The sequence below is a fragment of the Salmo trutta genome, unplaced genomic scaffold (assembly GCF_901001165.1).
Source record: "Salmo trutta unplaced genomic scaffold, fSalTru1.1, whole genome shotgun sequence".
Lineage (NCBI taxonomy): Eukaryota > Metazoa > Chordata > Actinopteri > Salmoniformes > Salmonidae > Salmo > Salmo trutta.
Genome location: NW_021823154.1, coordinates 689,311 through 828,890, shown reverse-complemented (window position 1 = coordinate 828,890; position 139,580 = coordinate 689,311). Strand labels below are relative to the sequence as shown.

Below are 139,580 nucleotides of genomic sequence, written 5' to 3'. Positions count from 1 at the left end.
TTTAGAGTTAAGTTTACAATTAGGGTAAGAGGTTAGGTTTAGAGTTAGGTTTACAATTAGGTTTAGAGTTAGGTTTACAATTAGGGTAAGAGGTTAGGTTTAGAGTTAGGTTTACAATTAGGGTTATGGGTAAAATGTTCAAATCTGTCGTTCTGCCCCAGTGTTCCTAGGCCGTCATTGTAAATAAGAATTTGTTCTTAACTGACTTGCCAAGTTAAATAAAGGTTAATTTAAAAATGTTAATTAAAATGGGTTAAGGTTAGGGTAAGGGTTAGAAAAAATAGGATTTTGAATGGAAATCAATGTTAGATCCCCGCGAAGCTAGAAGAACAAAACAAATGTGTGAGTATGTGTGTGTTAACTGGGTACTACGTCGCAGTCTGATCACTACAGTTCATTTATTTTTATTTGACTATTTAAAATACATCCAACTGTTTCACCAGGCAACAGATATATCCCAAAATGACAGAGGATAAATTGTGAGTCAATGACTTGTTTCCATGGCGGTCCTCTATTGGTTGGCCATGGCGGTCCTCTATTGGTTGGCCATGGCGGTCCTCTATTGGTTGGCCATGGCGGTCCTCTATTGGTTGGCCATGGCGGTCCTCTATTGGTTGGCCATGGTAGTCCTCTATTGCTAATAACCCAACCGCCCAACTATATGTTATGAAGTGAAAACCTGAGGCCCCAACCAGCTAATATAAAACATGAAATGTAGGCAGAGATGGAGGAGCGATTTTTTTGAAAGGTGCAGGTTTGTTTTATTTATTTAACCCCATCTGAACATATATGTTTTTTTTACCATTCCCAAAAGCATTTGGCGCACATACAGTTAGGTACTATAGCTCAGACTTACTTACTAATGCCAGATAGCTTAAAATAATGAAAGAAAAACCTCAATGTAAATTGCACTAGAATGATACATTTATGGGTTTTTTAAGGTATTGTTTTCACTTTATTCAACCCGACTGCCAGACACCCGCCCTTCATTCACACAGTATTTCATGACCCTAAACCCACGGATTTAACCATGGGGACTGCAGATGAGACCCACACATCACTAGTTGGTACCCCAACACTGTTACTATCAATTAGGTTGCTACCCCAACACTGTTACTATCAATTCTACCATTAGCATGGTACCCCAACACTGTTACTATCAATTAGGTTGCTACCCCAACAATGATACTATCCAGTCTACCATTAGGTTGGTACCCCAACACTGTTACTATCCATTCTACCATTAGGTTGGTACCCCAACACTGTTGATCTGAAGCTCTGTGCAAAGACAGGGGTCCAGCTCCCCAAGAAGGTTGATCATCCTGGAACATGACTCATTTCCTTTTCTCAACACCATGTCGATGATGACTCGTGCCTTCTCTGCCCTCTCAGCTATCACCTTCACTGACTCCATTTCCTCCTGGTTGATGACTGTGTGTTGCAGGAGTCCGTCCAGCAGTTCATTCAGGACAGGTCTTGACACTCGTTTCACAAACTCTGTCCGTACAGAACGCAGCTGCAGTTTTGTAGAACCAGTCAGACTGCGCTGAGCCGGACGCCCTGCCCCCAACACAGCACCTGAGAGAGTCAGGTTACAAAATAACTACATTTGTACATTTACATTTCAGTCATTTAGAAGCAGACTCCTAAAATAAAAGTATTGAGAAAACATATCTTACAATAACGACCTGAACATATTACATATTCACATTTAGGGCCGGTTTCACAGACATAGAAAAACAGTCTGGAGCATTCAGAACCAGGCTAATCTACATCAAGTCCTGGAGGAGATGTCATTGGGCCATTCAGAACCAGGCTAATCTACATCAAGTCCCGGAGGAGAAGTCATTGTTCTTGAAGAAAGTATTTTATAATCAGGACTAGTCCAGGTCCTACAGTAAACCATGTTGACTGGCCCTCAAGTCTTTGGTTGTACATTGCATTCGGAAAGTATGACTTTTTCCACATTTTGTTACGTTAGTCTTTTTCTAAAATTCCTCATCAATCTACACACAACATCCCATAATGACAAAGCGAAAACAGGGTTTTGCAATTTTTTACAAATGTATTAAAGATAAAAAACAGAAATACCTTATTTACATAAGTATGCATTGATACTCGAAATCGAGCTCAGGTGCATCCTGTTTCCATTGATCATCCTTGAGATGTTTCTACAACTTAATTGGAGTGAGACTGTGGTAGATTCAATTGATTGGAAGGCACACACCTTTCTATATAAGGTCCCACAGTTGACAGTGCATGTCAGAGTAAAAACCAAGCCATGAGGTCGAAGGAATTAGTCCGTAGAGCTCTGAGAAAGGAAAATCTCGAGGCCCAGATCAGGGGAAGGATACCAAAAATAATCTGCAGCATTGAAGATCCCCAAGAACACAGTTACATCCATCATTCTTATATGGAAGAAGTTTGGAACCACCAAGACTCTTCCTAGAGCTGGCCGCCCGGCCAAACTGACCAATCGGGGGAGAAGGGCCTTGGTCAGGAAGGTGACCAAGAACCCGATGGTCACTCTGACAGAGTTCCAGAGTTCCTCTGTGGAGACGGGAGAACCTTCCAGAAGGACATCCATCTCTGCAGCACTCCACCAATCAGGCCTTTATGGCAGAGTGGCCAGGCAGAAGCCACTCCTCAGTAAAAGGCACATGACAGCCTGCTTGGAGTTTGACAAAAGGCATGTAAAGACTCTCAGACCATGAGAAACAAGATCCTACGGTATGATGAAACCAAGATTGAACTCTTTGGCCTGAATGCCAAGCGTCACGTCTGGAAGAAACCTGTCACCATCCCTACAGTGAAGCATAAGGGTGGCAGCATCATGCTGTTTGGGATGTTTTTCAGCGGCAGGGACTGGGGGACTAGTTAGGATCAAGAGAAAGACAAACGGAGTAAAGTACAGAGAGATCCTTGATGAAAACCTACTCCAGAGCCCTCAGACTGAGGCAAATGTTCACCTTCCAACAGGACAATCACCCTAAGCACACAGTCAAGAAAACACAGGAGTGGCTTCGGGACAAGTCTCTGAATGTCCATGAGAGGCCCAACCAGAGTCCGGACTTGAACCCGATCTAACATCGCTGGAGAGACCTGAAAATAGCTGTGCAGTGACACTCCCCATCCAACCTGACAGAGATTGAAAGGACATGCAGAGAAGAATGGGAGAAACTCCCCAAATACAAGTGTGCCAAGCTTGTAGCTCATTACCCAAGAAGACGAGAGGCTGTAATCACTGCCAAATGTGCTTCAACCAAGTACTGAGTAAAGGGTCTGAATACTTATGTAAATGTATATCAGTTTTTGCTTTGTCATTATGGGGTATTATGTGTAGATTGATGAGGAAAGAAAAAAATTGAATCCATTTTAGAATAAGGCTGTAACGTAACAAAAAAGTGGAAAAAGTCAAGAGGTCTGAATACCTTCTGAATGCACTGTAACTCTCATGTTTACTTACTTGTTGAACGGATGTCAGAGATGTATTCATCTGAAAGAAACAAAATGAGGTTATATCACTCTAAATAGCATCTGTTACAAAAGTACAAAGTTATGATTGACATGTGCTCCTACCTGTTGGAACAATTTCTTTCCACGCTATCCTCTCATCATCACTGAATAACTGCATCTCAATGTCAACCCCTGTCATTTTCACAACTGCCCTGAAAAAGCTTGGTGTGGCGTCTCTATGTATGAGATGAATCCTCTGGAGGGAGATGGAGAGAGAGAGATAGATTAATGCATAGAAATGTGACTTAAATGTCAGATTCATGTTCTTAGTCTACTAAAACTGTACCGGTGGATTGATGGTGGTAGAACAGGGAATGTTCAGTCTGAAGGAACTATTCAGTTTGAAGGACTGCTCTGGTCTGGAGATGAGAATCCTTGAAGACCCTTGAGACTTTTCCTGTTGTTCCACAGCCTGTGAAACGAGGCATGGAATACACAGCCAGTCAATGTACAGTCTAATTCAAACATTATTCAGAAAACTAGCAACACTTATATTCATTTAATGAGTGTCAACATAAACTGCACCACTGGTTAGTTAAGTTCATCTCTATAATAATGATACCTCACCTGTATTTGGCCGGGGTTACTGGGGAACAGGTATAGGCGTGGAATTAATGTTTGCTTTTTCACTGTCAGATAGAGCATCAGCTCACAGTGGACATCTACGTTCCAAGAAAGGATATAGCTCAGTATAACAGAGATAGCTGAGAACTTGGGATGGAGAATCTTAGCATGGAATCTGGTGACCTCCTGCAATTCCTCTAAAGACACTCCATGTTCCTCGACATGAAGAATCTTCATCTCATTCCTCAGGGAAGGGTTGGTCCCTGAACCACACAATAAAAAGGAGACAGAAAGACAAATATTGTATTATTCATCCAACTAAAACACAAAGAATATTCAGTACCAGATCACAGTAAACACAAACTCCCAGAATAGTTCATTCATTAATTCAGGAAGTGACATGGAAATGTCTTTCTGAATACTATTTCTATATGGTTTTACCTAAACAGACAAAGTGTGGCAGATGAACTTCCTCCAGTTCACCTAACTCCATAGTGATGTCCAGCAATGGACCACCTTGTGTGTACTGCATGTCTTTCAGAAGGTGACTGTAGGGTTCCCAGTTCCGGAAGTGATACTTCAGAATGACATCACTCTCACACAGCCAGCGGAGCCCAGACACTGTGCACTCATAACTCCCTTTGGGTGTCATGTGCCTGAGGGCAACAACAAGATATGGTAGAGAGGGTCAATGGTCAAATGGAGAGGTTGGATTAGAAGACTATTCCCAAAGGTAATGGGGAAATACACTAGCAGGTGGAATGAAATGTTAAAACCTGTTGGGGCTAGGGGGCAGTATTTGCACGGCCGGATAAAAAACGTCCCCGATTTAAACTGGTTACTACTCTTGCCCAGAAATGAGAATATGCATATAATTAGTAGATTTGGATTGAAAACACTCTAAAGTTTCTAAAACTGTTTGAATGGTGTCGGTGAGTATAACAGAACTCATATGGCAGGCCAAAACCTGAGAAGATTCCATACAGGAAGTGCCCTGTCTGACAATTTGTTCTCCTTCTGTGGCATCTCTATCGAAAATACAGCATCTGTGCTGAAACTTGACATTTTCTAAAGCTTCCATTGGCTCTCAGAAGGCGCCAGAAAGTGGAATGACGTCTCTCCTGTCTCTTGGCGAAAAACAGCAGGAGATTTTGTGAGTGGTCAGGCTGAGAACAGTGACACTGGAGATGCGCGTTCATGTGAATTCTCCATTTTTTTCTTTCAGCCTTTGAATGAATACAACGTCGCCCGGTTGGAATATTATCGCTATTTTACGAGAAAAATAGCATAAAAATTGATTTTAAACAGCGTTTGACATGCTTCGAAGTACAGTAATGGAATATTTTGAATTTTTTTGTCACGAAATGCGCTCGCACATCACCCTTCGGATACTGACCTGAACGCACGAACAAAACAGAGCTATTTGGATAGAACTATGGATTATTTGGAACCAAAACAACATTTGTTGTTGAAGTAGAAGTCCTGGGACTGCATTCTGACGAAGAACAGCAAAGGTAATCCAATTTTTCTTATAGTAAATCTGAGTTTGGTGAGAGCCAAACTTGGTGGGTGTCAAATTAGCTAGCCGTGATGGCCGGGCTATGTACTCAGAATATTGCAAAATGTGCTTTCGCCGAAAAGCTATTTTAAAATCTGACACCGCAATTGCATAAAGGAGTTCTGTCTCTATAATTCTTAAAATAATTGTTATGTATTTTGTGAACGTTAATTGTGAGTAATTTTGTAAATTCACCGGAGGTTTGCGGTGGGTATGCTAGTTCTGAACATCACATGCTAATGTAAAAAGCTGTTTTTTGATATAAATATGAACTTGATTGAACAAAACATGCATGTATTGTATAACATCATGTCCTAGGAGTGTCATCTGATGAAGATCATCAAAGGTTAGTGCTGCATTTAGCTGTGGTTTTGGTTTTTATGCTTGCTTTGAAAATGGCTGTGTGATTATTTTTGGCAGGGTACTTTCCTGACATAATTGAATGTTTTGCTTTCGCTGTAAAGCCTTTTTGAAATCGGACAATGTGGTTAGATTAACGAGAGTCTTGTCTTTAAAATGTTGTAAAATAGTTATATGTTTGAGAAATTGAAGTTATAGCATTTTTGAGGTGTTTGTATTTCGCGCCACGCGATTCCACTGGCTGTTGACAAACGTCCCACCTTGCCCAGGGAGGTTAAAAGTAGTTATTTTACCTGAACATTGTCACTCCCTGGACAGCAGAAGTCAAGGGTTCAATCTGAAGCCAGTGTGTGGAGTCCTGAACAAGGACAAGCATGTCAGTAATACATATGGGGCCTGTTTCCTGGACACAGATTGAGTCTAGTGCTGGACTAAAAAGCATGCTCAAAGGAAGTTTCAATAGAAAGTTCTTTAAGGTCCAGGACTAGACTTAATCTGTGTCTGGGAAACTGGCCCATTAACCAAAGTAACTAATCTAATGTATTTATTCAATGTTAAATGGAATGCTGGTGATTTATCAATTAAACTGTCTAATGACAAAATATGCTAAACAGCTAAAATCCTGCATGCCTACAAGCAGAACACAGGACTGTCAATATCCCAGTATGAATGGTTGATCAGTACACACCTGGCTTTGAGACTGTGTTTATATTACTAAAGCAGAACACAGGACTGTATATTTCCCAGTATGAATGGTTGGTCAGTACACACCTGGCTTTGAGACTGTGTTTATATTACTAAAGCAGAACACAGGACTGTCTATATCCCAGTATGAATGGTTGGTCAGTACACACCTGGCTTTGAGACTGTGTTTATATTACTAAAGCAGAACACAGGACTGTCTATATCCCAGTATGAATGGTTGGTCAGTACACACCTGGCTTTGAGACTGTGCCTGACTCCTGCAGGTATGTAGAAAAGTAAGAATTGACATTATGACTTACCTCAACATGTTCACAAGTCTTACAGCTCTGAGGAATCCCTGAAGTTAAAAGTAGTTGTTATTTAAAATGGGCAATGTCATGGAATAGTGAATGAATAATTATTAAATAGACTTGTAATAAAAATTAATATAAGTGATCAACAGTCTCAGAATGTACACTCATTAGCATACCATAATCTGACATTAGTGTTATATTAATTAAGGTTTGTGGAAGCATGTTTTGTAGATGTTGGGGGTCTGATTTCTGGTAGATCCTAGGATGAGAGCTTAAAGGTAGAGTCAGCTAATGATGTTGTACGAGCAGCACCACAGATATTGTGATGAGCAAGATGCCTGACTTCTCTCTCACACAGTCACACACAGTATCTGCCTATGTGGAAGGGTTCTCTTCACTCTCTTACAGAGTGTTAGTCACGGAACCAAAACAGCGGAGAAGTTTAGCCTTGTGCTCCAACACTCTTAGTTGTTGTAGAAATTGACCCACTATGCTGTTTACTTTGTGCATCTACGTCATATTGCTGACTCTACCTTTAAGTTTGTTTTGACCAAATAGATCATGATTGTGTTCCTTGCCTGGGACTATAATGAACGCTTTTATCGTATTTTGATTTTAAAACAATTATCAGGTAACACTCACATTTCTCATGTCCAGGCTTGATACAACTCTCTCCACCATGGTCTCTGGTGTTCTCAGGTCCAGGCTTGATCCAACTCTCTCCACCATGGTCTCTGGTGTTCTCAGGTCCAGGGTTGATCCAACACTCTCCACCATGGTCTCTGGTGTTCTCAGGTCCAGGGTTGATCCAACACTCTCCACCATGGTCTCTGGTGTTCTCAGGTCCAGGCTTGATACAACTCTCTCCACCATGGTCTCTGGTGTTGGTAAAGCAGAAGGATAGTTAGTGATTAAACTAAATACAACTTATAAAGGCTTTATATAGCATACATACAGTCTGTCTGTCGGTCCAACAGAACACATTAAAACACACCACCACTACTAATCTAACTGTCTGTAGGTCCAACAGAACACATTAAAACACACCACTACTACTAATCAAACTACTACTAATCTAAGCCCGTAGAAACACATTGAATAACACATAGAAGATAGTCAAAAAATAAATCATAAGAGAAGGTTTTGAAGTGTCTGTCCTACATGTAGGAGATATAAGAAAGCTTTGGAAATATGTTTTACACATAGTGATTAACCCCTTTTTTAGGGTTTGGCACAACACTACCTTCAAATGGAGAACACCATCGTGTTCGTGAGAATCTCCCCTTTCCATTGTGGGGTCAAATTAGTTTGTAGCCAAACCGATTCGGACGCTACAAACAGAAGTTGGCACATCGACGGTTCTGACTTCAGATGAGTCCCCTGACAAAACACCCTACTAATCTAACTACTACTAATCTAAACACCCTAGCTCTGCCACCTTTCACGTGGATGCGGTGGATTGAAACACAGATATATCTATCTTTAACTGACGGATGTGTCACACCCTGATCTGTTTCACCTGTCCTTGTGATTGTCTCCACCCCCCTCCAGGTGTCGCCCATCTTCCCATCATCCCCTGTGTATTTATACCTGTGTTCTCTGTTTGTCCGTTGCCAGTTCGTCTTGTTTGTCAAGTCAACCAGCGTTTTTGTTCTCAGCTCCTGCTTTTCCCAGTCTCTCATTTTCTCGCCCTTCTGGTTTTGACCCTTGCCTGTCCTAACTCTTACCCCGCCTGCCTGACCACTCTGGCTGTCCCTGACCCTGACCCTGCCGACCTGTACCTTTGCCCTACCTCTGGTTTACTGACCCCTGCCTGCCTTGAGCTGTCTATTGCCTGCCCCTGTTGAATATTAAACCATTGTTAATTTGATGTGTCTGCATCTGGTTTTACCTTGATACCTGGTAGGATGATTGATGAGGATTTTGTTATTATGGTACCTAGATTGATTGCTATATGACTCACCTTTGATTGTGTTGATCATCTATTTGACACAGAGTCACTGAAGAGGAGGAAACCTCAAATCCAAACCCAGGATAGAGGGGTTCAGTGAATCTGGTGTGTTCTGTGTAAAGGTGTGTCAGTGTACCAGAGGAGGACACACTATAGAAGGACAAAGTACCAGCTGACCAGTCCAGATACACTCCAACTCTGTTAGGAACAGGATCAGAGATGGATCTTCTGACACTGACTCCAGGATGGTAAAAGTCATAACCACTATCAGAGCAGAATAAACACCAGGACTTCCTATTGAGTCCAATCCAACTGTCATCCTCATCTCCCTTCCTCTTCATTCCTTTGTACACCACACCAATGTAAATCTGGTCACCATCCTTCTCCACCTCCCAGTAATAACGACACCCAGATCCAGATAAGCCTTCTCTGCAGAGAACTTGGAAAAGACAATCAAATCTGTCTGGATGGTCTTCATAATGCTGCTTCTCTGCCACCCATGTCACCTTCCTGTTCCCCTCAGACAGTACCAGGTGTGGGTTTACTGTATTTGGGTCCAGGGTGAGATGACAGGCATCTGTAGACAAAAGGAGAGTTTAATCAAACCACTTCTTCATATAAAATGTTGTTTTGTAGTTACAGTGCAAGTATTGATTAGTTACTATGTTACTATAGTTCTGAATATACAGTCAATTAGGATTAAAGAGACTTACATTTCCTTAGCCCTGATTTCAGCCTGCACTCTCCACCATGATCCACACTGTAGGACAAACAGGTTATTGGCTGTCAAAGACCTAATAAAGCAGTCAACATTTAAACCATATTGTTGTGTTCTGCTGCACTATCCAAGTTCATTACTAGAGACATACAGGTATTCTATCCTACCTACTGCATACAGAACGGAGTACAATTCATTACTAGCGACATACAGGTATTCTATCCTACCTACTGCATACAGGACAGAGTACAATTCATTACTAGAGACATACAGGTATTCTATCCTACCCACTGCATACAGAACGGAGTACAATTCATTACTAGAGACATACAGGTATTCTATCCTACCTACTACATACAGAACGGAGTACAATTCCAACAGGATATCAGAGATGCAGAAGAAGAGTATTCATGTGGTGATGATGTATGCTGTGCTGGAGTGCTCAGCCTGCTGAGTAAACTTCCCCTTAATTCTACCATCATGTCCTCATGTTACTGAACCTTCTCCACTACATACAGTGGCAAGAAAAAGTATGTGAACCCTTTGGAATTACCTGGATTTCTGCATAAATTGGTCATCAAATTTAGACAACAATAGACAAACACAGTCTGCTTAAACTAATAACACACAAACAATTATACGTTTTCATGTATTTATTGAACACACCATTGTCACGATGTGGCCCTTTTGGGGTGTATATCGTGGCTCCCCTCTTAATCTCTCTCCCACATCAGGTTTTACAACGGTCATAAATTCCTGCTAGAAACTCTCTTTCTTCGCTGCCATGGAGTATGGAGTAAGAGAGCCCATGGAGACCAAAGAACTTTAGAAACTCCTAATCCTCAAAATGGGAGAATTAAACAATATTTCCATTTTTGAGAATGTGGGAATGCTCCATGGACACTTAAGGGAAAGTCATGTAACGTGTGTTTCATTTGGTGATCTCATGAAGGACAAGAAACACACATAACTATATCTCTTAATCAAAAAGTGTACAATTCCCAGCTGTCAGGTTTACTTCTGAATGTTGTACAAGATGAATTAATAAGTATAAGAATACTTTGGAAAGATAACAATGTGATTAAATGAGAATTGGTTGTTTTACGGTAATTTATTCAGTCAGTAGCCACGCCCAGGTGGGTACAAACATGATGAGACCCGCTCCTTTTCTACTCAAGTATAAAAGCCCCCCATGACGCAATTCACACCAGACCATGCAAACCACAGTGTAAGCTAAGGTTGCAAATGGTCAAATTTTCTACGACCAAAACATGGCAGGTGATGCTGGTTAAACTACAACTCTACCAGAGGATAGAAAATATGGAGCTGACGCTACATGTTGAAATGATTAAGAACTACAACTCTATAGGCCACGGAGACCATACAGCTGTATGTTTTGGCTGAACAGTTGGAAAATGGTTCAACTCTGAGACTATTGATTTGATTTAACCTGTCTGGGCTAGGGGGCAGTATTGAGAATTTTGGAAAAAATATGTTCCCATTTTTAACTGCCTCCTACACCAACTCAGAAGCTAGAATATGCATATTATTGTTCAGGTTTGGATAGAAAACACTCTGAATTTTCTAAAACTGTTTGAATGGTGTCTGTGAGTATAACAGAACTCCTATGGCAGGCAAAAACCTGACAAGGTTTCAAGCAGGAAGTACCCTGTCTGCCAAGGAGTCGTGCGTCTTGCATCTTTTTATTGAAAAGTAAGGATCTTAGCTGTAACGTGACAATTCCCAGGGCTCCGATAGGCTCTCAGAGCCCGGGAAATAACTGAAGGTTTACGAGGGAGCCTCAGGCTGAAACACATTATCACCTTTTGTAAGTGGCTGCTCCGAGGACCTTTGAATGAGGCGCGTGCATGAGTCGCTTCTGAGGAGAAATTTTATTCGGCTGTTTAGGCTCAATGCATACTCCCGGTCGGAATATTATCACTAATCTACGAGTTGAATGGCATAAAAATTGGTTTTAAACAGCGGTTGACATGCTTCGAAGTACGGTAATGGAATATTTAGACATTTTTGACACGCCAATGCGCCATGCGCGGGACCGTGAAGAAGCATTCTGATAGTGTCTAGAACTCACGAACAAAACGTCGCTGTTTGGATATAACGATGGATTATTTGGGACCAAACCAACATTTGTTATTGAAGTAGAAGTCCTGGCAGTGTATTCTGATGAAGAACAAGCAAGGTAAGAACATTTTTCTTATAGGAAATGTGATTTTGGTGGAGGCTGACCTGGGTGGGTATCTAAATAGCTAGCCCTGTAATGCCGGGCTATGTACTTAGATTATTGCAAAATGTGCTTCATCCAAAAAGCTATTTTAAAATCGGACATATCGAGTGCATAGAGGAGTAATGTATCTATAATTCTTAAAATAATTGTTATGCTTTTTGTGAACGTTTATCGTGAGTAATTTAGCAAACTGTTAGTAAATTCCCCGGAAGTTTGCGGGGGTTATGCTTTTTCTGAACGTCACATGCTAATGCAAAAAGCTGTTTTTTGATATAAATATGAACTTGATTGAACAGACATGCATGTATTGTATAACACAATGTCCTAGGTGTGTCATCTGATGAAGATCATCAAAGGTTAGTGCTGCATTTAGCTGTGGTTTGGGTTTATGTGACATGATATGCTAGCTTGAAAAATGGCTGTCTGATTTTTTCTGGCTGGGCACTCTGCTGACATAATCTAATGTTTTGCTTTCGTTGTAAAGCCTTTTTGAAATCGGACAGTGGGGTTAGATTAACGAGATTCTTGTCTTTAAATAGCTGTAAAATAGTCATATGTTTGAGAAATTGAAGTAATAGTATTTCTAACGATTCAAAAATCGCGCCACTGGAATTTCAGTAGCTGTTACGTAGGTGGGACGAAATCGTCCCACATACCCGAGAGAGGTTAATAACTGGTTGACACTCCTTTGGCAGCAATAACCTCAAACCAAATGTTTTCTGTCATTGCGGATCAGACCTGCACAATGGTCAGCAGGAATTTTGGAGCATTCCTCTTTACAAACTGTCTAAGTTCAACAATATTCTTGGGATGTCTGGTGTGAACCGGACTCTTGAGGTCATGCCACAGCATCTCAATCGGGTTGAGATCAGGACTCTAATTTACTTCTGTGTTTTGGGTCATTGCCCGGTTGCATCACCAAACTTCTGTTGAGCTTAAATTGGCGGACAGATAGCCTTCCTGCAAAATGTCTTGATCAACAGAAAAATGTATTCCCAAGTTTATGATAGCAAGCTGTCCAGGTCATGAGGCAGCAAAGCAGACCCAAACCATGAGGCTCCCTCCACCATACTTTCCAGTTGGGACGAGGTTTTGAAGTTGGTGTCCTGTGCCTTTTTTCTCCACACATAGTGTTGTGTGTTCCTTCCTTCCAAACAACTCAACTTTAGTTTCACCTGTCCACAGAATATTTAGCCAGTAGCGCTGTGGAACATTCAGGTGCTCTTTTGCGAACTTTGGATGTGTAGTAATGTTTTTTTTTGGACAGCAGTGGCTTCTTCCGTGGTGTCCTCCATAGAACACCCTTCTTGTTTAGTGTTTTACATATCGTAGACCCGTCAGCAGAGATGTTAGCATGTTCCAGAGATTTCTATAAGTCTTTAGCTGACACTCTAGGATTCTTCTTAACCTCATTGAGCATTCTGTGCTGTGCTCTTGCAGTCATCTTTGCAGGACAGCCACTCCTAGGGAGAGTGGTAACAGTGCTGAACTTTCTCCATTTATAGACAATTTGTCTTACCGTGGACTGATGAACATCAAGGCTTTCAGAGATACTTTTGTAACCCTTTCCAGCTTTATGCAAGTCAACAATTCTTAATCTTAGGTCTTCTGAGATCTATTTTGTTCGAGGCATGGTTCACATCAGGCAATGCTTCTTGTGAATAGCAAACTCACATTTTGTGAGTTTTTTTTATAGGGCAAGGCAGCTCTAACCAACATCTCCAATCTCGTCTCATTGATTGGAATCCAGGTTAGCCAACTAATGAAAAGTAATTAGCCTAGGGGTTCACATACTTTTTCCAATCTACACTGTGAATGGTGAAATTATGTATTCAATATACACATGAAAAGTACAATAATTTGTGTGTTATTAGTATAAGCACACTATATTTGTCTATTGTTGTGACTTAGATGAAGATCAGACCAATTTGATGACCAATTGATGCAGAAATCCAGGTAATTCCAAAGGGTTCACATCATTGGTATTGTACCTGTATGACACGACTGCTGCTCACACTATTAGGACATCTACTCTGACTTACTTCAGCTTCATCAGTTTATATGTGGGATCCAACAGAGCAGCTGAAAGCAGTACCCCTGCAGAGTCTCCTGGGTGATTGTAGCTCAGGTCCAGCTCTTTCAGGTGGGAGGGGTTTGACCTCAGAGCTGAAGACAGAGCAGCACAGCCCTCCTCTGTGACCAGACAGCCAGACAGCCTACAGAGAGACACACAACAGCTGTCTAGGTTGGTGTACTGGAGTCAATCATCTTGTAGGACACCAATACATTTGTCCATGACACAAACACTGGGATGAAATATTAGATTTTCAGAGTATTTGTTTTACTAAGATCAGTACCGACCTGACTGAAACAGCTGTACTTACCCCAGTGTGTGTAGTTTACAGTCTGGATCCTCCAGTCCAGCAGACAGCAGTGTAACTCAGCTCAGTACCGACCTGACTGAAACAGCTGTACTTACCCCAGTGTGTGTTTACAGTCTGGATCCTCCAGTCCAGCAGACAGCAGTGTAACTCAGCTCAGTACAGACCTGACTGAAACAGCTGTACTTACCCCAGTGTGTGTAGTTTATAGGATCCTCCAGTCCAGCAGACAGCAGTGTAACTCCTGAGTCCTGCAGGTCATTGTCTCTCAGCTCCAGCTGTTTCAGTTGTGAGTTGGGTGAACTCAGGACTGAGGCCAGAACTGAACAGCAACCCTCTGTCAGACCACACTGACCTAGACTAGAGGGCAGAAGAACACATGATTAACACATGTTTAAAACATCCACATAATAACTCATACTGAAGATATTTAACTCACACTAGTGTCTGTATGTTGCAGAGTGGACTGGTTAGTCCAACACAGAGCAGCTCCACTCCTCTGTCTCCCAGGTCATTGTAGCTGAGGTCCAGTTCTCTCACGGGGGAGTTTGGTGTCTGCAGAACTGAGGCCAGAGTCTCACAGGATTCATATGTGAGGTTACAGCCAGACAGTCTGAAGAGTGGAGATATGGTGATACACCGTTGCTAACACAGTCTCGACCTCTGCAGCCAGAATAACAGCAAAGTACACTGAACAAAACAATATAAACTCAGCATGCAACCACTTCAAAGATTGAACTGAGTTACAGTTCATAAGGAAATCAACTAATTGAAATGAATTCATTAGGCCCTAATCTATGGATTTCACATGACTGGGAATACAGATATGCATCTGTTGGTCACAGATACCTTTTTTTTAAGTAGGAGCGTGGATCAGAAAACCAGTCAGTATCTGGTGTGACCACCATTTGCCTCATGCAGCGCGACACATCTCCTTTCATATAGAGTTGATCAGGCTGTTTATTGTGGCCTGTGGAATGTTCTCCCACTCCTCTTCAATGGCTGTGCGAAGTTGCTGGATATCGGCGGGAACTGGAACACGCTGTCGTACACTTTCGATCCAGAGCATCCCAAACATGCTCAATGGGTGACATGTCTGGTGAGTATGCAGGACATGAGAGAACATGAGGTGATGGCGGCAGATGAATGGCACGACAATGGGCCTCAGGATCTCGTCACTGTATCTCTGTGCTTTTCAAATTGCCATTAATAAAATGCAATTGTGTTCATTGTCCGTAGCTTATTCCTGTCCATACCATAACCCTCCCGCCACCATGGGGCACTCGGTTCACAAAGTTGACATCAGCAAACCTAAAACGACGTTGGATGCGGCTTATGGTAGAGAAATAAACATTGAGTTCTCTGGAAACAGCTCTGGTGGACATTCTTGCAGTCACCATGCCAATTGCATGCTCCCTCAAAAGCGTCATATCTGCAACAGTAGTCATCAAATGCTCTGAAAAAAAAATTCTCTGCAAAAAACAAATAAATTGCTAGCTAGCTAGCTACGTCTTTCTTCGCTGGACCTGTGTTTACAATGTATCCAATTTACTTCACTGGATCTGTGTTTACAATGTATCCAATTTGGGTTTTGCTATCTGTAACTTTGTTGCATGATCTCTCTGCATGTATAGGTGCTAATCACATCATCTGTAGCTCAGTTGGTAGAGCATGGTGTTTGCAACGCATGGTGTTTGCAACGCCAGGGTTGTGGGTTCGATTCCCACGGGGGGCCAGTATGAAAAAAAAAATGTATGAAATGTAAGTCGCTCTGGATAAGAGCGTCTCCTAAATGACTAAGATGTAAATCATATCTTTTCCAACTGTCTCGTTATCTGTTTTGATTGTGCATTCTAGAATGCCCTTCTAGCCAATCAGAAATGAGCCTTCAACAATGCTGAGGAATAACTCATGTTAAAAACATACCAACTCACTCAAGATATTTAACCTTTGTGTGGTGCCTCCAGTAATGTGGCCGGGGAAAGCCACTGTTTTGAGCGTCAGCCACACCCCACAACCAGCATTGTAGGCTGCAGCAAGCTAGGCTGCAGGGCTATATCCACACCTGAGACCACTTAGCCTCGTTATGCTGCAACGCACCTGGGGACATTTAAGGTGTTGCTTTAGTTCAGCAAGAGAGAGTTCCTGGCTGGATATTGTGGTCTCCACAGGAAAACAAGCTGGACTGCAAGTGAAACTGGGTAGCAGCCTAGCTAGTTTTCATTAAAGTTAAGTCTAACTCTAATTTCAGATCATTAGAGCCTTTTGTTTTCAGTTACAGCTTGAGAACCTTTGTGATTCTATTATTTTGAATAAATATGCCAGCCTAGCAGGTTTAATCTCCTATGTCTTAGACTGATATTGTTCCATCCTGCTAGCCACACCAAAAGAGTCGTTACATTTGTTTAATACATTTATCACATGTTATGTATACGTTCAAATAATGTTAACATTCATAATAACTATGAATAAATAAACAACAAAGAAACAGTGGATACTGAAGAAAGTTAACTCACACTAGTGTCTGTATGTTGCAGAGTGGACTGGTTAGTCCAACACAGAGCAGCTCCAGTCCTCTGTCTTCCAGGTCATTGTAGCTGAGGTCCAGTTCTCTCAGAGGGCAGTTTGGTGTCTGGTGAATTGAGGCCAGAGTCTCACAGGATTTATATGTCAGTTTACAGCCATCCAGTCTGGAGAGAGGAGATAATCTGTTAGATATACAAATCCTCCAGAATAACGATACTGTAAACATCAACTCAATAACAGAACTTACAGTGCTCTCTTGCAGGTTTTCACTACCGGCATTAACCTCTGATAACCTTTCTCTGATGTGTTGTATCTCTTCAGTTTAAACTTCTCCAACACCTCCTCTGACATCAGTAACAGGTAGGCCAGGGCTGAACATTGGTCAGGTTTTAGTTTTATTTCTGAAAGAGTTCCTGAATGCAGGGAGGTCTGCATGTCTTCAACTAGAGAGTTGGCACCAAGTTCATTCAGACAGTGGAACAAGTTGATGATCCTTTCTGGTGAGGATTCCCTTTCGATGTTGTCTGAAAGGTACCTGACTGTTCTCTCAACTGTTTCGTCATTGGTCTGTGTTGTACTTCCTGTCTGTGTCAGAAGGCCTCGTAACAGATTCTGATTGGACTCCAGTGAGAGACCCAGAAGGAAGCGGAGGAACAAGTCCAGGTGTCCATTCTCACTCTTCAAGGCCTGGTCCACTGCTCTCCTGTGTAAGTCAGACAACTGGATTGACTCCTTCTCTTCATCATCACCAGTAGGGGAGAAAACATTTTCCTTCTTGTCCAGACATGATTCTATAGCATGCACTGCTGCTAGAAACTCCTGAATGCTCAGATGCACAAAGCTGTAGACCTTGTCTTGGTACAGGCCAGATTCTTCTTTAAAGATCTCAGTACATAATGCTGAGTACTCTGATGCCTCTGTGACATCAAGGCCACACTTTCTCAGGTCCTCCTCATAGAAGATCAGGTTGCCCTTCTGCAGCTGTTGGAAAGCCAGCTTTGCCAGTTTCAGGATCATGTCTTTGTCTGACTGAGACAGTTCCTTTGGGTTTGTCTCTGTGGCTATGTTGTACTTCCTGTTCTTCACAATGATTTGGATGAATATGAAGTGTGAGTACATCTGGGTCAGAGTTTTGGGGACTTCATCCTTCTCTGCCTCTTTCAGTATCATCTCAAGCACAGTGGCTGATATCCAACAGAAGACTGGTATGTGGCACATGATATGGAGGCTCCTTGATGTCTTCATGTGTTTGATGATATCATTGGCCAGATTCTGATCTGGGATTTTCTTCCTGAAGTATTCCTCCTTCTGTGGATCATTGAACCCTCGTACCTCTGTCACCTGGTCAATACACTCAGGAGGGATCTGATTGGCTGCTGCAGGCCGTGAGGTTATCCAGAGGAGAGCAGAGGGAAGCAGATTCCCCTTGATAAGATTTGTCAGCAGCACATCCACTGAGGTTGGCTTCGTGACATCACAGCATTTCTCATTGTTTTTGAAGTCTAGAGGAAGTCGACACTCATCCAGACCATCAAAAATGAAAACAATTTTTGTTTCACCATCTTCAATGCTGTCAATCTCTTTCAGCTCTGACAAGTAGTGGGAAATATGTTGCATCAGACTGTATTGGTCCTTTTTCAGGTTCAAATCACGGAAAGGAAGAGGAAACATGAAATTAACATCCTGATTTGCTTTTCCCTCTGCCCAGTCAAGGATGACCTTCTGCACAGAGACTGTTTTTCCAACACCAGCGATTCCTTTTGTCAGCACAGTTCTGATAGGTTTGTCTTGTCCAGGTAAAGGCTTGAAGATGTCGTTGCATTTGATTGGTGTCTCTTGTGTGGTTTGTTTCTTGGATGCCATCTCAATCTGTCTAACCTCATGTTCATTATTGAGCCCTCCACTTCCACCCTCTGTGATGTAGAGCTCTGTGTAGATGTCCTTGAACAGACTTTGGTTTCCATGGTGTCCAATTCCTTCAGATATGTGTTGATACTTGTATTTCAGTTTAGCCTTAATGTCTTGTTGGACAGTCAGAAGAGTTTGACCTGTAGGAAAACAATGAGAGTTGGGACTCATAAGTTTGTGTGTGTGTTTTATAAGGGCCTTTGTACCATTCTTTGTAATATTGTATGAAACACAGTCTTACTTCTTCTGTCCAGAAGGTTGTCTGTGATCTTTAATACATCCTCACTGTCCAAACTCTCCACTTCCTTATTGTCATCTGGTAATGGTTCCTGGCTGAAAGCAGGTGGCTGATCACTCTTCATTGATAGCAGGCTGGTTGTAGGTGACTCTGCTCTGGGCTTCTGAACACTGAACAAAACAGGGAGGCAGATCACCTCATCAATATCACATCAATACCTCATCTACTTCCTTTCAACAACTGTATAATGGAACATCTATAAGTCCTGATGTTTCTTTATAAAGATACAGTTTTAAGTGAATGATGTAGACCAACATTTTATGTCATTTGGGAACACTTTTCTCTGAGTTTTATATCATTAAGAGAACTGTATATTTTACATTGAATCACTTACCTCATAGAACTGGTGTCTTGGGTAATTTTGGAGGCATTGGTCCCCTCCTCTCTCTCCCCAGAGAGACTCATTTTAGAGGCAGTGGTCCCCTCCTCTCTCTCCCCATATAGACTCATTTTAGAGGCAGTGGTCCCCTCCTCTCTTTCCCCAGAGAGACTCATTTTAGAGGCAGTGGTCTCCTCTCTCTCCCCAGAGAGGCTCATTTTAGATGTAAGTCACAGCTCACTCAGCTACAATAAAAGATAACAGAACAGTCAATATTTCTGAACATTGAAGAACCATTAACCTGTTGGGGCTAGGGGGCAGTATTGACACGGCCGGATAAAAAACGTACCCGATTTAATCTGGTTACTACTCCTGCCCAGTAACTAGAATATGCATATAATTATTGGCTTTGGATAGAAAACACCCTAAAGTTTCTAAAACTGTTTGAATGGTGTCTGTGAGTATAACAGAACTCATATGGCAGGCAAAAACCTGAGAAGATTCTGACCAGGAAGTGGCCTGTCTGACAAGTTGTTGTTCATCTTGGCTCTTTTTATTGAAGACTGAGGATCTTTGCTGTAACGTGACACTTCCTACGGCTCCCATAGGCTCTCAGAGCCCGGGAAAAAGCTGAATGATATCGAGGCAGCCCCAGGCTGAAACACATTATCGCCTTTGGCAAGTGGCCGATCAGAGGACAATGGGCTTAGGCCCGTGTACGAGTCGACCCTGTGCTTTATTTTCTTTCGTCTGTTTACCTAAATGCAGATTCCCGGTCGGAATATTATCGCTTTTTTACGAGAAAAATGGCATAAAAATTGATTTTAAACAGTGGTTGAGATGCTTCGAAGTACGGTAATGGAATATTTAGATTTTTTTTGTCACGAAATGCGCCATGCTCGTCACCCGTATTTACTCTTTCGGATAGTGTCTTGAACGCACGAACAAAACGCCGCTATTTGGATATAACAATGGATTATTTGGGACCAAACCAACATTTGTTATTGAAGTAGAAGTCCTGGGAGTGCATTCTGACGAAGAACACCAAAGGTAATCAAACTTTTCTAATAGTAAATCGGAGTTTGGTGAAGGCTAAACTTGCTGGGTGTCTAAATAGCTAGCCCTGTGATGCCGGGCTATCTACTTAGAATATTGCAAAATGTGCTTTCACCAAAAAGCTATTTTAAAATCGGACCTATCGAGTGCATAGAGGAGTTCTGTATCTATAATTCTTAAAATAATTGTTATGCTTTTTGTGAACGTTTATCGTGAGTAATTTAGTACATTTTTAGTAAATTCACCGGAAGTTTGCGGAGGGTATGCTAGTTCTGTACGTCACATGCTAATGTAAAAAGCTGGTTTTTGATATAAATATGAACTTGATTGAACAAAACATGCATGTATTGTATAACATAATGTCCTAGGGTTGTCATCTGATGAAGATCATCAAAGGTTAGTGCTGAATTTAGCTGTCTTCTGGGTTTTTGTGATATATATATATGCTAGCTTGAAAAATGGGTGTCTGATTATTTCTGGCTGGGTACTCTGCTGACATAATCTAATGTTTTGCTTTCGTTGTAAAGCCTTTTTGAAATCGGACAGTGTGGTTAGATTAACGAGAGTCTTGTCTTTAAAATGCTGTAAAATAGTCATATGTTTGAGAAATTGAAGTAATAGCATTTCTAAGGTATTTGAATAACGCGCCACAGGATTTCACTGGCTGTTACGTAGGTGGGATGAAATCGTCCCACTGGCCCTAGAGAAGTTAACAATGACAACACATTTACTGTCTGTGGTCAGAGTTTAAACAGAGACTTCATGTTGCATTTAAACATACACAGTCCAATATGTTATTCATTTGATTTGACGTGGGTTCCCATTAGCTGACTCCATAACAACAGCTAGTCTACCTCGTTGGATCCCCTGACTCCATAACAACAGCTAGTCTACCTGGTTGGATCCCCTGACTCCAGAACAACAGCTAGTCTACCTGGTTGGATCCCCTGACTCCAGAACAACAGCTAGTCTACCTGGTTGGATCCCCTGACTCCAGAACAACAGCTAGTCTACCTGGTTGGATCCACTGACTACATAACAACAGCTAGTCTACCTGGGGTACACACAACTAAAAAGACGTAACAGTTTAGATTGAAAGACGGTAGTAGACATTACGAACATTTACCAAGTAGACATTACAGACAGTTAATGTAGCTGGTAGGTATTTATTCTATACCAAGTGTAAGGTTCTGCTTTTTCTTTGTTCTGGAACGTAACCCTGTTTCTTTGTGTTCTGGAACGTAGCCCTGTTTCTTTGTGTTCTGGAACGTAGCCCTGTTTCTTTGTGTTCTGGAACGTAGCCCTGTTTCTTTGTGTTCTGGAACGTAGCCCTGTTTCTTTGTGTTCTGGAACGTAACCCTGTTTCTTTGTGTTCTGGAACGTAGCCCTGTTTCTTTGTGTTCTGGAACGTAGCACTGTTTCTTTGTGTTCTGGAACGTAGCCCTGGTTCTTTGTGTTCTGGAACGTAGCCCTGTTTCTTTGTGTTCTGGAACGTAGCCCTGTTTCTTTGTGTTCTGGAACGTAGCCCTGTTTCTTTATGTTCTGGAACGTAGCCCTGTTTCTTTGTGTTCTGGAACGTAGCCCTGTTTCTTTGTGTTCTGGAACGTAGCCCTGTTTCTTTGTGTTCTGGAACGTAGCCCTGTCTTTCAATTTTGTTCGTTGATTTCACCTGTGTTCGTTTCTCACCTGATCTCATCAGCTCCCTATTTAGTTCAGAGTTTTCTGTTTGTAAGGTTGTGAGGTATTGTTTGATTTCTTTGACTTTCTACCTGTATTTGACCATTGTCTGCTTGTGACCATGATTCCTGCCTTCTGCGAAGGCTTAATCAACATCTGCTGCGCTCTGCGTGAATCTACACTGTTTTCCCCTGAATATTCATTACAAAATACCTCACCTAAAAACGGAATGGATTCAGCGGTGCTACTGCGGCGCCTAACCCAGCAAGAGGAGTTTATGGGGGAAATTTGCAATCTTCTCCGCCAGCCTATCCCTACTCTTCCGATGCCAGGTATTGTAACCCATAGCCCTCCTTCGTTCATATCCATGCCTGGAAATTATGACGGTTCACCTGGGAAATGTCAGGGATTTCTGATGCAATGCAGCAAATACATTGAGCACAACCCCACTATCTTCTCCACCGACAAGAGCATGGTGGATTTTGTTGTGTCTCTACTCACAGGCAAAGCCCTGGATTGGGCCACCGCCATGTGGACTGCCAACAGCACAGAACTCAGATCCGAGACCCATTTCCACACCCTCTTCAAAGAGGTATTCGATCACTCCCCTCCGGTCGTCCTATAGGAGACATCCTCATAGAACTTCATCAAGGACGCAATTCAGCTGCCGAGTACGCCTTCGAGTTCCACACCATGGCTGCTGGGAGTGAATGGAATGAGGCTGCTTTACTTACCGTCTACCGAAGAGGGCTCAACAGGGAAATTCAGGCAGAGCTGGCCTGTAGAGGTGACCTTCAGGATTTAAATCAATACATTCGTATCGCCATCGACCACCTCATCGCCGACCACCGTAGAACTCTGCCACCCAGGAACCCGAAACCTTCTCTTTCCATGATTCCGTCATCCTGTCAGTCTTCCAGAGCCCATGCAGTTGGGCCATGCTCCTCTCCCGTGTATCGACTGTCAAAAGCGGATCCAAGAAGGGCTCTGCCTATACTGTGGAGGGAAAGATCATCTACTCAGCCATTGCTCTGTTCGCCTCCCATGGAGCGATGAGAAGGGTCCCTCCGCTGCCATGTAGGTAGACGTGTCCTTATTTCTAAATGTCTCCCAGAAGCAATTCTCCGTCCCAATATTGATGACCGTGAAGGGGGATGCCAAGTATATAGAAGGCTTGAGAGATTTGGGAGCAGCAGGTAAGTTTATCGATCACCAGCTAGTACAAGAGCTTGACATTGCTCTAACACCTGTCACCCCTCCCTTAAGGATTAACACACTGGACGGGCAGCCATTGGGCACGGGCTTCATCACGCACCTGACACAGAGCGTCACCCTCCAGATTGGAGTCTTCCACACCAAAACCATTCAACTCATGGACCTCTCATCCCCCAAATAGCCACTCAACCTGGGACACCCCTGGCTTTGTCGTCACGACCCTGCCATCTCGTGGAGACGAGGTGAACTACTGTCCTTAGCTTCTACCTGCTTCTCCAGTTGTCTCAGCCTACCCTGCAGAGACACCATCATTGAGGACTCTGCCTCGGCAGTGCCACCCACCATACCATCTAATACGCCCAGTACAGCAACGTCTTCAGCAAAGTCAAGGCCTCCACTCTGCCACCACATTGCCTAGGAGACTGTGCTATTGACTTACTCCCTGGAGTGTCCCCACCGAATGGCCGTGTTTACCCCCTATCTATCCCGGAAAATGAGGCAATGGAGAACTACATTGATGAATCACTCAAAAGGTTTCATTCGTCCTTCTTCCCCGACTGCGTCCAGTTTCTTCTTTGTTGTTAAAAAGGACGGTGGTCTCCGTCCATGTATTGATTATCGTTCCCTGAATTACGTCACGGTCAAGAACCGTTTCCCTCTTCCTCTGATCCCAGAGACCCTTGAACAACAACATCTATACTAAACTCGACCTGCGAAGTGCATATAACCTTGTCCGTATACGTGAAGGCGACGAATGGAAGACAGCCTTTATCACTGCTCGAGGGCACTATGAATACCTGGTTATGCCCTACGGCCTTACGAATGCCTCTGCCGTCTTCCAATCCTTTATGAACGAGGTTTGCCAGGATATGATCAATCGCTTTCTCATCGTCTACATTGATGACATCCTGATTTACTCCTACTCCCCGAAGGAACACGTAAAGCATGTGAAAAAGGTTCTTCAACGGCTGCTTCACCATAACCTTTATGTGAAGACTGACAAGCTTCCTTGTCCATGTAAGCTTCCTCGGCTTCATGCTGACACAAGGCGGGGTCAGCATGGATGAGAACAAAGTCACCGCCATCAGTAACAGGCCCAAACCCACCACCGTTAAGGAACTCCATTTCATTGGGTTCGCCAACTTCTATCGCCGGTTCATTCAGAACTTCAGTTCTACTGCCACTCCCCTTACCAGCCAAAAGACCCGGACCCTTCAATGGACTGATACCGCCCTGACTGCGTTCAACTTGAAATGCCTGTTTACCTCAGCTCCTGCCCTTCGCCAACCTGATCTGACCCTTCCTTTCACCCTGGAGGTGAATGCCTCTGAAGTAGGAGCCATAATCTCTCAGCGGGTGGGAACACCTTCCAAATCACATCTCTGTGCCTTCTTCTCGAGGAAGTTATCCCCCGCTGAGAGGAATTACGATGTGGGAAACAGAGAACTCCTCTCCATCAAGCTAGCCCTCGAGGAGTGGCGCCACTAGTTGAAGGGTGCAAACATCCCCTAACAGCTCATCGTAATCTGGAATATATCAGAGGGGCCAAGAGAAACTCCAGACAAGCCCGCTGGGCTCTATTCTTCACACGTGTCCATTTTCATGTTACTTACATCCCTGGAAAGAAAAACGTAAAAGCTGATGCTCTCTCTTGCCAGTCTGACCTTCCGACCAGTAACTCAGACCCTACACCCATACTTCCTTCCTCTTGCATTATGGTACCGGTACAGTGGGAGATTCACTCTGCCATACAAGAAGCCCTAACCTCAGACCCGGCTCCTCCTGAGACACCAGCTGGGAATAGTTTCATGCCAGCAGCTGTTAGACCCCCAACTGATGCAATGTTGTCACATGTCCTTGGGGTCAGGACATCTGGACATTACACGAACCCCCGAACTTCTAGCCCGGAAGTTATGGTGGTCCTCACTGGCATCCGACGTAAGGGATTACGTAGTCTCCTGTCCAGTCTGCGCCCGAACCAAAAGCCCTCGTCATCTCCCTTCCTTACATACATCAAGGGAACATTTCGGCACTTGCTGTATGGTTGATGAGAAAGTCCATATTGCAAATGTACGGTCCCTTACTAGACGTCCGCGAACATTTGTAAAATTCGCAGACGGCGCCGGGCCGTGCACCGCGGCCGGATCTTCCGGGAAGTCATCGAACGGAGTCTCTCGGACATTCGGTTACCGTTTTATAAAATGTTCACATTTTGGTCATTTCTCACCTGTCCCGAATTATACCACAGGAGGGCGAATGGAATCATATTGCAAATGTAACAAACATCACCAATCACGACGTGGCCTTTTCTCCTAAACGGAAAAGACTTCGAAGACGAAACTTGGTGAGCATTGGTTTGGCATAATGGGCAGTTGGTCCCGAACAAGATGGAGTCGAGGCCTCAACGCTTTTTGAGTTAAGGCCATTTTTCTGGGAATAAAGGTCAAAAATGAAAATTGAGCGCTAATTTGACCACTTCACGTCAAAGTACATAAGCCTACGATGTCAGGAAAAAAAGAACCAGACATTTATCTATCGTCATTTAAAACTTCTTCAGCCTACCATCCCGTTAGCGGGATCATTTTCCAGCGAAAACTCCTAGCGACATTAGCATAACGAAATTCAATATTTTTTTTTTTTCAAATATAGGGCTGTCTCATATCGTTTTATAGATACACCTCTCTTGAATCGACCCTCGTTGTCCGATTTCAAAAAGGTTTTACAGGAAAAGCACAATATTAGATTATGTTAGAGGAGTACATTGTAAAAGTCGCATCATATGAATTTTCCGAGCAAGCACACCCATCACATATAACCAAAAAACAGCTAAATGCAGCACTAACCTTTTACAAACTTCATCAGATGACACACCTAGGACATCATGTTACACACAGCATGCAATCTTTTGTTCAATAAAGGTCATATTTCTATATAAAAACAGCATTTTACATCGGCACCTGAGGTTGACTAACTATTTTCCCATATAATGCGTCCCGGGAAACAGTGCTACAATTTTATAAATTACTATTCGAAAACGATTTTTTTAATATATATTGTCAATCTAAGATTTATAGATGAATATCTCTTGAAAACACCTGTCAAAACAGATTTTAAATTAACTTTACAGGGTAATCACACTTTGAGATCAAATGGGATGCGATACCCAGAAATTGAGCTCGAAAACCTAGCTCGGCGCCACCTGTGAACAATAGCACGTAACATCTGATATTGTATAATATCGCCAATAATCCCTCACCTTTAGTTGTCTTCATCAGAAATCACTTCCCGATGTCCCAGGTCCATGACAAATGTATTTTCGGTCGAAAAAGTCCATGCTTTATGTTCCATTAGCTTCCTCTTGTTAGCGCGTCCTAAGGCTGTAATCAAATGTTGATCCGTGGGCGGCAGCTGTCTAACGCAAAATGACTGTTTACGGTAAGTTAGGGTCGTTCAAACATGTCAAACGTTGTATCAAGTAATCGTCAGGGCCTGTTTCAACAAGAGAGCCAATCAGATTCGAGTGGGACGATTTCATTGTGTTTCAAAAAACTTCCAAAGGTGGGGGCAGACACGGCCGCCAACGTCACAATGCTCATGGCCCTCCGACTGTGACCAATTGCCACATCGTCTCTTTCACTGAGTTTCCACCGCAGAACCCTCAAAACACTTTGTAAAGACTGGGGACATCTAGTGGAAGCACTGGAAAGTGCTCAATTTTCATTTTTTTACGTTGTGATTTATAGGTAAGGCTGTGAAGTCGAGTCCACAATTCAGATTTCCACTTCCTGGTTCAATCGGTCTCGGGGTTTTGACTGCCATACGAGTTCTGTTATACTCACAGACACCATTCAAACAGTTTTAGAAAATTCAGGGTGTTTTCTATCCATATAAAATAAGTATATGCATGTCTTAGCTTCTGACTTTGATTAGTAGGCCGTTGAAAATGGGAACGATTTTTTTCCAAAATGCGCTGTGGCGCCCCCTATCCTAGGGTAAATCCAACAGGTTAAGAGAAATTGTACAATGTCAAATTGGTGATATTCAAAAAAAGGAGGGTTTTTCAAAAAAGTTACAGATCCAGTTGCAGCGTGTTCAGATGAATCCGTTAAGGTGGGTTTTGGAGCTCTGTGAGATTTCTGTGATTTTCTGAAACAACACAAACTTGTTCAACCCTCTGTAAATAAGTCAGTTCTTAACGTAAAGACTTAAAACTCAAAATTCTATAAGAGCCTAACCCAAGGAGGATATGTGTTCACTTTTAGCTTCCTGTGTCAACCAGAAGTGCCTCAAAATGGTGTCATGGGGGCTGTAGTGAAGGGTAAAAAGGTCAGATATTTCCACAACTTCATATGTGTGATTAGGCAACCCTCATGAACTGTAAATCATGAACTGTAAATCAGTCATTTCTCCAAACAGTCAAAGAAAAGCTCTCTCACACACACACACACACACACACACACACACACACACACACACACACACACACACACACACACACACACACACACACACACACACACACACACACACACACACACACACACACACAGAGCAAGGATGGAGTGACAGAGCACGGTGCTTAAAGACACACAGAGCCTGCAATGTCATTACCATTATCTCTAGGCTGTGCCGAGTTCAACGAGATGCCCCGCTTGACCGCAGCTCGCTCGGTCTAAGCACAGCGATCGTGAGAAAAAGTAGGCCCAAAATGAAGCCTGGCCCAAAATGTCAAGTGCTTTTGGGTGACAGTGGCGGAACCGTTAGGGTTAGAAGCACAATTCGACCTCAGGAATGTTCCCGAGGTCCTCCCGATCTGTGCAAGCCTAACCTTGACCATGTGGCATTAACCCTTAACAGTTAAAAGAAGGTGTATCCATCAAAAAGTTTGCAATGACTTTTCTCCCCATAGGAATACATTGCCTATTGCCCTAAATTCAACCTGAAGCCTATGTGGGTTATGAATGCCTTACGAACCTGTCTTTGTTGACATACCATCAAGCCACTATGAGGTCTACCTGTGTCGATTCTAAGCTTCCTGGATCAACCGGAAGTGGTTAAAAACACCCTAAAGGAAGTTTTTCCATAACCAGCCTGCAGATTGTGAAAATCACTGCATTCAACCCTATGTAGATCAGTCAATTCTAAACATAAAGACTTTAAACTCAGGATTCTGTAAGAGCATACCCTAATCAGGATATGTGTTTATTTATAGCTTCCTGTGCCAACCGGAAGTTCCTTAAATATGGGTCATAGGGGCTGTTTCGAAGGGTTAAAAAAGTCAGATCATTTCAAAACTTCACATGTGTGACTAGGTAACCCTCATGAACTGTAAATCAGTAATTTATCCCATCAGATTTGCAAAAAAACTAACAGACACACACACACACTCAGCTAGGACATAGTGACACAGTGTGGGGCTTAGAGACATACAGTGCCTGCAATAGTTACCTTCGTTCGAACGATAAAAGAACCGTCAGACCTAGAGCTCTGAAACTTTACAAACCTGTTCTAGAGCTCAAGTCGATTTTGCACGGTGAGTTGTGGCTCTAGACGGTTCTTAGACCGAGAAACTGCCTCGTACATTTGCAATATGTTCAATTCATTTTGACATCACGAAAATGGCGACATTTAGAAATGTCCAAGAGTCGCAAGACTAGGTGCATTGAAACCGCCTCGGCCCATAGACACAGACCCCAACATTTCTGTCCGATAGCTCATTCAAGGACCCCATAGCAACGCCCAGAACAATTAAGGTCATTGCTCGGGCACCGAATGACCTATTGAGCCGAAACTTGGGATTCGGGGTTGCCTCACATAGGCCTACACATAATGTCAGAGCTGGACCCGCAGCTAGAACATAACTATGTGTTTTATGTTTTTTTATGGTTTAGACTGAAGGCGCTGTGAATTATGGGCCTGCTCTGAAATATGTGATAGTTGGCTTCTAAACGAGTTGGAAAAAGTGGATTTGGTGTCAGATGGTATCAGTTTGGTGTCAGAATGACATCTAATTGACTGATGGACGCTGACTTGCTGGGTGACGAGTGATGGAGAGGAACCAGAGTCACTGCCCGGCCATCCTGGGTTCATCGGGCCAGTCAATTATGCATTTCTGCAGTATTTTTGAGCATGTCAAATTCGTGATAATGGTCATTTTGGATGTTTTTCAAAAAATCGTTAAAAAACAACAGAGTCCCACTTCTTCCTCATCATACATGACAAATAGACCATCTAGGTTGATTCATGGCTTAACATAGGGCTATATATCATTTGGGCAGTATACAGCTCAAGAATACATATACATGCCCGTCTGAAGTTTGCCAATGAACATCTGAATGACTACTCAGAGGACAAGTGGGGAAAGTGTTGTGGTCAGATGAGACCAAAATGGAGCTCTATGACATCAACTCAACTCGCCGTGTTTGGAGGAGGAGGAATGCTGCCTATGACCCCAAGAACACCATCTCCACCATCAAACATGGAGGTGGAAACATTATGCTTTGGGGGTGTTTTTCTGCTAAGGGGACAGGACAACTTCACCACATCAAAGGGACGATGGACGGGGCCATGTACCGTCAAATATTGGGTGAGAACTTCCTTCCCTCAGCTAGGGCATTGAAAATGGGTCGTGGATGGGTATTCCAGCATGACAATGACTCAAACCACACGGCCAAGGCAACAAAGTAGTGGCTCAAGAAGAAGCACATTAAGGTCCTGGAGTGGCCTAGCCAGTCTCCAGACCTTAATCCCATAGAAAATCTGTGGAGGGAGCTGAAGGTTCGAGTTGCCAAATGTCAGCCTTGAAACCTTAATGACTTGGAGAAAATCTGCAAAGAGGAGTGGGACAAAATCCCTCCTGAGATGTGTGAAAACCTGGTGGCCAACTACAAGAAACGTCTGACCTCTGTGATTGCCAACAAGGGTTTTGCCAGCAAGTACTAAGTCATGTTTTGCAGAGGGGTCAAATACTTATTTCCCTCATTAAAATGCAAATATTTTATAACATTTTTGACATGCGTTTTTCTGGATTTTTTTGTTGTTATTCTGTCTCTCACTGTTCAAATAAACCTACTATTAAAATTATAGACTGATCATTTATTTGTAAGTGGGCAAACGTACAAAATCAGCAGGGGATCAAATACTTTTTTCCCCCACTGTACATGCCATTTGGACATGGTTCACTGACTTTTGGGTTTGGAAACCGACTTCCTATGATCTTACATGGCAAAGGGACAAACATCCTGATTTGGCACATTCAATACTTTCATACATGTGTAACTGACCCACGAAATTATTGGACATTTCATTTGGACATTTCTTATGGCATTTGGCAAAAAAAGAAAAAATTGTCACTTTTGACTTCCTATGAAATCATATTGCAAATGGACAAAACATATGCCTTATGTACAAGCAAAAAAAGTCAATAAAATGTCAAAAGTATGTTCATACAGTTCTTATACATGTGTAATTGACAAAGAAAATCAAAAGAATTTCGAAAAACGGTCCAGAAAGCACTTTTTTAAGGGGGTGATACGTTTTCAAAAAAACGTTCATATTTTCAAAAAGTTTTTCAAAATTTTACTCTTGGGTGTTGACTTGTGTTACATTTGCAATATGAAAATCCACGGTGGAGCGCGTTCGCCATCTATAGGATTTTTGGGGTGTGACACCAGTCTACCCGCAGTACGTCCCCATCGTTGGACATCGGAGGGGAACCTGCCTACGCCATACGAGCCATCCTTGATTCCAAACGCCTGAGAGGTCGCATCCACTACCTAGTGGACTGGGAAGGTTATGGGCCTGAAGACCAGTTCTGGGTCCCCGACCAAGAGGGTGAGGGGGCTAGTTAAAACCTGTTGGCTATAGCTGTTCTGCTGGCGGAACGTCTAGCCAACATCCAATGGAACAGCAGGGCGCGAAATACAAAACATCAAAAATCTAATAATGTCAATTTCTCAAACATACAACTATTTTACACCATTTTAAAGATACACTTCTCCTTAATGTAACCACATTGTCTGATTTCAAAAAGGCTTTACAGCGAAAGCAAAACATTAGATTATGTTAGGAGAGTACATAGACAAAAATAACCACACATACTTGCTTGGAAAATGGCTATGTGTCACAAAAACCCAAAACACAGCTAAATGAAGCACTAACCTTTGACGATCTTCATCAGATGACACTCCTAGGACATCATGTTACACAATACATGTATGTTTTGTTCGATAAAGTTCATATTTATATCCAAAAACAGCATTTTACATTGGCGCGTGATGTTCAGAAAATGTATTCCCACCAAAACGTTTGGTGAATGTGCACATCAATTTACAAAAATACTCATCATAAACGTTGACAAAATATATAACAATTATTTAAAGAATAATAGATAGACTACCCCTGGATGCAACCGCTGTGTCAGATTTTAACCCCTGTGCTACATCCAGCGAAAAATCATATCGCCATTAGCTTAACAAAATTTAATACTTTTTTTTTTCAATTTTTTTTTTCAAATTATATCGTTTTATAGATACACCTCTCCTGAATCGAACCACGTTGTCCGATTTCAAAAAGGCTTTACAGCAAAAGCAAAACATTAGATTATGTTAGAGGAGTATATCGTAAACGTAGCCACAGCCATTTTCCGACCAACCACATGCATCACAAATAACCAAAAAACAGCTAAATGCAGCACTAACCTTTGACAATCTTCATCAGATGACACACCTAGGACATCATGTTACACAATACATGCATTCTTTTGTTCGATAAAGTTCATATTTATATATAAAAACAGCATTTTACATCGGTGCGTAACGTTGACTAACTATTTTCCCTCAAATGCATCCAATGAAACAGCGCTACAATTTACTAAATTACTATTCGAAAACATTTTAAAAATGTAATATTGTCATTCTAAAATTTATAGATGAATATCTCTTGAAAGCACCTGTAATGCCAGATTTAAAAATAACTTTACTGGGTAATCACACTTTGCGATAAAAGGGGATGCGATACTCAGAACAATAGGCTAGCAATAGCAATAGGCTAGCCATCTTGGAACAATCGCTTATCAAATCTAGTCTTGTATACTATTGTCAATAATCCCTTACCTTTGATTATCTTCATCCTTAGGCACTTCCAGGAATCCCAGGTCCACAACAAATGTATTTTCGTTCGAAAAAGTTCATCCTTTATGTTCCATTAGCTTGTTGTTGTTAGCGCGTTCTGAAGGCTCTCTTACCTTTGCTGATCTTCGTCAGAATGCACTCCCAGGCCTGCTACTTCCACAAGAAATGTTGTTTTTGTTCGAAATAATCCATATTTTTGTCCAAATACCTCAGTTTTCTTTGTGCGTACAGAGCACTATCCAAAGGCATAACGCGCGAGCGCGGTACCAGAGACGAAAAGTCTTTTTAACCTGTTATGGATAGGGGGCAGTGTTTTCACGGCCGGATAAAAAACATACCCGATTTAATCTGTTTATTACTCCTGCCCAGAAACTAGAATATGCATATAATTGCATATAATTGTTTGATTTGGATAGAAAACACCCTAAAGTTTCTAAAACTGTTTGAATGGTGTCTGTGAGTATAACAGAACTCATATGGCAGGCTAAAACCTGAGAAGATTCCAAACAGGAAGTGCCCTCTCTGACCATTTCTTGGCCTTCTTTAGCCTCTTTATTGAAAACAGAGGATCTCTGCTGTAACGTGACATTTTCTAAGGCTCCCATAGGCTCTCAGAAGGCGCCAGAACGTTGAATGACTCTGCAGTCCCTGGCTGAAAAACAGTAGCGCATTTGGATAGTGGTCGATCTGAGAACAATGAAACGGTTGCGCGCGTGCACATGAAGAGTCCATTTTACATTTTCAGTCTTTGAACGAAAACGACGTCTCCCGGTCAGAATATTATCACTATTTTACGAGAAAAATTGCATAAAAATTGATTTTAAACAGCGTTTGACATACACAATACATGTACACAAACGGTAATGGAATATTTTGAATTTTTTTGTCACGACACGCGCCGGCGCGTCACCATTCGGATAGTGTCTTGAATGCAAGAACAAAACGCCGCTATTTGGATATAACTATGGATTATTTGGAACAAAAACAACATTGGTGTGGAAGTAGAAGTCCTGGGAGTGCATTCTGACGAAGAACAGCAAAGGTAATCCAATTTTTCTTATAGTAAATCTGAGTTTGGTGAGTGCCAAACTTGGTGGGTGTCAAAATAGCTAGCCTGTGATTGCCGGGCTATCTACTCAGAATATTGCAAAATGTGCTTTCACCAAAAAGCTTTTTTAAAATCGGACACCGCGATTGCATAAAGGAGTTCTGTATCTATAATTCTTAAAATAATTGTTATGTTTTTTGTGAACGTTTATCATGAGTAATTTAGTAAATTCACCGGAGGTTTTCGGTATGTTTGCTAGTTCTGAACGTCACATGCTAATGTAAAAAGCTGGTTTTTGATATAAATATGAACTTGATTGAACAAAACATGCATGTATTGTATAACATAAGGTCCTAGGAGTGTCATCTGATGAAGATCATCAAAGGTTAGTGCTGCATTTAGCTGTGGTTTTGGTTTTTCTTACATTATATGCTAGCTTGAAAAATGGGTGTGTGATTATTTCTGGCTAGGTACTCTGCTGACATAATCTAATGTTTTGCTTTCGCTGTAAAGCCTTTTTGAAATCAGACAGTGTTGTTAGATAAAGGAGAGTCTTGTCTTGAAAATGGTGTAAAATAGTCATATGTTTGAAAAATGGAAGTTTTGGGATTTTTGAGGAATTTGTAAATCGCGCCACGCCCTATCATTGGATATTGGAGCGGTGTTCCGCTAACGGAACATCTAGATGTAAGAGTTTAAAATAAATCTTTATGGTATTTTTAACGTAAAAATGCGATAATATTCCAACCAGACAATAGCATATTCATTCAAGAAGGAAAAGAAGAAACGGCGCGCTCGCGGAATCGCGCATCATCAATCCCTTTGTCCCCAGGCAGTCCACTGTGTCATAAGCTTCGTCTTCTGATGAGGAGAAATCATCGGACCAATACGCAGCGTGGTAAGTGTCCATACTTATACCTTTATTTTTAAACGTGAACACTAAACAAAACAAGAAAACGAACGACAGTCCTGTAAGGCTACACAGCTATACAAAGAAACATCTACCCACAAACACAAGAGATAATAAACCCACTTAAATATGGCCTCTAATTAGAAGCAATGACAACCAGCTGCTTCTAATTGGAGGTCGTTACCAAAACTAGCATAGAAATAGACAAACTCGAAAATCCACATAGAAATAGAAAACATAGAACATAAACCAAAAACCCCGAAACACACAAAACAAACACACCCCTGCCACGTCCTGACCAACTACAATAACAAAATGACCCCTTACAGGTCAGGACGTGACACACTGATTGACTGAGCTCCTATTCTTTGCCCAGTGACAGGAGAATGCTGAAAGAACTTTCTGAAGGCTGTTGACAGCCAATGGAAGCCTTCGGAAGTGCAACGTGACCCCACAGACACTGTAGTTTCGATAGAGATTCAAAAGAAGAACTACAATTCTCAGACTTTCCACTTCCTGGTTGGATTTTTCTCAGGTCTTTGCCTGCCATCTGAGTTCTGTTATACTCACAGACATCATTCAAACAGTTTTAGAAACTTCTGAGTGTTTTCTATCCAAATCTACTAATAATATGCATATTCTAGTTTCTGGGCCAGAGTAGTAACCAGTTTAATTTGGGTACGTTTTTCATCCGGCCGTGAAAATACTGCCCCCTATAGCGAAGAGGTTAAAATTGTCCCTTTCCTAAATTAGCCATGGATGTAGATAGGGATTCTAACTTGTGGTTTTACTTAATACTCCATAATGCCAATGATTATAACGGTGATTCTGATCCGACCATTAATTCATACATTGTTTTGCTCCTGGCCTGAGAGGATAGAAGTTCAATATGTAGCTAGATGTAGAAGGCTAATGTTAACTAGCTAACGTTGACCATGAATGGAAGTTAGGCTAGCGAGCATTTTAGCCATGTAGCCTAGGACAACAAACAAGAAAAGTGTGTACTGCATAACAGAGTGATAGACCGTTTTGTCAACATGACAGAGAGGAGGATGTCATTGGTGTTTCTCTACAATTAGGGTGAGTCAACATGGTTTTTCTACTTGTATGAACGCGCACAGACATCAGGACCATGAACCGTTCTTTACAACGTGCAGTAACTCTCTGTGGTTCTAAATTAATAGTTGTTTCGTGGGCCAGAAATGTCGGAAACATTAACTTGCTTGACCATGCTGTAGGTCATGTAGCTGTCTGTTAAATACAATATGCTTTGTGGACTTCACTGGACAGAGGTTTCTATCCGGTTTTGTGATTAAACAAAGGTGTGGTTCAATTTATTCTGCCATTGTGTCTTCTTATTGTCTCGGATTTAGTAATTATATATTAATAACAGTGATTTTACCCACGCACCGATACTGGTGTGACCTCATAATTGGCGTGGATGTAATGTGAACGCCTCCGCTTTAGGCTTCTGTAGGACTGAACCTGCCAAGTTGATGTAAGAGCTACGGAATGTTTTAATTATAGGCTACGTCCGGGCGTTCTCCGTTGTATTTTTTTAATTTGTATCATGTCATTAACTATCAGCCACTATCGAGAACCACGCTCAGTAATACCCACATACATTTATAACTGTCACTTGAGTGTTCGTTCTCCTCAAATTGTATCTTACATTGTTGCATCATTGCATTCTGTTCACCTTTCTTTCAAATCAAATCAAATGTATTTATATAGCCCTTCTTACATCAGCTGATATCACAAAGTGCTGTACAGAAAACCCAGCCTAAAACCCCAAACAGCAAGTAATGCAGGTGTAGAAGCACGGTGGATAGGGGAAAAACTCCCTAGAAAGGCCAACCTACACTTTCCTCTGTCACGTCAGTTGTTCCTGGGGGTCGTCAGCATCAGGCTAAAGTTGTGGAACATATCGCCCGTTTGAACCATTATGGAACTGAGACCCCACGGAGCAGGTTAAACCTGCTGCTCGGTTCACGACGACTGGACCGTTGTGATACAGTTCCATGATTAGTGAGAATTAGGGTAGATGTATAGGACCCTCCCTATTCAACCTTTATTGTACACTTTTTAACACCTTCCAATGTTTCATGGATTCAACTTGAATATGACAACTTTCAGGATGAATCAAACCGCTGTATTTATTATTTATCAATATATTTCGTGTGAAAACGCTGTTGAATGACAACTTCACCAGAAAATCTGTTGGCCAGCAAGTGGGTGTTTTCAGTGATTAAATTACATGTATTCAGCGCCTCCGAGGGAACCACGCCTGCAAAGCCCGTTATTCAACTTAATAAGGTAAGTCTGAATATAAACTGATGACAGGTACGTAGGAAAGGCGTGCATAAGAAGGGCGTCATTTCGTAAATTGGGAAAGTGCCCTTAGTGAATACACACATGCACTGCTTGAGTTTGTGGTGGACTATTGACTCAGAAATGTACCACTTTTTTACTAGAACCTGTGAATTCAATATAGACTTTAATACAGAGTAGCAAAGCCGAGCCCTTCCATGGAAGGACCCCATTACACACGTAACAGAGCCGAGCCCCTCCATTGAAAAAGACTAAATTGTCATATTACAGATTCCTGCCTTTATAGGATTCTGTCTTTGCATAACGTATAGAGTCCCCTCATTACCTTCTCATCTCAGTTCTGGCTTGTTAACGCCCACATCTGACAGCTGTATATATGTTCCATTCCTTATATGGCCATTCTGTCTTAGCTCTTCAAACTGGACAGTCTAAATATTGCCTAAATACTGCCTGCTAATATTGGAGTCCTGCGCTAGATGACATCATCTCTGCATCCGGCCAATGTAATTATTGTCTTGATGTTTTCTCAGCATAGCAACTGTACATAGTTACATTGAATAATCTCCCACAAGTTCACATGAGGTGCGATCAGTTTATCTCGCCCGTTGCACCGGGGCTTGTATTCAGAAGAAAGGTGTGCCGACACCGATTGAACCAGTGGGTAAAATAATACAACGGTGCACCGGCCAAGTTATATCGAGCGCACATTAGTGAGCAAAACGGACCACCACTTTCCTGATCGGTGTCGCCAGAAAGCATTTTCAGCTTTGATTTAGCCCTACATTTAAATAGTTTCTATGCCCGTTGTCGCTCGTCACTTTACTTGACTGACTTGTTGAAACAGAGCGTTTTCTTTAGTGACAGATTTACATAATTCCGATTCATGTCTTCTAACGTAGTTTCATCACGCGGATAATAATCACGATAATGCGCTGTCAGTCGCCTTTACCAATAATACTCTACCTCATATCCCTGTAGCCTATAACATCACATTGGATCATATTGATTAGGCTAATCAATATCAATCAACACCAATGTAAATAATACTAAACTTATCATTTTATAAAGTTGAAATCAGTATTGTATTAACTTAACAATTCTTCAGGTGTGTTTCCCTTAAATCATCTTTCTCTCTATGAAAGCCTAACTTCTCCACAACACTTTCTACAATAAATGATAAAAGAACGTAACAAACCTCAAATGTTTCAGTCTTCTACCCGTAAGGTCCATTTCTTCCTCTAGGTCCTTAAACATGGACTTGCTGTGTTGGGACATGAGAATAGAGGTGGAGTGAGGAGAGAGTGGGGAGGTGGAGGGAGAGAGGAAGGGAAGGGAGGGAGGGAGGGAGGGAGGGAGGGAGGGAGGGAGGGAGGGAGGGAGGGAGGGAGAGAGGGAGGAGAGAGGTGGAGGGGGAGGGAGGGAGGAGACGTGGGGAGAGGAAGGAGATGGGAGAGAGGGAGAGAGGAGAGAGGTGGAGGGGGGGAGGGAGGGAGGGAAGGGAGAGGCGGAGGGAGGAGAGAGGTGGAGTGGGAGAGAGGGAGGGAGGAGACAGGTGGAGTGGGAGAGAGGGAGGAGACAGGTGGTAAGGGAGAGAACTTGAGAGGATCTGCAAAGAATGGGGGAAACTGCCCAAATACAGGTGTGCCAAGCTTGTAGCATCATACCCAAGGCTGTAATCGCTGCCAAAGGTGCTTCAACAAAGTGCTGAGTAAAGGGTCTGAATACTTATGTTAAAGTGATATTTTTGGGTAGTTAAAAACAAATGTCTAAAAACCAGATTTTGCTTCTGTCATTATGGAAAATAAAAATTATAGAAAAGTCCCAAGTACTTGGTGGAATCGTCCTTTAATTCATGGCCACTTGCTCAGCTGGGCCAGGGGCGCTTTAATTAGGTCAGGGGGAAATGTCCGACAGATCTCAACTGATTAAAAGGAGGAAATGGCCATCGCCCGACCTTTCTCTTCCTTAATTCTGTGCGTCCATGAATCAACGTAAGTCCACCGGATCTGTTTCCATCAGTTATTGTTTCTAGTTATTACCGCGGAGCGCAGGCTTCAAACCTGTTGTGTAATGTAAATGGACAATGATCACGGCCCTACAGATCATCACAGGCCAATTATGCCATCGATATATGGTTAATATGTCATGAAATTACATGTACATATGAAGACAAACCTGAAAGGATGAAATATGAAACGTCATTGTTTGCTGAACGGATCAATTCTGATATAAAACTGATTGAGATAACTGATAGAATTATTTTTATTATTCACATGAATATGATGTAATAAAAAATGAAATAAATACAATACTGTGAATGACCCCACATCATGTTTCAGCTAGAAAAACAAGAAGGTGAGCATTCAAGGAAAAATACAGGATGCGAAATGTTAAAATATTAAAACGGCAAAAAAAGTTACCTGCTTTATATCTGGAATACTTCCTTCCTTCCTTCCTTCCTTCCTTCCTTCCTTCCACTTCTTATTGAACTGAATTGCTGATTTACCTAATTATGTTAATAATGAGAATTATTATTATGATTTGACCTTTGTGATCATGAATTTGATTGGATACATGTTATTCTGTTTCCTTTGTTATGCAGCACAGACTACCCAGTAAATATACCACTTTATGGTTAAAGGAATTCCTGCCTCAGTCTCATCCATTCCTCTGTCACCTGACCCCTGACCACCTGTTCACCTTCACTGTCAGTCATCCTACCTGTCCAGCTACCCACACAGATTCCACTCATCTTTCAGGGGTATTGTGATGTCATTATGGGGTGTTGTGATGTCATTATGGGGTATTGTGATGTCATTATGGGGTATTGTGATGTTATTATGGGGTATTGTGATGTCATTATGGGGTATTGTGATGTCATTATGGGGTGTTGTGATGTCATTATGGGGTATTGTTGTCACGGTTGTCGTCGGTGAAGGAGAACCAAAACGCAGCAGGTACGTGTAGGCTCATCTTGACTTTTATTAACTTTCAAAATGAACGTACAAAAATAACAAAACACGACCGATCAACAAAAAAAACAGTCTGGTAAGGCACAAGGCGAAACACAGAACAATCACCCACAAATAACAAACACACCCTAATATATGGGACTCTCAATCAAAGGCAGATAGACAACACCTGCCTTCAACTGAGAGTCCCAACCCCAATTAACACAACATAGAAACACACTCACCAGACTACACATAGAAATACATAAACATAGACCATCAACCAAAAACCCGGAAATACTAAATCAAACACCCTTTAAAAAAAACACACCACCCTGAACCACATAAAACAAATACCCTCTGCCACGTCCTGACCAAACTACAATAACAATTAACCCTTATACTGGCCAGGACGTGACAATTGTGATGTCATTATGGGGTGTTGTGATGTCATTATGGGGTATTGTGATGTCATTATGGGGTATTGTGATGTCATTATGGGGTATTGTGATGTCATTATGGGGTATTGTGATGTCATTATGGGGTATTGTGATGTCATTATGGAGTATTGTGATGTCATTATGGGGTATTGTGATGTCATTATGGAGTATTGTGATGTCATTATGGAGTATTGTGATGTCATTATGGGGTATTGTGTGTAGATTGATGAGAGGAACAAAAACTATTGAATCCATTTTAGAACAAGGCTGTAATGTAACAAAATATGTAAAAAGTCAAGAGGTCTGAATACTTTCCGAAGACGCTGTATCTCCATAAAGACCAACAGGTCCCTGTATAATTCCTCCTGGTTTACTTCCTGAATTGACTGGAATTTAAATGGAATTGACCCCAACCCTGAATATGTATTGGTTTTCCAACCTTTCTCAATATATTTTCAATTTTGAATTCTCACACCCAGGGGCAATTTAAATCAAATGTTATTGGTCACATACACACATTGAGCAGACGTTATTGGTCCATACACATATTTAACAGATGTTATTGGTCCATACACATATTTAACAGATGTTATTGGTCCATACACATATTTAACAAATGTTATTGGTCCATACACATATTTAACAGATGTTATTGGTCCATACACATATTTAACAGATGTTATTGGTCCATACACATATTTAACAGATGTTATTGGTCCATACACATATTTAACAAATGTTATTGGTCCATACACATATTTAACAGATGTTATTGGTCCATACACATATTTAACATATGTTATTGGTTCATACACACATTTAACAGATGTTATTGGTTCATACACACATTTAACAGATGTTATTGGTTCATACACACATTTAACAGATGTTATTTTGGTTGTAGTGAAAATGGTCTACAGTTGGCAGGAAGGTGAGTGTGTGTTTGTTCTGTGTGTCTGTCTGCGCTTGGGTGTGTGTGTCTTTGTGTCTGTCTGTCTGTGTGTCTTCACATATATCTATATTTCTTAATTATTTTAGATTTGTCGGTATTGTTAGATACTACTGCACTGTTGGAGCTTGGAACACACGCATTTAGTTTAGCAGCTGTGAAAAGGGTTGAGGGTTTGAATGGTGCACCAGAAGAGTCCATGGTGGTGGATAGGCCTTCACTGCAGGATGCAGGGGTTTCCTTTCACCAGCAAGATCCTGACATTTTAAAGGTTAAGATGGTGGACTTTGTGGCCTTTATAGCTGTGGTAATTAATGGAACTGCCGAGGTGGAGAGAAGGTGAACTTTGTGGTCTTTATAGCTGTGGTAATTAAGGGCACTGCCAAGGTGGAGAGAAGGTGGACTTTGTGGTCTTTATAGCTGTGGTAATTAATGGCACTGCCAAGGTGGAGAGAAGGTGGACTTTGTGGCCTTTATAGCTGTGGTAATTAATGGCACTGCCAAGGTGGAGAGAAGGTGGACTTTGTGGCCTTTATAGCTGTGGTAATTAATGGCACTGCCAAGGTGGAGAGAAGGTGGACTTTGTGGTCTTTATAGCTGTGGTAATTAATGGCACTGCCAAGGTGGAGAGAAGGTGGACTTTGTGGCCTTTATAGCTGTGGTAATTAAGGGCACTGCCGAGGTGGAGAGGTGGACTTTGTGGTCTTTATAGCTGTGGTAATTAATGGCACTGCCGAGGTGGAGAGAAAGTCCAGGAAGATAGAAATCATAGTGATTTCGGCAGAGCGGTTCCTGGTCCTGGTTCCCGGGGCTGAAAGATTTCACAGCATAAGAGTTACATGGAATATTGGCACAAGCCGTACCACCCCTCTCAGGTCCTAGAGCCGTACCACCCTCTCAGATCCTAGAGCCGTACCACCCTCTCAGATCCTAGAGCCGTACCACCCTCTCAGATCCTAGAGCCGTACCACCCTCTCAGGTCCTAGAGCCGTACCACCCTCTCAGATCCTAGAGCCGTACCACCCTCTCAGATCCTAGAGCCGTACCACCCTCTCAGGTCCTAGAGCCGTACCACCCTCTCAGGTCCTAGAGCCGTACCACCCTCTCAGGTCCTAGAGCCGTACCACCCTCTCAGGTCCTAGAGCCGTACCACCCTCTCAGATCCTAGAGCCGTACCACCCTCTCAGATCCTAGAGCCGTACCACCCTCTCAGGTCCTAGAGCCGTACCACCCTCTCAGATCCTAGAGCCGTACCACCCTCTCAGATCCTAGAGCCGTACCACCCTCTCAGATCCTAGAGCCGTACCACCCTCTCAGATCCTAGAGCCGTACCACCCTCTCAGGTCCTAGAGCCGTACCACCCTCTCAGGTCCTAGAGCCGTACCACCCTCTCAGGTCCTAGAGCCGTACCACCCTCTCAGATCCCAGAGCCGTACCACCCTCTCAGGTCCCAGAGCCGTACCACCCTCTCAGGTCCCAGAGCCGTACCACCCTCTCAGATCCTAGAGCCGTACCACCCTCTCAGATCCTAGAGCCGTACCACCCTCTCAGGTCCTAGAGCCGTACCATCCTCTCAGGTCCTAGAGCCGTACCACCCTCTCAGGTCCTAGAGCCGTACCACCCTCTCAGGTCCTAGAGCCGTACCACCCTCTCAGGTCCTAGAGCCGTACCACCCTCTCAGGTCCTAGAGCCGTACCACCCTCTCAGATCCTAGAGCCGTACCACCCTCTCAGATCCTAGAGCCGTACCACTTTCTCAGGTCCTAGAGCCGTACCATCCTCTCAGGTCCTAGAGCCGTACCACCCTCTCAGGTCCTAGAGCCGTACCACCCTCTCAGATCCTAGAGCCGTACCACCCTCTCAGATCCTAGAGCCGTACCACCTTCTCAGATCCTAGAGCCGTACCACCCTCTCAGGTCCTAGAGCCGTACCACCCTCTCAGATCCTAGAGCCGTACCACCCTCTCAGGTCCTAGAGCCGTACCACCCTCTCAGGTCCTAGAGCCGTACCACCCTCTCAGGTCCTAGAGCCGTACCACCCTCTCAGATCCTAGAGCCGTACCACCTTCTCAGATCCTAGAGCCGTACCACCCTCTCAGGTCCTAGAGCCGTACCACCCTCTCAGATCCTAGAGCCGTACCACCCTCTCAGGTCCTAGAGCCGTACCACCCTCTCAGGTCCTAGAGCCGTACCACCCTCTCAGGTCCTAGAGCCGTACCACCCTCTCAGATCCTAGAGCCGTACCACCCTCTCAGATCCTAGAGCCGTACCACCCTCTCAGGTCCTAGAGCCGTACCATCCTCTCAGGTCCTAGAGCCGTACCACCCTCTCAGGTCCTAGAGCCGTACCACCCTCTCAGGTCCTAGAGCCGTACCACCCTCTCAGGTCCTAGAGCCGTACCACCCTCTCAGGTCCTAGAGCCGTACCACCCTCTCAGATCCTAGAGCCGTACCACCCTCTCAGATCCTAGAGCCGTACCATCCTCTCAGGTCCTAGAGCCGTACCACCCTCTCAGGTCCTAGAGCCGTACCACCCTCTCAGATCCTAGAGCCGTACCACCCTCTCAGATCCTAGAGCCGTACCACCTTCTCAGATCCTAGAGCCGTACCACCCTCTCAGGTCCTAGAGCCGTACCACCCTCTCAGGTCCTAGAGCCGTACCACCCTCTCAGGTCCTAGAGCCGTACCACCCTCTCAGGTCCTAGAGCCGTACCACCCTCTCAGGTCCTAGAGCCGTACCACCCTCTCAGGTCCTAGAGCCGTACCACCCTCTCAGGTCCTAGAGCCGTACCACCCTCTCAGGTCCTAGAGCCGTACCACCCTCTCAGATCCTAGAGCCGTACCACCCTCTCAGATCCTAGAGCCGTACCACCCTCTCAGGTCCTAGAGCCGTACCACCCTCTCAGGTCCTAGAGCCGTACCACCCTCTCAGATCCTAGAGCTGTACCACCCTCTCAGGTCCTAGAGCAGTACCACCCTCTCAGATCCTAGAGCCGTACCACCCTCTCAGATCCTAGAGCCGTACCACCCTCTCAGATCCTAGAGCCGTACCACCCTCTCAGGTCCTAGAGCCGTACCACCCTCTCAGGTCCTAGAGCCGTACCACCCTCTCAGATCCTAGAGCTGTACCACCCTCTCAGGTCCTAGAGCAGTACCACCCTCTCAGATCCTAGAGCCTGAGAAGGGAGATATGGAGAACTACAAGAAGGAAGAAGTGGGAGTTTTGTTTGTTTTGGCAATGTACTATTTTTATTAGTGTGGATTAAGTTAGTTTCTCTATTACGCATGGATTTATTTTTAAACCGTCCAGTTGGTGGCAGCAATACACCTTTTGGGGTGCAGTCCGTCATAAACCCCACAGAAGAAGAAGAGGAGGAAGAGGAATGTTATCGTTGAAGAAAAATGTTTCAGAGGTTTGTAGCGTTCTTTTACAATGTAATGTAGAAAAGTACTTTTGAGAAGTTAGGTTATCATAAAGAGAGAGATGATTTAGGGGCTAAGACATCCGCCAAGTTAATACAATATTGATTTAAACTTTCAAGAATTATTATTTTAGGCGTATTTACATTGGTATTGATTAATAGTGATCAGCCTAATCAATAAGATGTGATGTGATATAGGCTACAGGGCTATGAGGTATGGTATTATTGTTATAGGCTACAGGGATATGAGGTAGGGTATTATTGTTATAGGCTACAGGGATATGAGGTAGGGTATTATTGTTATAGGCTACAGGGCTATGAGGTATGGTATTATTGTTATAGGCTACAGGGCTATGAGGTATGGTATTATTGTTATAGGCTACAGGGCTATGAGGTATGGTATTATTGTTATAGGCTACAGGGCTATGAGGTATGGTATTATTGTTATAGGCTACAGGGCTATGAGGTATGGTATTATTGTTATAGGCTACAGGGCTATGAGGTATGGTATTATTGTTATAGGCTACAGGGCTATGAGGTAGAGTATTATTGTTATAGGCTACAGGGCTATGAGGTATGGTATTATTGTTATAGGCTACAGGGCTATGAGGTAGGGTATTATTGTTATAGGCTACAGGGCTATGAGGTATGGTATTATTGTTATAGGCTACAGGGCTATGAGGTAGAGTATTATTGTTATAGGCTACAGGGCTATGAGGTATGGTATTATTGTTATAGGCTACAGGGCTATGAGGTATGGTATTATTGTTATAGGCTACAGGGCTATGAGGTATGGTATTATTGTTATAGGCTACAGGGCTATGAGGTAGAGTATTATTGTTATAGGCTACAGGGCTATGAGGTATGGTATTATTGTTATAGGCTACAGGGCTATGAGGTAGGGTATTATTGTTATAGGCTACAGGGCTATGAGGTATGGTATTATTGTTATAGGCTACAGGGCTATGAGGTAGAGTATTATTGTTATAGGCTACAGGGCTATGAGGTATGGTATTATTGTTATAGGCTACAGGGCTATGAGGTATGGTATTATTGTTATAGGCTACAGGGCTATGAGGTATGGTATTATTGTTATAGGCTACAGGGCTATGAGGTAGGGTATAATTGTTATAGGTGATTGACAGCACATTTAAGGTGATTTATTATCTGCACGAAAGACTGTGGAAACTGGCTCACTTTCACTTCCTGAAAGAAGACGTGCATCAGAATTATGTATAGCTGTTATTAAATAAAATAAAAAGTGTGTAAATGTGGTTGTGCATCAGCAGTCAGTCTATTAGCCCATGTTAGCTACATGTTTTTAGATGGTAAATTAGTCTAGTGGCTAAACTTGTAGTCAGCATGGTTGAATTACCAACCGGGGTGGGGCCCATTGATCATCAGTTGTCATATTAAAAACTGCTAACATTTGCCTCCACTCTATGGCAACATGAGTAGAATTAGCTGTAAAACTGAACATGTTTTCTTTGAATTGCAGGAAATGAATTAGAAAATTGCTATATCATTTTCACTATGCCCCCATGGCAACATGGCAACATGTCCCCATGGCAACATGGCCCCATGGCAACATGGCAACATGTCCCCATGGCAACATGTCCCCATGGCAACATGTCCCCATGGCAACATGGCCCCTATGGCAACATGTGCAGGAGAAAGGGGGGGTGTATGATTGTGGGTTACTGATATACATTTTTATTTATAAATCATTAAATGATTAAAACTAGTAATTAGGTGACCAAATCTGAAACTAAAATAATTAAGAAACTCATTTGAAAAACTAAAACTATAGTAATTGATTCCAAAACAAAAATAAAATAAAAACCATCATAAATTATGTTCAGTTATTTTTTCCCTTCTATACATTGTCTGGTAAATGCTGCCAGGAAATGGTGATGTTTCAAATAGGCCTAACTTGTTCATCACTAGTCTCCCTAGACAGACAGGTTGCCTCCCACAATGTACCAATGTTCCTGCATGCAAGCAAAGACTGTCTATTATATTGAGAAGACACTCAAGTGACCGCTCTAACAATGGAAATGCATGTCCTCAAAGAGGGAAGGCAGGCGGGAGGAGGCGAAATCTTGTGGGACCATGTAGCCGTTATAGCCTCTGTGACAGCATGGGCAGTGCCGTTGACGATATCTCCATTTTAAAGTAGTACATTTTCTTATTCATTGGCTGATTGCTCCCAACTCATAGGAATTCCCACCCAGTTGACTACTTTAAAATGGTGGTAGGCCTCAAGAGCAATGTCCGTTCTAAAACAGATTATATCAATGATGAGTCCTCCATCTCTATGACAACAGGCACAACTCCAATATAAAGTATTTTCCCTCGTAACAACCTAACCATTACGGAACTTCTATTAGATCAAATAAGCCTCACGTAGCAAATTAGTAATTCCATTTTTTGTTGACCAAATTCGACAAACTCTCACTGACCTCCATACAAAAACTCCTCACATCGTGGGCTTATTTTCATGGACAGAGTTTTCATGAAGTAAAACCTCTCGCTTCGCCTCTTCCTCTCTGATACATGTCTGTAGAAGTTTCTGAGGTCAGTTGGGACAGAGAGGAAGAGGCGAAGTGAGAGGATTTACTCTGCCCAAAATCTGTCTTTTATTTTATTTCACCTTTATTAAACCAGGTAGGCCAGTTGAGAACAAGTCCTTTATTTAACCAGGTAGGCCAGTTGAGAACAAGTCCTTTATTAAACCAGGTAGGCCAGTTGAGAACAAGTTCTATGAGAGTGTGGAGTTACGTGAGGCTTATTTGATCTAATAGAAGGTTTATAATGTTTAGACTGTTACAGATGTACTGATATAAGTGGATGGATGTTGCATTCCGGTGTTATGATACTGATGATTTGTCTCCATAGATGGTTTGTTTATGTTTCTACGGTTGTGGTTAGATGGAGTAGAGCTGTAGGTCTACAGCTCCATCTAGTGGTTGAGTTGGGGACAACAGATGTTGACAAATGTCAGCTAATGGGGATGCAAGTCAAATCAAATGAATAACATATTGGACTGTGTATGTTTGAATACAATATGAAGTCTGATTTAACTCTTTGACCTCAGACAGTAAATGTGTTGTTAATGGTTCTTCAACAATGTTCAGAAATATTGACTGTTCTGTTATTTCTTATTGTAGCTGAGTGAGCTGTGACTTACATCAAAATGAGTCTCTCTGGGGAGAGAGAGGAGCCCACTGCCTCTAAAATGAGCCTCTCTGGGGGGAGAGAGGAGGAGACCACTGCCTCTAAAATTAGTCTTTCTGGGGAGAGAGAGGAGTCCACTGCCTCTAAAATGAGCCTCTCTGGGGGGAGAGAGGAGGGGTCCACTGCCTCTAAAATGAGTCTTTCTGGGGAGAGAGAGGAGGAGACCACTGCCTCCAAAATGACTCAAGACACCAGTTCTAAGAGGTAAGAGATGACATGTAAAATATACAGTTCTCTTAAAGATATTAAACTAAAGAGAAAAGTGTTCCCAAATTACATAAAATGTAGGTCTATATCATTCACTTAAAAGGCCAGAAATGGATTTACCAATTGCAGACTGTAGCTTTATAAAGAAACATCAGGACTTCTAGAAGTTCTACTATACAGTTGTTAAAATTATGTAGATGATGTATTGATGAGGTGATCTGTCTCCCTGTTTTGTTCAGTGTCCAGAAGCCAAGAGCAGAGTCACCTACAACCAGCCTGCTATCAATGAAGAGTGATCAGCCACCTACTTTCAGCCAGGAACCATTACCAGATGACAATAAGGAAGTGGAGAGTTTGGACAGTGAGGATCCATTAAAGATCACACACAACCTTCTGGACAGAAGACGTAAGACTGTGTTTCATACAATATTACAAAGAATGGTACAAAGGCCCTTTATAAAACACACACACACAAACTTATGAGTCCCAACTCTCATTGTTTTCCTACAGGTCAAACTCTGCTGACAGTCCAACAAGACATTAAGGCTAAACTGAAACACAAGTATCAACACATATCTGAAGGAATTGGACACCATGGAAACCAAAGTCTGTTAAAGGACATCTACACAGAGCTCTACATCACAGAGGGTGGAAGTGGAGGGCTCAATAATGAACATGAGGTTAGACAGATAGAGATGGCATCCAAGAAACAAACCACACAAGAGACACCAATCAAATGCAACGACATCTTCAAACCTTTACCTGAACAAGACAAACCTATCAGAACTGTGCTGACGAAAGGAATCGCTGGCATTGGAAAAACAGTCTCTGTGCAGAAGGTCATCCTTGACTGGGCAGAGGGAAAAGCAAATCAGGATGTTAATTTCATGTTTCCTCTTCCTTTCCGTGATCTGAACCTGAAAAAGGACCAATACAGTCTGATGCAACTTCTTTCCCACTACTTCTCAGAGCTGAAAGAGATTGACAGCATTGAAGATGGTGAAACCAAAACTGTTTTTATTTTTGATGGTCTGGATGAGTGTCGACTTCCTCTAGACTTCAAAAACAATGAGAAGTGCTGTGATGTCACGAAGCCAACCTCAGTGGACGTGCTGCTGACAAACCTCCTCGAGGGGAATCTGCTTCCCTCTGCTCTCGTCTGGATAACCTCACGGCCTGTAGCAGCCAATCAGATCCCTCCTGAGTGTGTTGACCAGGTGACAGAGGTACAAGGGTTCAATGATCCACAGAAGGAGGAGTATTTCAGAAAGAAAATCCCAGATCAGAATCTGGCCAATGATATCATCAAACACATGAAGACATCAAGGAGCCTCCACATCATGTGCCACATGCCAGTCTTCTGTTGGATATCAGCCACTGTCCTTGAGATGATACTGAAAGAGGCAGAGAAGGATGAAGTCCCCAAAACTCTGACCCAGATGTACTCACACTTCATACTCATCCAAACCATTGTGAAGAACAAGAAGTACAACAAAGCCACAGAGACAAACCCAAAGGAACTGTCTCAGTCAGACAAAGAGATGATCCTGAAACTGGCAAAGCTGGCTTTCCAACAGCTGCAGAAGGGCAACCTGATCTTCTATGAGGAGGACCTGAGAGAGTGTGGCCTTGATGTCACAGAGGCATCAGAGTACTCAGCATTGTGTACAGAGATCTTTAAAGAAGAATCTGGGCTGTACCAAGACAAGGTCTACAGCTTTGTGCATCTGAGCATTCAGGAGTTTCTAGCAGCAGTGCATGCTTTAGAATCATTTCTGGACAAGAAGGAAAATGTTTTCTCCCCCACTAGTGATGATAAAGAGGAGTCAATCCAGTTGTCTGACTTACACAGGACAGCAGTGGACCAAGCCTTGAAGAGTGAGAATGGACACCTGGACCTGGTCCTACGTTTCCTTCTGGGTCTCTCACTGGAGTCCAATCAGAATCTGTTACGAGGCCTTCTGACGCAGACAGGAAATACAACACAGACCAATGACGAAACAGTTGAGAGAACAGTCAGGTACCTTTCAGAAAAGATCAATGAGGAATCCTCACCAGAAAGGATCATCAACTTGTTCCACTGTCTGAATGAACTTGGTGCCAACTCTCTAGTTGAAGACATGCAGACCTCCCTGCGATCAGGAACTCTTTCAGAAACAGAGCTAAAACCTGACCAATGTTCAGCCCTGGCCTACCTGTTACTTATGTCAGAGGAGGTGCTGGAGGAGTTTGACCTGAAGACATACAACACATCAAAGGAAGGTTATCAGAGGTTGCTGCCGGTAGTGAAATCCTGCAAGAGAGCACTGTAAGTTCTGTTATTGAGTTGATGTTTACAGTATCATTATAATGAAGGATTTGTATATCTAACAGATTATCTCCTCTCTCCAGACTGGATGGCTGTAAACTGACATCTAAATCCTGTGAGACTCTGGCCTCAGCTCTGCAGACACCAAACTCCTCCCTGAGAGAACTGGACCTCAGCTTCAATGACCTGGGAGACAGAGGAGTGGAGCTACTGTGTGTTGGACTAACCAGTCCACTCTGCAACATACAGACACTAGTGTGAGTTAAATATCTTCAGTATGCACTGTCTTTATAGTGTTGATATATTTGTAGTAATTATGTTTTTACATTTTTTTGAACATCTTGGTTAATATGCAGAAACATACATACAATGTGATAAATATAAGAAACTAGGTTTAAATATCTTGAGTGAGTTAGTATGTTTTTAACATAGTCTAATCATGTCCTTCTGTTATTGTCTTAATGCAGCTCATTATTCTTAAAGCTTTCCATATTTAACAGTGTGTTGACGTATCTCTTCTCTCCAGACTGGATGGCTGTAACCTCACATATGAATTCTGTGAGACTCTGACCTCAGCTCTGCAGACACCAAACTGCCCCCTGAGAGAACTGGACCTCAGCAACAATGACCTGGGAGACAGAGGAGTGGAGCTGCTCTGTGTTGGACTAACCAGTCCACTCTGCAACATACAGACACTAGTGTGAGTTAAATATCTTCAGTATGCACTGTCTTTATAGTGTTGATATATTTGTAGTAATTATGTTTTTACATTTTTTTGAACATCTTGGTTAATATGCAGAAACATACATACAATGTGATAAATATAAGAAACTAGGTTTAAATATCTTGAGTGAGTTAGTATGTTTTTAACATAGTCTAATCATGTCCTTCTGTTATTGTCTTAATGCAGCTCATTATTCTTAAAGCTTTCCATATTTAACAGTGTCGACATATCTCCTCTCTCCAGACTGGATGGCTGTAACCTCACATATGAATCCTGTGAGACTCTGGCTTCAGCTCTGCAGATACCAAACTCCTCCCTGAGAGAACTGGACCTCAGCTACAATGACCTGGAAGACAGAGGAGTGGAGCTGCTCTGTGTTGGACTAACCAGTCCACTCTGCAACATACAGACACTAGTGTGAGTTAATATCTTCAGTATGAGTTATTATGTGGATGTTTTAAACATATGTTCATCATGTGCTCTTCTCCCCTCTAGTTTAGGTCAGTGTGGTCTGACAGAGGGTTGCTGTTCAGATCTGGCCTCAGTCCTGAGTTCACCCAACTCACAACTGAAACAACTGGAGCTGAGAGACAATGACCTGCAGGACTCAGGAGTTACACTGCTGTCTGCTGGATTGGAGGATCCAGACTGTAAACTACACACACTGGGGTAAGTACAGTTGTTTCAGTCAGGTCTGTACTGAGCTGAGTTACACTGCTGTCTGCTGGACTGGAGGATCCAGACTGTAAACTACACACACTGGGGTAAGTACAGCTGTTTCAGTCAGGTCAGTACTGAGTTAGTAAAACAAATACTCTGAAAATCTGATGTTTCATGACAATGTTTGTGTCATGGAAAAATGGATGGGTGTCCTACAAGATGATTGACACCAGTACATCAACCTAGACAGCTGTTGTGTGTCTCTCTGTAGGCTGTCTGGCTGTCTGGTCACAGAGGAGGGCTGTGCTGCTCTGTCTTCAGCTCTGAGGTCAAACCCCTCCCACCTGAAAGAGCTGGACCTGAGCTACAATCACCCAGGAGACTCTGTAGGAGGACTGCTTTCAGCTGCTCTGGTGGATCCCACATATAAACTGATGAAGCTGAAGTAAGTCAGAATAGATGTCCTAATAGTGTGAGCAGTGGTTGTGTCATATGTAGTGTAGTAGGTTCAGTAACATGAGGACATGATGGTAGAATTAAGGGGAAGTTTACTCAGCAGGCTGAGCACTCCAACACAGCATACATCATCACCACATGAATACTCTTCTTCTGCATCTCTGATATCCTGTTGGAATTGTACTCCGCTCTGTATGCAGTAGGTAGGATAGAATACCTGTATGTCTCTAGTAATGAATTGTACTCTGTTCTGTATGCAGTAGGTAGGATAGAATACCTGTATGTCTCTAGTAATGAATTGTACTCCGTTCTGAATGCAGTAGGTAGGATAGAATACCTGTATGTCTCTAGTAATGAATTGTACTCCGTTCTGTATGCAGTAGGTATGATAGAATACCTGTATGTCTCTAGTAATGAATTGTACTTCGTTCTGTATGCAGTAGGTAGGATAGAATACCGGTATGTCTCTAGTAATGAATTGTACTCCGTTCTGTATGCAGTGGGTAGGATATAATACCTGTATGTCTCTAGTAATGAATTGTACTCTGTTCTGTATGCAGTAGGTATGATAGAATACCTGTATGTCTCTAGTAATGAATTGTACTCTGTTCTGTATGCAGTAGGTATGATAGAATACCTGTTTGTCTCTAGTAATGAATTGTACTCCGTTCTGTATGCAGTAGGTAGTATAGAATACCTGTATGTCTCAAGTAATGAATTGTACTCTGTTCTGTATGCAGTAGGTAGGATAGAATACCTGTATGTCTCTAGTAATGAATTGTACTCCGTTCTGAATGCAGTAGGTAGGATAGAATACCTGTATGTCTCTAGTAATGAATTGTACTCCGTTCTGTATGCAGTAGGTATGATAGAATACCTGTATGTCTCTAGTAATGAATTGTACTTCGTTCTGTATGCAGTAGGTAGGATAGAATACCGGTATGTCTCTAGTAATGAATTGTACTCCGTTCTGTATGCAGTGGGTAGGATATAATACCTGTATGTCTCTAGTAATGAATTGTACTCTGTTCTGTATGCAGTAGGTATGATAGAATACCTGTATGTCTCTAGTAATGAATTGTACTCTGTTCTGTATGCAGTAGGTATGATAGAATACCTGTTTGTCTCTAGTAATGAATTGTACTCCGTTCTGTATGCAGTAGGTAGTATAGAATACCTGTATGTCTCAAGTAATGAATTGTACTCTGTTCTGTATGCAGTAGGTAGTGTGTAATACCTGTATGTCTCTAGTAATGAATTGTACTCCGTTCTGTATGCAGTAGGTAGGATAGAATACCTGTATGTCTCTAGTAATGAACTTGGATAGTGCACCAGAACACAACAATATGGTTTAAATGTTGACTGCTTTATTAGGTCTTTGTCAGTCAATAACCTGTTTCTCCTACAGTGTGGATCATGGTGGAGAGTGCAGGCTGAAATCAGGGCTGAGGAAATGTACGTCTCTTCAATCCTAATTAACTACATATTCAGAACTATAGTAACATAGTACCTAATCAATACTTGTTCTGTTCCTACAAAACAACATTTTATATGAAGATGTGGTTTGATTAAACTCTCCTTTTGTCTACAGATGCCTGTCATCTCACCCTGGACCCAAATACAGTAAACCAACACCTGATACTGTCTGAGGGGAACAGGAAGGTGACACCGGTGAAAGAGAGGCAGCATTATGAAGACCATCCAGACAGATTTAACTGTATTCCCCAAGTTTTCTGCAGAGAAGGCTTATATGGATCTCGTTATTACTGGGAGGTGGAGAGGGATGGTGACTGGGATGGTGGCATGTTTGAGTTGGTGGCATTTGGTGTAGTGTACAAAGGAATAAAGAGGAAGGAAGTGGAACGTAGGACTGGATTGTCCTGGTGTTTAGTCTGCTCTCATAGGGGTTATGAATTTAGCCATGGAGTCAGCAGAATCATCTCTGATCCAGGTTCTAACAGAGTTGGTGTGTATCTGGACTGGCCAGCTGGTACTTTGTCCTTCTATAGTGTGTCCTCCTCTGGTACACTGACACACCTTTACACAGCACATGCCACATTCACTGAACCCCTCTATCCTGGGTTTGGGGTTTTCTCCTCCTCCTCAGTGACCCTGTGTCAGATAGATGACCAACACATTCAGAGGTGAGTCATAGCAATGTTTCATCATTTGTTTTCCTCTGGAATCATTTCTATAATTAGATTAGTAGTAGTGGTGTGTTTTAATGTGTTCTGTTGGACCTACGGACAGTTAGATTAGTAGTAGTGGTGTGTTTTAATGTGTTCTGTTGGACCTACAGACAGTTAGATTAGTAGTAGTGGTGTGTTTTAATGTGTTCTGTTGGACCTACGGACAGTTAGATTAGTTGACATAGTGGGTCATGTTTCAGTATGATATGTTGGAAAAAGGAATAAAGACAGACACCAATGTCAGTTCAATAGCCTTGTTCCTTGTTCCTTGCATTGTACAAATCCACGCGGAGTCCGGGGAACAGTCCGGCTAGTCGATTACCTATCAACTAGACTCCGTAACAGGTTATGTCACATTTAGGCAATGCACCCTACATAGGGAGCTGTTCTATCACCCTTTATCCACCCTTTGTACTGCTTATGAAGACTGTATGCATGCTATATAAAGCCTTTATAAGTTGTATGTAGTTAAATCACAGTCTATCCTTCTGCTTTACCAACACCAGAGATCATGGTGGAGAGAGTTGTATCAAGCCTGGACCTGAGGACACCAGAGACCATGGTGGAGAGAGTTGTATCAAGCCTGGACCTGAGAACACCAGAGACCATGGTGGAGAGAGTTGGATCAAGCCTGGACCTGAGGACACCAGAGACCATGGTGGAGAGAGTTGGATCAAGCCTGGACCTGAGGACACCAGAGACCATGGTGGAGAGAGTTGTATCAAGCCTGGACCTGAGGACACCAGAGACCATGGTGGAGAGAGTTGTATCAAGCCTGGACCTGACAACACCAGAGACCATGGTGGAGAGAGTTGTATCAAGCCTGGACCTGAGGACACCAGAGACCATGGTGGAGAGAGTTGTATCAAGCCTGGACCTGAGGACACCAGAGACCATGGTGGAGAGAGTTGTATCAAGCCTGGACCTGAGAACACCAGAGACCATGGTGGAGAGAGTTGGATCAAGCCTGGACCTGAGAAATGTGAGCGTTCATTATAGTTGAGTCCCAGGCAAGGAACACAATCATGATGTATTTGGTCAGAACAAACTTAAAGGTAGAGTCAGCGATATGACGTAGATGCACAAAGTAAACAGCATAGTGGGTCAATTTCTACAACAACTAAGAGTGTTGGAGCACAAGGCTAAACTTCTCCGCTGTTTTGGTCCCGTGATTACCACTCTGTAAGAGAGTGAAGAGAACCCTTCCACATAGGCAGATACTGTGTGTGACTGTGTGAGAGAGAAGTCGGGCATCTTGCTCATCACAATATCTGTGGTGCTGCTCGTACATCATCATTTAGCTGACTCTACCTTTAAGCTCTCATCCTAGGATCTACCAGAAATCAGGCCCCCAACATCTACAAAACATGGACCAGAACGATGATGTTTCCTGCTTCCACAAACATTCATTAATATAACACTAATGTCAGATTATGGTATGCTAATGAGTGTACATTCTGAGACTGTTGATCACTTATATTCATTTTTATTACAAGTCTATTTAATAATAATTCATTCATTATTACATGAGATTGTCCATTTTAAATAACAATACCTTTTGACTTCAGGGATTCCTCAGAGCTGTAAGACTTGTGACCATGTTGAGGTAAGTCATAATGTTAATTCTTACTTTTACATACCTGCAGGAGTCAGGTACAGTCTCAAAGCCAGGTGTGTACTGACCAACCATTCATACTGGGATATAGACAGTCCTGTGATCTGCTTTAGTAATATAAACACAGTCTCAAAGCCAGGTGTGTACTGACCAACCATTCATACTGGGATATAGACAGTCCTGTGTTCTGCTTTAGTAATATAAACACAGTCTCAAAGCCAGGTGTGTACTGACCAACCATTCATACTGGGATATAGACAGTCCTGTGTTCTGCTTTAGTAATATAAACACAGTCTCAAAGCCAGGTGTGTACTGACCAACCATTCATACTGGGATATAGACAGTCCTGTGTTCTGCTTTAGTAATATAAACACAGTCTCAAAGCCAGGTGTGTACTGACCAACCATTCATACTGGGATATAGACAGTCCTGTGTTCTGCTTGTAGTCATGCAGGATTTTAGCTGTTGTCATATTTTGTCATTAGACAGTTTAATTGATAAATCCCCAGCATTCCATGTAACATTGAATACATACATTAGATTAGTTACTTTGGTTAATGGGCCAGTTTCCCAGACACAGATTTAGTCTAGTCCTGGACCTTAAAGAACTTTCTATTGAAACTTCCATTGAGCATGCTTTTTAGTCCTGCACTAGACTCAATCTGTGTCCAGGAAACAGGCCCCATATGTATTACTGACATGCTTGTCCTTGTTCAGGACTCGACACACTGGCTTCAGATTGAACCCTTGACTTCCACTGTCCAGGGAGTGACAGTGTTCAGGTAAAATAACTACTTTTAACATTTCATTCCACCTGCTAGTGTATTTCCCCATTACCTTTGGGAATAGTCTTCTAATCCAACCTCTCCATTTGACCATTGACCCTCTCTACCACATCTTGTTGTTGCCCTCAGACACAGGACACCCAAAGGGAGTTATGAGTGCACAGTGTCTGGGCTCCGCTGGCTGTGTGAGAGAGATGTCATTCTGAAGTATCACTTCAGGAACTGGGAACCCTACAGTCAACTTCTGAAAGACATGCAGTACACACAAGGTGGTCCATTGCTGGACATCACTATGGAGTTAGGTGAACTGGAGGAAGTTCATCTGCCACACTGTGTCTGTTTAGGTAAAACCATATAGAAATAGTATTGAGAAAGACATTTCCATGTAACTGAGTTTCACTTCCTGAATGAATGAATGAACTATTCTGGGAGTTTGAGTTTACTGTGATCTGGTACTGCATATTCTTTGTGTTTTAGTTGGATGAATAATACAATATTTGTCTTTCTGTCTCCTTTTTATTGTGTTGTTCAGGGACCAACCCTTCTCTGAGGAATGAGATGAAGATTCTTCATGTAGAGGAACATGGAGTGTCTTTAGAGGAAGTGCATGAGGTCACCAGATTCCATGCTAAGATTCTCCATCCCAAGTTCTCAGCTATCTCTGTTATACTGAGCTATATCTTTTCTTGGAACGTCGATGTCCACTGTGAGCTGATGCTCTATCTGACAGTGATGAAGGAAACACTAATTCCACGCCTATACCTGTTCCCCAGTAACCCCGGCCAAATACTGGTGAGGTATCATTATTATAGAGATGGCATTAACTAACCAGTGGTGCAGTTTATGTTGACCCTCATTAAATGAAGATAAGTCTGTTGCTAGTTTTCTGAATAATGTTTGAATCAGACTGTACATTGACTGGCTGTGTATTCCATGCCTCGTTTCGCAGGCTGTGGAACAACAGGAATCAAAGTTTCAAGGGTCTAAAAGGTTTCCCAACACAAGACCAGAGCAGTCCTTCAAACTGAATAGTTCCTTCAGACTGAACATTCCCTGTTCTAACGCCATCAATCCACCGGTACAGTTTTAGTAGACTAAGAACATGAATCTGACATTAAGTCACATTTCTATGCATTGATCTCTCTCGCTCTCAATTCAATTCAAATGGCTTTATTGGCATGGGAAACATGTTTACATTGCTAAAGCAGTCTCTCTCTCCATGTCCCTCCAGAGGATTCAGCTCATACATAGAGACACCACACCAAGCTTTTTCAGGGCGGTTGTGAAAATGACAGGGATTGACATTGAGATGGAGTTATTCAGTGATGATGAGAGGACAGTATGGAAAGAAATTGTATCACGAGGTAGGAGCACATGTCAATCATCACTTTGTACTTTTGTACCAGATGCTATTTATAGTGATATAACCTCATGTTGTTTATCTTTCAGATGAGTACTATCAGAACCAAGGTAAGACCCAGATGCAGACTGTCCAAGTAACACTGTTTATTGTAACAGGGGCAGGCAAAGACCGGTCAAGGCAGGGGTCAGTAATCCAGAGAGGGTGCAAAATTTACAGATCAGCAGGCAGGGTCAGGGACAGGCAGAGTAGTCAGGCAGGCGGGCTAAGAGGCAGGACGGGCAGAGTGGTCAAGTAGGCGGGCTCAGAGTCAGGACAGGCAGAGTGGTCAGGCAGGCGGGCTCAGAGTCAGGACAGGCAGAGTGGTCAGGCAGGCGGGCTCAGAGTCAGGACAGGCAGAGTGGTCAGGCAGGCAGGCTCAGAGTCAGGACAGGCAAGGGTCAAAACCGTGAGGACAGGAAAAGAGAGACTGGGGGGAAAAAACAGGAGCTGAGACACAACGCTGGTTGACTTGAACAAACAAGACGAACTGGCAACAGACAAACAGAGAACACAGGAATAAGTACACAGGGGGTAATGGGGAGATGGGCGACACCTGGAGGGGGGTGGAGACAATCACAAAGACAGGTGAAACAGATCAGGGTGTGACAGAATACGTCACTGACACCCATTCAACAAGTAATTAAACATGAGAGTTACAGTGCATTCAGAAAGGATTCATGTTATGTAGAATAGACAATCGTGTCAGCCAGGGTAGGTGTCAATTCCAAATAAGTCAGTCAATTCAGGAAGTAAACTGTAATTCCAATTCAATAACCGGAAAAGGGCATCTACTTTCAATGACTTATAGGAAGACAAAAAAATGGTTTAATTCTGCTGTTCACCCTAAAGACATATTCATTTAATTCACCCCCCTTCAGCATTAACACTCCCTGGGATTCCTGCTGAGGAGTTTCTGAAGAAACACAGGGCTATACTCATTCAGGGAGTCAAAAACCCAATGCCAATAGCAGATGATCTGTCGTCAAAGAGCATGATTGGTGATGAAGAGTACTCCAGAATAAAAGCTGAAACAACTGAACAGGACCGAATGAGAGAACTACTGAGATCAGTCCTCCCTAAAGGACCAGAAGTGACGGGAGCTTGTCTCAAAGCTCTCATTGAACATGAACACCATCTTGTTAAGTACTTGAGTGAATCTAGGTAAGAGCGTTTTCTTTTCTCCCTCCCTTGAATATGTGGAATGATTAAATATAGGTCAAATAAAAACATAGCTACCCAGATCAAAGAGAAAGTCTTTTTCAGAATGGAAGCATGTTTTTGTGTTGCTGTCTGTAATAAATGACTCTTATTATAGTTCTGTCATAGAACCACCATCACATCATTATCTCAGGTGTATCATAGGACCATCATCACATCATTATCTCAGGTGTATCATAGGACCATCATCACATCATTATCTCAGGTGTATCATAGGACCATCATCACATAATTATCTCAGGTGTATCATAGGACCATCATCACATCATTATCTCAGGTGTATCATAGGACCATCATCACATCATTATCTCAGGTGTATCATAGAACCATCATCACATCATTATCTCAGGTGTATCATAGGATCATCATCACATCATTATCTCAGGTGTATCATAGGACCATCATCACATCATTATCTCAGGTGTATCATAGGACCATCATCACATCATTATCTCAGGTGTATCATAGGACCATCATCACATCATTATCTCAGGTGTATCATAGGACCATCATCACATCATTATCTCAGGTGTATCATAGGACCATCATCACATCATTATCTCAGGTGTATCATAGAACCATCATCACATCATTATCTCAGGTGTATCATAGGACCATCATTATCTCAGGTGTATCATAGAACCATCATCACATCATTATCTCAGGTGTATCAGAGGTCCATCACCACATCATTATCTCAGGTGTATCATAGGACCATCATCACCTAATTATCTCAGGTGTATCATAGGACCATCATCACATCATTATCTCAGGTGTATCATAGAACCATCATCACATCATTATCTCAGGTGTATCATAGAACCATCATCACATCATTATCTCAGGTGTATCATAGGACCATCATTATCTCAGGTGTATCATAGAACCATCATCACATCATTATCTCAGGTGTATCAGAGGTCCATCATCACATCATTATCTCAGGTGTATCATAGGACCATCATCACATCATTATCTCAGGTGTATCATAGGACCATCATTATCTCAGGTGTATCATAGGACCATCATCACATCATTATCTCAGGTGTATCATAGGACCATCATCACATCATTATCTCAGGTGTATCATAGAACCATCATCACATCATTATCTCAGGTGTATCATAGGATCATCATCACATCATTATCTCAGGTGTATCATAGGACCATCATCACATCATTATCTCAGGTGTATCATAGGACCATCATCACATAATTATCTCAGGTGTATCATAGGACCATCATCACATCATTATCTCAGGTGTATCATAGGACCATCATCACATCATTATCTCAGGTGTATCATAGGACCATCATCACATCATTATCTCAGGTGTATCATAGAACCATCATCACATCATTATCTCAGGTGTATCATAGGACCATCATTATCTCAGGTGTATCATAGAACCATCATCACATCATTATCTCAGGTGTATCAGAGGTCCATCACCACATCATTATCTCAGGTGTATCATAGGACCATCATCACCTAATTATCTCAGGTGTATCATAGGACCATCATCACATCATTATCTCAGGTGTATCATAGAACCATCATCACATCATTATCTCAGGTGTATCATAGAACCATCATCACATCATTATCTCAGGTGTATCATAGGACCATCATTATCTCAGGTGTATCATAGAACCATCATCACATCATTATCTCAGGTGTATCAGAGGTCCATCATCACATCATTATCTCAGGTGTATCATAGGACCATCATCACATCATTATCTCAGGTGTATCATAGGACCATCATTATCTCAGGTGTATCATAGGACCATCATCACATCATTATCTCAGGTGTATCATAGAACCATCATCACATCATTATCTCAGGTGTATCTCACTCCTCATTCTTCTCCATACTTTCTGATCTCTCTCTTCTCTTCTCCTCCATCCTCTGTCTTGTAGCACCTAATCTGAAGGTGCTGAGGCCTGTCTCCTAGTCTGTGGACAAAGACACTTCTTCACCTAATCTGAAGATGCTGAGGCCTGTCTCCTAGTCTGTGGACAAAGACACTTCTTCACCTAATCTGAAGATGCTGAGGCCTGTCTCCTAGTCTGTGGACAAAGACACTTCTTCACCTAATCTGAAGATGCTGAGGCCTGTCTCCTAGTCTGTGGACAAAGACACTTCTTCACCTAATCTGAAGATGCTGAGGCCTGTCTCCTAGTCTGTGGACAAAGACACTTCTTCACCTAATCTGAAAATGCTGAGGCCTGTCTCCTAGTCTGTGGACAAAGACACTTCTTCACCTAATCTGAAGATGCTGAGGCCTGTCTCCTAGTCTGTGGACAAAGACACTTCTTCACCTAATCTGAAGATGCTGAGGCCTGTCTCCTAGTCTGTGGACAAAGACACTTCTTCACCTAATCTGAAGATGCTGAGGCCTGTCTCCTAGTCTGTGGACAAAGACACTTCTTCACCTAATCTGAAGATGCTGAGGCCTGTCTCCTAGTCTGTGGACAAAGACACTTCTTCACCTAATCTGAAGGTGCTGAGGCCTGTCTCCTAGTCTTTGGACAAAGACACTTCTTCACCTAATCTGAAGGTGCTGAGGCCTGTCTCCTAGTCTGTGGACAAAGACACTTCTTCACCTAATCTGAAGGTGCTGAGGCCTGTCTCCTAGTCTGTGGACAAAGACACTTCTTCACCTAATCTGAAGATGCTGAGGCCTGTCTCCTAGTCAGTGGATAAAGACACTTCTTCACCTAATCTGAAGGTGCTGAGGCCTGTCTCCTAGTCTGTGGACAAAGACACTTCTTCACCTAATCTGAAGATGCTGAGGCCTGTCTCCTGGTCTGTGGACAAAGACACTTAAATGATTGTAAGGGAAATGTTTATGTTTGTGCTATTCTTTTAACAAATGTCTGTGTTTTATTCATGTGCTGTTCTGTAAACTAATTTGTGTGTTCATCAAGTGGCTGACTGTACAAATCCTCACTATCAGGAGCTGTAATTTGGCAGTAAGTCCAGATGTTGTTTTGAGAAGGAGATATCTCAGTTTCAAGGTCTCAATTTAGAGAGAAGATGCCTCATCAGGCCTCAGCTTAGAGAGAAGAAGACTGGTGAGGTGTTGGTCTGTTAGATGCTATGAACCAGTATTGGTCTGTTAAATGTTATGAACCAGTACTGGTCTGTTAAATTTTATGAACCAGTATTGGTCTGTTAAATGTTATGAATCAGTATTGGTCTGTTAAATGTTATGAACCAGTATTGGTCTGTTAAATGTTATGAACCAGTATTGGTCGGTCACATGAATGGAACATAACAGTAATGATTCATGAATTATGCTAAATCATGCAAATATAACTTCTCTGTGTATAGCCGTATTTAAGACAACTGCTGGTACATTGAGTTGGGTCTGACCAGGGAGAGATTCTGAAGCTGGACCCCTGTCTTTGTTCACTGCTTCAGATCAACAGTTGTAGTCAACCCCTGGGTGTGGGGAGACCAGGCAGAATAGACAGGCAGGATGGTTCAACATGTTCTTACTGTCTGTTGCTTTAACCCCTGGGTGAGGGGAGACCAGGCAGAATAGACAGGCAGGATGGTTCAACATGGTCTTGGTGTCTGTTGCTTTAACCCCTGGGTGTGGGGAGACCAGGCAGAATAGACAGGCAGGATGGTTCAACATGTTCTTACTGTCTGTTGCTTTAACCCCTGGGTGTGGGGAGACCAGGCAGAATAGACAGGCAGGATGGTTCAACATGGTATTGGTGTCTGTTGCTTTAATTCAGGGTCACAAAAATGTACAGAAAATGTCAATCAAACATGACCACTATAATATCAATAAACTTACTGAAGGACCAACCACACAGCCTCTCTCCTTCTGCAGCCTCCTGGAAGTGTGGATCTTCTAGCAGGAGGGTCAGTCAGTCCTCCACTAGGTACCTAGCTGGACCCTTATCTAGGAGGAGGGTCAGTCAGTACAAAGAGTCTGTTTATTAGGTGGTGGGGCAGGGTAAGAGTCTGTTGGGTGGGGGGGGGTCAGGGTAAGAGTCTGTTGGGTGAGGGGTCAGGGTAAGAGTCTGTTGGGTGGGGGGGGGGCAGGGTAAGAGTCTGTTGGGTGGTGGTGGTGGCAGGGTAAGAGTCTGATGGGTGGTGGGGGCAGTGTAAGTGTCTGTTGGTTGGTGGGGGCAGGGTAAGAGTCTGTTGGGTGTTGGGGACAGGGTAAGAGTCTGATGGGTGGTGGGGGCAGGGTAAGAGTCTGTTGGGTGGGGGGGCAGGGTAAGAGTCTGTTGGGTGGTGGGGGGGGCAGGGTAAGAGTCTGTTGGGTGGTGGGGGCAGGGTAAGAGTCTGTTGGGTGGGGAGGGCAGGGTAAGAGTCTGTTGGGTGGGGGGGTCAGGGTAAGAGTCTGTTGGGTGGTGGGGGCAGGGTAAGAGTCTGTTGGGTGGGGGGGTCAGGGTAAGAGTCTGTTGGGTGGGGGGCAGGGTAAGAGTCTGTTGGATGATGGGTGGCAGGGTAAGAATCTGTTGGGTGGTGGGGACAGGGTAAGAATCTGTTGGGTGGTGGGGGGGCAGGGTAAGAGTCTGTTGGGTGGGGGGGCAGGGTAAGAGTCTGTTGGGTGGTGGGGGGGGCAGGGTAAGAGTCTGTTGGGTGGTGGGGGCAGGGTAAGAGTCTGTTGGGTGGGGAGGGCAGGGTAAGAGTCTGTTGGGTGGGGGGGTCAGGGTAAGAGTCTGTTGGGTGGTGGGGGCAGGGTAAGAGTCTGTTGGGTGGGGGGGTCAGGGTAAGAGTCTGTTGGGTGGGGGGGCAGGGTAAGAGTCTGTTGGATGATGGGGGCAGGGTAAGAGTCTGTTGGGGGCAGGGTAAGAGTCTGTCAGGTGGTGGGGGAGGGGTAAGAATCTGTTGGGGGGCAGGGTAAGAGTCTGTTGGGGGCAGGGTAAGAGTCTGTCAGGTGGTGGGGGAGGGGTAAGAGTCTGTTGGGGGGCAGGGTAAGAGTCTGTCAGGTGGTGGGGGAGGGGTAAGAGTCTGTTGGGGGCAGGGTAAGAGTCTGTCAGGTGGTGGGGGCAGGGTAAGAGTCTGTTGGATGGTGGGGGCAGGGTAAGAATCTGTTGGCTGGGGGGGCAGGGTAAGAGTCTGTTGGATGATGGGGGCAGGGTAAGAGTCTGTTGGATGATGGGGGCAGGGTAAGAGTCTGTTGGATGATGGGGGCAGGGTAAGAGTCTGTTGGATGATGGGGGCAGGGTAAGAGTCTGTTGGATGATGGGGGCAGGGTAAGAGTCTGTTGGGTGGTGGGGGCAGGGTAAGAGTCTGTTGGGTGCAGGGTAAGAGTCTGTTGGGTGGTGGGGGCAGGGTAAGAGTCTGTTGGGTGCAGGGTAAGAGTCTGTTGGGTGGTGGGGGCAGGGTAAGAATCTGTTGGGGGGCAGGGTAAGAGTCTGTTGGGTGGTGGGGGAGGGGTAAGAGTCTGTTGGGGGGCAGGGTAAGAGTCTGTTGGGTGCAGGGTAAGAGTATGTTGGGTGGTGGGGGCAGGGTAAGAGTCTGTTGGGTGCAGGGTAAGAGTCTGTTGGGTGGTGGGGGCAGGGTAAGAATCTGTTGGGGGGCAGGGTAAGAGTCTGTTGGGTGGTGGGGGAGGGGTAAGAGTCTGTTGGGTGGCAGGGTAAGAGTCTGTTGGGGGGCAGGGTAAGAGTCTGTTGGGTGGTGGGGGCAGGGTAAGAGTCTGTTGGGGGGCAGGGTAAGAGTCTGTTGGGGGCAGGGTAAGAGTCTGTTGGGGGGCAGGGTAAGAGTCTGTTGGGGGGCAGGGTAAGAGTCTGTTGGGTGGGGGGGCAGGGTAAGAGTCTGTTGGATGATGGGGGCAGGGTAAGAGTCTGTTGGGGGCAGGGTAAGAGTCTGTCAGGTGGTGGGGGAGGGGTAAGAATCTGTTGGGGGGCAGGGTAAGAGTCTGTTGGGGGCAGGGTAAGAGTCTGTCAGGTGGTGGGGGAGGGGTAAGAGTCTGTTGGGGGGCAGGGTAAGAGTCTGTCAGGTGGTGGGGGAGGGGTAAGAGTCTGTTGGGGGCAGGGTAAGAGTCTGTCAGGTGGTGGGGGCAGGGTAAGAGTCTGTTGGGTGGTGGGGGCAGGGTAAGAGTCTGTTGGGTGGGGGGGTCAGGGTAAGAGTCTGTTGGGTGGGGGGGCAGGGTAAGAGTCTGTTGGATGATGGGGGCAGGGTAAGAGTCTGTTGGATGATGGGGGCAGGGTAAGAGTCTGTTGGATGATGGGGGCAGGGTAAGAGTCTGTTGGGTGGTGGGGGCAGGGTAAGAGTCTGTTGGGTGCAGGGTAAGAGTCTGTTGGGTGGTGGGGGCAGGGTAAGAGTCTGTTGGGTGCAGGGTAAGAGTCTGTTGGGTGGTGGGGGCAGGGTAAGAATCTGTTGGGGGGGCAGGGTAAGAGTCTGTTGGGTGGTGGGGGAGGGGTAAGAGTCTGTTGGGTGGCAGGGTAAGAGTCTGTTGGGGGGCAGGGTAAGAGTCTGTTGGGTGGTGGGGGCAGGGTAAGAGTCTGTTGGGGGGCAGGGTAAGAGTCTGTTGGGTGCAGGGTAAGAGTCTGTTGGGTGGTGGGGGCAGGGTAAGAGTCTGTTGGGTGCAGGGTAAGAGTCTGTTGGGTGGTGGGGGCAGGGTAAGAATCTGTTGGGGGGCAGGGTAAGAGTCTGTTGGGTGGTGGGGGAGGGGTAAGAGTCTGTTGGGTGGCAGGGTAAGAGTCTGTTGGGGGGCAGGGTAAGAGTCTGCTGGGTGGTGGGGGCAGGGTAAGAGTCTGTTGGGGGGCAGGGTAAGAGTCTGTTGGGGGGCAGGGTAAGAGTCTTTTGGGGGGCAGGGTAAGAGTCTGTTGGGGGGCAGGGTAAGAGTCTGTTGGGGGGCAGGGTAAGAGTCTGTTGGGGGGCAGGGTAGGAGTCTGTTGGGGGGCAGGGTAAGAGTCTGTTGGGGGGCAGGGTAAGAGTCTGTTGGGGGGCAGGGTAAGAGTCTGTCAGCAGGAAGTGAGAAGTGATTGAAACAGTAATAAAGCAGAATAATATGTAGATATTTACTCTGTAACTATGATACATGTCCATTGGGGGGTGTGGCTAGGGTAAATGAGGAAGTGATCCATGGGGGGTGTGGCTAGGGTAAATGAGGAAGTGATCCATGGGGGGTGTGGCTAGGGTAAATGAGGAAGTGATCCATGGGGGGTGTGGCTAGGGTAAATGAGGAAGTGATCCATGGGGGGTGTGGCTAGGGTAAATGAGGAAGTGATCCATGGGGGATTAATCCACATCCACGGCGCCTGGGGAAGAGTGGCTTAACTGCCTTGCTCAGGGACAGAACGACAGATTTGTACCTTGTCAACTTGGGGATTCGATCCAGCCACCTTTCGGTTACTGGCCCATCACTCCTACAAGCCAGGCTACCTGCTGCCGCCAAAATATACTGTATGATGAAAATGTGTGAAATTGTGAGAGTAAAACAGCATTGTTGGTAAGGGCTTGTCAGTAAGCATTTCACTGTAAGATCTACACCTGTTATATTCGACACATGTGACAAATACAATTTGATTCGATTTTTAATAATGACATTTTTTTTATTGAATTGTGTTTACCTTCATGCAACATGCCTTGACAGGCGATATATAATTCGACCACATCAGCGCATTTGTTACGACAATAATCCATATAAAGTACAGTAATTTATTAATTTAGAGGTGAAACTATTGTTGAAATACTATAAAAGACGGAGATAATGGAAATACAATACTGCTGCACTGCTTGTTGTAGCACTGAGTGGAAATAGGAACAACGCGCATTTTATGGCTTATAAAGTGTTGAATACAAAGTGTTGACTGTGCTGAGTAAGAACTTAATATGAAATCACTCATACAAACAGCAGCTCTGCTGCATTCGTTGACCGTCTCTTTCTAGTCATGGTTTTAAACGTTTTGAAATCTCACAGAATCAATTTTCCCGTAGCTTTATTTTATGCCTGCTACTTTACTGCAGACTCAGTCATCTGAGCCATCTGATTGGCCAGCGGGAACATGGTGCACTTGATTTCCTCCCCAGGCCCACCGGGAAGGCAGAGTTTGTACATTCAGACACATGAAATGGAAACAGTTTGTACCTTCAGACACATGAAATGGAAACAGTTTGTACATTCAGACACATGAAATGGAAACAGTTTGTACCTTCAGACACATGAAATGGAAACAGTTTGTACATTCAGACACATGAAATGGAAACAGTTTGTACCTTCAGACACATGAAATGGAAACAGTTTGTACATTCAGACACAAGAAATGGAAACAGTTTGTACATTCAGACACAAGAAATGGAAACAGTTTGTACATTCAGACACATGAAATGGAAACAGTTTGTACATTCAGACACATGAAATGGAAACAGTTTGTACATTCAGACACATGAAATGGCAACAGTTTGTACATTCAGACACATGAAATGGAAACAGTTTGTACATTCAGACACATGAAATGGCAACAGTTTGCCTACCCGGCGCGTAGGGCAGCAGCACCTAACCCCAACAGCCCGAGACTAATAACAAAGAATAGAAACACAAGACTTTATCGTTGGGTTTTTACAGAAATGTTTGGCGATCAACTAGAAATGCCTTGGAGATCGAATTAAATGAGAGATGGGACGAATAGTAGCCAATCCTAACTTGTTATAGGCCTATAAGATATTTGGCGAGTATAGGATTTATTCTGCAATGATCATGGAAATGAAATAAATAACAGGAAATATATGCCTACTTCTAATTATTATAGAATGTAAAGATACATCGATTTTCGCTCTTCTCACTAACAGCTAATGATTGCATCCTGTTATTATATTTAGCCAGGTCTACCTGTTCTTTAGTTCTGAATAAGAGTCTCATCATATATTCCCCATCTGCACCAGGCTACTACTAGTCTACTTTAGCCTTCTTGCAATGCAAGACTTCAACCACTAGAAACTGTAAGGACACCTGGTCTAAAGTTAGCGGGAGGATTAGCACATTCTCATGTCAAGTTCACTTTTTATAAATGACAACATTTGTGTGAAAACTGGCACATGCATGTTTTGTGGCATATTTTGTGTGTAGTCAACGTTTACAAATGTGGCCCCTGGTATTTTGCGTGGAGCAAAATACTTGAAATAGCTTATCTATTTACTGCTGTGAAGTGGGTCCAGTTAAACGAGAGATGGGAGGAATGGTAACCTCGTTGTAGGCCTATATGCTACCTCGTGAGTATGACACCATCACAGAAAAGGTGAGGAATTTATTATGCAACGATCATGGAAACGAAATAAATAAAAGCCGAGGAAAGAGATGGCTATTTCTAATTATTTTAAAATGCAAAGATAAACAGAATGGATTTTCTCTCTTCTCAGTAACGGTAAATTACTGCATCTTGTTATTAACCTTGTTATTGTTATGAATAAGCGTGTCCATCATATCCCACATTTACACTAAATACTAATCTACTGGCCTTCTGGAAATGCAATACTTCAACCACCAGAAACTGTGCATACACATGGTCTAAATTTAGCGGGAAGGAGTGTGTGTGTGTGTGTGTGTGTGTGTGTGTGTGTGTGTGTGTGTGTGTGAATTGGTGAGATAATTAATAAATAATGAGTTAATTTGTATCACATTATTCTAAGTCAGTGTATTCCAAACCTCTCCTCTGGGACCCCAAAGGGCTGCATGTTTTAGTTTTTACCGAGAACGAACACCTTAGATTAAACTAATTAACTAATTATGATCAAGCCTTTGATTAGAAGAATCAGTTGTGTTAGTGCAAAAACATGTATTTAGTTTTTATTAAAATGTTTATCTACCTGCCCAGGGACTACAGTTGAAAAGTAGCTAACTGGCTAAATCTGGCACATTTACACAAATGTTGATTGATGTGCAGAATTCCAGTCAAATTCCTTTTCAATAAATAAAATGAAAAGTTATGGAATGTATTTATGTGTCTCTGTGAGTTGGTCTTTAATAAATGTGATTAGTTCAATGTAACATCATATACTAGACATTATAATCAGTCTGTTTTGGGGTTCTGCAGAATCATTGTCTATCATTGGTTCCCCATCCTATCATGTTACCATAACAACACAGATATGACCCGTCCAGCGTCCTTCTGCCGAACCTGGTTGTTGTCCCACTGCCCCCTGCTGGTAGCACTGCAAAACATCACTCAATCACATCACATTAATACAAATCCACTTTTACCAGATACAATATGAATTTATGGGCTGAACACCTGCATGAAGTGTATGAACACTTTATATGACATAAATATGAACATATAATATAAAAACAACCTATACGTGTTGAACGCGTCGACTGTGTTGAAATGGGAAGTAGCCAACATTTTATAAGGAAGTAGAGAAATAACGGTCGAAGAAACATGTTTGAGGTTTGTAGCCTTTTACAATTTATTATAGAAAAGTGTTTGAGAACTTAGACTATTGTAGAGAGAGGTGATTTAGGGGGTTAAAACATCCGCAGAATTGTAAAGTTATTACAATACTAATTTCAACTTTCAAGAATAATAATTGTAGGCTTAAATGTTGATTTATATTGATTATCCTAATTAATATGATGTGATGTTATAGGCTATGAGGTAGTGAGTTGTTGTTATAGGTGATTGATTGCACATTATCGTGATTTGCTATCCGATGATCCCCAACACAGTCGACAATTTGCTTTGTTTCAATTCCTGAAAGACGACGTGCGTCGGAATTTTGTAAATCTGTCGCTAAAGAAACTAGTCCGTCTCGTCAAGTCGGTCAAGTAAAAGTGACATGCAACAATTGGCACATAAACGATGTAAATGTTGACTAAATCAGTGTTTCCAAAAGTCAGTTCAACTCTGAATTATTATTATTATTGCATAATCAAACGGACTTGCCAGACAAACCAATGTGTCAATTTTTGGACATTTTCTTGCATAACAAAGCAATGCGTGTCACCTTGTAGGCTACTACTAAACCAGAACAAGAAACGATGGTGTGTCGGCTGTATTCTCTTAAAGGGTTAGGAAGAAATATCTGTCAACTATTTTAACTTAAGCTCCCGAGTAGCGCAGCGGTCTAAGCCACTGCATCACTACATACCCGGGTTCGATCGCGGGCTGTAACCGTCCGTGATCTGGAGACCCGTAGGGCAGCGCACAATTTGGCCCAGCATCGTCTGGGTTAGGGGACTTAATGTTACATAAATATGAACATATAATATAAACCTATACGTGTTGAACGCGTCGACTGTGTTGAAATGGGAAGTAGCCAACATTTTATAAGGAAGTAGAGAAATAACGGTCGAAGAAACATGTTTGAGGTTTGTAGCCTTTTACAATTTATTATAGAAAAGTGTTTGAGAAGTTAGACTATTGTAGAGAGAGGTGATTTAGGGGGTTAAACATCCGCAGAATTGTAAACTTATTACAATACTGATTTCAACTTTCAAGAATAATAATTGTAGGCTTTTATGTTGATTTATATTGATTAGCCTAATTAATATGATGTGATGTTATAGGCTGTGAGGTAGTGAGTTGTTGTTATAGGTGATTGATTGCACATTATCGTGATTTGCTATCCGATGATCCCCAACACAGTCGACACTTTGCGTTGTTTCAATTCCTGAAAGACGACGTGCGTCGGAATTTTGTAAATCTGTCGCTAAAGAAACTAGTCCGTCTCGTCAAATCGGTCAAGTAAAAGTGACATGCAACAATTGGCACATAAACGATGTAAATGTTGACTAAATCAGGGTTTCCAAAAGTCGGTCCAGCTCTGAATTATTATTATTGCATAATCAAACGGACTTGCCAGACAAACCAATGTGTTAATTTTTGGACATTTTCTTGCATAACAAAGCAATGCGTGTCACCTTGTAGGCTACTACTAAACCAGAACAAGAAACGATGGTGTGTCGGCTGTATTCTCTTAAAGGGTTAGGAAGAAATATCTGTCAGCTGTTTTTACTGAAGCTCCCGAGTAGCGCAGCGGTCTAAGCCACTGCATCACTACATACCCGGGTTCGATCGCGGGCTGTAACCGACCGTGATCTGGAGACCCGTAGGGCAGCGCACAATTTGGCCCAGCATCGTCTGGGTTAGGGGACTTAATGTTACATAAATATAAACATATAATATAAACCTATATGTGTTGAACGCGTCGACTGTGTTGAAATGGGAAGTAGCCAACATTTTATAAGGAAGTAGAGAAATAACGGTCGAAGAAACATGTTTGAGGTTTGTAGCCTTTTACAATTTATTATAGAAAAGTGTTTGAGAACTTAGACTATTGTAGAGAGAGGTGATTTAGGGGGTTAAACATCCGCAGAATTGTAAAGTTATTACAATACTGATTTCAACTTTCAAGAATAATAATTGTAGGCTTAAATGTTGATTTATATTGATTAGCCTAATTAATATGTGATGTTATAGGCTATGAGGTAGTGAGTTGTTATAGGCGATTGATTGCACATTATAATGTCTACTACCGTCTTTCAATGTAAAGTAGATGTCTATAATGTATTTTAGTTGACCACAGACCGTAAAAGTGTTGTCATTCTTATTGGTTCTTCAATGTTCAGAAATATTGACTGTTCTGTTATTTCTTATTGTAGCTGAGTGAGCTGTGACTTACATCTAATATGAGTCTCTCTGGGGAGAGAGAGGAGGAGACCACTGCCAATAAAATGAGCCTCTCTTTGGAGAGAGAGGAGGAGACCACTGCCTCTAAAACGAGTCTTTCTGGGGAGAGAGAGGAGGAGACCACTGCCTCCAAAATGACTCAAGACACCAGTTCTAAGAGGTAAGAGATTACATGTAAAATACAGAGTTCTCTTAAAAATATCAAACTAATGAAAAGTGTTCCCGAATTACATAAAATGTAGGTCTATATCATTCATTTAAAATGCCAGAAATGGATTTACCAATTGGAAACTGTAGCTTTATAAAGAAACATCAGGACTTCTAGAAGTTCCATTATACAGTTGTTAAAAGGAAGTAGATGGGGTATTGATGAGGTATTGATGAGGTATTGATGAGGTATTGATGAGATATTGATGAGGTATTGATGAGATATTGATGAGGTGATCTGCCTCCCTGTTTTGTTCAGTGTCCAGAAGCCCAGAGCAGAGTCACCTACAACCAGCCTGCTATCAATGACGAGTGATCAGCCACCTGCTTTCAGCCAGGAACCAATACCAGATGACAATAAGGAAGGGGAGAGTTTGGACAGCGAGGATGCATTAAAGATCACACACAACCTTCTGGACAGAAGAAGTAAGACTGTATTTCATACAATATAACAAAGAACGGTGCAAAGGCCCTTATAAAACACATACACACACACTTATGAGTCCCAACTCTCATTGTTTTCCTACAGGTCAAACTCTGCTGACAGTCCAACAAGACATTAAGGCTAAACTGAAACACAAGTATCAACACACATCTGAAGGAATTGGACACCATGGAAACCAAAGTCTGTTAAAGGACATCTACACAGAGCTCTACATCACAGAGGGTGGAAGTGGAGGGCTCAATAATGAACATGAGGTTAGACAGATAGAGATGGCATCCAAGAAACAAACCACACGAGAGACATCAATCAAATGCAACGACATCTTCAAGCCTTTACCTGGACAAGACAACCCTATCAGAACTGTGCTGACAAAAGGAATCGCTGGCATTGGAAAAACAGTCTCTGTGCAGAAGGTCATCCTTGACTGGGCAGAGGGAAAAGCAAATCAGGACGTTAATTTCATGTTTCCTCTTCCTTTCCGTGATCTGAACCTGAAAAAGGACCAATACAGTCTGATGCAACTTCTTTCCCACTACTTCCCAGAGCTGAAAGAGATTGACAGCATTGAAGATGGTGAAACCAAAACTGTTTTCATTTTTGATGGTCTGGATGAGTGCCGACTTCCTCTAGACTTCAAAAACAATGAGAAGTGCTGTGATGTCACGAAGCCAACCTCAGTGGACGTGCTGCTGACAAACCTCATCGAGGGGAATCTGCTTCCCTCTGCTCTCGTCTGGATAACCTCAAGGCCTGCAGCAGCCAATCAGATCCCTCCTGAGTGTGTTGACCAGGTGACAGAGGTACAAGGGTTCAATGATCCACAGAAGGAGGAGTATTTCAGGAAGAAAATCCCAGATCAGAATCTGGCCAATGATATCATCAAACACATGAAGACATCAAGGAGCCTCCACATCATGTGCCACATGCCAGTCTTCTGTTGGATATCAGCCACTGTCCTTGAGATGATGCTGAAAGAGGCAGAGAAGGATGAAGTCCCCAAAACTCTGACCCAGATGTACTCACACTTCGTGCTCATCCAAATCATTGTGAAGAACAGGAAGTACAACAAAGCCACAGAGACAAACCCAAAGGAACTGTCTCAGTCAGACAAAGAGATGATCCTGAAACTGGCCAAGCTGGCTTTCCGACAGCTGCAGAAGGGCAACCTGATCTTCTATGAGGAGGACCTGAGAGAGTGTGGCCTTGATGTCACAGAGGCATCAGAGTACTCAGCATTGTGTACAGAGATCTTTAAAGAAGAATCTGGGCTGTACCAAGAGAAGGTCTACAGCTTTGTGCATCTGAGCATTCAGGAGTTTCTAGCAGCAGTGCATGCTTTAGAATCATGTCTGTACAAAAAGGACATCACCCCCACTAGTGATAATTTTTACTATGATGATGAAGACGAGAAGTATGACGATGATGAAGAGGAGTCAATCCAGTTGTCTGACTTACACGAGAGCACGGTGGACCAGGCCTTGAAGAGTGAGAATGGACACCTGGACCTGTTCCTCCGCTTCCTTCTGGGTCTCTCACTGGAGTCCAATCAGAATCTGTTACGAGGCCTTCTGCCACAGACAGGAAGTACCACACAGACAAATGAGGAAACAGTTGAGAGAACAGTCAGGTACCTTTCATACAAGATCAACCAGGAATCCTCACCAGAAAGGATCATCAACTTGTTCCACTGTCTGAATGAACTTGGTGCCAACTCTCTAGTTGAAGACATGCAGACCTCCCTGCGATCAGGAACTCTTTCAGAAACAAGACTAAAACCTGACCAATGTTCAGCCCTGGCCTACCTGTTACTGATGTCAGAGGAGGTGCTGGAGGAGTTTGACCTGAAGACATACAACACAACAAAGGAAGGTTATCAGAGGTTGCTGCCGGTAGTGAAAACCTGCAAGAGAGCACTGTAAGTTCTGTTATTGTGTTGATGTATAAAGTATCATTATAATGAAGGATTTGTATATCTGACAGATTATCTCCTCTCTCCAGACTGGATCACTGTAAACTCACATATGAATCCTGTGAGACTCTGGCCTCAGCTCTGCAGACACCAAACTCCCCCCTGAGAGAACTGAACCTCAGCAACAATGACCTGAGAGACAGAGGAGTGGAGCTGCTCTGTGTTGGACTAACCAGTCCACTCCGCAACATACAGACAATTGTGTGAGTTAAATATCTTCAGTATCCTCTGTCTTTATAGTGTTTATATATTTGTAGTAATTATGTTTTTAACATTTTCTGAACATATTGGTAAATATGCAGAAACATACATACGATGTACTCAATATATGAAACTAAGGTTAAATATCTTGAGTGAGTTATTATGTTTTTAAGAGTCTAATCATGTCCTTCTGTTATTGTCTTAATGCATCTCATTATTCTTAAATCTTTGCATATTTAACAGTGTATCGACATATCTCCTCTCTCCAGACTAGCTGGCTGTAAACTCACATATGAATCCTGTGAGACTCTGACCTCAGCTCTGCAGACACCAAACTCACCCCTGAGAGAACTGGACCTCAGCTACAATTACCTCGGAGACAGAGGAGTGGAGCTGCTCTGTGTTGGACTAACCAGTCCACTCTGCAACATACAGACACTAGTGTGAGTTAACTATCTTCAGTATGAGTTATTATGTGGATGTTTTAAACATGTGTTAATCATGTGCTCTTCTGCCCTCTAGTGTAGGTCAGTGTGGTCTGACAGAGGGTTGCTGTTCAGTTCTGGCCTCAGTCCTGAGTTCACCCAACTCACAACTGAAACAACTGGAGCTGAGAGACAATGACCTGCAGGACTCAGGAGTTACACTGCTCTCTGCTGGACTGGAGGATCCAGACTGTAAACTACACACACTGGGGTGAGTGTTTGAGTGTGTGTTGCTAGTGTTACGGATACAAGTGTGTATCCTATGTTTCTTTTCTCTCCTTCTCCTCCTCACAGGTGAAAATCATCTCTCCCCAATCAGTCATCAACCAGTCCCCAATCAGAAGACACCTGCTCCCCTTTCCTCACCCAATCACAGCCCCTTTCCCTTGGTTTAAAAACCCAGTCAGTTGTTTTCTCCCCAGCTCATTATCTCGCAAGCGCATTCTCAATCTGAGATCAATCTTTGTGTTCATTCTCTCAAGCGCTCTCTCCGTATTGATCTCTTTTGTTTTTGCAACTGCATGTCACATTTGTCCGGTAATCCTGTGAGTATTGTTTTGTTGTTTGATTGTTTGTTTGGTGGGAAAAGGGGGTACCAAGACAAGTCGCCCATGGGCATACATTACCCGTAGGAATATTGTGTCTAAGTACCCTAGTTAGAACTGGGCGGACCACCCTCTGTATTTTTGGTTAGTTAGCTAACTGTTCTTGAAATAGGCTAGTCTAGCTTAGGGGTGTTTTGGATTATTGTTTCTTTGCTTGGGTCCAGCTCAGCCCCTTTTCTCACACCCCATTACCGTGTGTTTACAAATAAACCTTTAGTGTTTGACGGTAGATTTCAGTTGTCTGTGGTTTTTGGTTCTCACTGTTACTTGTCACGATTATAATTTGCATGATTTATGTTACGGGTCTCGTATCCATCCCCCCTAGACCGCTGGGCCAAAGGGGTTCGTAACATAATGTTCAAGTATGTCCTCTACAGTATGTGCTTTAAAGTACTTCGGGGATCTTTACTTTTACTATTTATATTTGACAACTTTTAGTTTTACTTCACTATATTCCTAAAGAAAATCACGAGAAAAAAAAAAAATTATGAAATGTATGCATTCACTACTGTAAGTCGCTCAGCATAAGAGCGTATGCTAAATGACTTAAATGTAAAATGATGAACTTTTTACTCCTTACATTTTCCCTGACACCCAAAAGAACTCGTTACATTTTAATGCTTAGCTCGACAGGAAAATTGTCCAATTCACACACTTATCAAGAGAACATCCCTGGTCATCCCTACTGCCTCTGATCTGGAGGACTCACTAAACAGAGAACATCCCTGGTCATCCCTACTGCCTCTGATCTGGAGGACTCACTAAACAGAGAACATCCCTGGTCATCCCTACTGCCTCTGATCTGGAGGACTCACTAAACAGAGAACGTCCCTGGTCATCCCTACTGCCTCTGATCTGGAGGACTCACTAAACACACATGCTTTGTTTGTAAATGATGTCTGAGTGATGGCGTGCGCCCCTGGCTCTCCGTAAATAAACTAGAAAATTGTGCAATCTGGTTTAGCTTGATATAAGGAATTTAAAATGATTTGTAATTTAACTTGTAATACTTAAGTACATTTCATCAATTCCATTTACTTTTGAAACTTAAGTATATTTAAAACCAAATACTTCAAGACTTTTACTCAAGTAGTATTTTACTGGGTGACACACTTTTTCTTGAGTCATTTTCTATTAAGGTATCTGTACTTTTACACAAGTATGACAATTGAGTACTTTTTCCACCACTGGTCCTCTACTCCCCTCAGTCAAGCGTTCAAGTTTGTTCTCTACTCCCTCTAGTGTAGGTCAGTGTGGTCTGACAGAGGGTTGCTGTTCACATCTGGCCTCAGTCCTGAGTTCACACAACTCACAACTGAAACAACTGGAGCTGAGAGACAATGACCTGCAGGACTCAGGAGTTACACTGCTGTCTGCTGGATTGGAGGATCCAGACTGTAAACTACACACACTGGGGTAAGTACAGCTGTTTCAGTCAGGTCAGTACTGAGTTAGTAAAACAAATACTCTGAAAATCTGATGTTTCATGACAATGTTTGTGTCATGGAAAAATGGATGGGTGTCCTACAAGATGATTGACACCAGTACATCAACCTAGACAGCTGTTGTGTGTGTCTCTCTGTAGGCTGTCTGGCTGTCTGGTCACAGAGGAGGGCTGTACTGCTCTGTCTTCAGCTCTGAGGTCAAACCCCTGCCACCTGAAAGCGCTGGACCTGAGCTACAATCACCCAGGAGACTCTGCAGGAGGACTGCTTTCAGCTGCTCTGGTGGATCCCACATATAAACTGATGAAGCTGAAGTAAGTCAGAATAGATGTCCTAATAGTGTGAGCAGCGGTTGTGCCATATGTAGTGTAGTAGGGTCAGTAACATGAGGACATGATGGTAGAATTAAGGGGAAGTTTACACAGCAGGCTGAGCACTCCAACACAGCATACAGTTGAAGTCGGAAGTTTACATACACTTAGGTTGGAGTCATTAAAACTCGTTTTTCAACCACTCCACAAATTTCTTGTTAACCAACTATAGTTTTGGCAAGCCGGATAGGAAATCGACTTTGTGCATGACACAAGTCATTTTTCCAACAATTGTTTACAGACAGATTATTTCACTTATAATTCACTGTATCACAATTCCAGTGGGTCAGAAGTTTACATACACTAAGTTGACTGTGCCTTTAAACAGCTTGGAAAATTCCAGAAAATGATGTCATGGCTTTAGTAGCTTCTGATAGGCTAATTGACATCATTTGAGTCAATTGGAGGTGTACCTGTGGATGTATTTCAAGGCCCACCTTCAAACTCAGTGCCTCTTTGCTTGACATCATGGGAAAATCAAAAGCAATCAGCCAAGACCTCAGAAAAAAGATTGTGGACCTTACACAAGTCTGGTTCATCCTTGAAGGTACCACATTCATCTATAAAAAGAATAGTACGCAAGTATAAACACCATGGTACCACACAGCCGTCATACCGCTCAGGAAGGAGACGCGTTCTGTTTCCTAGAGATGAACGTACTTTGGTGCGAAAAGTGCAAATCAATCCCAGAACACCAGCGAAGGACTTTGTGAAGATGCTGGAGGAAACTGGTACAAAAGTATCTATATCCACAGTAAAATATATATCTATATCTGTAACGCTTGTCGTTAACGGGGACCAAGACGTGGAGTGTGAAGTGCTCATGTTCACTTTTATTTAATTCCAAAACAACAAAACGACCGTAAACAGTCCTGTCAGGTGCAACATACACAAAACAGGAAACAACCACCCACAAAACACAGGAAAACACCCCTACCAAATAGGACCTTCAATTAGAGGCAACGAGGAACAGCTGCCTCCAATTGAAGGTCAACCCAAGAAACTTAAACATAGAAATAGACACACTAGAATAAACAGAAATATACTAACATAGAACATAAACCAAAAACCCCTAAACACATAAAACAAACACCCCCCTGACCAAACTACAATAACAAATAACCCCCTTTACTGGTCAGGACGTGACAGTACCCCCCCCCCCCCAAATATGCAGACCCCGTATGCACCTCAAACAAAAAAACACAAAATGAACCCCAAATAAAGGGAGGGAAGGGAGGGTGGCTACCGTCACCGGCTCCCGTGCTACACCCCCCTCCCCAATCTTCCAACTACGGAGGTGGCTCAGGCTCCGGCTTTAGTCCCCACTCTAACCTGTCCACCCCCGCTGAAGGCTCAGGGCTGTAGTCCACCGCTGAAGGCACCGGGCTGAGGAGCGACTCTGGCCGCGCCGGACTGGCGGGCGACTCTGGCTGCGCCGGACTGGAGGGCGACTCTGGCAGCTCTGGACTGGAGGGCGACTCTGGCAGCTCTGGACTGGAGGGCGACTCTGGCAGCTCTGGACTGGAGGGCGACTCTGGCAGCTCTGGACTGGAGGGCGACTCTGGCAGCTCCGGACTGGAGGGCGACTCTGGCAGCTCCGGACTGGAGGGCGACTCTGGCAGCTCCGGACTGGAGGGCGACTCTGGCAGCTCCGGACTGGAGGGCGTCGCTGGAGGCCACGTGCTCACAGCAGGCACTGGCTGTACCAGGTTATGGAGGCGCACTGGAGGGAGAGTGCGGGGAGCAGGAACAGGACGTACTGGACTGGGCTGGCGCACTACAGGCCTGATGCGTGGGGCTGGCTTAGGAGGCGCCAGCCTAGTAACACGCGCCTCAGGGCTAGTGCGAGGAGCAGGAACAGGACGTACTGGACTATGGAGGCTTACCGGAGAGAGAGTGCGAGAAGCAGGCACATGCTCACCACAATAAGTACGGGGAGTTTGCACAGGGCTCACCCCTGGCCCAGCCAAACTACCCGTGTGCCCCCCCAAAAAATGTTTTTGGGGCTGCCTCTCGTTCTTCCCTGGTAGGCTCCGATAACGTTCAATAACTTGCCCTCAAGTCCAGTTTCTTCTCTCCATTCACTCCAATACCGACAAGGTGTCCATCTCTGCCCGGGCACGCCGCTTGATCCAGTCATGGTGGGTGGTTCTGTAACGGCCGTCGTTGTGAAGAGACCATTGCGCAGCGTGTTGAGTGCTCATCTTTTATTTTGGATGAAAAAAGGCACTTCACAAAGAAAAAACAAACGACAGCCAAACAGTTCTGTCAGGTATCCCAACACACTAAACAGAAAATAACCACCCACAAAACCCAAAGAAAAATAGGCTACCTAAGTATGGCTCCCAATCAGCGACAACGATGTACAGCTGTCCCTGATTGAGAGCCATACCAGGCCAAAACAAAGAAATACAAAACATAGAAAAAAGGACATAGAATGCCCACCCTAGTCACACCCTGGCCTAACCAAAATAGAGAATAAAACCCTCTCTATGGCCAGGGCGTGACAGTAACCCCCCCCCCAAAGGTGCGGACTCTGGCCGCAAAACCTAAACCTCTAGGGAAGGGTCCGGGTGGGCATCTATCCGCGGTGGCGGCTCAGGGGCAGGACGCAGACCCCGCTCCACCACTGGCTCACCCCACTTTGGTGGCGCCTCTAGAGCGGAGTCCCTTGCCGCCGGACTGGCGGGTGACTCTGGCTGCGCCGGACTGGCGGGACTTGCAATAGGCCTGGCTCTGGGCGCAGGCACAGGATTCACCAGGCTGGGGAGACATACAGGAGGCCTGTCTCTTGGAGCAGGCACAGGACTCACCAGGCTGGGGAGACATGCAGGAGGCCTGGCTCTGGGAGCAGGCACAGGACTCACCAGGCTGGGGAGACATGCAGGAGGCCTGGCTCTGGGAGCAGGCACAGGACTCACCAGGCTGGGGAGACATGCAGGAGGCCTGGCTCTGGGAGCAGGCACAGGACTCACCAGGCTGGGGAGACTTGCAGGAGGCCTGGCTCTGGGCGCAGGCACAGGATCCACCAGGCTGGGTAGACATGCAGGAGGCCTGGCTCTGGGAGCAGGCACAGGATCGACCGGGCTGTGGGGGAGCACTGGAGATCTGGTGCGTAGGCTTGCCACCACTCTTCCAGGCTGAATGCCCACTTTCACCCGGCACAGGCGGAGCGCAGGCACATGACAAACTGAGCTCTCCCAGCGCCCCGGAGACACAGTAAGCAGAGCCGGCGCAGGATACCCTGGGCCGAAACGGTGCACTGGAGACCAGACGCGCTGAGCTGGCACAATCCGCCCTGGCTCGATGCCCACTCTAGCATGGCACTTGCAGGGGTGCTGGCGTACTGGAGACACCGTGCGCTTCACCACATAACACGGTGCCTGACCAGTACCACGCTGCTTCCGGTAAGCACGGGGAGTTGGCTCAGGTCTATCGCCTGACTCCGCCAATCTCCCCGTGTGCCCCCCCAACATTTTTTGGGGGGGCTGCCTCTCAGCCTCCTCTTGCCGTGCCAGCCGATCCTCCCAGAAACGCCGTACTGCCTTCGCTCTCCTTCGGCGGGTGGCGGTATTCTCCCGGCCTTATCCCCATCCAGGATTTCCTCCCAGGTCCATGGCTCCTTTTTCCCACGCTGCTTGGTCCGTTGGTGGTGGGTGGTTCTGTAACGCTTGTCGTTAACGGGGACCAAGACGTGGAGTGTGAAGTGCTCATGTTCACTTTTATTTAACTCCAAATCAACAAAACAACAAAACGACCGTAAACAGTCCTGTCAGGTGCAACGAGGAACAGCTGCCTCCAATTGAAGGTCAACCCAAGAAACTTAAACATAGAAATAGACACACTAGAATAAACAGAACATAAACCAAAAACCCCGAAACACATAAAACAAAAACCCCGAAACACATAAAACAAACACCCCCTGCCACGCCCTGACCAAACTACAATAACAAATAACCCCCTTTACTGGTCAGGTCGTGACAATATCCACAGTAAAACGAGTCCTATATTGACATAACCTGAAAGGCCACTCAGCAAGGATGAAGCCACTGCTCCAAAACCATCATAAAAACCCAGACTACGGTTTGCAACTGCACATGGGGACAAAGATCGTACTTTTGGGAGAAATGTCCTCTAGTCTGATGAAACAAAAATAGAACTGTTTGGCCATAATGACCATTGTTATATTTTGAGGAAAAAGGGGTAGGCTTGCAAGCCGAAGAACACCATCCCAACCGTGAAGCACGGGGGTGGCAGCATCATGTTGTGGGGGTGCTTTGCTGCAGGAGGGTCTGATGCACTTCACAAAATAGATGGCATCATGAGGAAGGACAATTATGTGGATATATTGAAGCAACATCTCAAGACATCTGTCAGGAAGCTAAAGCTTGGTCGCAAATGGATCTTCCAAATGCACAATTAACCCAAGCATACTTCCAAAGTTGTGGCAAAATGGCTTAAGGACAACAAAGTCAAGGTATTGGATTTGCCATCACAAAGCCCTGACCTCAATTTGAAAGAACATTTGTGGGCAGAACTGAAAAAGCGTGTGCGAGCATGGAGGCCTACAAACCTGTGTAACGGTTGTCATAAGGAGTGGACCAAAACGCAGCGGGAGTATGTACACTCATCTTCTTTTTATTAACCTCTCTGGGGTATGTGGGACGATTTCGTCCCACCTACGTAACAGCTACTGAAATTCCAGTGGCGCGATTTTTGAATCGTTAGAAATACTATAACTTCAATTTCTCAAACATATGACTACTTTACAGCTATTTAAAGACAATAATCTCGTTAATCTAACCCCACTGTCCGATTTCAAAAAGGCTTTACAACGAAAGCAAAACATTAGATTATGTCAGCAGAGTGCCCAGCCAGAAAAATTCTGACACCCATTTTTCAAGCTAGCATATCATGTCACATAAACCCAAACCACAGCTAAATGCAGCACTAACCTTTTATGATCTTCATCAGATGACACACCTAGGACATTGTGTTATACAATACATGCATGTCTGTTCAATCAAGTTCATATTTATATCAAAAACCAGCTTTTTACATTAGCATGTGATGTTCAGAAAAAGCATAATCACCGCAAACTTCTGTGGAATTTACTAACAGTTTGCTAAATTACTCACGATAAACGTTCACAAAAAGCAAAACAATTATTTTAAGAATTATAGATACATTACTCCTCTATGCACTCGATATGTCCGATTTTAAAATAGCTTTTCGGATGAAGCACATTTTGCAATAATCTAAGTACATAGCCCGGCATTACAGGGCTAGCTATTTAGATACCCACCCAGGTCAGCCTCCACCAAAATCACATTTCCTATAAGAAAAATGTTCTTACCTTGCTTGTTCTTCATCAGAATACACTGCCAGGACTTCTACTTCAATAACAAATGTTGGTTTGGTCCCAAATAATCCATCGTTATATCCAAACAGCGACGTTTTGTTCGTGAGTTCTAGAATGCTTCTTCACGGTCTCACGCATGGCGCATTGGCGTGTCAAAAATGTCTAAATATTCCATTACCGTACTTCGAAGCATGTCAACCGCTGTTTAAAACCAATTTTTATGCCATTCAACTCGTAGATTAGTGATAATATTCCGACCGGGAGTATGCATTGAGCCTAAACAGCCGAATAAAATTTCTCCTCAGAAGCGACTCATGCACGCGCATCATTCAAAGGTCCTCGGAGCAGCCACTTACAAAAGGTGATAATGTGTTTCAGCCTGAGGCTCCCTCGTAAACCTTCAGGTTTTTCGCGGGTTCTGAGAGCCTATTGGAGCCCTGGGAATTGTCACGTTACAGCTAAGATCCTTACTTTTCAATAAAAAGATGCAAGACGCACGACTCCTTGTCAGACAGGGTACTTCCTGCTTGAAACCTTGTCAGGTTTTTGCCTGCCATAGGAGTTCTGTTAAACTCACAGACACCATTCAAACAGTTTTAGAAAATTCAGAGTGTTTTCTATCCAAACCTGAACAATAATATGCATATTCTAGCTTCTGAGTTGGTGTAGGAGGCAGTTAAAAATGGGAACATATTTTTTCCAAAATTCTCAATACTGCCCCCTAGCCCAGACAGGTTATTAAGGACAAAGAAGGAAAACCAAAACAAACACGTATACAAAAAACACAACGACAAAGAACAGGCCGGTAAAGCACAAGGCTATACACAGCAGCAACCTCCCACAAAGTCACAGGTGAAAACACGCGACCTAAGTATGACTCTCAATCAGCAACAACGATGTACAGCTGTTCCTGATTGAGAGCCATACCAGGCCAACACAGAAATACAATACTAGACCAGCCCCCTAGAAATACAAACACAAGACATACCCAACACCCCGGAACACATAAATCAAATACCCCTATACAATACACACACCCCCCGAACCACTTAAATAAACTACCCGCTCTACTTAGACACTTACACCAAATAAACCCCAGAAACACTCTACACAAAATACCCTTTAACTAAACCCATACACAAAACCCATGAAAACAAATACCCTCTGCCACGTCCTGACCAAACTACCATAACAAATAGACTCTTTACTGGTCAGGACGTGACAACCTGACTCAGTTACACCAGCTCTGTCAGGAGGAATGGGCCAAAATTCACCGTTTGACCCAAGTTAAACAATTTTAAGGCAATGCTACCAAATACTAATTGAGTGTATGTAAACTTCTGACCCACTGGGAATGTGATGATAGAAATTAAAGCTTAAATAAATAATTCTCTCTACTATTATTCTGACATTTCACATTCTTAAAATAAAGTGGTGATCCTAACTGACCTAAGACAGGGCATTTTTACTAGGATTAAATGTCAGGAATTGTGAAACTGAGTTTAAATGTATTTAGCTAAGGAGTATGTAAACTTCCCGAATTCAACTGTACATCAACACATGAATACTCTCCTGCATCTCTGATATCCTGTTGGAATTGTACTCTGTTCTGTATGCATTAGGTAGGATAGAATACCTGTATGTCTCTAGTAATGAATTGTACTCCGTTCTGAATGCAGTAGGTAGGATAGAATACCTGTATGTCTCTAGTAATGAATTGTACTCCGTTCTGAATGCAGTAGGTAGGATATAATACCTTTATGTCTCTAGTAATGAATTGTACTCCGTTCTGTATGCAGTAGGTAGGATAGAATACCTGTATGTCTCTAGTAATGAACTTGGATAGTGAACCAGAACACAACAATATTGTTTAAATGTTGACTGCTTTATTAGGTCTTTGTCAGTCAATAACCTGTTTCTCATACAGTGTGGATCATGGTGGAGAGTGCAGGCTGAAATCAGGGCTAAGGAAATGTAAGTCTCTTTAATCCTAATTAACTACATATTCAGAAGTATAGTAACTTAGTAACTAATCAATACTTGTTCTGTTCCTACAAAACAACATTTTATATCAACATGTGGTTTGATTAACCTCATACATCTAGACGTTCCGCTAGCGGAACACCTCCTCCAATATCCAATGATGGGTGTGGCGCGAAATACAAACTCCTCGAAAATCCGAAAACTTCCATTTTTCAAACATATGACTATTTTACACCATTTTAAAGACAAGACTCTCCTTTATCTAACCACACTGTCCAATTTCAAAAAGGCTTTACAGCGAAAGCAAAACATTAGATTGTCAGCAGAGTACCCAGCCAGAAATAATCAGACACCCATTTTTCAAGCTAGCATATAATGTCACAAAAACCAAAACCACAGCTAAATGCAGCACTAACCTTTGATGATCTTCATCAGATGACACTCCTAGGACATTATGTTATACAATACATGCATGTTTTGTTCAATCAAGTTCATATTTATATCAAAAACCAGCTTTTTACATTAGCATGTGACGTTCAGAACTAGCATTCCCACCGAAAACTTCCAGTGAATTTACTAAATTACTCACGATAAACGTTCACAAAAAACATAACAATTATTTTAAGAATTATAGATACCAAACTCCTTTATGCAATCGCGGTGTCCGATTTTAAAATAGCTTTTCGGTGAAAGCACATTTTGCAATATTCTGAGTAGATAGCCCGGCCATCATGGCTAGCTATTTTGACACCCACCAAGTTTGGTACTCACCAAACTCAGATTTACTATAAGAAAAATTGGATTACCTTTGCTGTTCTTCGTCAGAATGCACTCTCAGGACTTATACTTCATCACCCAATGTTGTTTTGGTTCCAAATAATCCATAGTTATATCCAAATAGTGGCGTTTTGTTGTGCGTTCAAGACACTATCCGAAGGGTAATGAAGGGTGACGTGCCCGGCGCGTATCGTGACAAAAAATTTCAAAACATTCCATTACTGTACTTCAAAGCATGTCAAACGCTGTTTAAAATCAATTTTTATGTGATTTTTCTCGTAAAATAGCGGTAATATTCCGACCGGGAGTCGTTGTTTTCGTTCAAAGACTGAAAATGTAAACATGGAGTCGTCTCGTGCACGCGCGCCCCGTCTCATTGTTCTCAGAACGACCACTTACCAAATGCGCTACTGTTTTTCAGCCAGAGACAGCAGAGTCATCATTCAACGTTCTGGCGCCTTCTGAGAGCCTATGGGAGCCTCACAAAGTGTCACGTTACAGCAGAGATCCTCAGTTTTGGATAGAGATGGCAAAGAAGGCCAAGAAATGGTCAGACAGGGTACTTCCTGTACAGAATCTTCTCAGGTTTTGGCCTTCCATTTGAGTTCTGTTATACTCACAGACACCATTCAAACAGTTTTAGAAACTTTGGAGTGTTTTCCATCCAAAGCTAATAATTAGATGCATATTCTAGTTTCTGGGCAGGAGTAATAACCATATTAAATCGGGTACGTTTTTTATCCGGCCGTGAAAATACTGCCCCCTATCCATAACAAGTTAAACTCTCCTTTTCTCTACAGATGCCTGTCATCTCACCCTGGACCCAAATACAGTAAACCCAAACCTGATACTGTCTGAGGGGAACAGGAAGGTGACATGTGTGAAAGAGAAGCAGCATTATGAAGACCATCCAGACAGATTTGACTGTAGTCCCCAAGTTCTCAGCAGAGAAGGCTTATCTGGATCTCTTTATTACTGGGAGGTGGAGAGGGATGGTGACAGGGATGGTGACCAGATTTACATTGGTGTGATGTACAAAGGAATGAAGAGGAAGGGACGGGAGAGTGACCGTTGGATTGGATTCAATAGGAAGTCCTGGTGTTTATTCTGCTATGATAAAGGTTATCACTTTTACCACGCTGGAGTCCGTACGAGATCCATCCCTCGTCCTCATTCTAAGAGAGTTGGTGTGTTTCTGCACTGTCCAGCTGGTATTTTGTCCTTCTATAGTGTGTCCTCCTCTGGTACACTGACACACCTTTACACATTCTACTCCACATTCACTGAACCCCTCTATCCTGGGTTTGGGGTTTACTCCTTCTCCCCCTCCTCAGTGACCCTGTGTCAGATAGATGACCAACACATTCAGAGGTGAGTCATAGCAAAGTGTATCATTTGTTTCCTCTGGAATCATTCCTACAGTTAGATTAGTAGTAGTGGTGTGTTTTAATGTGTTCTGTTGGACCTACAGACAGTTAGATTATTAGTAGTGGTGTGTTTTAATGTGTTCTGTTGGACCTACAGTCAGTTACATTAGTAGTAGTGGTGTGTTTTAATGTGTTAGTAGATTCCTGTCCTCTATTTAATTTCAGTCTGTTAAATTGAACAGCCTCTCTGTAATGTCATTCTCTCTCTAACCACTAGAGGGCATCAGAACCTGTTAAATAGAACAGCCTCTCTGTAATGTCATTCTCTCTCTAACCACTAGAGGGCATCAGAACCTGTTAAATAGAACAGCCTCTCTGTAATGTCATTCTCTCTCTAACCACTAGAGGGCATCAGAACCTGTTAAATAGAACAGCCTCTCTGTAATGTCATTCTTTCTCTAACCACTAGAGGGCATCAGAACCTGTTAAATAGAACAGCCTCTCTGTAATGTCATTATCTCTCTAACCACTAGAGGGGATCAGAACCTGTAAAATAGAACATCCTCTCTGTAATGTCATTCTCTCTCTAACCACTAGAGGGCATCAGAACCTGTTAAGTACAACAGCCTCTCTGTAATGTCATTCTCTCTCTAATCACTACCTGGGGGTATGTAACTCATGATACCTGGTGACTTCACACCTCTAAGGGCTTTCCTCAAGATATGCAATGTCAACTGTTGGTATTGCCTATATGAAAGTTGACATAGTGGGTTATGTCACATTTAGGCAATGCGCCCTACGTAGGGAGTTGTTCTCTCACCCCTTATAAACTTGTTGTATGTCTTATGAAGACTGTATGTATGCTATATAAAGCCTTTATAAGTTGTATTTAGTTTAATCACAGTCTATCCTTCTGCTTCTCCAAATCAGAGACCATGGTGGAGAGAGTTGGATCAAGCCTGGACCTGAGAACACCAGAGACCATGGTGGAGAGAGTTCGATCAAGCCTGGACCTGAGAACACCAGAGACGATGCTGGAGAGAGTTGTATCAAGCCTGGACCTGAGAACACCAGAGACCATGGTGGAGAGTGTTGGATCAAGCCTGGACCTGAGAAATGTGAGTTAACTGATAATTGTTTTTAAATCAATATGAATAAAGTGTTCATTATAGTTGAGTCCCAGGCAAGGAACACAATCATGATCTATTTGGTCAAAACAAACTTAAAGGTAGAGTCAGCAATATGACGTAGATGCACAAAGTAAACAGCATTGTGGGTCAATTTCAATAACAACTAAGAGCATTGTAGCGCAAGGCTAAACTTCTCCGCTGTTTTGGTCCAGTGGCTACCACTCTGTAAGAGAGTGAAGAGAACCCTTGTACATGGGCAGATACTGTGTGAGAGAGAGAAGTCAGGCATCTTGCTCATCACAATATCTGTGGTGCTGCTCGTACAAAATAATTTAGCTGACTCTACCTTTAAGCTCTCATCCTAGGATCTACCAGAAATCAGGCCCCCAACATCTACAAAACATGAACCAGAACGATGTTTTTTTCCTGCTTCCACAAACATTCATTAACATAACACTAATGTCAGATTATGGTATGCTAATGAGTGTACATTCTGAGACTGTTGCTCACTTATACACTGCTCAAAAAAATAAAGGGAACACTAAAATAACACATCCTAGATCTGAATGAATGAAATAATCTTATGAAATACTTTTTTCTTTACATAGTTGAATGTGCTGACAACAAAATCACACCAAAATAATCAATGGAAATCCAATTTATCAATCCATGGAGGTCTGGATTTGGAGTCACACTCAAAATTAAAGTGGAAAACCACACTACAAACTGATCCAACTTTGATGTAATGTCCTTAAAACAAGTCAAAATGAGGCTCAGTAGTGTGTGTGGCCTTCACGTGCCTGTATGACCTCCCGACAATGCCTGGGCATGCTCCTGATGAAGTGGAGGATGGGATCTCCTGAGGGATCTCCTCCCAGAATTGGACTAAAGCATCCGCCAATCCTGGACAGTCTGTGGTGCAACGTGGCGTTGGTGGATGGAGCAAGACATGATGTCCCAGATGCGCTCAATTGGATTCAGATCTGGGGAACGGGCGGGCCAGTCCATAGCATCAATGCCTTCCTCTTGCAGGAACTGCTGACACACTCCAGCCACATGAGGTCTAGCATTGTCTTGCATTAGGAGGAACCCAGGGCCAACCGCACCAGCATATGGTCTCACAAGGGGTCTGAGGATCTCATCTCGGTACCTAATGGCAGTCAGGCTACCTCTGGCGAGCACATGGAGGGCTGTGCGGCCCCCCAAAGAAATGCCACCCCACACCATTACTGACCCACCGCCAACCGGTCATGCTGGAGGATGTTGCAGTCAGCAGAACGTTCTCCACGGCGTCTCCAGACTCTGTCACGTCTGTCACGTGCTCAGTGTGAACCTGCTTTCATCTGTGAAGAGCACAGGGCGCCAGTGGCGAATTTGCCAATCTTGGTGTTCTCTGGCAAATGCCAAACGTCCTGCACGGTGTTGGGCTGTAAGCACAACCCCCACCTGTGGACGTCGGGCCCTCATACCACCCTCATGGAGCCTGTTTCTGACCGTTTGAGCAGACATATGCACATTTGTGGCCTGCTGGGGGTCATTTTGCAGGGCTCTGGCAGTGCTCCTCCTGCTCCTCCTTGCACAAAGGCGGAGGTAGCGGTCCTGCTGCTGGGTTGTTCCCCTCCTACGGCCTCCTCCACGTCTCCTGATGTACTGGCCTGTCTCCTGGTAGCGCCTCCATGCTCTGGACACTACGCTGACAGACACAGCAAACCTTCTTGCCACAGCTCGCATTGATGTGCCATCCTGGATGAGCTGCACTACCTGAGCCACTTGTGTGGGTTGTAGACTCCGTCTCATGCTACCACTAGAGTGAAAGCACCGCCAGCATTCAAAAGTGACCAAAACATCAGCCAGGAAGCATAGGAACTGAGAAGTGGTCTGTGGTTACCACCTGCAGAACCACTCCTTTATTGGGGGTGTCTTGCTAATTGCCTATAATTTCCACCTGTTGTCTATTCCATTTGCACAACAGCATGTGAAATGTATTGTCAATCAGTGTTGCTTCCTAAGTGGACAGTTTGATTTCACTGAAGTGTGATTGACTTGGAGTTACATTGTGTTGTTTAATTGTTCCCTTTATTTTTTTGAGCAGTATATATTCATTTTTATTAAAACTCTAATGAATAATTATTAATTCATTATTCCATGAGATTGTCCATTTTAAGTAACAACTACTTTTGACTTCAGGGATTCCTCAGAGCTGTAAGACTTGTGACCATGTTGAGGTAAGTCATAATGTCAATTCTTACTTTTACATGCCTGCAGGAGTCAGGCACAGTCTCAAAGCCAGGTGTGTACTGACCAACCATTCATACTGGGATATAGACAGTCCTGTGTTCTGCTTTAGTAATATAAACACAGTCTCAAAGCCAGGTGTGTACTGACCAACCATTCATACTGGGATATAGACAGTCCTGTGTTCTGCTTGTAGGCATGCAGGATTTTAGCTGTTGTCATATTTTGTCATTAGACAGTTTAATTGATAAATCACCAGCATTCCATGTAACATTGAATACATACATTAGATTAGTTAATTTGGTTAATGGGCCAGTTTCCCAGACACAGATTAAGTCTAGTCCTGGACCTTAAAGAACTTTCTATTGAAACTTCCATTGAGCATGCTTTTTAGTCCAGCACTAGACTCAATCTGTGTCCAGGAAACAGGCCCCATATGTATTACTGACATGCTTTTCCTTGTTCAGGACTCCACACACTGGATTCAGATTGAACCCTTGACTTCCACTGTCCAGGGAGTGACAATGTTCAGGTAAAATAACTACTTTTAACATTTCATTCCACTTGCTAGTGTATTTCCCCATTACCTTTGGGAATAGTCTTCTAATCCAACCTCTCCATTTGACCATTGACCCTCTCTACCATACCTTGTTGTTGCCCTCAGGCACAGGACACCCAAAGGGAGTTATGAGTGCACAGTGTCTGGGCTCCGCTGGCTGTGTGAGAGAGATGTCATTCTGAAGTATCACTTCAGGAACTGGGAACCCTACAGTCAACTTCTGAAAGACATGCAGTACACACAAGGTGGTCCATTGCTGGACATCACTATGGAGTTAGGTGAACTGGAGGAAGTTCATCTGCCACACTGTGTCTGTTTAGGTAAAACCATATAGAAATAGTATTCAGAAAGACATTTCCATGGAACTGAGTTTCAGTTCCTGAATTAATGAATGAACTGTTCTGGGAGTTTGAGTTTACTGTGATCTGGTACTGCATATTCTTTGTGTTTTAGTTGGATGAATGATACAATATTTGTCTTTCTGCCTCCTTTTTATTGTTGTTCAGGGACCAACCCTTCCCTGAGGAATGAGATGAAGATTCTTCATGTAGAGGAACATGGAGTGTCTTTAGAGGAAGTGCATGAGGTCACCAGATTCCATGCTAAGATTCTCCATCCCAAGTTCTCACTTATCTCTGTTATACTGAGATTACTGTCTTTGAACGTAGATGTCCACTGTGACGTGGTCCTCTATATGGCAGTAAAAAGGTCAACAGTCATTTCAAGGCTGTACCTGCTCCTCAGAAACTCCAGTCAGAAAGAGGTGAGGCACTTTCACTGAAGTGACAACAGTATGTTGAAACTTACTGAAGGAAAGCTGATAGTTTGTTGAAAATCTCTAGATTACAAAGACAACATGCAGCTCTGTGAGAAATCTATTTCTGTGGTAACATTCATTAATACAATAAAAACTATGACTAACATTGGTTTCTCAGTGAGCTGTATGTTGTGTGAATTATGAGACTACATTGTTCTGACTGACTACTACATTGCTCATTTTGTAGGCTGTTCAGGAACGGGAGAAAAATCAGGTGTCCCAAGGATTTTCAGAATTGGTCCTGTCAAGTCCAAACGAGTCCTTAAAGCTGAACAGTTGGTTTGCACTCAAGAATCCCCACTCCACTTCCATCAATCCAGAGGTGCAGTTTTATCAGGCTGAGGACATGAATCTGTCATATTGTATATGAATAACTGGAATATCATTCTATGTCACTATTTCTCTCTCTCTCTGTTGTCTCAATCGTTGCACCATATGGCCTTCTACAGAAGATTCAGCTGTTACCTGCAGACACCACACCAAGCTGTTGTAAGATGATAATGAGAAACACAGGGGTTGACATTGAGATGGAGTTAATCGGGGATGATGAGAGGACAGTATGGAGAGATATGGTACCAATAGGTAGGAGAATATGTCAATCATAACTGTTATTTTCTGACAGATGCTATTTTGAGTGATAAAACCTATTTTTGTTTCTTTCAGATGAATACATCACTGAAACCCATTCAACTAGTAAGTAAACATGAGAGATACAAACCAATGACTTGAGGGTCAGTCAACATGGTTTACTGTAGGACCTGGACTAGTCCTGATTATAAAAGACCGTCTTCAAGAACAATGACATCTCCCCCAGGACTTGATGTAGATTAACCTGGTTCTGAATGACCCAATGACATCTCCTCCAGGACTTGATGTAGATTAACCTGGTTCTGAATGACCCAATGACATATCATCCAGGACTTGATGTAGATTAGCCTGGTTCTGAATGGCCCAATGACATCTCCTCCAGGACTTGATGTAGATTAACCTGGTTCTGAATGACCCAATGACATATCATCCAGGAGTTGATGTATATTAGCCTGGTTCTGAATGGCCCAATGACATCTCCTCCAGGACTTGATGTAGATTAACCTGGTTCTAATGACCCAATGACATCTCCTCCAGGACTTGATGTAGATTAACCTGGTTCTGAATGCTCCAGCCTCTTTTTCTGTGAAACTGAATATGAATGAAACAGTAGTGGTGTGATGTGTTCATTGATGCAGGTCGTTATTGTTACAGAATGTGTTCTCAGTGCTAAGATTCAATAATACAATTTAGACTTTTATTGTAGATCACTTTGAAAGAAGTCTGTTTCTAAATGTCTTAAATGTGAATGAACAAATGTAGTTATTTTGTAACCTGACTCTCTCAGGTGTTGTGTTGGGAGCAGGGTGTCCGGCTGAAAGCAGTCTGACTGGTTCTCCAGAGCAGCAGCTGCGTTCTGTACGGACAGAGTTTGTGTTACGAGTATCAGGACCTGTCCTGGATGGTCTGCTGGACAGACTCCTGCAACAAACAGTCATCAACCAGGAGGAAATGGAGTCAGTGAAGGTGATAGCTGAGAGGGCAGAGAAGGCACGAGTCATGATCGACATGGTGTTGAGAAAAGGAAATGACTCAAGTTCCAGGATGATCAACCTTCTTGGGGAGCTGGACCCCTGTCTTTGGTCACAGCTTCAGATAAACAGTTGTAGTCAACCCATGGGTGTGGGGAGACCAGGCAGAATAGACAGGCAGGATGGTTCAACATGTTCTTGCTGTCTGTTGCTTTAATTCAGGGTCACAAAAATTTACAGAACATGTCAATCAAACATGATCACTATAATAGCAATAAACTTACTGAAGGACCAACCACACAGCCTCTCTCCTTCTGCAGCCTCCTGGAAGTGTGGATCTTCTAGCAGGAGGGTCAGTTAGTCCTCCACTAGGTACCTAGCTGGACCCCTATCTAGCAGGAGGGTCAGTCAGTCCTCCACTAGGTACCTAGCTGGACCCCTATCTAGCAAGAGGGTCAGTTAGTCCTACACACATTCAAGATAAATGTATTTTATGAATATATTGTATAATGTTTTTTTTATATTTTTTTTATGGGGGTGGATCAGCTTAATACTGCAGATTGTTGCTTCCATCAATGTAATTGTCTGCATCATTTCCATTCACCCATATATTTTTGGGGGTTAAATATACATATCCATACACACATGCATACATATACAAATATATACATACACATACCTATATAAACATACATACTTTTTTAAAGAATATACCTTTATTATTCCCCGCAAACCCTACCACCAATCCCCCAATTGGAGTAAACTAATAAACACTTCAGCTTTTACCTTCAATTTATTCATCTTATACACATTTTACAGACAGTCTATTATACAATAGTTATTTTTTGTTTGTTTTTAGTCCTTCCTCTATTTCTGATGTCCATCCAGTTTGATTTCTATTTGTAACTGTGCTATTTCACAAAAGTTCTGAACCTATATACATTTTACAGACCCCGTATGTTTACAATGTTTATCTTGTTATTAGTCCCACCCTTCAGCTCCATTCAACCCCTCCCATCTATCTCTCAACATCATCCATTTCGGATTTCTATTTGCCATATTTTTTTCAACTGTGCTGTGATGCTTCACAAAACAATTGAACCTTTCTATTCTCATAGCTTCTACAGATTGTAAATTAAAAATAAACATTTTTGCTAAAATAATAATTATATTATTGATTGATTGACTATGGCTTTTCAAATCACCCAGTATTGCTATCTGCAGCGTTAGTTCTAGGCAAATGTTGCAATTCTTCAGCCATTCCTGGACCTGTGACCAAAAACGAGCTACATATGGACAATACCAAAATAAATGATCACAGCAGAATCTGCAGAGCTGGGAAGATTGTATCCCCCATATATATAACATTCTATTAGTTGCAAGAATTTTGTATAGTAATTTAAATTGAAAAGTTCGAAGTTTTGAATCCGGCGTTGTTTTGCGTATCAATTCATAAACCATGTGCCATGAAATGGGTACATCGAAAATCTCTTCCCAACTATTTTGCAATTTATATGGCACAGCTGTCAGTTTTTTGGTCCTTAAATGAAATTGGTATATGTTTTTATTTATCACACTTTTCTTTAACCATTTATGTTCTTTAATACAGGGCCAACATACAAGTTCCTTTCTTTTTTCCCCTTCTACTTGCCTCTTCCATTTTTGTGGTAATGCTGCAATTAATTGGTTGTAATTTTGGGTAGAGCAGACATTTCCATTAGTCTGTGTTAGCTGCATGTGTTACATCACTCCACCAGTCCAATTTATAATATCATTCACTAAGATTATACCTTTTTTAAACATTTCTTTGAAAAATACCGTTTTTTTAATCAATTACTATATATGAATTAAGCCACAGTATTTGTTGTATTATTTGTTCTGTCTTTTCAGGTAGATTAAACTGAAATTGCAACCAACTTTCTAAGGCTTGTTTAAAAAATAAAGATATTTTGGAGATTATTTCCTTTTCAAACAACCGAAAGTGGGCAGGTGTAATCTGAATAAAGGGAAAAAGGCCCTTCTTGGGATGGGCAGAGACGGCACATAGGATGAGACATTCGTACCAATTTACTAGAAAACCAGTTTGGATTGAAGTATAACTTTGGTATGACTGATGCCTTTAGTGAGAGATCTAATGCTTTAATATTTAATTATTTCTGCCCTCCGAATTCATATTCGTTATATACATTTTTATTTTAGTCATTTAGCAGACGCTCTTATCCAGAGCAACTTACAGTAGTGAATGCATACATTTCATTTCATACATTTTTGTACTGGCCCCCGGTGGGAATCGAACCCACAACCCTGGCATTGCACACACCATGCTTGCATTGCAAACACCATGCTCCACCAACTGTGCCACAGGGAAATAGGCCCTTTTAATTTTATCTGGCTTACCGTTCCAAATAAAATTGAATATTTTTTGTTCATATAATTTAAAAAGCAGGTCACTAGGTGTAGGCAAAACCATAAGCAAATAGGTAAACTGTGATATGACTAAAGAGTTAATCAGGGTGATTTTTCCACAAATAGACAGGTATTTTCCTTTCCATGGTAGCAAGATCTTATCTATTTTTGCTAACTTTCTATAAAAATGTATTGGAGTGAGATCATTTCTTTCTTTTGGGATTTGTATACCAAGTATGTCCACGTCTCCGTCAGACCATTTAATTGGTAAACTACATGGTAATGTAAAATTAGCATTTTTTAGTGATCCAATACGTAATATCATCACTTATCATAATTTGGTTTTAATCCGGAGAGGATAGCAAAAGTATCTAGATCTTCTATGTGGCCGTGGAGAGGCTCTAATTGTGGTTTAAAAAGAAAACATGACTCATCGGCGTACAATGACACCTTAGTTTTTAAGCCACGGATTTCTAATCCCTTAATATTATTGTTTGATCTAATCTTAATAGCTAACATTTCGATGGCAATAATAAATAAATATGCCGATAGTGGACAACCTTGTTTTACTCCTCTAGATAGTTAAACACTTTCAGAGATGTAGCCATTATTTACTATTTTACACCTAGGGTTACTATACATAACTTTAACCCATTTTATAAGAGATTCCCCAAAATTGAAATATTCTAGGCATTTATATATAAACTCCAGTCGTACTTTATCAAAAGCCTTTTCAAAATCAGCTATAAAAACCAAGCCTGGTGTCCCCGATATTTCATAATATTCTATTGTTTCCAGTACTTGTCTTATATTATCTCCAATGTATCGTCCATGTAAAAAACCTGTCTGATTATGATGAATAATATCTGACAATATTTTTTTAATTCTATGCGCCAAGCATTTTGCTAGGATTTTTGCATCACAACACTGTGTAAGAGGTCTCCAATTTTTTAAATGGACTGGATCTTTATATATACCATTTGGGTCCTGTTTCAGTAATAATGATATCAGACCTTCTTGTTGCGTGTCTGATAATCTACCATTTATATAGGAGTGGTTAAAACATGCTAATAATGGTCCTTTGAGTATATCAAAAAAAGTTTTGTATACTTCCACTGGTATGCCATCCAGCCCTGGAGTTTTCCCATCCTTAAAGGCCCCAATTGCATCAAGCAGTTCCTCCTCTGTAATTTGGCCTTCACATGAGTCTTTCTGTACAGATGTTAATTTTACATTTATTATTAGGAAAAAAATCCATACAATTAGTTTCAGTTAGTGGAGATGGAGGAGCCTGAAACGAAAACATATTCTTAAAGTACTTTACTTCCTCTTTCAAAATATCATTTGGTGAATCATGCGTGACTCCTTCATCTGTAACAAGTTTTAATACATTTTTTTTAGTAGCATTTCTATATTGAAGATTGAAAAAGAATTTGGTGCATTTTTCCCCATATTCCATCCAGTTCGCTTTATTTTTATAATATATTACACTGGATCTTTATTGAATGAGTTCTTCCATTTATTTTTGTTTTTCCTCTAACTTATTCTGTGCCTCTATGGTACCGTTTTTATTGCTAACTGTACTGTTAGTCCTTCAATTTCCTTTATTAATATGGATTATTTTGATCTAAATTGCTTTTGTTTTATAGATGAGTACTGAATTGCATGAACTTAAAAGTGTCCCATACAAAAAGGGGATCTGCTGTACCTATGTTATGTCTGAAAAAGTCAGTTATAAATTCTTCTGTCCTAGCTCTAAACAATTTATCATCTAGTAGGCTTTTGATTCAATTTCCAATATCCTCGCCCACGTGGAAATTCTGTAAGAGTAATATATATGCCAATTATGTGATGATCCGACCTCATTCTGTCCCCTATCAACACGTTTCAAACTTTTGGTGCCAGAGAGAATGGCATAAGAAAGTAGTCAAGACGACTAGCTTGATTAAGCCTCCGCCATGTATATCTCACTAGGTCAGGGTATTTAAGCCTCCATATATCCACTAATTCCAATATATCCATGACATTCATGATTTCCTTAAGTGCCTGTGGGTGATAGTTTGTAGTGTGATTTCCTTTCCGGTCCAGAGAGGTATTTAAGACCGTGTTAAAATCTCCCACCATAATAATAGAGTCTAGTGTTGCTTGTAGAGTTGATAAATTCTTGTATATATTTTCAAAGCTTGGATCATCATTAGGTTAATAAGCCATATCTGTTTATTGTCCAATAACATATTTAAAATAATCCATCTACCTTGATAATCTCTTTGGACAATTTGCACATTTGGATCAAAATTACTGTTAATTAAAACCATCACCCCTTTTGAATTTCTTTGCCCATGGGAGAAATATATTTTGCCCCCCCCAGTTCTTTTTCCACAAAACTTCATCTAAAATTGTTGAATGGGTTTCCTGTAAACAATAGATATTATATTCCTTCTCTTTTAGCCAGGTAAATACTGATCGTCTTTTCTTATTATCTGCTAGGCCTTTACAATTGTAACTGGCTATACTTATTTCACCACTTACCATGAGACACAACTTTAAATTCCATTTATCAAAATATATGTTTGTAAACGTACCATTAAAAAGTAACATGATGATTGAGTGTCTATATAGCTGTACCATGAAATTTGCATTGATACTAAAACCTCCAATTGGTAGGAAACCTCCAATTGGTCCCTACTATTCCACCCGCTAAAAGCCTTCCTCGTCCCTAGTTGGGTTGTCATCCCAATGCCCGGCAGACCACCCCTGATCCCCCGTATCCCATAGCCCTGAACAGACTGGGATCCATCCTTCGAAAAGAGCACACAGTGCCATTTACCGAATTGAAGTAAATCAATTGCCAAATGCATTTCCATCGCCCTCACCTCGATTTGTATTTTATATAGCTGTGGATCATCCTCTATTGTCCCTAACATCTTTTACTCCTTCGCATCAGTTGTGGGATACACACATACACCCACACACACACACAACCCTTTCCCCCCACACAACCATAAGCTCACATTCTCAACAGTTGCAACATCCCAGATCCCAACTCAAGAAAGGTCTTGATTTACAAATGCATTTACAGTTGCAGCTGCACTAGAAGGCCTGCAAGACCGCACAAAAAAAATGGGCAGAAATTGAGAGATTTTATTAACCATTGTCACATCCTAGATGATGGAGGTCAAATGTACACCTTGTCCCCTAAACACCCACAATACGGTCACCCGTATTGACCATATTCCCAAGCATCTCCATGCAGTCAGACTTTGATTTTGTGCCACCAGGGTCACAATAATATACCTCCTCTCTGAATGTCCGAGTGTGACCCCCTCCCCATGGGTTACTGCAGCTAGTTTTGCCAGCACTGCCACTGCCTAGGTGGGGGCACCCCACCGGAATCCCCACCGGCTAGGTACAAGGTTGTCAAGGTTCTCATTAGCAGCTTTGAGAATTTCCTTGTGTAGTATGCTCTCCCTTTAGGGGGCTTTGGCTTTGCAGGACCAACCCTGCCAAGCAGGCTCAGAATCTAGAGGGGGCAGTGCTGCTCTTGGTCTCTGACCGCATTTTGGCTGCATAGAGACCACTTACAGCAGGCACATAAAACAGTTAGGGACTTCTCCTTAGTATCTGGGTCATTCAGGTGGGTGTCCAGGGTATAGGGTTGTTGACCGTTCCATTAAATTAGGATCATAAATAAGTAATTAGATATAATTTATTTTATAAAATGTAGTTCCCCATGATATGACAATAAATAAATTAAATGAATAATTTATTTTAAAACTGTTCCACCATGATAGGACAATAAATAAATAAATTAATAAATAAGACGTATAATTCATTATAAAGTATATCCATCATCTGAACAACATTGAAAGCCCTCTCATACCCCGGCTCTCAGCAATACATTGGTTCTGGGATATGCAACCATTTCATTACTAACTCACTCAACTTTCCCAAACATAACAAATATAAAGATAAAAACACACACCATCCACACCTACTGCGCCTTCTGTTTACTTAGTTTTTTATCTTCACCATGTTGAATTCGTGCTTGTGTGTTCCAATTAGTTATTTGTGAAGATATATACAAAAGCTATTTTTTTTATTATATATTGTACAGTGTTGGCCTGTTAGAGGTTCATGAGAGAGACTGAATATCAACACAACCACCTCAGTCTATCAGCAGCTTTCCTGTTAGAGGTTCATGAGAAAGACTGAATATCAACACAACCACCTCAGTCTATCAGCAGCTTTCCTGTTAGAGGTTCATGAGAGAGACTGAATATCAATACAACCACCTCAGTCTATCAGCAGCTTTCCTGTTAGAGGTTCATGAGAAAGACTGAATATCAACACAACCACCTCAGTCTATCAGCATCTTTCCTGTTAGAGGTTCATGAGAGAGACTGAATATCAACACAACCACCTCAGTCGATCAGCAGCTTTCCTGTTAGAGGTTCATGAGAGAGACTGAATATCAACACAACCACCTCAGTCTATCAGCAACTTTCTCAGTGAGAGCCTCACGTCTGGAACACATTGACAATTGAAGGACATATAAGGAGCTGTGTAACCTGTCACTCCTTTACCAATGACTTGAGAGTGTCTGAAGGACCTATAAGGAGCTGTGTAACCTGTCACTCCTTTACCAATGACTTGAGAGTGGCTGAAGGACCTATAAGGAGCTGTGTAACCTGTCACTCCTTTACCAATGACTTGAGAGTGTCTGAAGGACATATAAAGAGCCGTGTAACCTGTCACTCCTTTACCAATGACTTGAGAGTGTCTGAAGGACCTATAAGGAGCTGTGTAACCTGTCACTCCTTTACCAATGACTTGAGAGTGTCTGAAGGACCTATAAGGAGCTGTGTAACCTGTCACTCCTTTACCAATGACTTGAGAGTGTCTGAAGGACAATCAGACCCCATCTATACACAATGATTTACTAAATGTTTTTTAATGTTGTATTTTTATGTTTATCTACCTGCCCAGGGACTACAGTTGAAAACTAGCTAGCTGGCTAAATCTGGCACATTTATAGAAATGTTGATTGGTGTGCAGAATCCCTGTCAAATACACGTAATACATTCTGTATGTGTCTATCTGTGTCTGTATGTGTTTATGTGTCTCTGTGAGTTGGTCTGTGATTACTGTGATTAGTTCAATGTAACATCATATACTATACATTATAATCAGTCTGTTTTGGGTTTGCAGAATCATTGTCTATCATTGGTTACCCATCCTATCATGTTACCACACAGATGTGACTGACTAGCTCAGCGGTTCCCAACCTTTTCTATTCTGGAGAACATCAAATCATTGTTAAAAGCTCTTGAGGACCACCATTCACGGAGTCGCTGATATTTTTCACATCAAATATATTGATGGTTAAATTCTGTCAGTACATGTGAATGTAACAAGGCCTGTAAAGGTCTATTATTATCATAAACTACTCTGCCAAACCTGGTTGGTGTGTCACACTGCCCTCTCCTGGTTACACTGCAAAACATCACCCAATTAAAACAAAGGAAATAAAAAAATAACAGCACTTTTACTAGATAGAATGTTAATTTATAGGCTGAATACTGGTGTTAAGTGTATGACGACTTTACATGACATAAATATCAACAAATAAACGTATAGGTGTTGAATCCGCCCACTGTGTTGAAACAGGAAGTCCACTTATAAGGAAGTAGTAGAGGAAAGGGTCTCTCTCTTATTATAGCGCTGACATTTATTAACAGCATTAATAGTAATGATTACTAGATAGCTGTCATGGTAACAGCAGTAATACAAATAACACAACTTTATTTATAATGCTACTATTCATAATAACAATAATAATAACTATTAATATATAATAACTATAATAATAATACATTTAGAGTTTATTAGCCACATGGACAAGGGCAGGGAACGAGTCTGTTGGGTGGTGGGGGCAGGGTAAGAGTCTGTCGGGTGGTGGTGGCAGGGTAAGAGTCTGTCGGGTGGTGGTGGCAGGGTAAGAGTCTGTTGGGTGGTGGTGGCAGGGTAAGAGTCTGTTGGGTGGTGGGGGCAGGGTAAGAGTCTGTTGGGTGGTGGGGGGGCAGGGTAAGAGTCTGTTGGGTGGTGGTGGCAGGGTAAGAGTCTGTCGGGTGGTGGTGGCAGGGTAAGAGTCTGTCGGGTGGTGGTGGCAGGGTAAGAGTCTGTTGGGTGGTGGGGGCAGGTTAAGAGTCTGTTGGGTGGTGGGGGGGCAGGGTAAGAGTCTGTTGGGTGGTGGGGGCAGGGTAAGAGTCTGTTGGGTGGTGGTGGCAGGGTAAGAGTCTGTCGGGTGGTGGTGGCAGGGTAAGAGTCTGTCGGGTGGTGGTGGCAGGGTAAGAGTCTGTTGGGTGGTGGGGGCAGGGTAAGAGTCTGTTGGGTGGGGAGGGCAGGGTAAGAGTGTGTTGTGTGGTGGTGGGAACAGGGTAAGAGTCTGTTGGGTGGTGGTGGGGACAGGGTAAGAGTCTGTTGGGTGGTGGTGGCAGGGTAAGAGTCTGTCGGGTGGTGGTGGCAGGGTAAGAGTTTGTTGGGTGGTGGTGGCAGGGTAAGAGTCTGTTGGGTGGTGGGGACAGGGTAAGAGTCTGTTGGGTGGTGGTGGGGACAGGGTAAGAGTCTGTTGGGTGGTGGTGGGGACAGGGTAAGAGGCTGTTGGGTGGTGGGGACAGAGTAAGAGTCTGTTGGGTGGTGGGGACAGGGTAAGAGTCTGTTGGGTGGTGGGGGGGCAGGGTAAGAGTCTGTTGGGTGGTGGGGGCAGGGTAAGAGTCTGTTGGGTGGTGGGGACAGGGTAAGAGTCTGTTGGGTGGTGGTGGGGACAGGGTAAGAGTCTGTTGGGTGGTGGTGGGGACAGGGTAAGAGTCTGTTGGGTGGTGGGGACAGAGTAAGAGTCTGTTGGGTGGTGGGGACAGGGTAAGAGTCTGTTGGGTGGTGGGGGGGCAGGGTAAGAGTCTGTTGGGTGGTGGGGGCAGGGTAAGAGTCTGTTGGGTGGTGGGGGGGCAGGGTAAGAGTCTGTTGGGTGGTGGGGGCAGGGTAAGAGATTGTTTGATAAATCACACTTTCTAGGCATTCCAACATTACATATTGTGTTTATAAGTAGTGTTTTAGAATAGTTTCTACACAATATTTATAATTTAATAAATGTGCATTCACAAAAATATTGAGATTTTGTCACGGCCGTCGTTGAAGAGAGTAGACCAAGGTGGAGTGTGGTTACTGCTCATCTTTGTCATTTAATTGAAAAAGAGAACACTTTACAAATAAACAAAAGACAACAGCCAAACTGTTCTGTCAGGTAACAAATGACTAAACAGAAAATAACCACCCACAAAACCCAAAGGAAAACAGGCTGCCTAAGTATGGCTTCCAATCAGCAACAACGATATACAGCTGTCCCCGATTGAGAGCCATACCCGACCGAAACAAAGAAATACCAAACATAGAAAAAAGGACATAGAATGCCCACCCCAACTCACGCCCTGACCAACCAAAATAGAGACATAAAAGGATCTCTAGGTCAGGGCGTGACAGTACCCCTCCCAAAGGTGCGGACTCCGGCCGCAAAACCTAAACCTCTAGGGGAGGGTCCGGGTGGGCATCTAGCTGTGGTGGTGGCTCAGGAGCAGGACGCAGACCCCACTCCACCGCTGGATCACCCCACTTTAATGGCTCCCCTAGAGCGTGGTCTCTTGCCGCCGACCACGGACTGGGGACCCTCGCAGCGGGCCCCGGACTGGCGGGCGACTCTGGCTGCGCCCGACTGGCAGGCGACTCTGGCTGCGCCCGGGCGACTCTGGCTGCGCCCGACTGGCGGGCGACTCTGGCTGCGCCCGACTGGCGGGCGACTCTGGCTGCGCCCGACTGGCGGGCGACTCTGGCTGCGCCCGACTGGCGGGCGACTCTGGGAGCTCCGGACTGTAGGCCCTCTTACTCGGTTCCGGACTGTAGGCCCTCTCACTCGGTTCCGGACAGTGGGCCGTCTCTCTTGGTTCCGGACAGTGGGCCATCTCTATACAGGGCACTGTCGCCGGAAGCTCTGGACGAGGCACTGTTGCCGGACACTCTGGACGAGGCATTGTTGCCGGAAGTTCTGGACGAGGCACTGTTGCCGGAAGTTCTGGACGAGGCACTGTTGCCAGACACTCTGGACGAGGTACTGTCGTCGGAAGCTCGGGACTGGGCTGACGCACTGGAAGCCTGGTGCGTGGGGCTGGCACTGGAGGTACCAGACTGGAGACACGCACCTCAAGGCTAGTGCGAGAAGCAAGAACAGTTTATAGGTAGCCTACACACTTCAATGCAAAATAAAGGCTGTCTGTTCATCTGTATGTTGTAAAATGCGCACCATGTCATTTGCAAAAACTTGAAATAATAGCCTAATTAAATGACAAATGCGCATGGTAGTATGAACTCCTCATGGCCAGAAAAGGTGAGGAATTTATTACGCAATGATTATGATAAAGTTTTATGTTTATAAATTAAATTGTCTACGTAAGAAATGTCACTTTACAATATTCAGACGTAGCCTACAAACATCAATGGAAAAGGTGAATCGTCTGTTCTAATGGTAGCCAATCCTATCTTGCTGTTGGCCTATAGGATATTTGCCGAGTATAGGCTTTATTCTGCAATAACAGGAAATATATGCCTACTTCTAATTATTTTAGATTGTAAAGATAAATGGATTTTCACTAACGGCAGATGATTGCATCTTGTTATTATATTTAGCCAGGTCTACCTGTTCTTTAGTTCTGAATAAGAGTCTCGTTATATATTCCCCATCTGCACCAGGCTACTACTAGTCTACTTTAGCCTTCTTGCAATGCAAGACTTCAACCACTAGAAACTGTAAGGACGCCTGGTCTAAAGTTAGCGGGAGGATTAGCACATTCTCATGTCAAGTTCACTTTTTATAAATGACAACATTTGCGTAAAAACTGGCACATGCATGTTTTGTGTCATATTTTGTGTGTAGACAACGTTTACAAATGAGGCCCCTGGTATTTTGCGTGGAGCAAAATACTTGAAATAGCTTATCTATTTACTGCTGTGAAGTGGGTCCAATTAAACGAGAGATGGGACGAATGGTAACCTCGTTGTAGGCCTATATGCTTCCTCGTGAGACAGAATAAAGTAGACGGCATCGGTCAAAATCGTGATTTATGACCATATGTCCGGATGGCGCGTACATGCCCAAATAAGGGCATCCGGGCAGGACATCCTGGCAGTAAGGTGTCACGTGGTTAGGGTTATAAAGTTGCATCCTGTTCTGTCACTTGTTGGAGTGTGTGTTATTTTATATCTATATTGCATCTATTCCTTTGAAGTGGTCATGATGATTGATGTGTAGGGACCTCGTTGAGCTGAGGGGGTTGTGTTTGAACATTTCAAAGAGGATGGCCCCTACACCCCACCTATTTTATTGCTCTTAGGGTTGTTGTCTATGAATTAGGGGGGCTATGTGTTGGAGGCAGATGTCTTATAAATACGCCCCAGACACACATGCGGCCCCAGAACACTAAACAAGATTTTAAAAATAAAACCCTGAACATTAAACAGAAAATTATGTCTCCGAGGCCAATTCTCGGGGTACTATGCGCCTCTTGTCGCGAACCCAATGATAAACGCATCGAGGATCTTTGGGGTGAGGCCCCAGAATGTTTTAAAGCATTTTTGGATACTAGTGATGGCCATATGACTTATATGTTCAAACCTGAGGATTCAACGGTGAAGATTTTCACAGACAGCGGCCCCAGACCCCTTTATCATGCAAAAACCGGGAGTTTTTCTCCTGCACTGCGTATGAGAGAATGCCTTAAGATACGGCTAGCGCTCTGTCAAATTGAACAGGCCCTAAGTGCTACAAAAGTACCAGGCTATGCATTGGAAGAGCTTGTGGGGGGCCGCGATGATTTGAAAACCATCCGGATCTCTTCAATGGCTTATAGCCCCGACTCCAAAGTGACCATTTTAGCGTGTGAACAATTTGATAGTACAAATGCAACGAAGTCTGTCAGTTCTTATGTATTTTCCAAAGCCTGCAAGGATGTGAATTTTTTTATGCCTGTGTTTAGCTTTAAATGGAGGGATTACCCGATATTCATAACTCTGATGAATAAGCTGGACAGTCTTTTCCAAAATCGTGAACAATTACGTTGATGGCCGCTTCTATCCTTAAGACACACAGGCGAGTGTCTACAGGCCAGACGTATGATCTATCCCTGGAGTGAAAATTTACAGAGTCTTGACGCTGGGGAATTGGACACAGACAGCGGGTGGGGTTCAGTGACAACCCTATAGCCGGGCCCATTATCTGTAAAAAAGGAAAAGTAAAAAAAAAAAAAAATGTATGAATTATTCAAAGATCTGTACTAAATATTATCAATTAAATAAATGGTTTTAAAGCTACCGCTTAACGAACGGGAATCTGTCATTTCTTCAAACGTTGTTTATACATAAAAAACATTAATGCATGTTACAATATTGCACAGTAAAACATTGTAAGTGATTATTGCATGTTTAAAAAGGTCTGTACTAAAGATTTACAATTAAATACAAGGTTTTAAAGCTGTATCTCACCTTTAACGGAGGGACTATGCATTTTCGAGCCATCTCCAGGCATGGCCCTCCGGAACGACGTGTGTGTGTGCGCTGGGGGTTGTGTGCATGTGAGGGAGGGTAATTGTGTGTGTGTGTTTCAAAACAAAAAGGGGGGCGTGTCTCTGCATGGGTGGCTTTTGAAACCAGAAAAAGTGTGTGTGAGTTTGTTTAGGATTGGGTGCGTCTCTTCAATTGGGCTAGGCACTTTCGATTTTATTACCACACAAGCCTTTCAAATACGTATTTATCTCACCCCCAAGGATGTGGGGGTAAAAAGTCAAAAAGCCCAGGCATAAGATGCGTTTGTGTTTAGTGAGTCCGCCAAATCAGAGGCAGTAGGGATGACCTGGGATGTTCTCTTGATAAGTGTGTGAATTGAACCATTTCCTGTCAAAATGTAACAAGTACTTTTGGGTGTCAGGGAAAATGTATGGAGTAAAAAGTACATTATTTTCTTTAGGAATATACTGAAGTAAAAGTAGCCAAAAACATGAATAGTAAAGTAAAGTACAGATGCCCCAAAAAACTACTTAAGGAGTACTTAAAAATACTTTTACTTAAGTACTTTACACCACTGTTTATGCACTCTAGAGAACAACATATACTTCGTTTTACCTGCATTCAATACTAATTTCAGGTCAATAAAGGTTCTCTGTAATACAATGACGGTAGACTGTACTTTAGATAGTACCTGGTCAACCATGTTGGCAATAGCATACAAGTATGTATTTATTTAACGTTTATTTAACTAGGCAAGTCAGTTGAGATCAAATTCTTATTTACAATGACGGCCTATTTGAAAAGCCCCCCCCCCCGGACAAATCCTCCCTTAACCCGGACAACGCCAATTATGCACCACCCTATGGGACTCCCGATCACGGCAGGTTGTGATACAGCCCGGGATCGAACCCGGGTCTGTAGTGAATCCTCCTCCAGTGCCTCAGCCATCTCCTGTGATTACCCTTAGTTCCAGCCATCTCCTGTGATTACCTTTAGTTCCAGCCATCTCCTGTGATTACCTTTAGTTCCAGACATCTCCTGTGATTACCTTTAGTTCCAGCCATCTCCTATGATTACCTTTAGTTCCAGCCATCTCCTGTGATTACCTTTAGTTCCAGCCATCTCCTGTGATTACCTTTAGTTCCAGCCATCTCCTGTGATTACCTTTAGTTCCAGCCATCTCCTGTGATTACCTTTAGTTCCAGCCATCTCCTGTGATTACCTTTAGTTCCAGCCATCTCCTGTGATTACCTTTAGTTCCAGACATCTCCTGTGATTACCTTTAGTTCCAGCCATCTCCTATGATTACCTTTAGTTCCAGCCATCTCCTGTGATTACCTTTAGTTCCAGCCATCTCCTGTGATTACCTTTAGTTCCAGACATCTACTTTGTTTACCTTTAGCTAGCATTATTTGTTTTAGCCAAGGCCAGTGTGAGTCCTTTAGAAATAACCACACACGCTCTTGGTTAAAACAAGCCATAGCTTAAAGTGCTTTAGCCCATACACTATGCTGTGCCGTTCCTGCTCTATATGAAACAGCGTTATTAAACCACCTTATTAAACCACCTCAACTGGAATCCTAACTGTCTGTCATCTGAGCACCAGCACCTGGGAGAGAACACATGAAGTGATAAGAACCTTCTAAGAATATCCATTCCAACAGGTCCTCCACTTCATTGGGGATAGTACCAGATATTATCATCAGGTTAAACATAAGGGTTAATGATTAATGACATCTAACACATCACAGATAGTAAATTGTTGGTACAAGACATCTAACACATCACAGATAGTAAATTGTTGATACAAGCCATCTAGCACATCACAGATAGTAAACTGTTTATACAAGACATCTAGCACATCACAGATAGTAAACTGTTGATACAAGCCAAATGGACTATGCACTACAGGTAGGCCTATGTGAATAATGTAAAAGCATGATGGCAAAAAGCCTCACAAGTAGACCATTTGGAAAGCTGTTATGAATATGTTCCTTTATTATGGCTAATGCCTGGCCAGGATGAGGAAGACATCCTACCCATTGCTGTTGAAGCAGCTTTCCTTGGTTATAGTAGGGTATGGGCAGCCTACTGAGTTATAGTAGGGTAAGGGTAGCCTACTGAGTTATAGTAGGGTAAGGGCAGCCTACTGAGTTATAGTAGGGTAAGGGCAGACTACTGAGTTATAGTAGGGTAAGGGCAGACTACTGAGTTATAGTAGGGTAAGGGCAGACTACTGAGTTATAGTAGGGTAAGGGTAGACTACTGAGTTATAGTAGGGTAAGGGCAGACTACTGAGTTATAGTAGGGTAAGGGCAGACTACTGAGTTATAGTAGGGTAAGGGTAGACTACCGAGTTATAGTAGGGTAAGAGTAGACTACTGAGTTATAGTAGGGTAAGGGCAGACTACTGAGTTATAGTAGGGTATGGGTAGCCTACTGAGTTATAGTAGGGTAAGGGCAGACTACTGAGTTATCGTAGGGTAAGGGTTAGACCCAGAGGTCTAAGGCACTGCATGCAGTGATGAGGTGCCACAACAGGGGCCTCCTAGGTGGCCCAGAGGTCTAAGGCACTGCATGCAGTGATGAGGTGCCACAACAGGGGCCTCCCAGGTGGCCCAGAGGTCTATTGCTTTTATTTACTTTGCTGCTCTTTTGCACACCAGTATCACTACTGACACACCACCATCTGCTCATCATCATCTGCTCATCTATCACTCCAGTGTTATTCTGCTAAACTGTAATTACTTCGTTACTATGGCCTATTTATTGCCTTACCTCCTCATGCCATTTGCACACACTGTATATAGACTTTCTTTTTTTCTATTGTGTTATTGACTGTACGCTTGTTTATGCCATGTATAACTGTGTGTTTGTCATGCCCTGACCTGAGAGAGAGGGTTTGTTTCTCTATGTGGTTAGGTCAGGGTGTGGTGTGGGCATTCTATGATGTCTATTTCTTTGTTTTGGGCCGAGTATGGTTCCTAATCAGAGGCAGCTGTCTATCGTTGTCTCTGATTAGGAACCATACTTAGGCAGCCTTTCCCCCCCACCTGTAGTTGTGGGATCTTTATTTTGTACTGCTTGTTAAGCCTACAAGACGTTACGGTCGCATTCATTGTTTATGCCTTTTGTTTGTAGTGTTCTGAGGTAAATAAAATATGATGAACACTTACCACGCTGCGCTTTGGTCCACTCCTTTAGACGATCGTGACAGTGTTGTTGTTTCTGTCTCACTGCTTTGCTTTATCTTGGTCAGGTCGCAGTTGTAAATGAGAACTTGTCCACAACTGGCCTACCTGGTTAAATACAGGTGAAATAAATAAAACAATAAAAAGACACTGCAGTGCTGAGGTGCCACTAGAGCCTGGGGATTGATCCAAGGCTGTGTCACAGCCGGCCGGGAGCTCCAAAGGGCAGTGCACATTTGGCACCAGCGCTGTCTGGGTTAGGGGCTGGGTGGCTTTCCTTGGCTCAAATGAATGTCACATTTTACTTTTGTAGCAGGGTTGGAGAATTAACATGGCAGGTTAGGATAATTAACATGGCAGGATGGGAGAATTAACATGGCAGGATAGGAGAATTAACATGGCAGGATAGGAGAATTAACATGGCAGGTTAGGAGAATTAATATGGCAGGTTAGGATAATTAACATGGCAGGTTAGGATAATTAACATGGCAGGTTAGGATAATTAACATGGCAGGTTAGGAGAATTAACATGGCAGGTTAGGATAATTAACATGGCAGGTTAGGAGAATTAACATGGCAGGATAGGAGAATTAACATGGCAGGTTAGGAGAATTAATATGGCAGGTTAGGAGAATTAACATGGCAGGTTAGGAGAATTAACATGGCAGGTTAGGATAATTAACATGGCAGGTTAGGATAATTAACATGGCAGGTTAGGAGAATTAACATGGCAGGTTAGGATAATTAACATGGCAGGTTAGGAGAATTAACATGGCAGGTTAGGATAATTAACATGGCAGGTTAGGAGAATTAACATAGCAGGTTAGGAGAATTAGGTTAAGGTTAGGAGAATTAACATAATAGGTTAGGAGAATTAGGTTAAGGTTAGGAGAAGGGTTAGGGCTAAAATGCAATAAATGTCAACTTGTTAATCTGACAAAAGCTGGACCCCTTCTAGCCATAACCTGTTTCCTCCAACACATTGATACGGCTGACTTTCTGGTTAAGTGAGTAGTGTGTTAAGAAGTAGTCAGCTTGGCAGGTCATGTTTCGGAGGAACCAAGTCACCGCCAAATTATAGTGATTGGATTGCATAGTAACTATTTAAGTTATCACACACACACACACACACACACACACACACACACACACACACACACACACACACACATCAAAACAAACAAACTGTCAATAATGACTGCAAAGGGGAGATGTCAGTCACTCACAGGGTGATATAAAGTAAACCAACTGGTTCCTACAGAGAGGAGGTGTTTCAGCAAAATACTTTGTAACTCGACTCTCCCTTCAGTATCAGTGCTGATTCTCCCTTCAGTTCACAAGACAGCAAGATGGAGAGCAGAGATCAACACAGAGGGGAGAAATAGATCATTACTGTAAGTTGCTGTCGTGTGTGTGTGTGTGTGTGTGTGTGTGTGTGTGTGTGTGTGTGTGTGTATATGTGTTTGTCCCAATCATCTCGCCTTCCTTCAAAAGTGTGCACTTGTTCACTTATTTTCACTGATTATAAATAGTCCAGGCAATATGTGCTTTTTTATAAAAGCATGAAACTTGGTACAGTTTGGGACCCTGAACACTGTGTTATTATGTTTAGTTCAGCAGATATGGTAAATCAATTGTCAGGTAATGGTGGAATGGAAAATGGCCAACGGTAATGTCACGTCCTGGCCAGTATATAAGGTTAATTGTTTTGTAGTTTGGTCAGGGCGTGACAGAGGGTATTTGTTTTATGTGGTTCAGGGTGGTGTGTTTGGTTTAAGGGTGTTTGATTTAGTATTTCCGGGGTTTTGGTTTATAGTCTATGTGTATGTATTTCTATGTCTAGTCTGGTGAGTGTGTTTCTATGTTGGTTAATTGGGGTTGGGACACTCAGTTGAAGGCAGGTGTTGTCTATCTGCCTTTGATTGAGAGTCCCATAATTAAGGGTGTGTTTGTGTTTTGTGGGTGATTGTTCTGTGTTCAGCCCTAGGCTTTGCCAGACTGTTTTGTTGTTCGTTCGTTTTCGTGGTTTGTTTGTTTTGGAGTGTTCTTTTGATTGTTAAATAAAAGTCAAAATGAGCATACACGTACCTGCTGCGTATTGGTCTACCTTTTCCGACGATGATTTCGTTATATCGTCAGAAGACGAAGACGACAACCGTGACAGAATCACCCACCACTCAAGGACCAAGCAGCAGAGGAAGGAGCGGAGGAAGTTCGAAGTGGACAAACAAGAGCGATGGACTTGGGAGGAGATCTTGGAGGGAGAAGGCTCCTACACTTGGGAGGAGATCCAAGCAGGGAAAGATCGCCTGCCTTGGAAACAGGTGGTACGCGAGAGAGAGGAAAGGAGTAAGGCGGGCATGGACCGGGAACGTTTCCGAGGGACAAGACTGGCGTTGAAGCACGAGAGGCACCCCCAAGAAATATTTACAGATGGCATACAAGTTTGTTATTAAGGCACATCAAAGTTCACTTGTTCGCGAAGGCATTGAGGCAAAAAAAATGCATTTTGATAAAAAAATATTTTTTTACTTTCCAAAGGCTCTCCTGTGAAGTCATGACTTGCGACATACACCTAGTTTCCTGAATCGGGTAACTGTTTAGTGTATGACAAGGAGTGGTGTGACGTAGAAGTCCGTCACTGGCCTCGGGCAGCATTTGGTACTTTAACGCACACACACATTCGTCACTCCTCCCTGCTCCATTATCAGATATGTTAACAATGTGGGTCGACACACAAGTTAACTTCTCTATCTTAGTACATACATTTCACACTTACTTCAGTAACCGGTTAGGGTATAAAGAAATAAACAGACAAGTGTTCATATTTAATATAAGCAATATTTATTATACTTAGATGTTATGGATGAGCGCGTTGTTTGTTCTGTTCCCCTCACTCTCCATCTCTGTAGCTTCCGGGTATGCTGGATAAGGACCCGAGCTAAGGGAATTGGGCTTACTTTGTAGTGCCTGTCCGGAATGGCTCATTAATGTAAATGGGCATATTGAAAGACACTGTCAGTAGTGATGTAATTTTGTAAATGTTATATTGTGATGTTGTTTCATAAACGTGTTGCAATGTATATATTTTGGTATGTTTAGATAAATGGAAACTGTAGGTTGAATAGGTAATTACTTAATTAATTAGTGTTAATTGGTCTGAGGGGAGGGGCTACCCCTACAAAAGGAGCCTCTCTTTCAGTTCATGGAGAGGCATTTTGGATTGAGCTGTGGGTGGGGCAGCATTGTTTTTAAGCTGTCCCATAAGGTATATGTTTGATGGCAGTACTGTTGTTTTTGTTCCGGAATCCCTATGTAAATAAACACCCTTGCACAGAAGAACTTTTGCGGCTATGCCATCTTTTTCTTTTTATGGAGGTTAGGTTTTCCAGTTTAGCCTTCTGGCCTACTCTACGTGACAAGTGGCATGATGTCACAAACAGACAGGCTAGGGAGCTGGGCCTTCTGCCAGGGAACTCCCACTCCTTCAGAAAGTAAACAAACAAACAGGCTAGGGAGCTGGGCCTTCTGCCAGGGAACTCCCACTCCTTCAGAAGGTAAACAAACAGACAGGCTAGGGAGCTGGGCATTCTGCCAGGGAACTCCCACTCCTTCAGAAAGTAAACAAACAGACAGGCTAGGGAGCTGGGCCTTCTGCCAGGGAACTCTCACTCCTTCAGAAAGTAAACAAACAGACAGGCTAGGGAGCTGGGCCTTCTGCCAGGGAACTGACACTCCTTCAGAAAGTTAACAAACAGACAGGCTAGGGAGCTGGGTCTTCTGCCAGGGAACTGACAGTCCTTCAGAAAGTAAACAGACTGGCTTCAGCTGTGGGCATGGCGGTGCAGACAAGTTTGCGAAAAGGGGAACAGCTGGCCGTTGGGGTGGAACTTTGGCTTGGAACCGTGAAGCTTACACCGGAGTAGTAGATCCAGGTGTTGTATTTACATAAAATGAAGAGGTCTGGTTCATGATACGTGAGTTAAGGTTAAACTGACAACCTGACAGGGTTGGTCTGTAACATCACCTATTCTATGGAAACATACAGACAATCACATAGGACAATGTTTCCTCGACATAAGAAACATCTTATAGAATGAGGAGTAGGTAAAGACATGACAGATTATAGACTGTCTTAGTTTGTCAGTAACTGTCTGAATGGAGGAGTAGGTAAAGACATGACAGATTACAGACTGTCTTAGTTTGTCGGTAACTGTCTAAATGCAGTAGGTAAAGACATGGCAGATTATAGACTCTGTTAGTTTGTCAGTCACTGTCTGAAAAGAGGGGTAGGTAAAGACATGACAGATTATAGAAAGTGGACTGAGGATATTCTGATGATTGTTTGACTACAATTGTGACTTTATTACTGTTCTTTACTCTGTAACAGCTGACCTTTCTAACTCTGTAGAGGCCAGAACTTTGGTTGACCTCCCTACAACCTCTAGGGTTAATGTTTACAGAACATTTATTACTGTTCTTTACTCTGTAACAGCTGACCTTTCTAACTCTGTAGAAGCCATAACTTTGGTTTACCTCCTTGCAAGTCTCTAAGGTTAATGTTTACAGAACATTTATTGCTGTTTTATCAGGGTATAAAGGTCTGCCTACCTCGCCCAGGGTACCAGCCTGTCAGTTAGACATGTTCTCTGCTTGTGCTGGGTGGTACTAGCAACGCACAGAAATATTGACGGTTTGGTTATTTCTTATTATAGCTCAGTGAACTGTGATTTACATCTAAAATGAGTCTCTCTGGGGAGAGAGAGAAGGAGACTACTGCCTCTAAAACGAGTCTCTCTGGGGAGAGAGAGGAGGAGACTAATGCTTCTAAAGTGACTCAAGACACCAGTTCTGAGAGGTAAGAGATTAATTGTAAAATGTACAGTTCTCTTAAAGATATAAAACACATTTTTAAGAAAAGTGTTGCCAAGTTCATTTAAGTCCGAAAATCTACTGACCAAATGGTAACTGTTGCTTTAAAAAGAAACTTTAGGACTTCTAAAAGTTCCATTATACAGTTGTTAAAACAAAGTAGATGAGGTATTGATGAGATATTGATGAGGTGATCTGTCTCCCTGTTTTGTTCAGTGTCCAGAAGCCCAGAGCAGAGTCCCCTATAACCAGCCTGCTATCAATGCAGAGTGATCAGCCACCTGCTTTCAGCCAGGGACCATTACCAGATGACAATAAGGAAGTGGAGAGTTTGGACAGTGAAGATGCATTAAAGATCACAGACAACCTTCTGGACAGAAGAAGTAAGACTGTGTTTCATACAATATTACAAAGAACGGTACAAAGGCCCTTTATAAAACACACACACAAACTAATGAGTCCCAACTCTCATTGTTTTCCTACAGGTCAAACTCTGCTGACAGTCCAACAAGACATTAAGGCTAAACTGAAACACAAGTATCAACACATATCTGAAGGAATTGGACACCATGGAAACCAAAGTCTGTTAAAGGACATCTACACAGAGCTCTACATCACAGAGGGTGGAAGTGGAGGGCTCAATAATGAACATGAGGTTAGACAGATAGAGATGGCATCCAAGAAACAAACCACACAAGAGACACCAATCAAATGCAACGACATCTTCAAGCCTTTACCTGGACAAGACAAACCTATCAGAACTGTGCTGACGAAAGGAATCGCTGGCATTGGAAAAACAGTCTCTGTGCAGAAGGTCATCCTTGACTGGGCAGAGGGAAAAGCAAATCAGGACGTTCATTTCATGTTTCCTCTTCCTTTCCGTGATCTGAACCTGAAAAAGGACCAATACAGTCTGATGCAACTTCTTTCCCACTACTTCCCAGAGCTGAAAGAGATTGACAGCATTGAAGATGGTGAAACCAAAACTGTTTTCATTTTTGATGGTCTGGATGAGTGTCGACTTCCTCTAGACTTCAAAAACAATGAGAAGTGCTGTGATGTCACGAAGCCAACCTCAGTTGATGTGCTGCTGACAAACCTCATCAGGGGGAATCTGCTTCCCTCTGCTCTCCTCTGGATAACCTCACGGCCTGCAGCAGCCAATCAGATCCCTCCTGAGTGTGTTGACCAGGTGACAGAGGTACGAGGGTTCAATGATCCACAGAAGGAGGAGTATTTCAGGAGGAAAATCCCAGATCAGAATCTGGCCAATAAAATCATTAAACACATGAAGACATCAAGGAGCCTCCACATCATGTGCCACATGCCAGTCTTCTGTTGGATATCAGCCACTGTCCTCGAGATGATGCTGAAAGAGGCAGAGAAGGATGAAGTCCCCAAAACTCTGACCCAGATGTACTCACACTTCATGCTCATCCAAATCATTGTGAAGAACAGGAAGTACAACAAAACCACAGAGACAAACCCAAAGGAACTGTCTCAGTCAGACAAAAAGATGATCCTGAAACTGGCAAAGCTGGCTTTCCAACAGCTGCAGAAGGGCAACCTGATCTTCTATGAGGAGGACCTGAGAGAGTGTGGCCTTGATGTCACAGAGGCATCAGTGTACTCAGCATTGTGTACAGAGATCTTTAAAGAAGAATCTGGGCTGTACCAAGACAAGGTCTACAGCTTTGTGCATCTGAGCATTCAGGAGTTTCTAGCAGCAGTGCATGCTTTAGAATCATGCCTGGACAAGAAGGAAATTGTTTTCCCCCCCAAAGCAGTCACTAGTGATGATGATGAGGAGGAGGAGGAGATTGATGATAAGCAGGATGAGGAGGAGGAGAAGGATGACGAAGATGAGGATGATGATGACGACAATGATGAAGAGAAGTCTTTCCAGTTGTCTGACTTACACAGGAGAGCAGTGGACGAGGCCTTGAAGAGTGACAATGGACACCTGGACCTGTTCCTCCGCTTCCTTCTGGGACTCTCACTGGAGTCCAATCAGAATCTGTTACGAGGCCTTCTGACACAGACAGGAAGTACAACACAGACCAATGAGGAAACAGTTGAGAGAACAGTCAGGTACCTTTCAGACAAGATCGAAAGGGAATCCTCACCAGAAAGGATCATCAACTTATTCCACTGTCTGAATGAACTTGGTGCCAACTCTCTGGTTGAAGACATGCAGACCTCCCTGCGATCAGGAACTCTTTCAGAAACAGAGCTTAAACCTGACCAATGTTCAGCCCTGGCCTACCTGTTACTGATGTCAGAGGAGGTGCTGGAGGAGTTTGACCTGAAGACATACAATACAACAGAGGAAGGTTATCAGAGGTTGCTGCCGGTAGTGAAAACCTGCAAGAGAGCACTGTAAGTTCTGTTATTGAGTTGATGTATACAGTGTCATTATAATGAAGGATATGTATATCTAACAGATTATCTCCTCTCTCCAGATTGGATCACTGTAAACTTGCATATGAATCCTGTGAGACTCTGGCCTCAGCTCTGCAGACACCAAACTCCCCCCTGAGAGAACTGGACCTCAGCAACAATGACCTAGGAGACAGAGGAGTGGAGCTGCTCTGTGTTGGACTAACCAGTCCACTCCGCAACATACAGACACTAGTGTGAGTTAAATATCTTCAGTATCCACTGTCTTTATATGTAAGGGTCCTGTGTGTAGCTGGTGTAGAGAGTCAGGAGCAGGACAGCCGATATGAGTAATCAACGTTCTTTTACTCAAAAAGACAAATATACAAAGTATAATCACGAGCCCACAAATACGGACCGAATACAACAAACAATCACTCACAAACAAACATGGGGAACAGAGGGTTAAATAATAAACAGGTCATTGGGTGAGTGAAACCAGGTGTGTAAGACTAAGACAAAACAAATGGAAAATGAAAAGTGGATCGGCGGTGGCTAGAAGGCCGGTGACGTCGACCGCCGAACGCCGCCCGAACAAGGAGGGGGACCGACTTCGGTGGAAGACATGACAATATAGTGTTTATATATTTCTAGTTATTTAGTTTTTAACATTATTTGAACATCTTGGGAAATACATACGCAGACACATACATACAATGTGATAAATATATGAAACTAAGGTTAAATATCTTTAGTGAGTTAGTATGTTTTTAACATTGGTTCATAATGTCCTTCAGTTATTGTCTTAATGCATCTCATTATTCTTAAAGCAATAAATATTTAACAGTGTATCGACATATCTCCTCTCTCCAGACTAGCTGGCTGTAAACTCACATATGAATCCTGTGAGTCTCTGGCCTCACCTCTGCAGACACCAAACTCCCCCCTGAGAGAACTGGACCTCAGCTACAATGACCTGGGAGACAGAGGAGTGAAGCTGCTCTGTGTTGGACTAACCAGTCCACTCTGCAACATACAGACACTAGTGTGAGTTAAATATCTTCACTATCCACTGTCTTTATAGTGTTTATATATTTGTAGTAATTATGTGTTATTATGTTTTTAACATTATTTGAACATCTTGGTAAATATGCAGAAAAATACATACGATGTGATAAATTTATCAAACTAAGGTTAAATATCTTGAGTGAGTTAGTATGTTTTTAACATTGGTTAATCATGTCCCTGTGTTATTGTCTTAATGCATCTCATTATTCTTAAAGCTTTGCATATTTAACAGTGTATCGACATATCTCCTCTCTCCAGACTGGATCACTGTAAACTCACATATGAGTCCTGTGAGACTCTGGCTTCAGCTCTGCAGACACCAAACTCCCCCCTGAGAGAACTGGACCTCAGCTACAATGACCTGGGAGACAGAGGAGTGGAGCTGCTCTGTGTTGGACTAACCAGTCCACTCTGCAACATACAGACACTAGTGTGAGTTAACTATCTTCAGTATGAGTTATTAAGTGGATGTTTTAAACATGTGTTAATCATGTGCTCTTCTGCCCTCTAGTCTAGGTCAGTGTGGTCTGACAGAGGGTTGCTGTTCAGATCTGGCCTCAGTCCTGAGTTCACCCAACTCACAACTGAAACAACTGGAGCTGAGAGACAATGACCTGCAGGACTCAGGAGTTACACTGCTGTCTGCTGGACTGGAGGATCCAGACTGTAAACTACACACACTGGGGTAAGTACAGCTGTTTCAGTCAGGTCTGTACTGAGCTGAGATACACTGCTGTCTGCTGGACTGGAGGATCCAGACTGTAAACTACACACACTGGGGTAAGTACAGCTGTTTCAGTCAGGTCTATACTGAGTTTAGTAAAACAAATACTCTGAAAATCTGATGTTTCATGACAATGTTTGTGTCATGGACAAATGTATTGGTGTCCTACAAGATGGTTGACACAAGTACACCAACCTAGACAGCTGTTGTGTGTCTCTCTGTAGGCTGTCTGGCTGTCTGGTCACAGAGGAGGGCTGTGCTGCTCTGTCTTCAGCTCTGAGGTCAAACCCCTCCCACCTGAAAGAGCTGGACCTGAGCTACAATCACCCAGGAGACTCTGCAGGAGGACTGCTTTCAGCTGCTCTGGTGGATCCCACATATAAACTGATGAAGCTGAAGTAAGTCAGAATAGATGTCCTAATAGTGTGAGCAGTGGTTGTGTCATATGTAGTGTAGTAGGGTCAGTAACATGAGGACATGATGGTAGAATTAAGGGGAAGTTTACTCAGCAGGCTGAGCACTCCAACACAGCATACATCATCACCAAATGAATACTCTTCTTCTGCATCTCTGATATCCTGTTGGAATTGTACTCCGTTCTGTATGCAGTAGGTAGGATAGAATACCTGTATGTCTCTAGTAATGAATTGTACTCCGTTCTGTATGCAGTAGGTAGATTAGAATACCTGTGTCTCTAGTAATGAATTGTACTCTGTTCTGTATGCAGTAGGTAGGATAGAAGACCTGTATGTCTCTAGTAATGAATTGTACTCTGTTCTGTATGCAGTAGGTAGGATAGAATACCTGTATGTCTCTAGTAATGAATTGTACTCCGTTCTGTATGCAGTAGGTAGGATAGAATACCTGCATGTCTCTAGTAATGAATTGTACTCCGTTCTGTATGCAGTAGGTAGGGTAGAATACCTGTATGTCTCTAGTAATGAACTTGGATAGTGCACCAGAACACAACAATATGGTTTAAATGTTGACTGCTTTATTAGGTCTTGGTCAGTCAATAACCTGTTTCTCCTACAGTGTGGATCATGGTGGAGAGTGCTGGCTGAAATCAGGGCTGAGGAAATGTAAGTCTCTTCAATCCTAATTACCTGCATATTCAGAACTACAGTAACATAGTAACTAATCAATACTTGTTCTGTTCCTACAAAACAACATTTTATAAGATGTGGTTTGATTAAACTCTCCTTTTATCTACAGACGCCTGTCATCTCACCTTGGATCCAAATACAGCAAACCCAAACCTGATACTGTCTGAGGGGAACAGGAAGTTGACGTTGGTGGAAGAGAAGCAGCATTATGAAGACCATCCAGACAGATTTGACTATCATTCCCACGTTCTCTGCAGAGAAGGCTTGTCTCGATCTCGTTATTACTGGGAGGTGGAGATGGATGGTGACATGGCTGACATTGGTGTGGTGTACAAAGGAATGAACAGGAAGGGAGAGGAGGTTGACAGTAGGACTGGACTCAATAGGAAGTCCTGGTGTTTATACTGCAATGATAGTAGTTATGACTTTTACCATGCTGGAGTCAGCAGTATCATCCCTCATCCTGGTTCTAATAGAGTTGGTGTGTATCTGGACTGGCCAGCTGGTACTTTGTCCTTCTATAGTGTGTCCTCCTCTGGTACACTGACACACCTTTACACAGAACACACCACATTCACTGAACCCCTCCATCCTGTATTTGGGTTTGAGGTTAACTCCACCTCCTCCTCAGTGACCCTGTGTCAGATAGATGACCAACACATTCAGAGGTGAGTCATAGCAATGTTTTATCATTTGTTTCCTCTGGAATGAATGTGTTCTTTTGGACCTACAGGCAGTTAGATTAGTAGTAGTGGTGTGTTTTAATGTGTTCTGTTGGACCTACAGGCAGTTAGATTAGTAGTAATGGTGTGTTTTAATGTGTTTGTATGCACCCTACATAAGGAGCTGGTCTGTCACCCTTTGTATTGTTAAGAAGACTGTATGTATGCTATATAAAGCCTTTATAAGTTGTATGTAGTTATATCACAGTCTATCCTTCTGCTTTACCAACACCAGAGACCATGGTGGAGAGAGTTGTATCAAGCCTGGACCTGAGAACACCAGAGACCATGGTGGAGAGAGTTGTATCAAGCCTGGACCTGAGGACACCAGAGACCATGGTGAAGAGAGTTGTATCAAGCCTGGACCTGAGGACACCAGAGACCATGGTGGAGAGAGTTGTATCAAGCCTGGACCTGAGAACACCAGAGACCATGGTGGAGAGAGTTGTATCAAGCCTGGACCTGAGAACACCAGAGACCATGGTGGAGAGAGTTGTATCAAGCCTGGACCTGAGGACACCAGAGACCATGGTGGAGAGAGTTGTATCAAGCCTGGACCTGAGGACACCAGAGACCATGGTGGAGAGAGTTGTATCAAGCCTGGACATGAGAAATGTGAGTTAACTGATAATAGTTTTTTACTCAAAATAGTTTTAAAGCGTTCATTATACTGGAGTCCCAGGCAAGGAACACAATCATGATCTATTTGATCAAAACAAACTTAAAGGTAGAGTCAGCGATATGACGTAGATGCACAAAGTAAACGGCATAGTGGGTCAATTTCTACAACAACTAAGAGTGTTGGAGCATAATGCTAAACTTCTCCGCTGTTTTGGTCCGGTGGCTAACACTCTGTAAGAGAGTGAAGAGAACCCTTGCAAATGGGCAAATACTGTGTGTGACTGTGTGAGAGAGAATTCAGGCATCTTGCTCATCACAATATCTGTGATGCTGCTCGTACATCATCATTTAGCTGACTCTACCTTTAAGCTCTCATCCTAGGATCTACCAGAAATCAGGCCCCAACATCTACAAAACATGGACCAGAACGATGTTGTTTCCTCATTCCACAAACATGAATTAATATAACACTAATGCCAGATTATGGTATGCTAATGAGTGTACATTCTGAGACTGTTGATCACTTATATTCATTTTTAAGTCTATTTAATAAATATTAATTCATTATTACATGAGATTGTCAGTTTTAAATAACTACTTTTGGCTTCAGGGATTCCTCAGAGCTGTAAGACTTGTGTCCATGTTGAGGTAAGTCATAATGTCAATTCTTACTTTTACATACCTGCAGGAGTCAGGTACAGTCTCAAAGCCAGGTGTGTACTGACCAACCATTCATACTGGGATATAGACAGTCCTGTGTTCTGCTTTAGTAATATAAACACAGTCTCAAAGCCAGGTGTGTACTGACCAACCATTCATACTGGGATATAGACAGTCCTGTGTTCTGCTTTAGTAATATAAACACAGTCTCAAAGCCAGGTGTGTACCGACCAACCATTCATACTGGGATATAGACAGTCCTGTGTTCTGCTTTAGTAATATAAACACAGTCTCAAAGCCAGGTGTGTCCTGACCAACCATTCATACTGGGATATAGACAGTCCTGTGTTCTGCTTTAGTAATATAAACACAGTCTCAAAGCCAGGTGTGTACTGACCAACCATTCATACTGGGATATAGACAGTCCTGTGTTCTGCTTTAGTAATATAAACACAGTCTCAAAGCCAGGGGTGTACTGACCAACCATTCATACTGGGATATAGACAGTCCTGTGTTCTGCTTTAGTAATATAAACACAGTCTCAAAGCCAGGTGTGTACTGACCAACCATTCATACTGGGATATAGACAGTCCTGTGTTCTGCTTTAGTAATATAAACACAGTCTCAAAGCCAGGTGTGTACTGACCAACCATTCATACTGGGATATAGACAGTCCTGTGTTCTGCTTTAGTAATATAAACACAGTCTCAAAGCCAGGTGTGTACTGACCAACCATTCATACTGGGATATAGACAGTCCTGTGTTCTGCTTTAGTAATATAAACACAGTCTCAAAGCCAGGTGTGTACTGACCAACCATTCATACTGGGATATAGACAGTCCTGTGTTCTGCTTGTAGGCATGCAGGATTGTAGCTGGTTTCATATTTTGTCATTAGACAGTTTAATTGAGAAATCACCATTGAATAAATACATTAGATTAGTTACTTTGGTTAATGGGCCAGTTTCCCAGACACAGAGTAAGTCTAGTCCTGGACCTTAAAGATCTTTCTATTGAAACTTCCATTGAGCATGCTTTTTAGTCCAGCACTAGACTCAATCTGTGTCCAGGAAACAGGCCTCATATGTATTACTGACATGCTTGTCCTTGTTCAGGACTCCACACACTGGCTTCAGATTGAACCCTTGACTTCCACTGTCCAGGGAGTTACAATGTTCAGGTAAAATAACTACTTTTAACATTTCATTCCACTTGCTAGTGTATTTCCCCATTACCTTTGGGAATAGTCTTCTAATCCAACATTTCCATTTGACCATTGACCCTCTCTACCATATCTTGTTGTTGCCCTCAGTCACAGGACACCCAAAGGGAGTTATGAGTGCACAGTGTCTGGGCTCCGCTGGCTGTGTGAGAGAGATGTCATTCTGAAGTATCACTTCAGGAACTGGGAGCCCTACAGTCAACTTCTGAAAGACATGCAGTACACACAAGGTGGTCCATTGCTGGACATCACTATGGAGTTAGGTGAACTGGAGGAAGTTCATCTGCCACACTGTGTCTGTTTAGGTAAAACCATGTAGAAATAGTATTCAGAAAGACATTTCCATGTAACTGAGTTTCACTTCCTGAATGAATCAATGAACTATTCTGGGAGTTTGAGTTTACTGTGATCTGGTACTGCATATTCTTTGTGTTTTAGATGGATGAATAATACAATATTTGTCTTTCTGTCTCCTTTTTATTGTGTTGTTCAGGGACCAACCCTTCCCTGAGGAATGAGATGAAGATTCTTCATGTAGAGGAACATGGAGTGTCTTTAGAGGAAGTGCATGAGGTCACCAGATTCCATGCTAAGATTCTCCATCCCAAGTTCTCAGCTATCTCTGTTATACTGAGCTATATCCTTTCTTGGAACGTAGATGTCCACTGTGAGCTGATGCTCTATCTGACAGTGATGAAGGAAACACTAATTCCACGCCTATACCTGTTCCCCAGTAACCCCGGCCAAATACAGGTGAGGTATCATTATTATAGAGATGACCTTAACTAACCAGTGGTGCAGTTTATGTTGACATTCATTAAATGAAGATAAGTGTGTTGCTAGTTTTCTGAATAATGTTTGAATTAGACTATACATTGACTGGCTGTGTATTCCATGCCTCGTTTCGCAGGCTGTGGAACAACAGGAATCAAAGTTTCAAGGGTCTAAAAGGTTTCCCAACACAAGACCAGAGCAGTCCTTCAAACTGAATAGTTCCTTCAGACTGAACATTCCCTGTTCTACCTCCATCTTTCCACCGGTACAGTTTTATTAGACTAAGAACATGAATCTGACATTTAAGTCACATTTCTATGCATTGATCTCTCTCTCTCTCCCTCCCTCCAGAGGATTCATCTCATACATAGAGACACCACACCAAGCTTTTTCAAAGCAGTTGTGAAAATGACAGGGATTGACATTGAGATGGAGTTATTCAGTGATGATGAGAGGACAGTATGGAAAGAAACTGTATCACGAGGTAGGAGCACATGTCAATCATCACTTTGTACTTTTGTAACAGATGCTATTTATAGTGATATAACCTCATGTTGTTTATCTTTCAGATGAATACTATCAGAACCAAGGTAAGACCCAGATGCAGACTGTCCAAGTAACACTGTTTATTGTAACAGGGGCAGGCAAAGACCGGTCAAGGCAGGCAGAGGTCAGTAATCCAGAGAGGGTGCAAAAGGTACCGATCGGCAGGTGGGGTCAGGGACAGGCAGAGTGGTCAGGTAGGCGGGCTCAGAGGCAGGACAGGCAGAGTGGTCAGGCAGGCGGGCTCAGAGGCAGGACAGGCAGAGTGGTCAGGCAGGCGGGCTCAGAGTCAGGACAGGCAGAGTGGTCAGGCAGGTGGGGTCAGGGACAGGCAGAGTGGTCAGGCAGGCGGGCTCAGAGGCAGGACAGGCAGAGTGGTCAGGCAGGCGGGCTCAGAGTCAGGACAGGCAGAGTGGTCAGGCAGGCGGGCTCAGAGGCAGGACAGGCAGAGTGGTCAGGCAGGCGGGCTCAGAGGCAGGACAGGCAGAGTGGTCAGGCAGGCGGGCTCAGAGGCAGGACTCGCAGAGTGGTCAGGCAGGCGGGCTCAGAGTCAGGACAGGCAAGGGTCAAAACCGGGAGGACAGGAAAAGAGAGACTGGGGGAAAAACATGAGCTGAGACACAACGCTGGTTGACTCGAACAAACAAGACGAACTGGCAACAGACAAACAGAGAACACAGGAATAAGTACACAGGGGGTAATGGGGAGATGGGCGACACCTGGAGGGGGGTGGAGACAATCACAAAGACAGGTGAAACAGATCAGGGTGTGACAGAATACGTCACTGACACCCATTCAACATGTAAGTAAACATGAGAGTTTACTGTGCATTCGGAAAGTATTCAGACCCCTTGACTTTTCCACATTTTCTAACATTACAGCCTTGTTCTAAAATGGATTCAGTTGTTTTTTCCCCTCATCAATCTACACATAATATCCCATAATGTCAAAGCAAAAACAGGTTTAGACATTTTTTCTAATTTATTAATAATAAAATATCACATTTACTTAAGTATTCAGACCCTTTACTCAGTACTTTGTTGGAGCACCTTTGGCAGCGATTACAGCCTATAATCTTCTAGGGTATGACGCTACAAGCTTGGCACACCTGTATTTGGGGAATTTCTCCCATTCTTCTCTGCAGATCCTCTCAAGCTCTGTCAGGTTGGATGGGGAGCGTCGCTGCACAGCTATTTTCAGGTCTCTCCAGAGATGTTAGATCGGGTCCGGGCTCTGGCTGGGCCTCTCATAGACATTCAGAGACTTGTCCCGAAGCCACTCCTGCGTTGTCTTGTCTTGACTGTGTGCTTAGGGTAGTTGTCCTGTTGGAAGATGAACCTTCGCCACAGTCTGAGGTCCTGAGTGCTTTGGAGCAGGTTTTCATCAAGGATTTCTCTGTACTTTGCTCCGTTCATCTTTCCCTTGATCCTGACTAGTCTCCCAGTCCCTGCCACTGAAAAACATCCCCACAGCATGATGCTGCCACCACCATGCTTCACCGTCGGGATGGTGCCAGGTTTCTTCAACTGTGGGAACTTATATAGACGTGTGTGTGCCTTTCCAAATCATGTCCAATCAATTGAATTTACCACAGGTGGACTCCAATCAAGTTGTAGAAACATCTTCAGGATGATCAATGGAAACAGGAAGCACCTGAGCTAAATTTCGAGTCTCATAGCAAATGGTCTGAATACTTATGTAAATAAGGAATTTCTGTGTCTTATTTTTTATACATTTGCCCAAAAATTCTACACCTGTTTTCCCTTTGTCGTTATGGGGCATTGTGATGTCATTATGGGGCATTGTGATGTCATAGTGAGCTGCGTCACTAGATTGCTGAGGATTCTTTTTTTTTGTCATCCAACAATTTCATCAATTTTAGAATAAGGCTGTAACGTAACAGAATGTGGAAAAAGTCAAGGGGTCTGAATATTTCTGAAGGTGCTGTATATGAGGCTTTTCAAAAACATCCCTGGTCTTTGTGTATAGTTGACTCTGTGCTTGAAATGTGATACTTGACTGAGAGACCTTCCAGATGTTGTATGTATGGGGGACAGGTCCACTTTGACATTACAGAGCATTTTCAGTAGATTGATGACAAAACATTACAATTAAATCCATTTTAATCCCACTATGTAACACAATGGAGAAATACAAGGGGTATGAACACTTTTGCAAGGCTCTGTATGTTATGTAGAATAGACAATCGTGTCAGCCAGGGTAGGCGTCAATTCCAAATAAGTCAGTCAATTCAGGAAGTGAACTGAAATTCCAATTCAATAACCGGAAATGGGCATCTATTTTCAATGACTTACAGGAAGAAAAAAAAACGTTTCAGTGTTTTATTTTAAACTGACTGACTTGAATGTGAATTGTCCACAACCCTGGAGTCAGCTCTATTCAATAAATGACTATCAGGGGAATGATACCTGGAGAGACTGTTAGATGTAGAAACAGCTGCTGTTCACCCTAAAGACATATTCATTTAATTCACCCCCCTTCAGCATTAACACTCCCTGGGATTCCTGCTGAGGAGTTTCTGAAGAAACACAGGGCTATACTCATTCAGGGAGTCAAAAACCCAATGCCAATAGCAGATGATCTGTCGTCAAAGAGCATGATTGGTGATGAAGAGTACTCCAGAATAAAAGCTGAAACAACTGAACAAGACCGAATGAGAGAACTACTGAGATCAGTCCTCCCTAAAGGACCAGAAGTGACGGGAGCTTGTCTCAAAGCTCTCATTGAACATGAACACCATCTTGTTAAGTACTTGAGTGAATCTAGGTAAGACAGTTTTCTTTTCTCCCTCCCTTGAATATGTGGAATGATTAAATATAGGTCAAATAAAAACATAGCTACCCAGATCAAAGAGAAAGTCTTTTTCAGAATGGAAGCATGTTTTTGTGTTGCTGCCTGTAATAAATGTATCTTATTATAGTTCTATCATATCACATCATTATCTCAGGTGTATCATAGGACCATCATCACATCATTATCTCAGGTGTATCATAGGACCATCATCACATCATTATCTCAGGTGTATCATAGGACCATCATCACATCATTATCTCAGGTGTATCATAGGACCATCATCACATCATGATCTCAGGTGTATCATAGGACCATCATCACATCATTATCTCAGGTGTATCATAGGATCATCATCACATCATTATCTCAGGTGTATCATAGGACCATCATCACATCATTATCTCAGGTGTATCATAGGACCATCATCACATCATTATCTCAGGTGTATCATAGGACCATCATCACATCATTATCTCAGGTGTATCATAGGACCATCATCACATCATTATCTCAGGTGTATCATAGGACCATCATCACATTATTATCTCAGGTGTATCTCACTCCTCATTCTTCTCCATACTTTCTGATCTCTCTCTTCCCTTCTCCTCCATCCTCTGTTTTGTAGCACCTAATCTGAAGATGCTGAGGCCTGTCTCCTAGTCTGTGGACAAAGACACTTCTTCACCTAATCTGAAGATGCTGAGGCCTGTCTCCTAGTCTGTGGACAAAGACACTTCTTCACCTAATCTGAAGATGCTGAGGCCTGTCTCCTAGTCTGTGGACAAAGACACTTCTTCACCTAATCTGAAGATGCTGAGGCCTGTCTCCTAGTCTGTGGACAAAGACACTTCTTCACCTAATCTGAAGATGATGAGGCCTGTCTCCTAGTCTGTGGACAAAGACACTTCTTCACCTAATCTGAAGATGCTGAGGCCTGTCTCCTAGTCTGTGGACAAAGACACTTCTTCACCTAATCTGAAGATGCTGAGGCCTGTCTCCTAGTCTGTGGACAAAGACACTTCTTCACCTAATCTGAAGATGCTGAGGCCTGTCTCCTAGTCTGGACAAAGACGCTTCTTCACCTAATCTGAAGATGCTGAGGCCTGTCTTCTAGTCTGGACACAGACGCTTCTTCACCTAATCTGAAGATGCTGAGGCCTGTCTCCTAGTCTGTGGACAAAGACACTTCTTCACCTAATCTGAAGATGCTGAGGCCTGTCTCCTAGTCTGTGGACAAAGACACTTCTTCACCTAATCTGAAGATGCTGAGGCCTGTCTCCTAGTCTGTGGACAAAGACACTTCTTCACCTAATTTGAAGATGCTGAGGCCTGTCTCCTAGTCTGTGGACAAAGACACTTCTTCACCTAATCTGAAGATGCTGAGGCCTGTCTCCTAGTCTGGACAAAGACGCTTCTTCACCTAATCTGAAGATGCTGAGGCCTGTCTTCTAGTCTGGACAAAGACACTTCTTCACCTAATCTGAAGATGCTGAGGCCTGTCTTCTAGTCTGGACACAGACGCTTCTTCACCTAATCTGAAGATGCTGAGGCCTGTCTCTTAGGCTGTGGACAAAGACACTTAAATTATTGTAAGGGAAATGTTTATGTTTGTGCTATTCTTTTAACAAATGTCTGTGTTTTATTCATGTGCTGTTCTATAAACTAATTTGTGTGTTCATCGAGTGGCTGACTGTACAAATCCTCACTATCAGTAGCTGTAATTTGGCAGTAAGTCCAGATGTTGTTTTTGAAAATGAGATATCTCAGTTTCAAGGTCTCAGCTTAGAGAGAAGAAGCCTGGTGAGGTGTTGGTCTGTTAAATGCTATGAACCAGTATTGGTCTGTTAAATGTTATGAACCAGTACTGGTCGGTCACATGAATGGAACATAACAGTAATGATTCATTAATTATGCTAAATCATGCAAATATAACTTGTCTGTGTATAGCCGTTTATAAGACAACTGCTGGGTCTGACCAGGGAGAGATCCTGATTGACATGTGTACTATGGTACATTGAGTTGGGTCTGACCAGTGAGAGATCCTGATTGACATGTGTTCTATGGTACATTGAGTTGGGTCTGACCAGGGAGAGATCCTGATTGACATGTGTTCTATGGTACATTGAGTTGGGTCTGACCAGGGAGAGATCCTGATTGACATGTGTTCTATGGTACATTGAGTTGGGTCTGACCAGGGAGAGATCCTGATTGGTTGAAACCTCTCCAGCTCGCTGACAATAAACAATGATTCATTTCAGATTGACTTCGAGTGTCTCTGTGTGGAAGAATTTCCACAACATACATTTACATTTTAGTCATTTAGCAGAGCGACTTTTTTTCTCCATACGTGGGAATCGAACCCACAACCCTGGCGTTGCAAACACCATGCTCTACCAACTGAGTCACACGGGACCTAAACATGGTTTTGAAAATGCAATTAAGGGAATGAACTGGAATGATCTCTTGTCCTATACAGATGGGGAGGCTGATAGTCAGGCTAGTCAAAGATACACATCACCACATTGACATCTTGACCAAAGACCTTCCTTCGATTCTTTATGGGATTACAACTCACTCTGTCTGAAGGAAGTGAGGAATTGTACTCACTAAAGGGGATAGCTGAGAGGGCAGAGAAGGCACGTGACATCATCGACATGGTGTTGAGAAAAGGAACTGAGTCTAGTTCCAGGATGATCAACATTCTTGGGGAGCTGGACCCCTGTCTTTGTTCACTGCTTCAGATCAACAGTGTTGGGGTACCAACCTAATGGTAGAATGGATAGTAACAGTGTTGGGGTACCATCCTAATGGTAGAATGGATAGTAACAGTGTTGGGGTACCAACCTAATGGTAGAATGGATAGTAACAGTGTTGGGGTACCAACCTAATGGTAGAATGGATAGTAACAGTGTTGGGGTAACAACCTAATGGTAGAATGGATAGCAACAGTGTTGGGGTACCAACCTAATGGTAGAATGGATAGTAACAGTGTTGGGGTACCAACCTAATGGTAGAATGGATAGTAACAGTGTTGGGGTACCAACCTAATGGTAGAATGGATGGTAACAGTGTTGGGGTAGCAACCTAATGGTAGAATGGATAGTAACAGTGTTGGGGTACCAATCTAATGGTAGAATGGATAGTAACAGTGTTGGGGTACCAACCTAATGGTAGAATGGATAGTAACAGTGTTGGGGTACCAACCTAATGGTAGAATGGATAGTAACAGTGTTGGGGTACCAACCTAATGGTAGAATGGATGGTAACAGTGTTGGGGTAGCAACCTAATGGTAGAATGGATAGTAACAGTGTTGGGGTACCAACCTAATGGTAGAATGGATAGTAACAGTGTTGGGGTACCAACCTAATGGTAGAATGGATAGTAACAGTGTTGGGGTACCAACCTAATGGTAGAATGAATAGTAACAGTGTTGGTGTACCAACCTAATGGTAGAATGGATAGTAACAGTGTTGGGGTACCATCCTAATGGTAGAATGGATAGTAACAGTGTTGGGGTACCAACCTAATGGTAGAATGGATAGTATCAGTGTTGGGGTACCAACCTAATGGTAGAATGGATAGTAACAGTGTTGGGGTACCAACCTAATGGTAGAATGGATAAACAGTGTTGGGGTACAAAATACAAAAATAACTGTACAAATGTTATGGAGACACAGTGTTGTGTAAAAACATTGCATATAATAATTGGAATCATTTGGACCGGGGAGACCTTATCCTAGATCAACCCTCCGATGCAACACCATGGGGTGTATTCACTAGGAAACAGACCTGATCCTAGATCAACCCTCCTATTCAACACCATGGGGTGTATTCACTAGGAAACAGACCTGATCCTAGATCAACCCTCCTATTCAACACCATGGGGTGTATTCACTAGGAAACAGACCTGATCCTAGATCAACCCTACTATTCAACACCATGGGGTGTATTCACTAGGAAACAGACCTGATCCTAGATCGACCCTCCTATTCAACACCATGGGGTGTATTCACTAGGAAACAGACCTGATCCTAGATCAACACTACCTGAATTTGTCCCAAAGAAACTACTTTTTTTTGCAAAACGTTGTGCTACGGTGGGTGACTAATTAATACACCCCTGATCAAACTGGGATGTAAATCTTGGTCAAAAAAGCAACAACAATCCTCCGCCACCCTCTTCAGAGGACAAATATCGTTGTTTTATTTCAACTTTTTTGCTACACATACATATATATACACATACATTTCCATGTGCCATATATTTTTTAATTGGGATGTGATGTTTTACAAAATGTTTGAACCTTTCTAATTGTATGGTATCCACAGATTGTGAGCTAAAGATGAAAACCTTTCCTGCAAGTATTATTATGTTATTGACTGACTGTGTCTTTCCAAATCGCCCCACACTGCTATTTGTAAGGTTGACTTTAAGCACGTGATTTTTTTTAACCGTTCCTGAACCTATGACCAGAAACTAGCTACATCGGGGCAATACCAGAATAAATGATCTATTGATTCTGTCTCTTCACAACAAAATCTACAGAGCTGAGATTGTTGTATTGTTTCCCCATATATATATATATATATATATATATATATATATATAGCATTCTGTTGGTGGCAAGAAATGTATATAATCATTTAAATTGAAAAACTGTTGAGTCAAGTGTAGTTTTTTGTACCAGTTCATAAACCATATGCCATGGAATTGGTACATCGAAAATCTCCTCCCATTTATTTTGCAACCTGTATGGCGCAGCTGTCAACATTTTTGTCCTCAGATGAAACTGGTATATTTTTCCATTTATGCCAGTTCCTTTCAGCCAATTTGTATCTTTTAATATATGGCAGGCAAACAAGTTCCCTACCGTCTCCCTTTTCCACTTGCCGCCTCCATTTTTGTGGTAGTGCTGCAATCAGTTGGTTGTAAATTTGGATTGAGCAGACATTCCCATATATTTTAACTGCATATGTGACAACTCCATTTCTATTCATAATATCATAATAAATAAAATACAATTTTTAAACAGTTTTTCCATAAAGAATTTATTTATTAAACAATATATTTGAGTATAACCATAACATTTGTTGTAATATTTTTTTCTATCTTTTACGGAGTATAAAACTGTTACGGGAATTAAGTTATCAATGTTCTTAAACCAAACTTCAATTAAACTACTCAGTCTGCCCCACCAGAGTGTGTAAGATTCTGGTTGAATGAAGCAGATGGAGACCCAGCCAACAATGGTCTAAATGTTTATTTATGAGAGTGCTAAAATCTATACAATGCACAAAGCCTTTTATATTAACACACACACACCCAAATGAACTCGCATCAGTAGAGAACTCCACCGAAGGCGGCTGTATTTTTCCATAGTACACATACATTCATTATCAAACCTTGCAACCTGTCTTCTAATCTCCTGCCAGCTAAGCCGTTCTCAGGCCGTTGTTTCTCTCCCTAACTTAGGGAACCCTCTTCTTCTGTTCCTTTCCCAAGGTCGTCTTATCAACTCTGCCATGCTCATTTTGAAGTAGTAACAGTGTCCTAGTCTTAAAAATCTACTCACACACAGCATTGGATTATAGTCTTTAAGGAATACCTAGGATAGGATAAAGTAATCCTTCTAACCCCCCCCTAAAAAATTTAGATGCACTATTGTAAAGTGGTTATTCCACTGGATGTCATAAGGTGAATGCACCAATTTGTAAGTCGCTCTGGATAAGAGCGTCTGCTAAATGACTTAAATGTAAATGTAATAAAATCCCGGTAACGGGATTGGTTGGACAACCACCAGTGAAATACAACCGCGCGAAATTCAAAAACAAACAAATCTCTAAATAAAAATTAAAGTATTATACGGCATTTTAAAGATAATCCTCTTGTTAATCCTACCACATTGTCCAATTTCAAAAAGGCTTTACGGGGAAAGCAAAATATTAGATTATTTTAGGACAGCGCTTTATTTTGTTGCTAAACACAGCCATTTTCTATGCACTGATAGCCATCACAAAACCAGATATACAGCTAAAATTAAGCACTAACCTTTGACAATCTTCATCAGATGACACTCCTAGGACATCATGTTAGACAATACATGCATTTTTTTGTTCGATCAAGTTCATATTTATATCCAAAAACCCCATTTTACATTGGTGCGTGACGTTCAGAAACTGTATTCTCCCCATAACTCCCGGTGAATGGTCTCCACATTTTACAGAACTACTCATCTAAACTTTGACAAAATGTATAACAATTATTTAAAGAATTATAGATAATCTACTCATTTACGCAACCGCGTTGTGAGATTTCAAAATAACGTCACGGAAAAGCACGTTGTTCAATATTCTGAGTACAGAACTTAGCCTTCAGTGCTAAGCTATACAGTTAGCTTACAACAACGGCGTCGACAAATCTTTAAAATATGTTCAAAATATTTTCTTACCTTTGCTGATCTTCGGCGGAATGCACTCGGGAGGGCACCCACTTCCACAAGAAATGTTCATTTGTTCTGCAAAGTCCATCATTTATGTCCAAATACGTCCGTTTTGTTGACCCATCCAGAACACTTTACAATGCCATGTGCCGTGGACGCAAATCCATAGACGAAATGGTCAATAGCTCCATTACCGTTTGTAGAAACATCTTAAACGATGTTTACAATCAATCCTTTAGGGTATTTTTTAACAGCGAATTTACTAACAATTTACTAAATTACTCACGATAAACGTTCACAAAAAGCATAACAATTAATTTAAGAATTATAGATACAGAACTCCTTTATGCAATCGCTATGTCTGATTTTAAAATAGCTTTCCGGTGAAAGCACATTTTGCAATATTCTGAGTAGATGGCCCGGCCATCACAGGCTAGCTATTTTGACACCCACCAAGTTTGGCCCTCACCAAACTCAGATTTACTATAAGAAAAATTGGATTACCTTTGCTGTTCTTCGTGAGAATGCACTCCCAGGACTTCTACTTTACACCCAATGTTGTTTTGTTTCCAAATAATCCATAGTTATATCCAAATAGCGGCGTTTTGGTCTTGCATTCAAGACACTATCTGAAGGGTGACACCCCGGCGCGTACCGTGACAAAAAAATTCTAAATATTCCATTACCGTACTTCGAAGCATGTCAAACGCTGTTTAAAATACATTTTTATGCGATTTTTCTCGTAAAATAGCGATAATATTCCGACCGGCAGATGTTGTTTTCGTTCAAAGACTGAAAGAAGAAATGGTGTCTTCACGTGCACGCGCACACCCGTGTCATTATTCTCAGATCGACCACTATCCAAATGCGCTACTGTTTTTAGCCCAGGGACTGCAGAGTCATCATTCAACATTCTGGCGCCTTCTGAGAGCCTATGGGAGCCTTAGAAAATGTCATGTTACAGCAGAGATCCTCTGTTTTCGATAAAGAGGCTATAGAAGGCCAAGAAATGGTCAGAGAGGGCACTTCCTGTATAGAATCTTCTCAGGTTTTGGCCTGCCATATGAGTTCTGTTATACTCACAGACAGTTCGAACAGTTTTAGAAACTTTAGGGTGTTTTCTATCCAAATCAAACAATTATAGGCATATTCTAGTTTCTGGGCAGGAGTAATAACCAGATTAAATCGGGTACGTTTTTTTATCCGGCCGTGAAAATACTGCCCCCTATCCATAACAGGTTAAGGAGGTAACCCCCGGGCCCTGTTGGTACTCGGTTCTTCTCCTAACTCTGTGTGTGATCAGCAGTGCTCATATGTGTACATACCTTTTTGCAGTGGATAACGTAGACCCAAGTGAGTCTCTCAGCTTTTCTAATGGCAAAGGCAGTGGTTTAGCTGAACCTGGTATGGGCCTTCCCAATGGGGCTGCTTCCAGTCTTTTCTCCTCAGGGACTGGATCCACACCCAGTCTCCTGGTTGGATTGAGTGAATCACCTTCTCCTGTAATTCACCTGTTGTACACAAAATCTTGGACATACGGGTTTGGTTAACAAACAGTCTTCTCATGTGCTTTGCTAGTATTTCTTCAACTTCTATGTCTACCTGCTCTGGTCTCTCTAACTCTGGCATTCTATTTATTCAACCTGATTAGCTAAAATGTCATCCATCATTTAAAGAGATAGATCCTAGTAAACCAACTCTAGGGATAATATATTGACCTAATATTTTAGCTACCATAATCATGTCCACCAAGTAAGTTGGGAACGCTTCTACCCATTTGCTGTACTTATTTATTATTGTTAAACACCCCTTCTTCCCCTCTCTTCGGAGTAATTCAATAAGGTACATTTCCAAATGTTGGAGGGGATATTCTACAATTTTTTTAAAGTAATTATTCTCTGCCATTAAGTAGTTATCCTCTAGGCCACCACTCTTTCCTAACCTGCAGTGTTTCCTAATCTGTTCTATCACCTGCTCTACCATCCTTCCCCCCCTGTTGATACATGGCTCTGCCCATGTATCAATATTGCTGCATATAGTAAATTATCCTTATGTCAGACCTTATCTTGTAGGATTGCCCCTTTCATTTTCCACATGTCCAATTCTTCCTGGGGAATTCATTCTCGGCTATCCTGTAACAATTCTCTGTCAAGTGTCTTCTCTTCTTTAAGATTTATCTGTGCTGCTTTGTATGGTTTTAAATACCTATGCGCTTGTCTGTGTAAATAGTAACTTTTCTCTCCTTTCTTATCTCGCCGGCTCTAGTCAATGCTGCTATTTCAGCCTGCTGTGCAGAATAGTGTCTGGGCAATGGTTCAGTGTCTAACACCTTAGTTCCTGAAACCAACTACGCTTTCATTCCCCTTTTAGTTAGGGTAACAACTACTTTCAACAAAATCATCATATCTCTTCCTAGCGAATTTACCAAACATGAACTTAAAATCAAAACTAAAATACATGCCAATGGAGCCGATAGTCGCTCCATGAATTAATATCCTAAAGCTAAGCGAACCAAATTAAATTCTCTTCCTATCTTCTCCTCCTGGCCCCCCTCCTTCCTTCCTGCTACTCCCCAACCCTCAAGGTTTCAGCAGTGTGGGGGAGAACTTCTCCGTCTGCCCTTCCTTCAACGATTCTATGTGTGTATAACTTCTAAGATTCCATATGTGTGTGCAATAAAATGCAAATTAATTACTTAAAAATCATACAATGTGATTTTCTGGATTTTTGTTTTAGATTCCATCTCTCACAGTTGAAGTGTACCTATGATAAAAAACTACAGACCTCTACATGCTTTGTAAGTAGCAAAACCTGCAAAATCAGCAGTGTATCAAATACTTGTTCTCCCCACTGTATGTTACAACTTTCTCCTCTCTTTCGGCTTCACACTTATGAAATGTCTACGACTTTAAATGTACCATGTAAATCGCCACATTCACAAAATACTTAATAAAACTCCTTTCAAATAAAAACACACTTTGGTCGGTGCTATTCTATCACAGTCACCTATCCTCTCATTATAATTCATTAGATTTAGGTAACTGTCTCTTCAATTTAAACTAAACAAGCTATCAAAACGTTCGGTTTATATCTTAAACAACCACTAACAACCTTATCTTTCCAGGCAAAATATACCAACAGTTGAATGACAATCAGCACCTCAAATTTTAATCCACTGATGCATAGGCTGAGAAACAAACCAGAGCCTCCCGCCTGGCAGTCGAGAATTCTACCGCTGAACCACCAACGTGCTATTGAACTGATGGAGACTCCTCGCAAACAACCCTATTTCTAAATGTCTGTAGTCATAAAATTAGGCACGTACTACCGATACAATTTCCAGAACATAGCCTTAATGTAATTGTCTAAGCTTTTCGCCTGCGATTACTCTCCTTAACCTTGCTCCCGTTTACTCTGCCTCTCTCTTTTTCTCTTTCTCAGAATTTAGGAATAATTACTATTGTGACTTTTGATAAGTTATAAGGTCTCACACATATACGAGTTACCGAACTTATGACTTTTAACTGGTCAATAACCCTATCTCACACGCACATCCTTTTTTGTCTTCCCCCTGCTGATATCCTTCTTCAAACCTTCTCTCTCTCTTTCTCTACACTTGCCTTCTTGCCTTCTTCTCCGGGCTTCAGACAGCCACACCCTGGCTATATCTAACCCTTGACCTGCTGTTTCCCTGTCTTGTCCCCACATACCTTATGTATCTTTCTGATCATTAGTCCCAACTTTTCTACATCCAAACATCCATCAAATTCATACTTCCTTCTCCACATTGGACCGAAATAAATATTTATTTTATAACATTTAACTCCATGTATCGCTCATCTCCCGTTAATTCCTGCACCTCCTTTGAGGATTTGCCACCCATGGTTATCCAATAACTATCATTGTTATTATGCTTTTCTCACAATTTGTGTGTACTTACTATTAATCTCTATGTGAGTGCTTTCTACCGTTATTATTAACTTCTCTAGGACCGGCGGGACGAATTCGTCCCACCTACGTAATAGCCAGTTGAATCCTGTGGCGTGATTTTCAAATACCTTTGAAATGCTATTACTTCAATTTCTCAAACAAACGACTATTTTACAGCTATTTAAAGACAAGACTTTCGTTAATCTAACCACACTGTCCGATTTCAAAAAGGCTTTACAACGAAAGCAAAACATTAGATTATGTCAGCAGAGTACCCAGCCAGAAATAATCAGACACCCATTTTTCAAGCTAGCATATAATGTCACAAAAAAACAGACAGCTAAATGCAGCACTAACCTTTGATGATCTTCATCAGATGACACACCTAGGACATTATGTTATACAATACATGCATGTTTTGTTCAATCAAGTTCATATTTATATCAAAAAACAGCTTTTTACATTAGCATGTGACGTTCAGAAGTAGCATACCCCCCGCAAAACTTCCGGCAAATTTACTAACAATTTACTAAATTACTCACGATAAACGTTCACAAAAAGCATAACAATTATTTTAAAATTCAATTTAAAACATCTATGTGTATCACAATCTATGTGTCTTCTTCTCACAATCTAGAATTTTGTCACTCCTCTCTTATGTGGGTGCTACCACTCTATGCTCACGATCTATGTGTATTTGCTTTTCACTTTAACCTGGTTTTGTTCTATTATGACTACTAATTTGGATGTATGATTATCTTACCTTGTTTTGTTTAATTCCAATCTGTTAATTTGGATCTATAAGTAATTTACCTCGTCTTGTTTAATTTAATGCTCTCGCCTCTCCTCCTTTTTGGACTTTATTTCAGTGTTGTCTTTTGAATCGCATCTATGGTTAACTCACTCTTGTTAATTGACCATTTCAGTTATCTTGTTCGCATAGAATTACCGTCCTATCTCACTAAACCTATTTTATAGCCTCTCCTCTCCTCAATTTAGGACTTTATTTAGGTATGTCTCTTGATTCGGATCTATGGTTAATTTGCCATTCGTTAACAGGCCATTTTTCTCGAAAAAAAGCGATAATATTCCAACCGAGAAAGCGTGTAAGCGTACAAAGAGAGAGAAAATAAAAGCATGTTATCCTCTCGTGCACGAGCCTGAGTCTCATAGTATTGTTACTGGCCACTATCCAAACGCGCTAATGTTTTTCAGCCAGAGCCTGCAAAGCCACGATTCAGCTTTTTGCCACCTTCTGAGATCCCATGGGAGCCGTAGGAAGTGTCACGTAACAGCAGAGATCCTTTGTAATGGATAGAGATAATCAAGAAGGGCAAGAAATGGTCAGACAGGGTACTTCCTGTACAGAATCTTCTCAGGATTTGGCCTGCCAAATGAGTTCTGTTATACTCACAGACATCATTCAAACAGTTTTAGAAACTTTGGAGTGTGTTCTATCCAAAGCTAATAATTATATGCATATTCTAGTTTCTGGGCAGGAGTAATAATCAGATTAAATCGGGTACGTTTTTTATCCGGCCGTGAAAATACTGCCCCCTATCCATAACAGGTTAAGCTAGTTTTATTTATGGTAGTGCACATGTACCTCAGGTCTTCGCGGACCTGCTCCCTTATCAATTTTGTTAATTCACAAAGTAAAAACACCTTAGTGAATCTGTGTAGAATAACTAAGCTCCTATTATTGGTAAATTCCAAGTATTTAGAACATCAAGTCCAAGATATCTTAAACCATTCCCCCAAATTTGTAAATAAAGGTTTATTGACCTTCGTCTTGTAGGCTGGGAAAAGCAATGTTGGTTGGATTCCGTCACCGTTTCTGTCGACCCTAGATATTTACCGGACTGTTATGGAACCCCAATTTCAGGGGACAGGTCTTTAATTTACGAGTCAATGACCCGCCCGTGCACAGTTTTTGGCGTGTTACCTTAGGAAGACAGGGACAGATTTTGGAATCCGGCTCGAAGGACCAAATTGTTACGGGAATTAAGTTATCAATGTTCTTAAACCGAACTTCAATTAAACTACTCAGTCTGCCCCACCAGAGTGTGGAAGATTCTGGTTGAATGAAGCAGATGGAGACCCAGCCAAC

At 42.7% G+C, this 139,580-nt stretch overlaps 5 protein-coding genes and 2 long non-coding RNA genes across 9 annotated transcripts in view; 5 read left to right on the top strand and 2 right to left on the bottom strand.

The window, feature by feature from the left end:
• The window catches only part of LOC115189453 (uncharacterized), a 13,075-nt gene extending 11,548 nt beyond the window's left edge, over positions 1 to 1,527 (top strand). The window contains exons 2-3 of the long non-coding RNA XR_003876912.1: positions 1,208 to 1,211; positions 1,517 to 1,527. This is a non-coding gene — a long non-coding RNA (uncharacterized LOC115189453). The remainder of the gene's footprint in view (positions 1 to 1,207; positions 1,212 to 1,516) is intronic.
• Positions 737 to 7,666, bottom strand: LOC115189426 (NACHT, LRR and PYD domains-containing protein 1b allele 3-like). Of its 2 annotated transcripts, XM_029748054.1 has the most exons (9): positions 7,639 to 7,666; positions 7,003 to 7,040; positions 6,292 to 6,356; positions 4,522 to 4,736; positions 4,084 to 4,343; positions 3,803 to 3,928; positions 3,580 to 3,712; positions 3,467 to 3,496; positions 737 to 1,578 (listed from the first exon to the last, which is right to left on the bottom strand). In XM_029748054.1, the coding sequence occupies exons 3-9, from the start codon at positions 6,297 to 6,299 to the stop codon at positions 1,244 to 1,246; spliced, it is 1,107 nt and encodes a 368-aa protein (XP_029603914.1). In that variant the 5' UTR covers positions 6,300 to 6,356; positions 7,003 to 7,040; positions 7,639 to 7,666; the 3' UTR covers positions 737 to 1,243. The 2 variants fall into 2 exon arrangements, with proteins under 2 accessions (XP_029603914.1, XP_029603913.1); XM_029748053.1 differs by lacking the exons at positions 7,003 to 7,040; positions 7,639 to 7,666 and having other exon boundaries at positions 6,292 to 6,667.
• Positions 7,667 to 7,840: 174 nt separating this feature from the next.
• LOC115189384 (NACHT, LRR and PYD domains-containing protein 3-like) lies at positions 7,841 to 19,442 on the bottom strand (the record flags this gene model as incomplete). Its single annotated transcript, XM_029747954.1, has 12 exons — positions 19,358 to 19,442; positions 18,967 to 19,133; positions 17,065 to 18,865; positions 16,808 to 16,981; positions 14,731 to 14,904; positions 14,507 to 14,651; positions 14,295 to 14,323; positions 14,210 to 14,216; positions 13,953 to 14,164; positions 9,661 to 9,707; positions 8,960 to 9,524; positions 7,841 to 7,874 (listed from the first exon to the last, which is right to left on the bottom strand). Coding segments are annotated over exons 1-12 (3,426 nt in total), but the record flags the coding sequence as incomplete, so codon positions are not given.
• Positions 19,443 to 47,801: 28,359 nt separating this feature from the next.
• Positions 47,802 to 127,737, top strand: LOC115189383 (NACHT, LRR and PYD domains-containing protein 12). The gene is made up of 17 exons (XM_029747953.1): positions 47,802 to 47,910; positions 48,153 to 48,319; positions 48,424 to 50,221; positions 50,305 to 50,478; positions 51,189 to 51,362; positions 74,969 to 75,142; positions 117,721 to 117,894; positions 118,174 to 118,347; positions 118,427 to 118,600; positions 118,864 to 119,037; positions 119,675 to 119,721; positions 119,855 to 120,413; positions 120,703 to 120,756; positions 123,060 to 123,232; positions 123,463 to 123,722; positions 124,313 to 124,333; positions 127,726 to 127,737. Exons 1-17 carry the CDS (start codon positions 47,840 to 47,842, stop codon positions 127,735 to 127,737), a joined length of 4,380 nt encoding a protein of 1,459 aa, XP_029603813.1. The 5' UTR covers positions 47,802 to 47,839.
• On the top strand, positions 56,425 to 61,329 carry LOC115189429 (NACHT, LRR and PYD domains-containing protein 1b allele 2-like). The gene is made up of 8 exons (XM_029748057.1): positions 56,425 to 56,647; positions 56,780 to 56,994; positions 57,183 to 57,442; positions 57,600 to 57,728; positions 57,882 to 58,014; positions 58,100 to 58,120; positions 58,931 to 59,213; positions 61,195 to 61,329. Exons 1-8 carry the CDS (start codon positions 56,499 to 56,501, stop codon positions 61,199 to 61,201), a joined length of 1,197 nt encoding a protein of 398 aa, XP_029603917.1. The 5' UTR covers positions 56,425 to 56,498; the 3' UTR covers positions 61,202 to 61,329.
• On the top strand, positions 69,622 to 74,712 carry LOC115189414 (protein NLRC3-like). 2 transcript variants are annotated; one of them, XM_029748027.1, is made up of 5 exons: positions 69,622 to 69,636; positions 71,850 to 72,037; positions 72,344 to 72,510; positions 72,614 to 74,444; positions 74,528 to 74,712. In XM_029748027.1, exons 2-5 carry the CDS (start codon positions 71,877 to 71,879, stop codon positions 74,703 to 74,705), a joined length of 2,337 nt encoding a protein of 778 aa, XP_029603887.1. In that variant the 5' UTR covers positions 69,622 to 69,636; positions 71,850 to 71,876; the 3' UTR covers positions 74,706 to 74,712. The 2 variants fall into 2 exon arrangements, with proteins under 2 accessions (XP_029603887.1, XP_029603886.1); XM_029748026.1 differs by lacking the exon at positions 69,622 to 69,636 and adding an exon at positions 71,373 to 71,472.
• A 1,366-nt stretch (positions 127,738 to 129,103) lies between the features above and the next one.
• On the top strand, positions 129,104 to 138,928 carry LOC115189443 (uncharacterized). Its single transcript, XR_003876902.1, has 3 exons — positions 129,104 to 129,311; positions 134,626 to 134,628; positions 138,919 to 138,928. It is a non-coding gene; the product is annotated as an uncharacterized LOC115189443 (long non-coding RNA).
• The last annotated feature ends 652 nt before the right edge of the window (positions 138,929 to 139,580 follow it).

What these genes read in the sequence shown, in the direction of transcription:
- LOC115189426 (XM_029748053.1), bottom strand. Translation starts at nt 6,440, where the DNA reads ATGCTTTTTAGTCCAGCACTAGACTCAATCTGTGTCCAGGAAACAGGC. An exon ending in CAGGGAGTGACAATGTTCAG is followed by an intron (nt 4,737 to 6,291) that starts GTAAAATAACTA and finishes TGTTGCCCTCAG; the next exon opens with GCACATGACACCCAAAGGGA. An exon ending in GAAAGAAATTGTTCCAACAG is followed by an intron (nt 3,497 to 3,579) that starts GTAGGAGCACAT and finishes TGTTTCTTTCAG; the next exon opens with ATGAATACATCTCTGACATC.
- LOC115189383 (XM_029747953.1), top strand. Translation starts at nt 47,840, where the DNA reads ATGAGTCTTTCTGGGGAGAGAGAGGAGGAGACCACTGCCTCCAAAATG. An exon ending in CAAGACACCAGTTCTAAGAG is followed by an intron (nt 47,911 to 48,152) that starts GTAAGAGATGAC and finishes TGTTTTGTTCAG; the next exon opens with TGTCCAGAAGCCAAGAGCAG. An exon ending in AAATCCTGCAAGAGAGCACT is followed by an intron (nt 50,222 to 50,304) that starts GTAAGTTCTGTT and finishes TCCTCTCTCCAG; the next exon opens with ACTGGATGGCTGTAAACTGA.
- LOC115189429 (XM_029748057.1), top strand. Translation starts at nt 56,499, where the DNA reads ATGCTTTTTAGTCCTGCACTAGACTCAATCTGTGTCCAGGAAACAGGC. An exon ending in CAGGGAGTGACAGTGTTCAG is followed by an intron (nt 56,648 to 56,779) that starts GTAAAATAACTA and finishes TGTTGCCCTCAG; the next exon opens with ACACAGGACACCCAAAGGGA. An exon ending in GTAACCCCGGCCAAATACTG is followed by an intron (nt 57,443 to 57,599) that starts GTGAGGTATCAT and finishes CTCGTTTCGCAG; the next exon opens with GCTGTGGAACAACAGGAATC.
- LOC115189414 (XM_029748027.1), top strand. Translation starts at nt 71,877, where the DNA reads ATGAGTCTCTCTGGGGAGAGAGAGGAGGAGACCACTGCCAATAAAATG. An exon ending in CAAGACACCAGTTCTAAGAG is followed by an intron (nt 72,038 to 72,343) that starts GTAAGAGATTAC and finishes TGTTTTGTTCAG; the next exon opens with TGTCCAGAAGCCCAGAGCAG. An exon ending in CAACCTTCTGGACAGAAGAA is followed by an intron (nt 72,511 to 72,613) that starts GTAAGACTGTAT and finishes GTTTTCCTACAG; the next exon opens with GTCAAACTCTGCTGACAGTC.